Raw genomic sequence first — 144179 nt, forward strand, 5'->3', positions numbered from 1 at the left:
CTAAGTATGTCATCTATTACATGTATGTCAAGTCATGTAATATTCACTGTTGCAAATATGTCATGTTAAATATGTTGTCTATTATATGTTATGTCATGTTACGAAATGTTTTTATCTCAAGTTGGTCATGTATTTTAAATTATGTTCAAGTCACGTTATGTTACGTCAGGGCTTCAGTCCTTTTGTATTCCAGTCACGTTTCATCTTGAGTATATTATGTTTGTGTAGAATACATGGGGCCACAACAACTGTGGAGTATGTATTTAACTACAATTGTGATGCGTAGAATACATGGGGCCACAACAACTGTGGAGTATGTATTTACACGTAGAATACATGGGGCCACAACAACTGTGGAGTATGTATTTTTCATGTTAAGTCAAGTTTGTGTAGAATACATGGGGCCACAACAACTGTGGAGTATGTATTTTTCATGTTAAGTCAAGTTTGCGTAGAATATATGGGGCCACAACAACTGTGGAGTATGTATTTACACGTAAAATACATGGGGCCACAACAACTGTGGAGTATGTATTTTTCATGTTAATTCAAGTTTCAAAGCAAGTTCATGCTAAGTCAAGTTTCAGATCAAGTTCATGTCAAGTCAAGTTCAGTTCATGTTTCAATTTAAGTTATGTCAATTATGCTATGTTGTACTCCAAGTTATGCTTTAATTACTTATGAATTTGATTATGCATTTATGCTTTTACTGCCATCCATGCATCATTAGCTTGTGTGGAAGTTTTTTGTTGACTTACTGAGATTTGTAATCAAATCTCACTTTGGTAGTCCCAACTACCATTCCCCCGAATGGTAAGTCTTGTTACAGGACCTGAAGGAGAATCAGGAGCTGATCAACTAGACACAGTTGACTAAGTGACGGTGCGACATAAATGTTGATATAGTAATTAACGTAAATTACTACTTGTACGATTGAGTTGCATCTCTACTACTTTTTGGATCATAACCATTTTGGACTAGTGTTGTGATCTTAGTTGTTCAATGAATTTTTATGTATGAAGTATGTTTTAAGCATTTGGGATATTTTCAATTTGGTGCATAGTATTTTTAAAGAAAAAAAAAATTTATCCGCTGTGAATATTGCATATTGTTAGATGCATGTTAGGAATATTGCATCTTATATGTCATGAACGGGGGCAGGTAACCTTGTGTTGCATGTCTCGACGCTTCAAATGTCCGTCCGATCCCAAACGGAATTTGGGGGCGTCACACGGAGTGTGGGCGAAGAAAGTAAGGGAAGGACGTTCTTGGTCGGTTGATCCCGGTCGAATTGGTTTTTGAAAATGTTCTAGTTTAAGAGCATAAAACAGAGGATCATATACACGGTGCACCCACAGTTAGAGCATAAAACAAAGGATCGGTGGACGTTATGGACGTTACCAAAAGGTAACGACGGCCTCTGAAGTGGTGGGATGAGGTGCAGAGTGGTATGGGTCATCAGCCGGCCGGGGGGGGGGGGGGGGGGGGGGACCTGCGTGCGGGATAGGAACGGAAATGGTTGTCTCGTGGAGGTGTAGAAGCCGCTGATCTTGCCGAAGTGCAGCTCTAGTGAACCGCTTGCGGCTGCCGGTGCTCGTGCGCTGGTGAATCCGTTGAGGAAGGGAGTCGGCGGCAACACAAGTATACGATGAAACCCTAGCTCCCTTTGCAAACAGAATTGGTCCGTAGGCTTTGTGGTGTAATGGGCCATGTGTTAAGACTGGGCCTTATGGTTTTGTTTTAAACTAGATCATGTATTTTGCTTTTATGCATTTTGTTTGTTTTATTTTATAAATAATAAGGAATAGGCTATTGGACTTGAGGTCCATAGCAGTCGAGTCCCACTCCTCCTTTGGAAGAAGGTGGGTGGCTGTCTCACTCCTCTGTTGGAGGAAAGTGAGTGTTTGTACTCCTCCTCCTTGGGAGGGTGGAGCATGTTAGTACTTCTCTTTTTTGAAAGAGAGGTCGTTTCAGTTCTATTTTTTAACAGAGCGCATTCTCTATTGACTGTTGTCAATAGAGAATATATAGAAGTTAAGATAATGTCTGCCATAAAGAAATTTATGGGCGGGAGAGCCCCTCACAGTTGAGTAGTTTGGCTAGTAATCTGGAATTTTTCAGTTTTGATTAGTCGCAGTTGTAAAAAAAAAAAAAAAAAAAAAAAAAAAAAAAAAAAAAAAAAAAAAACCAGAAAAATGATGATATTTTGCAAAGTTTTGGATAAACTTTAGGGGAAGGAATGTGAACGTTAGATGGTGGATAGATAGTCAAATTTTTTTCTTAATGTATTCAATCAAATTTTTTTCTTAATGTATTCAAATCTCTCTTTTAATCTTGTTAAAAACATGTTTTACATCACCAATATCACTAATGACCTGTAATGAAATGAGAAGGCGGCACGGGATGCCCAATAGAACTTTGATGCTTAAATTAGAGAGAAGTGGTCTCGATATAAATAAATGAATGAATGTAGTAAACGTGTTACCTCCAGATATTTTTTATAGGAGCGTGATGAAGATGATAACAACTAATTTTTAAAATTTATTTGAAGACTCTTCATGTAAAGTAGAGTTATCACATTCCTGATTAATCTATTGTGTTATCTTCTCTATCATTTATAACACATCAATAGAATCAATCCTTGAGCTTGTAGCTCAACCCCTGGCGTATCAGACTTGGACCTTTTAATATATGGACTTATTCCTACGAGACCTTAAATATCCTTCCAATTCTATTTGAAACTCGGAATTTTTCTAAATTTCTAGAATTTTAAAAGAATTTTGAGATGTAAATTGTATCGACTTTTATGAAACTAAATTTTGTATTAGATCGATCTCTCCACCTAGGTAAAGTTTGTGGAGTTTCTCAACAATAGCATAGAAACAAAAAAGAGTGAGAGGAGAAATTTAAGATGTTCCATCCAATTTTATATATAAATATAGTAACATTGACACTCTTTTTAAAAGTTATGTTTATTATATAATGGTTCAAGATGTCATAACTTATTTAAATGTTATTATTTTATATAATAAATTTAACTATCTATGTTTACCGCTCGTGTCTACTACTAGTATTAATTTTATTATTTGTTTTATATTTTTAACACTTATCCTCACGTATTGATCAGTCTCACCCTCTACGAGTAGGCCTAACATGTAAAATATTTATTTATTTATTATTATTATTTATGTAAAATGAACTTCATTCATCATAAACGAGACAGTACAACTTTGACCATACATACAAAGTACAACTACAATTGATCATAGCTCCCCAGTAAACAAATTTCTTTGTGACTAACATGATCTTGTTCATACTATAACTCTTATAGATCAAAAGTCTGAAAGATAGCATCACTCTATTTAAGACAGAGTGCACATAACCTCATACTTTATATAAGACAGATTATAGGACATTTTATGGACATAGTCTAAGAGATAATTTTTTTTTTTTTATTAATATCATTATCCTAAGCAAAGGCATAACAGAAATTAAATATACATGAAAAAATAACGAATTATAGCTTAAAAAGCTATAAATCCGCATTTTCAACTTTAGAATAAAACAAAACACCAAACAAAGCGATGGAAGTGGCACGTGAGGGACACACACCATCCTAGAGCATGGTAGATAGTCAGGTTTAAAGAAAACGAAGTCGTTGGCCCCAGAAATGTCGTGCATGGCGGCAGCAAAAACACTAGTGCGGTGGCTCGTAGATGTCACACACGAGCTTTGACCTATGCGTGTGGCTTGTTCACCGCTCTTTTTTACTCAAATCTTCAGCCATCTTATAGATCGGTGCCTTGGGAAACCTGTTCTGGGGCGCATGTCAGCCACTAGACTTCAGAAAAGAATAGATCGGCTTCTTCCATGCTTTGAACAAAAAATACCTAAAACACACAGATAGAAAAAATAAACCTATGCAAGTGGGAGGAGGGAAGAGAAAGGAGGGAGGGAGGGAGCAAATGATACCATCCAAAAAGAAATGATATTCACAATTATATAGTGTGCAACTACCGCACACGCCTTTTAAAAAAATTAGTAACTATTGGACAAAAAACTAATTTCTTAATAGTAGATCTCACTGTTTTTAAAAATGAGTATTCGGCGCTTGCACAGTCCATGATTATATCTAACTTTTGAGATAAGTAATGATTTTACATGAAGTTTTCTGAATTTTGAGTTTTAAAATGAGAGAAAGATAGGCATACAAAATGGGTATTATTAACATTTATTAAGTTATGTTTGGTAAAGGAGATGGGATGAAATAAGAAATTTTTAAAACTTCTCATAATTTTATTTCCAAATATTACTTAAACATAAAATACTTTTTAATTTCAAATTTTTAACTCATTATAATTATTACAATTTTTACAAATTTCAAGAATACAAAGATAAATTATATTTGCAGTCATAAGGTGTACAAGCCTCAGACACTTTTTTTAAAAAAATTAATAAATCTAAGACCCATATAAAAAATTATTTTTTAATGGTAACTCCAACTTTTTTTAGAGGAAAAAGTTGTAATACTTTTTCAAACTTAAAAACAAAAGTAAAATAAGTCATTTCTCTCTCATTTTTTAAAAGTAATATTAAATCATTTATCTTGCAATTTTTTGATTTTTTTCTCTCATTTCTCAAAATCTAATAAAATATTTTAATTTAAATTATTTCATTATTATTAATAGAATTATGAGATATTCAAAGTGTTCAAAAGAACCCTCAGTACATTATAATGTCGTTTGAAAAATTCACTTAAGCAATTATAAAGATTGCAGAACTTTTTTTATGTGTTTATTTCCCAAGTTATTGTCTTACGCATTGATTGTCAGGCTACTAGACCCATTACTCTACATATTTATGGAATCTTAATCATTTCCAATGTTGTACAGCTATATTACATGTAAATGATCTTAGATTTCTTCACTTCAGATCCAAAAATAAAAGGGGGAAAGAAAACAAAACAAAAAAGCCATTCCAAGACAAGGCAAATATATTAGAAATTAACATCCTAACTATAACAGAATGCTAAACCCATCTAAGTTGGGTCCCGATAGTGTGTCCTGATACAATTTCATTTTTTATTTTTAATTTAGTAATTAAAGAAGTATTTTTTAATGATGTTAGGAATTTTTTTTAAAAAATATTTAAAGATGTTAAAAAGATACATGTAAAAAAAGAGTAAAAAGAAATAAAAAAGATAAAATACACTTATCAAAATTTGAATCATGACTCAGTGGTTGTAGCTTTACTCTAACTATAATCCGGTACTCAGGATGCCGATTCTAAAACGGCCGTGGGACCAGAAAATGAACATCTTGTTCTCAAAAAGATTGCCATGGGATGGGAATAAGAACCAAGAATATGAGATTTTGTGCCAATCCATGGTAAATGTAGCTATAATATTCACCATATGTGGACAATAATACAAATAGATCAAACTGATTTTTTATTATTTATATTATTGCAATGTGATGGTTGAGTAAATGCATGAATTGGACAAATAAGGAATGACTATTTATTGAGGTGCTGGTTCATGGATTACAAGATATTTCTTTTTCATTTTTTAAAATGAAAATAGTTTTCATTTAGCTACCTATTCAAAAAATAAAAAAATAAAATAAAACGAAAAAAGAAAAGAAAATAAAATAAAATATTATTCTCAATATAGTTTACACAAATTAATGCAACTTTATGTGATAAAATTACCCAAATACCCCTATATAGTAAAACTTTTGAAGATTTACCAATTCTATCAATCAATTTGTTACTCAATATTCATACAATTATTCAATAAGAACATCATTAACATAAAATAAATCAATTGCATAACATAAAAATTGATAATGAAATGAAACCATTCAAATAACTCTTTAAAGGTAAAACTGGGGACAACCTACCCATAAATGTCAATCCACTATTTGAAAATCGTTTATAAGCAAGTTTTAATTACAAAACATTTGCCAATTGACATTTTTACTTGATCAGACAAACAATCCGTTTGTCTCTACTACAGTAGTAGCTAAAACTTATGACGATTTTTAAATATTGACTTCTCTACTAAAACTCTAATAGCTAAAACGATCATACTATCTGCATCTCATATCACAATCACACTCTCCAAGAGAAAATAATATGAAAAATTCGCACAAAAATTTTCTCACCAAAATTAGCATCGGAAAATGCTGTAAAAAATCTCCATGATTGAATCTCTCATGTTTCTAATTAGTAGAACAATTTAAATATATTTCTAGAAGCAGTTTCTAAGTCCCAATAAAATTATGCTCACGAATTGAATCTGTTGCAATGATTTTAAACAGTTTGCTAACTACTGGAAACTATCTCCACAAACTTGTAACCGTTTCAAATTCAAACTCTTCAATGGATAAGGTAAGAATCTTATGACTCGGAATTACGTGTTTTGACTTATCTAAAATTTGTTTATCTAGATTTAAACTATCTAATCTCATCTCAACATTACAATTTTTTTAAATCCTTACACAAAATATAATAAACAATTCAACTTTTTTAAATCTCAAAACAAAATTAATATTAAAAAATTATATTATAATATTATTTTATTCAATTTTCAACAAAACATCTCATCTCATCCCATCTAAATTGTATAACCAAACGTTACAAACTCCAAACAAACTCAAAATCTTTTATATTCACATGATTTTAATGCAAGATGATGTCTATCATCTTAGTCACTCGGCCTAATACTAACCAAATTCTTGAAATTTATATTTTCATGTGGTACATTATATTATAAAATTATTTTTAATATAAAATATATTTGACACATCATATAAAGTCATATAAATTTATAAGTTTATTCTTATTAAATCTCATCATATAACTTCTTTTATTCTTTTATATGTTTAACCATTGCCTTTGTTATCTTCCGATCAGTTATGATATGCCGTGCACCCCTCATGCCCTCACGATACGCATAGATCTCATGTACTATCATCCCAAATTACAGCTTTATGAATTTACCTTTTTTTAAAAAAAAAAAGAAAAATCTCTCTCTCTTGATAAATATATGAAAAGTGATACAGTTACAAAAATATTTTATAAAAATAAATTCACGTACTGACATAATTTTATATGATACGATGTTATATCTACTTTATAATAAAAGTAATTTTACAATTTAACATGTCATATCAAACTATATTAATTTATGAATTCATTTTTATAAGATATTTTTATGACTAAAGCATTTCTGTACATTATATATACATATAACATGGATCTCAGTTATTTTCAAAAAAAAAAAAAAAACATGGATCTCAGTTGGACATCAAGGATTTTGGCTCCAATAGTCTCCCTAAATTAATCACAAATATGGTATATATCCTCCCTACTACGACAATCAAACTTTCTTGTCCATTGTTATCACAGCGTCCTGAAAGCAACATTTCTTATGGCAAAACTCGTCAACAATCTCTGCAGACAACCTTTCTCCTGGCCTAACTAAGAGACTCTTATATCGGATCAAGTTTTTGGTCAATTTCCAAATCTTCCAAATCCTCCCTAGCTTTGTCCTTTTTTATTTTGTTTATTAACACAATAGTATCAAACAAAATGGAATCTTATCAAACTATGATTGAATATTTGAAATGGTCATTAATTATAGGAAAATGATACCTACAACTATTTTTATGACTTTTTACACAACTATATTTTAAATAAGGAGCATTGACGTCGACTCTCTGTATTGATAATATTCAATAAGCATATTCTTAATACATACTTGGCTAACTTGAATGTGAACGAAGACCTGAAAAACCCATTTATAAGAAGAGCCGCAACAATTATTTTATATTGCTATGCAAACTATAAGAATTCAAATAATTAAATTTATCTCTTCTTATTTATTTAAATTTTTAAAACAAGTTGTGATTTAATGTCTTTTCTTTCTTCAACCTTAAACACCCACCCAATCTCTCTGTCAAGCAGCCACCAACCTCAACCTCTTCGTATTGATGACCACCGATTTCTCTGATCAATTCCTTCTCGCATACTAAGACAAATCTATGTAAATTTGTAGGATGATGGACCCATTGAATATACGACTAATGATAATATACGAGTTCAAAATATACAAGTCTAAAAAAAAAAAAAAAAAAAAAAAACTTATACAAGAGTCTTTGAAACTTTTTCCTAACATTGCCATGAAGATTTTTCCTTTAAAGAAATGTGATTTTGGGGACTGATCTGAAAATGGGTATTTGGTGGGTTGATGCGTGGTCCTATTAATGGACTTGATCGTTTTCCGAGAAGACAAAACTAATAATTTTTGACAATGGCTTTTGTGGAGACTGATTCCTCTCCCACTTAATTTACAAATGGGTTTACGTGTGCGTTGGGAGATGGGGCCGGTGTTCAAACCCAACATTTAAAGCATTCATAATGACTTCTTTATTCTATTATTTAAAATGCATTATAAAAAAAATAATATTATATATTATTATAATGTGTATAAATACTGTATATTCATTTTTAAAAAATTTAAATTTAAAATTAAAAAATTAATTTTTTTCATGTAAATTTTATACTTCTTCATGTAGATCTAAAACTGTAAATATCATTTCTCTTATCAAAAATTTATTTTTTTATTTTACATACTAACTTTTATAATATATTATACATTAACTTATTTTTTTATATCATTTAATTATTATACTTTTTAATATTTTTTATTCATTCTAAATATTTTCTCCAACCATATCTTTTGATATTATTATACCTAGCCATAAACACCGAGGATCACGTGTAAATTTGGATAGACTTGGTTTTGGGCTAGTACGGTAACACGACAACAACTCCTCAAACTTCCTTTCATTATCCTCTCCCAACCAACATTTTTCTAAAGAATAGAATTATATGAAACAAAGCTCAGTATCTATCAATTTTGATTGTTCTCTGCAATCAAAACTCATGACAATATATTCAAACGAGCACCATATTTCAAGTAAAATGGTTCTTAAGTAAATAATAAACTATATTTCAGAAAATGGAAGGCGCCAAAACACAGAGGAAAAAGCCACTTATACGAGAGAGATGGACTGAAATGAAAATATGGGAGTATCGACTGTGGGGGAAAGTTAGGAATTAAGAGAAATTAATTGAAAAATTTTAGAGCTGTGAACAGTTCAATCCACATATAGTGAAAATACTGTTGCAAATGTTAAATGAAGTTCATATACAACAATCATTGGATTAATGCACACTTCTTGATATTGTTGTGTCTTCCCACCTAAAAAGTCTAGCCTATAAAAAGAATCCACAAGAGTTTCGTGTTGAGTATTTCAAACCTTTGAAGAATTCTATAATTTGCTTTATTTTTGTTCCACAAGTACTAATTATAGATACAAGTTGGAAGATCAAGTCGCATAAAGACCCACTATATTTATTATCTATATGCTTTTTTTTTTTTTTGAAAGGAATACCTCAACATTTCATTAACAAAACTTCAACCAGTACACTGTTTTTCCTTTTCCAAGCAAGCTGCAATACAAGCTGGAACTTCTTCTATCCAAACCTTTTTTCCTTCTATACTTAAAGCTTCTTTGGCTAAGCCATGGGCTACATTATTCATTTCCCTATAAGTAAATTGTATAGACCAATCTGGTCTGTTTGCAAGAACAGACCGTATATCTTCAATCAATGAACCACCCACTGATAAATCTTTCTCATTACTCAAAACTGCTAGAATAACAGCTTTTGCATCACCTTCAAAGATGACCTTCTGAATATTAAGATCATTGCATAGTTCCATCGCCTTCCATAGTGCATAGCCCTCTGCAATTGCTGGATTCTGTACATGATGTCTTTGGTCACACACAGCTACTAAAGCTTCTCCCTCTTCATCTCTAGCTATGATTCCCACTCCCATCCTTTTCGTTCTTTGATCCAATGAGGCATCCCAATTCACCTTAACTACTCCTCGGGCTGGTTTTTTCCAGATTTTCTGCATTGAGTTTGATCCTGATGCCTGACCTTCCTTCTTCTGGATTCTTTGGGATTGCTGAAACTCTTCAAGGCACTCTTTTGCTGATCTAAGGAGTCTTGTTGGGCATGAAAGTCTTTTTTCAAAAACATAATCATTCCTTCTGAACCATATCTTTCTGAAGGCTACTGCCATCTCCTCCAACTGGTTTTTATTCAATCTTAACATTAATTTTTCCCATAACTGAAGGAAATCATGTTCTGTGCTGTTCCACTTCTGAACTAGGCTTTGAGGGTCAGACCACACGTCATTTGCAGCTGTACATTCCCAAAGAGCATGCATAACAGTTTCACTTCCTGCACCACATAAAGGACACCCTTGCTCATCTACTATTTTCCTTTTGAACAAGTTCTTTTTAGTAGGTAATAAATCATTCCCTGCCCTCCACATGAAAAACTTGACAACCCTTGGCACTTCCAAATCCCATATACTCCTCCACCACTTGTCAATCTTTTCTTCCTTTGAGGACCCACCTTTCCTATTTTTTAGTCTTTCCAACTGCAGGTAATATGCATTGTTAACTGTAAACAGGCCCTTCTTGGATGGACCCCAAATGAGTTTATCTTGTGTCTTACCTTTGCTCAATGGTATACTTAGAATCTGTTCAGCCTCATCACCTGAGAATATGGATCTAATTTTTCCTTCATCCCAAATTCTTTGCTGCTTATCAATTAGCTCCTCAACCCGAGACTCACCAGTGAGCAACCCTGTTAGTGATTGGACAGTATAGGATGTAGGGGTAGATAGCCACTTGTCACCCCGTATCTTTATCTCACTTCCATCCCCCACTTTCCACCTTAAGCCTTCCTGTAACAAATCTCTTGCCCACCAAATACTTTTCCAAATGAGAGATGGTTGTGACCTAAGCTTAGCCTCCATAAAGCTTGAGTGCCTAAAGTATTTTTCCTTGAAAACCACTGCTGCAAATGATCCAGGGTTCCTGATGAATCTCTATCCTTGCTTGGCTAAGAGAGCTAGATTAAAACTCTCCAAGTCCCTAAACCCCAATCCACCATTTCCCTTATGAACACCCATCTTGGCCCACTTCCTCCACTGTATTCCCCCTTCAGTTTTCTGCTTGCCCCACCAAAATTTTGAAAACATGCCATTAATATCATCACATAGACATTTGGGCATCTTAAACACACTCATAGTGTAGGTGGGAATAGCTTGAAGAACTGCTTTAATCAACACTTCTTTTCCAGCCATTGTCAAGAAGTTATTCTTCCAACTATTTATCTTCTGCCATACTCTATCTTTCAGGATGCTGAATGTCTGATACTTTGATCTCCCTACTATGGTAGGGAGACCTAAGTACCTCTCATAATTTCCACAAACAACCGAGTTGCCAGCTTCTAGAATTCTTCTCTTATCTTCTGCCTTGGTGTTGCTACTGAAGAAAACAGATGTCTTCTCTTTGTTGAGGAACTGACCTGATGCTCTTTCATACTTTTTCAGCAACTCTTGGATTCTGCTCCACTCTTCCAGCTTTGCTCTACCAAACAATATGCAGTCATCCGCGAATAGGAGATGATTTATGCTTGTCCCTCCCCTTTTCACTTGCACTCCCCTTGTTAGGTTCTGCTTCTCATAAGAGTTTAAAATGGCACTAAGGCCTTCAGCACAAATGAGGAATAGATAGGGTGACAAAGGGTCACCCTGTCTTAAACCCCTTGTGGGAATGATCTTATACCCTGCCTTCCCATTAATCAAAACCGAATAGCTAACTGACCTAACACACCTCATAATGAGATTAACCCATTTATCACAAAAATCCCATTCCACTCGGTTATAAGCTTTTGACATGTCAAGCTTAATGGCCATACTCCCCACCTTTCCCTTCTTTCTAGTTTTCATAGAATGTAGCATTTCATAGGCAATCATAATATTATCATTAATCAACCTACCAGGTAGAAAAGCACTTTGTGTAGGAGATATGACAGCACTAAGCACTCTTTTGAACCTATTGGTGATGGTTTTTGAAACAATTTTGTAGAAAACATTCCAAAGGCTTATAGGTCTGTAGTCACTAACTTTTTTGGGTTCTTTTACTTTGGGAATCATGGCAAGATAAGTATAATTGAGCATAGGTTCCATAGAATTACCATTAAGAACTGATAATACAGCCTTGCAAACTTCATCAGCTACAATATGCTAATGGTTCTGGTAAAAACAGGCTCCAAAGCCGTCTGGTCCAGGAGATTTGAGTGGTGCCATTTGCTTCATTGCCTCTTCCACCTCTACTCTGGTAAATTCCCTTGAGATGCTCAAATTCATATCATCTGTCACCCTTGTATCGATACCCATCACACACTCCTCCATATCTTCTGTAGAAGGTCTTGTTGTCTGATATATTTTTTCAAAATATGCTCTGAATGTCTTTTCAATATCATTAAAACCCCTGACCCTTATATTACTGTCATTTTCCACCTCTGTTATCTGATTTCTTTTTTGCCTTTGATTAGTACATGCATGGGAATACTTTGTATTTCTATCTCCAAGCTTGTACCAATTAGTTTTTGCTCTCTGTCTCCATTTCAGGTCCTCTTTCTCTAACATCAAACATAGTTCTTCTTTCACCTTCTTGACTTCGAAGGCATTAAAACTGTTTTCCTCAGCTTGCAGTCTGTGCAAATGCTTTGTTTTCTCTTCTATCTCCCTTTTTCCAGCCTTCCTGAGATGCTTACTCCACTTCTGGAAAAGCTCTTTGCTTCTATCTAATAACTCCATCATTCTGCTGGACTGGTTATCATTAAAAACAGCCCATTGCCAAGCTTTCTTTAGGATCACTTCACACTCCTCCTCCATAGCCCAATTAGCTTCATATTTAAAAGCTTTCTGAATATAACCTTCCAAACACTTTTCTTTTTTTAAATGCAGCAGCAAAGGCTTATGATCATATGTACCAGTCACCATCACTTTCACCCATGCTTCCTTATAGACCTCTATCCAAGCTGGATTTGCAACAGCCCTGTCAAGTCTTTCCTTAGTGTAAGTTTCATCCCCATGAAGATTGCTCCACGTGTACTTATCTCCTTGCCATCCTAAATCAAAGAGGTTCCCATCCTGAATAACTTCCCGAAAAGACTCCATTTGCCTTTCAGGCCTGGCTCTGCCCCCAACCTTCTCATCATTATAGAGAATTTCATTGAAATCCCCCACTATACACCAGCCTTTATGTTCCTGAGGTTTAAAAGATTTCAGTAAGTCCCATGTAGCCTTCCTCTTGACTGTTTCAGGATGCCCATAAAAACAGGTGAGCAACCACTTTTCCTTTGATTCATTATCTTCAATCCAGGCATTGATATGCCTTTGGGAATAACTTACCACTTCAATCCCCACAATATCATTCCATAAGAGAAGCAAACCTCCCCCTCTACCAATTGAGTCCACCATAAAACAGCCCTTGCACTTCAATTTCCTCTTCAACCCTTCACAGCTTCTATTACAAAGTTTGGTTTCCATAATAAAAAGAAATTGGGTTTATTCTTCTCTGCCATGTTGCAGAGATCTTGAACTGTCCGAGGGTTCTCCAACCCTCGGCAGTTCCAACTTAAGATTTTCATGTTGATTGGCGGGGCTGAATCTCAGCCTCCGCCACAACATTTGCAACATATCCTTCCTCTATCCCACTACACCACTTCCCCCTCTTCCCAGCTCTACCACCCTCATAATCACCTCCATCATCCTTGTCAAGCCTCTTCTTAACCACTGCCTGCTTAATAGACCCCTCCTTCTTGTCTTTTTTCCTAGCTTTCCTCTTCCAAACCCCTCTTTTAACCACCTGCACTACCTCCTCACTAATTGCCCCCTTAGTTGGACCCTCAGCAGACACCACCTTCTCACCTATATTACCAGAATCCTCCCCCCCCCCCCCCCATTATGCACATCCTTGCCTCTTCCCTTAACTCCACTTCATAGAGGCCCTCCTCACCTTGTTTTTCTCTTGATTTCCTTTGCACCTCACCCCCACCCTCCTCCCTATGGTTTCCTTGAGTATAATATGACCCTTTCCTTTCAACAGAGAAAACCTTCTCAATTGGGTCCCTTTCTTTACTTTCTTTCCCACCCTTCGAATTGGACCCTTCACTCCCCCTTATGTCCTCCCCTTCAGAGGCCTTACTGCTTCCTCCACCATCTATGACCCTATCCTCCATTTTCCTCCAAGTGTTTGACTCCTCTTCCTTTCTAAAGGCTCTGCCGAAATACTTGGTTTTAACCCCCTGATTGGCCCTCAACCATTTACCATATTGATTTTCCTTACCATCTATCTCCCCCACTAAGCTAGAACATCCCTGCCTTTCATGAATCACACATCCACAATCAAAACATATTCTCGGCATCTTCTCATAACTGAATGGAATCCATATGTTCTCTCCCTTCACCTTAATGGTTCTTCCTCTAGCTAAAGGCTTTGTTAGATCCAGGGAAATGAGTACTCTCAAATAGCTACCCCATCCACTCTCATCATCCTTTACATCTACATCCTCTACCCTTCCAACCGTGCCTCCTATCTGCTCTCCTCGTTCTTTTGTCATACAAGAAAGAGGCAAATTATGCATTCTCACCCATAGACGTTCAGAATCAAAGTTAACCCGATGCACAGGTATGTGTCCCACAAACTCTTTCAAAACAAACATTTGATTATCAAAAAGCCAGGGACGCCCTCTCCAAACTCTCTGCATGTCCATCTCATTTTCGAAAACAATAACAAAAACATTTTGACTTACCTCAGTAAACTGAGTTTCCTTGCTTATTCTCCAAATCCTGGCCATGGTAGACCCCATTACTTCTTTGCTTATTGCTCTTGTCGAGCAGACTTTCCCCACCAAACTCCTTGATTCTCTGTCTTTCATTTCCTCGGATACTTCATCGTCAATGACTATATCAGCACTTTCCCCCTCCAACAACCTGAGTCTCTTCCACCTTTCTTCCAGTTCTTCCATCCTTTCGGCAACTGCAAACACCTCCTTCCACTGGTTTTCACCACCTGAAGAGAAACTCTCGCTGAAACACCTTCCTTCCTCCGTCCTGCCACCTTGTACCGCCCTGCGTCAGCTCCTGACACTGAAATGTGCCACCACCAATTCTGTTATAACTAACTCCACGTGCCTCTGCACACTCCCACTCCACCTCTTTTCCTAGAGAGAAAAAGAGAGGAGACTGCCTCTTTATTATCTATATGCTAATCTCCCAATAAATATTGTAGATCGAGGTGATTTTATTTATTTAAATTAGCCTAACAAAAAAGACAAAGACCCGCTTGGATACTTAAAATATCTCATAATACTTGTTAATAGTAGTGAAATATTTTAAATTAAGATATTTTATTAGGTTTTGAAAAAGAAAAGAGAAAAAGTTAAATAAAACTATTACAAAGTTAAAAAACTATATTATTTTTTGTATTTCATTTGGGAGTTTGGAAAAATTGTAATGATTAAATGAAAATTTTAAAAATCTGAAATTGAAAATATTTTGTATTTGAGTTATATTTGGAAATGAAATATTCGAAAATACTTTAGCATCCAAATATATCCTAATGCTAAATACAATCATAGCATGTGTAAGGCTAGCAAACTCATTTGAAAAAAAATAAAATCTATTATTAAAAAATAATTTTTCACATAATTTTGAAAAATGTTGTTTCTTGCACGTGTAGTAAGTTTGAATTTATTGACTTCCTATGCCGGCACATTCTACAAGTTTTGACACCAAAAAAAAAAAAAAATTGTTTGGATCTTGTACTGCAATCATATGTGTTAGAGAGGTGGACGATCAATGCAAAGAGTCTCGTAATACATGGGATATGTGTCGATAAGGGCCATTGGAGACTGTCCCAACTACATTAGCCATGAAATATCGTTTGGCGAGACAATTTTATATAATTGCTCAGGTAGGGTCACTATCTATTAAGAAATATGAGCATGCTTATATGGAAATAGAGACCATTCATCAAGAGCTTATCTTAATGAATGATGATAACGATGGTGGTAACAGGGAGGGACATCCAGTCCAGAGCTAAATAGTTTCAAACTTTTCATTGCAAGATTCTCCAATAATTGTATTTAAGAGAAGGCCCAAATCATTACGAGACAATAATCCAAAGGAAAATGTACCAATAATTAAGCAACGATGCAACATTTGTAAACAAGAATGGCATGTTAGAACCAATTGTCTATCACATAGATAATTGCAATGATTTTATTATATTTCTAATTATGTCATATGTTCCTTGTATGACTTTTTTACTTGATGAAATATTTTTTTATAGGAATATGGGTGAACCAAGTTCAAATATATTATATCCAGACCTGGCCACTATATCAACAACATTTGATATGTATGAATACTAATTTTATCTTATATAATTTATATTTAAATGTTTAATTTGGTCACTTCTTGTCACCCCTTTGTGAAAATTATTTTTGGTTTGTAGGAATATGCAATTCACACAAATGTCAGAAAATGAAGAATATGAAATATCTTGAAATTTTCAATTTTTACAAGATGATTAATTACTGGCAGCTGATATTTTCCAGCCATTATACTTTTAGAGGCATCATACTTTTGTAGCCATTAGAAAGGGGATGATTTAATATAGATATATACCAATTACATGTAGTCATCATGCCCCCATGATATCATTACATTGTTCAGTCCACACCCTTGAGAGTAAATCTCGTATTTGGTATTGTAAGTTGGATTGTTGTAATCTGAATTTTCCTTATAAATACACTAGTCTTATTGAGAGAAGCATAACAGGATTTTCCAGGATATGGCTACATATGTTTGGATATGCCACTTCGATCATTTCAAAAGAGAGAAGTAAAATCGACATATGAGACTTCTTGATATTGTTGTGTCTTCCCACCTAAAAAGTCTAGACCATAAAAAGAATCCACAAGTGTTTCGTGTTGAGTATTTCAAACCTTTGAAGAATTCTATAATTTGCTTAATTTTTGTTCCACAAGTACTAATTATATATACAAGTTGGAAGATCAAGTCGCGTAAAGACCCATTATATTTATTATCTATATGCTAATCTCCTAATAAATATTGTAGATCATGGCGATTTTATTTATTTAAATCAGTCTAACCAAAAAGATTAAGGCCTGTGTGGATCCTTAGAATATCTCATAATACTAGTGAAATATTTTGAATTAGGATATTTTATTGGGTTATGGAAAATAAGAAATAAAAAGTTAAATAAAACTATTATAAAGTTAAAAATTTGTTTGAATATGATTGTTTAATATTATTTTTGTTTTGAAATTTGAAAAAATTGTATTATTTTTTGTATTTCGTTTAGAAATTTAGGAAAGTTATAATGATTAAATGAAAATTTTTAAAAACCTGAAATTGACAATATTTTATATTTGAGTTATATTTGGAAATTAAATATCCAAAAATACTTTAGCATCCAAGCATACCCTAATGCTAAATAAGTCCTAGCATGTGAAAGGTCCGCATACTCATTTTGAGAAAAAGTGTAGTCCACTATTAAAAAATAATTTTTTTCTTTAATCTCATATTTATTTATTTATTTTAAAGACAACGTGAGGCTTGCACACCTTATCATTTCTCAAACACCCTATAATTTGTCTCACAAGATGCATGGTATCGCAAAAATTGATCAATTAATAGACCCTTTTGTAATTGTTTTTATTCTCTTTGCTCGATTACCTAAATATTATTCGGGAAAATGATATTTTGCACCCTCAATTAATATCAAAATTAATAATCAACATCCTAAACTCCTAATAATTTGATGGTTTGCACCCTTTAAATAGATTTGATCATTACGAACAATGATAAATAAGATATGTGCATGGCACAATTTTGTTCACAAAAATTCTATGTATAATAATTTTTACTTATTATTTATGTATTTTATTAATATAATTGACTGTATCATTTTTTTAATATAAAATAACTATTTTAATTAATTACATTAATAAAATACATAAAAAATATATAAAAATAATTATATATAATATAACTCTTTGGTTTAATGGTAAAATCTTAATTGATGATGTGAATTACTAACTTTTTAATAGTTTAAGCTGTCGGTTGCCGTAGATGGATCGGTTTCGGCCCGGGGGAGGGGGGTGTTGGTAAGAGCATTCTCATCCACTTCCCAATAACTTAACCAAATCATTATTTTCATTTTTTATTCCAAATTTATATTTATTTAGATATATTTGTTATCTGTATTCTTTCCTCCAACTATAAAACATATCATACAAATTAAATTTTCTTATTTTTGTTAATGTGAGCAAGATAATATTTTAATATCTTTCAATAATATTAAATAAAGTTATTTTTACTAAAAGTTTAACTAATTTTTATTAACAAACACACATTTCCACAATGCTATGTACAACTTCAATTCCCTAATAACTATATATTTCTAGATTTTTTTATTCCGAATTTAATTATATATCTCAATTCCCTACTAATTTTTAAAATTTAACCGTTACATAATAATATTGTTGGAAAAGATTAATTTTGACAAAAAATTATATTATTCTTAAAAACGTAATAATTTTGGAGATATTATCGTACCTGAAAAAAAATATTAAATTTTTGTTTACAATATTCACTAGAGAGGATAATATATAGTTCATAACATAAGAAAAAAGATAAAATACTAAGTGGTTTAGATTGTAAATAGAAGTAAGAGAAAAAATAATAAAGAAACAATAAAGAAAGATTATTTTAGTAGAATAAAAAGAAATATAAAGTGAAATGTAGGAAATTTTGAAATGATGAATAAATTTTAGAAAAAAATGTGTTTCAACTAACTCACAATCTACTTATTTACTTATGAAAGTGGGGCATGAAACAGCAATACTGATGATATGTGTAACATGATGTTGGTCGGGTAGCTAGCTGGCAGTTTTTGTACGACAAAGACATTCATCTCGGGAAGATAAAAGCAGGGCATGTAACACGTTTACCAACCATTTAAAACTACCTTATACCTAATATATATTCTGAAGTGCAAGGCATTCATTGGCTTGGAAACTAGTCGAATGCATCAAAAACCCTAAAAGGTAGATCACCCAACCCATTTGTAAATTACTAATTTGTGCTTTCGTGCGTAATTAATATTTTAGATTAATTTCAGCTTTTAGCTTTTAATATATAATATATTTCAGATTATGAAAGGGTACAGTTATTCAAACTAGACTTCAAGATATTAATAGTACTTATCATTACTGTAATTTTAGTTCGATTCATCCAAACAAAACAACTTTCGACAATTATTATCATATTATGTACTATTGATAAGCTTTCACTACTTCTATCGATGCATTAAGACAAAGCAACTTTTGACATATTATCGTGTTACTGAACACTTTTTACTATTTTTGTCACATGTAATTATCGAATGCAAGTCTCTATGAAAAAAGTCCTGTGAAGGGAGAGGTCAGAGGAGCATGCAGAAATCTTCCCTCTAGCATCCTTTGATCTCCCAAAACGTTCACTTCATATATATATATATATATATATATATATATATATATATCTTCTTATTCACTAAAGAACTATGTTTAGTTTAATAACAAGTTTATTTGTAATTTATTATATCATTTGCCATGCATGCATGCACCTTTTCTTCTTATCATTATTAATTTATATATATATACTTATTATATTATATTATAGCAGGCCTCCCCTTCGGTAGCTTATCCTTTCAAACCAACGCAATTACTCCAAGATGTTCAAGATCAGGCCATTGATTTGGACTTTTCACATAATGATACACAATTTGTATAGAAATAAAAAATAAAGACCTAGAGTCATCGGTCTTCAATTATGAAAAGGTATAATTATTCAAGCTAGACATCAAGATAATAATAGTTATCATTCAGATTTTAGCAGCTTACTCATGGAATTAAATTATAATAAGTCTATAAATATACTTCAAATTAATTATTTATGTAATTAAGTCATGCTACACCCACCACACGAGAGTGTAGCACGAGAAATGTCACCGATAAGATTAAATGGCATTTTTTTATATATTTTTTATATTCTTAAATATTTTTCTTAAAAAAAAATTACAATTTTATTAAAAAAAAACAATTTCTTAATCATTAAATTAAAAAAAATCAATCCATAGTCTCCATCGATGGCTTTTGTCGGTGGATAAAGTATTTTCCTATCTAATTAGCCCTCGGCCCAAAAAAACAAACGTACGTAACTTATGTCATACGCTTTAATTAATTTATATATGCCATTACACGTTGATCCTAATTTTAAGAGATTTTCTACTCAATCTCTGTTTAATTTGGCTTAAACAATTAAAGACCGATCGATCGATAGCTTGAACCAAAAGAATAAGAAAGTCTTGTGGTTAGAATATGTCAACTCATTATTTATTACAACATTACATTAATACTCAAGTCTCTGCCTGTCAACCTTTGCACGTACGGTGGCTATATATGTAAGTTCCAGGATGGGGGATGCATGACTACTTGCAGGCTTTTCTTTTCTTTTTCTATGGGCATGCATATGACAGCTTGCGTTTCCTCACGCTCTTTCTTTGAAACTCCCTACATCTCTCTCAAAAAACTTCTACTTGTCTTTCTCTGCATTACGTACCAATGTTATTTAGGGTCGGTGGTCTCACTTGGTTGATAAGAAGCAGGTAACCGCGCCCTTTGCTTTTAATGCATTTCCTAGAAGACCAACACATATTTTTTCCTTTTTTTTTGGTGGGGGGGATCTATAAAAGAAAGCAACCCATATAATATTAGTTGGAAGTCTTTCAACGTAACTTTCGCGTCCTTTCCGTGTACCACGTACGCGCGTTTCTCAACGCCAACTCTTTCAAGTATAAATGGCTACTAGTAGTGATGCATGTATATCATGTATATATATATATATATTTATGTATGTATGTATGTATTCTTACATGTGCTCGATCCCTATATTCAAATATGCACTATATATTATATATTTAGCATAGGGGAGTTGTATGAATAAATTACTTGCTGGGATATATTTAAATTACAATTAGTTTAAATATAATAGTAAAAACGATAAATTACATGTTGGTTACGTGAAAGCATGTGATGTAAGATTTTCTTGTAAAATAACTGTATGTATATATATATATATCTTGAAATAATCATATATGCATGCATTGATCAGTACCGAATGCATATAGAATATTGGATCAAGCTTATTTATAGAACAGTACGTATTATAAGGGGGGGCATCGGGCAGGGGATCACAACATGTGGAATATTGCATGTATTGTTCCATCAATGACGCTTAAAAGTCTTACGAGATCAGACACGTGGTATATAATATGTGCGCGTATGCGCGAAGACTGATGATGATAATCATCATGGATATAGTACCGATCAGAAGTAGACCGCGTACAGTGAGAGGCATGATGTTCATGTGAACGCGTGTGTGAACAATGAAAAACATGCAATGTTTGTGAAGGAGATCGATCGAACTTCATCATAGCTTTGGGGTCTTTTCAATTAGCACTAGTATAAAGTCGTCTGATTCCCCTCATCTTGATTCATGATCATCCATTGCATTTACTTCATGTTTGTTCTTTTTCGTGGTTACTTCAGAGGAAAGGCCTACCCACCATGCAGCTAGCAGTACGCTTTTCAAGATGAGGGGAATCATATTGAAATGTTAGCTACGCGCATGATCACTAATATATATATATATATATAAATCGAAGTCGTTTTACACTAAATGCACATGTTGGAATGAATATTCATAATTGTTACTTTTTAGTAATAAAGTTCTTATCAAAATCAGTGCGCGCAAAACGCACTCATTAGTTCACCAAGGACGTACCATCAATGTCGATCGTGCACGGTGTCATTATCTGTTGAAAAAGATGAAAAAGCATAAAGCACTAGCGGCCGACTATATTATTGATCTAGCATATACATCAATGGAATTTTAATTTAGATCAGTTCGACCTTTTTTAGTTTTTATTTTATTTTATTTTATTTTATTTTATTTTAATTTTGACCGGCACATTTATTGAGTTCAAGATCATGCAAGATGCATGTCTGATATATATTACGATCGTGTGTGATGGTCGATATATATAGATATCATCACAGCCTCATGACATGCATGCAGAGAAGATAGATAGATATTAATGTTGATAAAGGAAAGTCCTTGATCAGCCTGCACTTGTATCTTGGCCATAGTTTATGTTCTTAATTAATTATGCTTGTGATTAGATAGTAAGCACAACGTTGCAGAGATCGATCGAGCTAGCCTTGCATGGTGCGATCCCCGGCCCGTGGCATCCAATTTATATAAATATATATATATATATATATATCTCACATTTATATATAGAAATTAAAGAGATTAATACATAATCTCTCTATATCAATTTATTAGGTTGTGTTTAGATGTTAAAGTGATCGATCACAGATGATCCGAGTAATTGATATGTAAATAGTATATTTTTTTGAGTCCTATTAAGATATGTTTAAATGTATGAAATAGATTAAAATATATATTTAAATGTACGAAGTAAATTGAGATATGTTTAACTTTTTATAAAAAGTTAAAAAAGTAATGAATCTGATCTGTGATTAGTTTGATATAAGTTAATATGAGTTTTATACCCAAACATAACATTTTCCTTTTTCTAGCATGCACATCATGCCGTTAATGTGTGTACCCTTTTAAAAATATATATATATATATATATATCTGGAAGAAAAAGAATTGATTCTCACATGATAAAAACTCAATAAGCACGTTTTAGTACTGATCTGATCACGATGCGGATGTTGATCACTAACGTTGTAAGAAATGCTAATTAATTAGTAGATCATGTGATTAGACTAATTAAAGTACTAGTCGTCATGCATGTATATATATTTTGAGGCGATACCAATGTTTTGCATATCATGCCGGAATAGTAACCGGCAAGGGAAGGTACTGTTTCGTGCCGAATCAAATATATGCCGTTTCGGTACTTTTCGGTCAATATTAGTTAGTTGTGGTATTTTTATAATTAATGTAAAAATTTTGATTTTTTTGTAATTTTTACTTAAATTTTCACATTCAAAAATTCTTATATGTGTTTTAACTTTTTAAGACTTATATTGATATTATTTTAATATATAATTTATATATATATAATTAATTTATTAATATATAGACAATTCTGAAACGGTTAGTGAAACAGTATTTAAAACTTTGTGTGAAACTCTATATTTGACAGAAGATATATGGATAAGGATGGTGCTTTGATCAATTCCCCCATCTCTGTTTAATATTAATACTTCTAATTGCACGCAATATTATCATAATTCTCAGAGACCAAAACAAATATACTTAAACGAAGTGCCGTATATGTCACTTTAATTTCAAAATGGACTATGCATTTAAAAAATGTAAATCAAAGTTAGTCCCATGATACTGCTTTATTTATTAAGCTTTAACCGTATATAATAAGACGTAGAATGATTTCTATATATGTTTTTACGTAACTGAGGATGTCACTAGCTAAGCCTACCTATTTCTAGCGATAAAATCCGATATATTACTATAAGAAAAATGAGTATTTGTGATGAAATATATACGATGAGAATGATTATTTATAATCAAAATATACTCATTTTGACATAAAATAATCATTTTCGCATGAAATAATTGACCGCAACTGAACAGATTTCTTGTAGTACTATGTAAACATGCGAGAGAAATTAAAATTAAACATTATTAAACATTAATCCATTAATATGTGTTTAATTTTGTAGCAGTTTGAATATTGTGTATATTGGCTTAACTGTTTTCTGAAGAGGATTAGACACCTAATCAATGATGTAAGATCTTGCGTGTTTGCAGATTCTGCATATACATATATTGCAACTTGTGAATTAACTAACGCGCGACTAATCGTAGGAATACTTTGGTATTTTTTGGACAGAACTATTTAATTGACTTCAACTTCTATCTGTAGCTCTTAATTGAAAAGTCATTAGAAACCCAACCTTTTACTTCATCCACAATTAATAAACTACTACGACTTCTCTTGATGGTGATCATGACCTAGCTAGCTGGCCTTGACGTATAATTAATTATTCCCTATCGACCCAATTTACTACAAGAAAACTAAACATATATATATATATATATATAAAAGATGAATTATTTGCGACGAGAATGTGATTTATAACGAGAATAAATTTATTTTAACAATAAATTATTATTTTAGCAAATAAATAATTGTCTACAAATAAATAATTTTCTTATAATGCAACTTAAGGATGGGCAACTGGGCATGTCTCCATCCACCCTGCCTTCACATGGGTGGGGTGGACCTACCAGATACCCACCCTGCATCTGGTCCCCTAGCGGAGGTGGGCAGCGGGCTAATGCGAGCAATATGTTTTATAAGGCTAGCTATAAGCTCTTGAAATGTTGGATCATGATGGCATGAAAAAGTTTGCATGTACAACATTGTAATCGACCAGAATATTCAAAAAATCAAAGGTGTAAAGGCTGAATATCAAGAAAGATAGGCTTAAAAGAAGATATTTTTGTTGAAAATGTTAATTGTCAGACACCAAAGCGCAGCTGATCGATCATGTGTTCAAATAAATTGACTCAAACTTACCCTTAGAATTTTCGTTTGCATAAGATTTGGGGACTTGCGGCATGCAATATTATATAACATACCCAACAATTTTTTATTGATTTATTTATTTATTCAAATGGAATTCATTTTCACGCACGCGCATATCGATCGCTGATCATTTTGTGGCTGTTTACCATCCAACATTTACTTGTTTACAATGACTGAGAAGTCTTTTTAATATCTTTAGTAAAAAGTGTTAGCTGGCTAGCTAGGAGTTCAAACCTTGGATGGTACGTATTCTCTATTTGATTGTGTCAATAATAATATTTTCATAACTTAAAAAAAAAAAAAAAATTAAAATTCATTTTCACACGTATAACTATGATCGACTCGGTGGCAGCTTCATCCGTTTGTTTACCTTGACTGGCAATTGTTTTCTTCTTTCAAAGCAAATAGTGTTAAAGAGGGAATTTGGTCTTTGGCATCTTCTCTAAGAGTACTCTCAATAGATTGTCTATCCTATTCTTCAAAATACATCATCAAAATTCACTTTTTTTATTTTACATACTGATTTTTACGATACACCATACATCATTAGCTTATCTATTTTTTCTCTATATCATTTAAATATAATTATACTTTTTAATATTTTTTATTCATTTAAAATCAACTAGGGTCAAAAAATTGTGACTGAAAGGGATAAAATCAGCAACTGATGAGAGAGAAATTAATTTAATATGTTTATAGCCTCAAACAGTTTCCTCTACATTTAGAAGAATTACTGTAGTAAAATGTAAAGTAAAGATAAAGTAAAAGATCTATTGGAGGTAAGTTTTGCACTAATTTTTTTATATTTTAAAGCTAATCGTATTTTACAGCACCCATTGGGAGTGCTCTAAGGCGTGATAAGCATAATATTGATTTCCAAAAATATTTTTTTTCATTTTAAATTTGTATAATATTTTAAATAAATTTCTATTCGAGTGCGTAACTTGTGAAATTATCTAAAATGTGTCACATATTCCAATATTGGTATGATTGAAGATGATGAAACTAACTTAATTAGGCTGGTTTGGAAGCTGAAAGAACTCCTCAAGAACAAGATTACAAATAATGGACCCGAGTTTTATCGACATAAAAAATAAAAGTACTGGATCTACAAGAACTTAAGTAATATAATTTAATTTAAAAAAAAAAATCTAAATATTACAAATCAAGTTTTATCATTTAAATGACGTGAATGTTGATTTTACACTTTACTTATTTAATTCAAATATTTCATAAACTTAAAAAACTTAAAATTCATTTTCACACGTATTACTATCCACTCGGTGGCAGCTTTCATCCGTTTACCATTAGCATTACTTATTTATTTGTTTACCTTGACTGGCAATTGTTTTTTTTATCAAAGCAAAAGTGTTTAGAGGAAGTTTGGTCGTCGGCATCAAGGCAAAAAGTAAGAGGGAATTTGGTCGTTGGCATCGAGGTTTTGAGTATGTCTCATACCAGCCAGTATGGCTGGTATTTACCGTGACAGGCAGTGATCCAAAATTAGTAAATTTTTGTAATTAATGTAAAAATTTTTAATTTTTTATAATTTTCAATTCTCACATCTGAAATTATTTAAAATGTGTCACATATTCAATTGGTATAGCTCAAGATGATAAAACTAACTATTGGTATAGCCGAAGATGATAAAACTAATTTAATTAGGTTTAATTAGATGGTTTGGAAGAAAAAAGAACTTTCTCAAGAACAAGAATACAAATAATTGACCTGATTTTGATCGACAAAATAAATAAGAGTATTGTAAACCTCAACAACACATATTGCTTACGTAATATAATTTAATTTAAAAGATAAATTTTAAAATTTGAATATTATAAATAAAATGTTACTATTTAAATAACGTAGATATTATATTCTATAAATCGACTTGATAATAAAATAACTCAATAATTAATATTGTATATATAAAAATTCAGAATCCAAACTATTTCATCTATCAAATCATGTATCCTTTCATCTATGGCCGTGAACGAACTCGCTTGTCAAAGAGTTCAAAACAGGAACATCAAACATGTTTGAGGCCTGGACGGACATAAAATTCAGTCAACGAAGTGGTAAAGTGAGAGAAGCAGCGTTCCACGCTTGGATGCAGACTTTTAAGAATCTCTTGGTTAAGAAAACACGTACGCAAACGCATTCAAGTCAGGGAGAAAAGGTCAATATGTTTATTACTTAAGCCCCTAATTGATAGGATAGTCAGCAATTTAAAATTCTGTTGTCCTTGTAATAAGAGGGCAGAATCAAGGGCATTTTAGTAAGAATCCCTCTATATATACGTGCATTGATCGATTCAATACCAGTTGGTTTACAAGTTGTAGCCGCTGCTGCCCGCAGGGTCCCTTCATTCTTCGATCTCCATAATTCCCACTTTCTTGTAATCTCTGTTTCTGATTAACTTTCTCTCTATCTCTGTTTCTCGATCTCTCGATCTCCGTCTCCATGAATATCGGTTCCACGCTTCCTGCTCAAAATATCCATCTCTTTCGGGCCAGACGTGCCAGCTTCATACGCCGGATGTCTCGGCTAAACCCTTCGGCAAGACCGGTGGCAGCTTCTTCCATGTTGACGACTGAAAAACCGGAAACATCGACCGAGTTTACTCGGTTACACCTGGCCAACCTAGAGAGACTGCTCCAGACGTCAGCCCCACCGAGCCAACTTGACACGCAACCTCCGCAGAAGGATTCGAGTAATTATGGGTCGATGGAAAACAAGGGGAAAAGTCCACTAGAAGGGCTTAACTTGGCCAGGCTCTGGTCGGAGGTGAAGGCAGCCGAGGAAATGTCGCCGCGGCACCTCAACCGGCTCCAGCGACTCCTATCAAAGACGAACGAATACTCTCCCAGAAACAATCTCGGCAGCAAATGGCGCGAATATCACGGCAGCAACCACTGGAAAGGCCTTCTGGACCCTCTCGACGAGAATCTCCGTCGTGAGGTTATCAGGTACGGCGAGTTCGTTCAAGCTGCTTACCATTCTTTCCACTCCAACCCCGCCATGCCGACTGAGGAGCCGCCTCAGCAACGCCACGTGGCTTTGCCCGATAGGTCTTATAAAGTAACGAAGAGTTTGTATGCCACGTCATCCATCAGATTACCTGACATGGCGCCGGATTGGATGACTCAACGGTCCAGCTGGATAGGTTACGTTGCGGTTTGCGACAACAACAGAGAGATCCAACGAATGGGACGTAGGGATATCGTCATTGCACTCCGTGGTACCGCCACGTGTCTAGAGTGGGCCGAGAATGTTAGAGCCCAACTTGTTGAAATCCCTGAAAATAATAATAATAATAACAAAACCGATGCGAACCCAGCTCAAGGACATTCCAATTCCAAAGTGGAATGCGGGTTCTTGAGTCTGTACAAAACCCCCGGAACCCATGTTCCAAGCCTATCAGAGTCCGTGGTCGAAGAGGTGCGTAGGCTGATAGATCTATACAAAGGCGAGGCTCTAAGCATTACAATCACAGGCCACAGCTTAGGTGCGGCCTTGGCTGTACTCGTTGCCGATGAAATCAGTACATGTACAGCCTCAAGTCAGACGCCACCGGTCGCAGTCTTTTCCTTTGGTGGGCCTCGTGTTGGCAACAGAGCCTTTGCCAGCCGCATTGATGCCCAAAATGTCAAGGTGTTGCGAATTGTTAACTCTCAAGACGTGATCACTAGGATCCCTGGTGTCTTTGTTGGAGAAGAGCTCAACCAAAAGCTAAGGAACACAAGTATTGTCGGACAGATGCTCGACATGCTTGAAAAAAACATGCCATTGGCATACTCCCACGTCGGAACAGAATTGCGGGTCGACACGAAAATGTCGCCGTATCTAAAGCCGAATGCTGACATGGCATGCTGTCATGACTTGGAGGCATACTTGCACTTGGTAGATGGGTTCTTAGCATCCAATTGTCCATTTAGGGCAAATGCTAAAAGGAATTTAGGGAGGTTGCTAAAAGATCAGGGATCTAATGTGAAGAAATTATATACAAGTAAGGCATTAACTTTAAACCTTGAAAGAGATGGACTGCCCATGTCTAGTTGCTTGCCTAGTCCATCTTGATGTTTGGTTCATTGTAAGATGAGTCGAATGACATATTATTTCATTATTATTTCATTTATTTCACAATCTCAACATCGATGTTACTGAACTATGTTGGATGGTCTGTATTTTGGTAAAGCACGAAATCAGACTTTTTGAACTTTTTTTTCTTCAATAAAGCATCATTTGTTTATAGAAATTGATTTTTCCACCAAAATATAAGCTCATTATTTAAATTAAAAGTTATTTATTCCAGGCAAAATAAAGAAATAAATAAAGCTACAGTCCTATATGAAAATTGAAGTCGCTTATACTATACGTCATCTACATGACATAATTTGATTTATAAATTTTAAATTTTAAAATTTATCCTTAAAATTAAATTATGCTATATAAATAGTATGCGGTATAAAGACATTCAAATAAAATAATTTATTTATATATTTCAGTGCTGAACAAAAAAAGAGATTGGGGAAGTTTGGATCTCAAACTCTTCTTAACTCATTTTATCTAATTATTATAATTTTTTTAAATTTTAACATAAAATATAATAAATAATTTAATTTTTTAAAATTTTAAAATAATAATAATAATATTTTATTTAATTTTTAATTTTAATTTTAATTTAATTCGACTCACTCAACGTACAAACAAAACAGTATATTAGAAGGCTTCAACTCAATTCAATTCATCTAAATGCTCGTCATTAGTGCATGGTTGTTAGGAGAGATATTTTCAAAACCCTGCGTTTGTTAATCCAACGTCACCGCGTAAAACGCTTAGAAGGCTTCAATTCATTGGAAGTGGACTAGACTCTACCTGACCACTTGTTGAGTACGCAATCAATAAATAGACTTGTTCGAAATTACGAAAGAGTCTCTGATTTTGCTTTCTTTGTTTAAAGCAAAAATATAGTTGCAAGTATAATTGTGTATTAATCTGTGCACTAATGTGATGTGATTGGTCAAAAAGTAGATTTTATTAAAAACAGTGTTAATTTAAATTTTAAGTATGAATGAATCAGTATTGGTACACAGATTAGTACGCGACTGTGCTTGTATATAGCAAAACTTTTGTTTAAAAGTAAAACCCCAGAATGTCGTCGAAGGTGCGTTAACACCATAAAGATATCCATCATCGACTGCCGGCCACTTCAACAAATAATAAAGGTCTCGTACTCGTGCTGGACCCCCTACTTGGTACTTATCTTGCGTTGAGCGGTTGAGGAAACTTCCTCAGAATCTTTTTATTTTTACTATCACCGTTGCAAAAGGTAATTATAATTAAAAAAATATTAGTATGCCGTCGGAGTGTCCTCATTTACTTTGATTGCTAATGTATTTATTTATTTTATTTAATAATTAATGTAGTGGTTTTTTGTGTATTAATATATTTTTTATTTTTTAAAAAAATTTAAAAATATAAAAAAGAAGAAAAAAATAAACAAACAATTTTGTGCTACGCAGCACACCCAATGATCATTGTTGGCCTGCAGCCTAGCACTATTCTTATAATTAATATTAATGTTAGATAAGTAATGTCACATATAATCATAGAATGTACAAGTGCCGTATAATCGTTTTAAAAAATAATAAAGTCTATTATTAAAAAATTATTTTTTCGTGTAAATTTTATATTTATTTATTTTTTCAAAATAATTACGCGATATTTGCGCATTTACGACTACAATATCATTTCTCATATTAATACGCTTTTAAGAACAATAAGTTTTGCATATTCTTTTGAAAAAAGAGTAGTATTTTTATGCCGTTTAGGTTTGACTACTTGTGCCCTTATTGGAAATTGTATTTTTTTTTTTCCTTTTCCTTTTAAACTTTTTTTGAACATTTTTAAATATTTTAAAAAATACACTAACAGTCATTTCTTTAACCATTAAATATATATATATAAGGTACAATAAAATGCATGAGCAGCCAAATTAAATGGGCAGACTCAAGCGAGATAGTATCATTTTCTTTTGAAAAATAGTGGATTCATTTATTAAAAAATTAATTTTTTATGTTGTTGAATCCAAGATTTCAAGTTTTGTGTAATTATATATTTACACATGGATTTTGATGATAACAAATGAATTCAAAGAATAAAGAAGTCTCAAACTCAAGTTATCTACACAATGGAGTCAAGCACATCAAGGAAACAAGCATGAGCAAGAAGGGAACAAGTTCACATTAAAATTATAGAGTAATGTTGTAAATCTCTTCAAAATTCGAAATTATGATTAATGCTCAAAATTAGCTCAAAATTAATATTTTATCATAAAGCATTAAAATACATTTTCCACATGTGCATGAATATTTTTGAAAATTAAATTTGAAAATTTTGAAAGATAATTGATTGTCATCTTTTGCATGTGCATGCCTTGATTAAAGGGTTGAACTTTGAAAATATTAAAGATGATTGATTGTCATCTTTCACATGTGCATGTTTTATTTGAATATTTTCAAAAGTGATTGATGCTTTTTTAAACTTATACAAAAAGTAAAAGATTAGGTTTGAATTTTTTGAAAATGAAAGTGTGCTCATTTTGTCATATGCCAAAAGTAAAAGATTAAATTTGATTTTTTTGAAAAAGTGAATGATGTTGTCTTTGACAATTGAAAAAGAAGAACCTTTTATTTGAATTTTTTGAAAAAGTGAATGATGTTGTCTTTGACATGTGAATCTTTTTAAATTTGAATATGAAGTCTCATATGCTTATAAATAGATCATTTGAGAGCTTCACATTTACAACACCAAGAGCATACAACATTCATTCAAAGCTTTCATTCTCTCTTCTCTAAGCATTGAGCCTTAATCCTTGTTCATTTTGAGAGATATAGTTTGCGCTGTATTGTTCTTATTTCACTCATTGAGGAGTGTTTTCTGATAACCTACCCACTATCAGCTTTTGTATCAGAAAAAGGGTGTGTATAATCCTTGTGTGTGTAGAAAGTATTCTACACGGGGAATAGTTGAATCACTACGTGTAAGGTGATTGTAAGTGTAGAGGGTGTTCTACACGGATCTTTTGTAGCGGTGTTGTTCAAATGTGTAATAGGTTTCTATCTCCACCTGAAGGAGGTTGAATAGTGAATTTGGGAATCCTCAAGGGGTAGCTTGAGGCGAGGACGTAGGCAGTGGGGCCGAACCTCGTTAACATACTGAGTTTGCTTCTCTCTTACCCTTACTCTTTATATTTATTGTTATTTCATATTTTGTTTATATTTTATATTATATATTTGATTTATAATTGTTATTTTTTTAATACAACTCAATTCACCCCCCCTCTTGTGTTAGTCATCTGGGTAACAATTGGTATCAGAGCTAAGAACTCTATTATAAGATTAACTATCTTTTGAGTTAAGATCTTATGGCTAACATTGCAGCTTCATTTGGTGAAGGTCAATATAGTAGTCGGCCTCCACTCTTTTGTGGAGATAATTACTCATTCTGGAAAGTTAGAATGAGAATATTTCTTCAAACTCAAGGTAGAGAAATATGGAAATGTATTGTAAATGGACCTTATATTCCAACAAAAGTGGTTGGTGGAGTAAAGGTCAAAAAGGAAGAAGAAGAGTTTGATCGTGAAGACGATAGACTTTATACTTTAAATTTAACTGCTATGAATTTATTATATAATGCTCTTAATGGAAATGAGTTTAATAGAATAATGAATTGCGCTATGGCAAAGGAAATTTGGGATAACTTTGAAGTAACTTATGAAGGAACTTCGCAAGTCAAGGAATCAAAAATTTATATTCTTATTCATGAATATGAAATGTTTAAGATGAATGATGATGAATCTATTTCTAGTATGCACACTCGTTTTACTAATATCATAAACAGCTTGACAGCTCTTGGCAAAGTTTATTCCAAGGTGGAGATAGTAAGAAAAATTCTCAACTCTTTACCAAAACGTTGGGAATCAAAAGTTACAGCGATTCTTGAAGCTAGAGACCTCAAGAAACTCGAAGTCAATGAACTCATCGGGTCACTTATCACCCATGAGTACACATTGAAAAGAGGAGAAGAAGAAGGAAAGCCAAAGAAGAGCTTAGCACTTAAAGCTGTTCCTCATGAAAGTGAAAGTGATGAAGATGAGGAAAATGACGATAAAGATGAAGAAGTTGCGATGATAATAAGAAGAATTCAAAGGTTCTTGAAGAAAAATAGAACTCCTCCGAGAAAATCCTTCAAAAAGTTTTTCAAGAAAGATTCAGGTAAAAATGACACTTTAATTTGTTATAAATGCAATAAACCTGGTCATATCAAGCCAGATTGTCCTCTGCTAAAGAAAGATCGAAACAAGGGCAAGAAAACAATGAAAGCTACATGGGATGATGATTCAAGTAGCTCAGATAGTGAAGTAAGCAATGAAGAATCAGCAAATTTTTGTCTTATGGCTAAAGATGACATTGAGGTAACAAATATTGATAATATTGAAAATCATTCATATGAAAAATTGCAAAATGTTTTAGAAGAGGTATATGAGGAATTTGAAAAATTGGGTATCAATTATATTGCTTTGAAAAAGAAAAATTCTTCTTTAACAAACGAAATTGAAATTTTAAGAAAAGAAAGTATCATTTTTAAAGATGAAAATCTTGAATTGAATAAGAAGAAAACCGATTTAGAAAATATTGTTGAAAACTTTACGAATGGAAAAAGAAATTTTGAAAAACTTCTTGGTAGTCAAAGATGTGTTTTTGACAAGGCAGGTTTGGGATATATGCCAAAACAAAAATACAAACCTTATAAAAATTTCTTTGATAATCATTCTACATCAAAAACTAATATTCAAAATTCTTTTCATAAAAATAATTTTGTCAAAAAAGGATATTATTATAATCATTCAAGTTTTTCATATATGTCACATGCTATTTGCAATTTTTGTAATAGAAATGGTCATAATTATCATACTTGTCCTATTAGAAGAAATCATACAATGACTATTAGGGCCATATGGGTACCTAAAAATCTTGTTTATTCTAATACTAATAAATAAAGGACCCAAAGAACTTGGGTACCAAAAAAAATCATTTTAATTGTTTTTATAGGTATGCATGAAGTCTTCCACAAGCAAAAACAAATGGTTTTTAGATAGTGGATGTTCAAGATACATGACGGGAGACAAGACTAAGTTCTTTGATCTTAGATCTAAAGAAGAAGGACACGTGACATTTGGAGACAACTCGAAAGGGAAGATCGTGGGAATAGGTAAAATTGGGATAATTTAGGCAAGTTTGATGCAAAATCTGATGAAGGTATCTTTCTCGGGTATTCTACTAATAGTAAAGCTTATAGAGTATTCAATAAAAAGACTTTGACTGTACAAGAATCTATGCATGTAGTATTTGATGAATCTAATTCTCCACTCTCCAAAAAATCTATTGATGAATAAACAGGAGGTATAAATAACACAGAAAGTCTCAATCTCAACAAAGAGAAAACAATAGAGGAAGTTCAACATGGAGCCATTAGGAAAGATCATCAAAATTTAATACAAGATGCAACCAAACAGTAGAAATTTGTGAAAGATCATCCAATGGAACAAATTTTGGGAGAACCTTCACAAGGTGTAAGTACTCGATCATCTCTTAGAAATATTTGCAATCATACTGCTTTTCTATCTCAAATTGAACCCAAAAATATTAATGACGCACTTCTTGATGAATCTTGGATTCTAGCTATGCAAGAAGAGTTGAATCAATTTGAAAGAAATGATGTTTGGACACTTGTTCCTAGAACCAAAAATCATACTATTATTGGAACAAAATGGGTTTTTAGAAACAAGAAAGATGAGTCCAGAGTCATTACTAGAAATAAGGCTCGACTTGTAGCCCAAGGTTTTAATCAAGAAGAAGGAATCGATTATGATGAGACATATGCACCTGTCGCAAGATTAGAAGCTATTCGAATGCTACTTGCATATGCTTGTTATAAAGATTTCAAACTTTTTCAAATGGATGTTAAAAGTGCATTCTTAAATGGTTTTATAAATGAAGAGACATATGTTGAGCAACCTCCAGGTTTTGAAAATCATATTTCCCCAAATCATATTTTCAAACTCACAAAAACATTATATGGACTTAAACAAGCTCCTAGAGCTTGGTACGAGAGACTCAGTGGTTTCTTGATTGAAAAAGGTTTTTCAAGAGGAAAAATCGACACAACTCTTTTCATTAAATATGAAAATGATGATATTCTTTTAATTCAGATTTATGTTGATGATATAATATTCGGTGCTACTAATGAAAATATGTGTCAAGTTTTTGCTAAGACTATGCAGGAAGAATTTGAGATGAGTATGATGGGAGAACTTACATTCTTTCTCGGATTGCAAATTAAACAAGCAAAAAGTGGGACATTCATCAATCAATCAAAATATATTAAGGAATTACTGAAAAAATTTGGGATGGAAAATGCTAAGGAAATTGGAACACCAATGAGTCCATCAACTAAACTTGATAAAGATGAATCCGGTAAGTCAGTTGACTCGAAGATATATCGAGGTATGATTGGTAGCTTATTATATTTAACAGCCAGTAGACTAGATATTATGTTTAGTGTGTGCTTATGTGCACGCTTTCAATCATTTCCAAAAGAATCACATTTAATTGCAGTTAAGCGCATTCTTAGATATCTTAGTGGTACAATTAACCTAGGGTTATGGTACCCTAAGCACACATCTTTCGATCTAATCAGCTACACAGATGCAGATTATGCTGGCTGTAAAATAGATCGAAAAAACACTAGTGGAGCATGCCATTTCTTAGGTCATGCATTAGTTTCCTGGTTCAGTAAAAAACAAAATTATGTTGCACTATCTACTGCTGAGGCAGAATATGTTACTGCGGGTAGTTGTTGTGCTCAAGTTCTCTACGTGAAGCAACAACTTGAAGATTTTAAACTCAAGTATAATCACATTCCAATCAAATGTGATAATACAAGTGCTATAAATCTTTCAAATAACCCAATACAACATTCTAGAACTAAGCATATTGAAATAAGATATCATTTTCTTCGAGATCATGTGCAGAAAGGAGATATAGTACTAGAATTCACAAACACACACGATCAGTTAGCAGATATTTTCACAAAACCTTTACCAGAAGATAGATTATGTATGATCAGAAGAGAAATAGGTATGATGCATGCTATGAATATCTCTTAAAAGATAGACCAGAGTCAATAAAAATAGAGATAGATTTTTTTAAATACTTTTACATAAACTTGAGATTCTTAGCCTCATGTTTGAGACGCTCATTCTCTTCATACAATATCATGTCATTCTTATTCATGGGAACAGGCAAGCGGAATGAAGAATCTAATAAAGATTTCAACTGTTTATTCTTCTGCCGAATGATTCCTTCCCTTGTGTGAGACTCTTGAACAATTTGTTCTTTGAGCTTTTCAACTTCGTGATTTTTGGCTTGTAGCCGCTGAGAAAAAGCCACAATAGAGGAAGAGTAGCGAGTCCCAAGACTCACCAAGTCATAAATAGCATCAGAATCTGACTTATTAGTCAGATTATTATTTTCTTGCTGCAACATGGCACCAATGGCAGCTGCAGAAAGGACAGGAGGTTGAGATGCAGAATGCCTCATGGATGGATCTAGAGAAATGTTAGAAGAATGAGCCATTGAGAAAAGAATAGAAGGCTTAAAACGAGAATGCTGAAGGAATGCAGATGAGTTATAGAGATGAGATGAAAACTTGATGCGGATTGAATGAACTTCAGGATTGATTTTATAGAGATAGCATAAAGAATAAGACAAACTATTTTCTCTTCAAATCTTATTTAGTCAAAAGAAATACAAGATATGCTGGACACACATTGTCAAAAGTTTTCTTACTAAGCCAGCGAAATTAACAGTAGATTGTCCCTATTTTTCTAGTAAACGATGAACCTCTGCTGTTATCTGCCGATGTTGACCTTGTATCTGAACCCTTTCTCGTTCCAGCTCCTCTATTCGTGGTTGCAGATCATGAGCATACCAATCTGCAAATTTTTTCAACTCTTGGTTTTCTTGCTTTAGCCTTTTATTCTCACTATCCTTATTAGCAAGTTTCTGTCGTAACTCAAATATTTGCATGTTAAGATGATCAATCTCACTCACCCTCGCCATTAACCTCCGAGACATGATCGTAACAGAGGCAACATATTGACTACTGAGCATTCTTGATTCTGCAATAATCTTAGAATCAGCCTTACTAGAAAAACGGTTCACTGCTCCTATCATGGTTTTGACGGCCTCAGGAGAGAAGATTGATGATTGATGCATCAAGGGTTCCTGATTCAAGTCTGGAACATTAGTAGAAGAGAATTGCTCAGTCATTCTATCGTTGTGGAAAAACAGAACTCAGGTCAATAAGCGATTATTTTTTTGGCATCCGATAGATGAAAATGATCATTTTTTTTATAGAAACTCGGAGCCTTCAATCCCGTTTGTCAACAACATCAGGCGATTGTTTAATCTTCAGCCGTATTAAATTCATAGAGTTAGGCCTCGAGGCTTTGCAGCACTTGTCGGGTCACGGACGGCTCCATTTTTCAACTATCTATAGTGTCTACTAACGCACCGTTTTCTTCAGTCTATTTACTTATTGCGGATCCTTTTTAATGATGCCAAAAGGGGGAGAAGTGTTAGACTAGAACATTAACACTGTTTAAATTGCTAAACTTGTTATATATACTTGGAATTATATTTATACTTTTGCTTGAAAAACTAACGCACATTCTCAGGGGGAGCTTAAGTATTAATACAGGTTTCAGGTTCTATCAAGTATTTGTCATCATCAAAAAGGGGGAGATTGTTGAATCCAATATTTCAAGTTTTGTATAATTATATATTTACACATGGATTTTGATGATAACAAATGAATTCAAAGAATAAAGAAGTCTCAAACTCAAGTTATCTACACAATGGAGTCAAGCACATCAAGGAAACAAGCATGAGCAAGAAGGGAACAAGTTCACATTAAAATTATAGAGTAATATTGTAAATCTCTTCAAAATTCGAAATTAGGATTAATGCTCAAAATTAATATTTTATCATAAAACATTAAAATACATTTTCCACATGTGCATGAATATTTTTGAAAATTAAATTTGAAAATTTTGAAAGATAATTGATTGTCATCTTTTGCATGTGCATGCCTTGATTAAAGGGTTGAACTTTGAAAATATTAAAGATGATTGATTGTCATCTTTCACATGTGCATGTTTTATTTGAATATTTTCAAAAGTGATTGATGCTTTTTTAGACTTATACAAAAAGTAAAAGATTAGGTTTGAATTTTTTGAAAATGAAAATGTGCTCATTTTGTCATATGCCAAATGTAAAAGATTAAGTTTGATTTTTTTGAAAAAGTGAATGATGTTGTCTTTGACAATTGAAAAAGAAGAACCTTTTATTTGAATTTTTTGAAAAAGTGAATGATGTTGTCTTTGACATGTGAATCTTTTTAAATTTGAATATGAAGTCTCATATGCCTATAAATAAATCATTTGAGAGCTTCACATTTACAACACCAAGAGCATACAACATTCATTCAAAGCTTTCATTCTCTCTTCTCTAAGCATTGAGCCTTAATCCTTGTTCATTTTGAGAGATATAGTTTGCGCTGTATTGTTCTTATTTCACTCATTGAGGAGTGTTTTCTGATAACCTACCAACTATCAGCTTTTGTATCAGAAAAAGGGTGTGTATAATCCTTGTGTGTGTAGAAAGTATTCTACACGGGGAATAGTTGAATCACCACGTGTAAGGTGATTGTAAGTGTAGAGGGTGTTCTACACGGATCCTTTGTAGTGGTATTGTTCAAAGGTGTAATAGGTTTCTATCTCCACCTGAAGGAGGTTGAATAGTGAATTTGGGAATCCTCAAGGGGTAGCTTGAGGCGAGGACGTAGGCAGTGGGGCCGAACCTCGTTAACATACTGAGTTTGCTTCTCTCTTACCCTTACTCTTTATATTTATTGTTATTTCATATTTTGTTTATATTTTATATTATATATTTGATTTATAATTGTTATTTTTTTTAATACAACTCAATTCACCCCCCTTTTGTGTTAGTCATCTGGGCAATATATGTAAATATCATATTTATCCATTTTGTTCTAAGGAAATATACGGAACTTACACACCTTAATACTATAAATTTATTTCTCTTATTATGGAAGTGCTAATACGTAATAGTTTTATTTGGTTATTTAAAAATATTATTAAAATTTTATAATTATATAAAAAATTTAATAATATGAAACCCTATAATATACTATTGCCACCAAAAATTCTATTATCAACAACAATCTCATAGGGGAGATGCACTTACAACCATTATTGTGAATATCGTATCATACCGTATCGTTTGGTACAGTTAATATATACCGTAACAGCCACTCGTCTGGTATAAGTATTTACCTGTTTCGTACCGATCTAAATACCGGTCGTAATGGCCGATATTCCAGCTTACGTACCGGCAGATATTTCGATTTTTATTAATTTTTTTCATTTATTCAAACTACAAACTTATTTATTACTCTCAATTCAGATCAGGCTATTTATAATTTATATATATATATATTTCTATATAATTTATTCATATATAGACTATTATTTTTTAATATAATTTATTCATATATCGACTATCCCGAAATGGTACTGGTATCGAAATATTTCGTTTCAGTGTCTTGATCGATACGACATCTGATACAATATTTAAAACATTGCTTACAACCCAAAAAAAAAAAAATTGAAGAAACTAGCTAGATTATCACACTTCTAAAAGATACAAAATTATTAAAATATCTAACAGAGACCAAACTACATATACGTATCCCCTAAAATTTGTCCATTAAACTTTAAAATTTTACAATTTTTTCAAAGATAAATTTTATAAAAATGAATTATTTCTCCAATTAAAATTTTGTTTATCGTTTCAAGAAATGAACAATCATATTTGCCAAGAAAAATAATAAGATATTTAGGAAGAAAGAAAATATAAAAGGAAAATGCTAAACGAACCAATATATGCTATTGGTAAAATCGACTGATTTTTTTACTATTTTTTAAAAATTAAGGAAGTAATTATTAATAAATTTATATATTTTTAAAAATATAGTTAAAAATATTTAAAAATAATTTATAAATACAGTAATCAGCCTATTCCATCAATTGCTTTATAGGTTATGTAGCACTGTGCAAGTGTAAGTATAAAAAATTTCCGTATTCATCATAATTCATCAAGAAGATGGTTGACAATATGACGACTGGACTTTGAAATGTTGAGATTCCTCGAAAGTTGAAAACAATGTCTAATGAATTTTCAAATTAGGTGGTTGATCGCTATCTGAACGGGTTGGCTGCATATTCGAGCATGCATCATGCATGCGAGGGCAGGCTACTCTTTAATTTCAAAGCCAAATATAAATAATACTAACCACACTTTTTTATTATTTATTATTCTCTCGAGTAGTAATATATATATATATATATATATATATATATATATATATATTTACTCTTACTGGAAAATGTTAAATATACTTAATAAAAATTTACTTCTCTATATGTCAGTTATTAATAGACTGAAAATCATAAATTTAAATTTTAAATTTTAAATTTTGAAAGAAAACTAATAAAATAGATCTTGTAAATAAAATTATAAGTATATGTAGTACTACTCAATTTTACGTATGAGATTCATTTTGTCAGTTTTTTTTTTTAATTTAAAATTTTATAATTTTACTATATTAATAATTGATATATAGAGAAACAAATTTTTTTTGTAAGTTTTTCTTAAATACAGTTAACATTTTTCTATCATCCCACCATCTCATAATATAACATTAAATAACTAAAAAGTATTTATTATGTCTTACTCGTGAATCAATTATTTAATGTCATATTAAAAAATGTTTAAAATATAGTATTAAAAACGATGAAAAATAGAATGTTTATGTGACTATGTCTTGATTCAAGACCCGTTTCAAATTGATTATGAATATTTTTTGATAGATAATTGATTATGAATGTTTGAGTTCTCTTCAAGAATTGAGAATTTTCTGATAATGATATTTTCTTCAATAAAATCTTTTACAATGGGGGTCGGGTTATAATTAATTTTGAACAGCCATAAGCTACACTTCGCTTGTATTTCATTTATTTATTTAATTAATTTATTTGAGCTAAGGTAAAAGTTCTTTTGGTTTAATTTTCTCTTTAATTAATAAAGATTAAGGGCGAGTATGTTTGAGAACATAATTGTTATTAGATATTCTTTGACTATTTTATTTTTATTAATTGCTATTTTATTATATTCTCGCTAATATTCACAGATAATTTGAGATATTGTTATTATGTTTGGGAATATAATTATTCTCAAATATTCTCATACTACTTTACTACTATTCACAAACAATTTATTATTATTTACAAATGATCTGAAATATTTTTGACATCCAAATAGAATCTAATTTCCAAACAGAGTTTAAATACTATGAGTAATATTACATACAGTCGTAGAGTGCGCAAACACCATATATTCTCTTTTAAAAGAGTGAGATTCACTATTAATTTTTGTTTATAGATCCTGTATTTATTTTTTTAAAATAATTACATAATATTTATATAATCATGACTATAATTATCATTTCAAATACTATAGAAGTGATGCACTCTAAAGAAAAAAAAATTCAAAGGCATTGAAGAGTCAGGACCAGACTGCATTGGTAAAAATTAGATTGGAACAGGTTGGTTCTGGACTGGTTCTTTGGTCATTTTGAATGGTCCTCAACAATTAAAAAATTACTAAAAAATACCATAATTTTTCTAAATTTTCACCTTGTATGCTAAATATTATTTTTTTAAATTTTTATTAGTGTAATTATTACATAATTTTGAAATACATAAACATAATACTCTTATTTTTATCATGCTATATATCATGTTATTAAAAATTAGCATTTTTTGTTTATATAAATAATTTTAATAATATGATAATTTTGTGATAGAATAAGAGTACTATACCATTTTAAATAGTAATCTACTATTTATTTTTTAAATATCATTAAATAGTATCATGTGAATAAAGTGAGATAATAGATCTCGTTGGGTTACGCAATTCAGATGAGATATTTTATTAAAAGTTAAATAAAATATTATTATAATATAATTTTTATTTTAAAACTTAAAAAAATTAAATTATTTATACGAGGTTGTTTAATTTTATGTAATCAAATCAGCGGTACGATATAGTTTTTAACTTTTTTATAAAGGACAAACTAAAAATATTTTAAAGAGTAAAATGTCCATGTTTAGCATTTGAGGCAACTCTTTTCTAAATAATCAATTTTTTAAATATTTAAGAAGGGCAATAACAATTGAGTAAGATTTTTTTTTATAATTTGTTATCTCAAATATCTTTTTATAATTTTCTATCACTATCTACATATCATATCCATCTCTACGGGAATTGTAGAATCTATTCAAATAAAAAATGATAAAAAAATCTCAATTTACATCAAGTTCCGTCTCAAACATCTTTTATAATTCTTAGAGAATATTTTAATCGTAAAAAGATGTCACAAAAATTAATTTTATAATTTTTTTTTATCAGAATTTACATATTGTATGTATGTCTTTCCAACTATAAAAAAGATAAGAAATTCTAGTCCAATTCAAATTCCTTCGCATCTATTTGGGAAATGGGAGCGCACAAAACAACGTACTTTTCCTTTACCCATTAAAAGACAATATTTTTAAAACAGCAAAAATGGAAAAAGAAGAAATAAAAGGAAGAAATAAATTAAAATAAAGTAAACGGGTCTACTTTTGCCTAATTATCTAACCTAACGACTTACCAAAAACCTAACGTCTATCTTTCCGGTTCGCTGGCCGTCTGTGCCTAAATTTCAGAGTCAGACGGCGACTTGCGACCCATAATCCGATCCGGTGAGCCTTCTCATCATATAATGTGTTCGTGGGAATGGAATTTTCTGTTTCAGTGTCAATTATGTGGAATGCGACTCCATTATATTCTTTTCGATAATTAATATAGATGTAGTCCCCATGTACCCAACAAAAGAATAATATGATTCACGGTATGATAAACAAAGCAAAGTTTCTTCTTTAGTTGGAAAATTATTGGGCTGGGTTTTCTGCTTTGAAAGTTTTTTGTTTTCTGTTGACATGCGATCTTTACCTGGGAGTAATTAATAATTTTCTGTGATCCGATTGTAAAAATACTGTTGCATTTATGTTAATTACAGTTTTGATGTTCTGTTAAATTCATGGGTTTCAGGTTTTTTTTTAATTATATTTTGTCTCAGCACAATTCTCTCTTGCTTCAATTTGGGATTGCGGATAAGATGTGCCGTCAGAATTCTTGTGCTCAATTGTCTGTAGAAAAGACGACTGCAGCTGAAGAGAGTCTACTAATATATTGCAAGCCTGTTGAACTGTACAATATTCTTCAGCGCCGTGCTTTACACAATGTACTACTATCTTGCAGAATCCTTTCAAGTTATCTTTAGCTCGTTTATGTTTTTTAAGAATGTCTAGTTTGGAACCATTATACTCTAAAAGCTTAAGTGTTATTCTTTTATTGTGTAGCATGAGTACTGAAACACTATGAGATGCAAACCTTCTTAGGAAATTCAAGATAGTACCAATTTCCTCATTTAGAATTTTATATTATAAGCTCGATCATCTTGATACTGATGCTAATATGGGCTCAATCTTCTCCACTGCACGCCCTTCACTTGTTGGCAGTTGGCACCCTATATACGTGAATTATTTGGGTCCTCAAAATTCTAGGTCACCTGCATGCACTCTAGCCTTCTACTTTCTAATGCACTTTATTTTTTGTAGCCTTCATTTCTTCGAAGATGTTTGCATTACAAATTACAAGCAAGGCGTAAAAGGAGGTATGAATTCTATGTTAACATCTAATTATCAAAAATATGTTAGTCATGAAAATCAATGTTCACATCCATCCCAACTTTCTACTGGAATCAGAACCCACAAATGTATTAATTTGGGCCCTTTGTATCACAAAATGTGTATTTTTGGAGGCTGGTGAAATGTTCTATATTTGGCATAAGGGCTCGTCTTCCTAAGAGAAACTTTTTCTCTGCTAATAGATCGTTTAAGTTTATCTTCCGTGCAGTCTAACTTACTCTTAACATTTTCTGGATCATATGTGTCAATCACAGTAATTGAGCATCCTGGTACTGTAAAATAAAAGATAATTGTCCAACTAGGAAAAAGGGACAAAAAACTAGCAAAAAGATAATCCTCTGAACATTTCACTCGGTATTCAACTAGGTGACCAACTTTTGAATCTTCTGAGTCAACTCAGTTCCATATTTAGCTTGGTTCTATCGATTTCTAGCCCATATCGGTGTGGTATTGTCTTTTTTTTTTTATTAATATATTTCAGCCTGTTCTGTTGTTTTTCGGCTGTTTCAATCGATTTCCCATAGTTTAGGCCCTTCTTGGTGGTGTTTCAGGTGGTTTTATAGTAGTTCCGCTGGATACATTGACTTATAGTAGCCCTCCATCGAGTTCCAATAATTGTGGGAACCGATCTGCCTTTGTTGCTTGTAATGGTAGTTTTGGCAGCTTACATGGTGCACATGATGGTTGAGCTGGTCATGGTTCACATGATGGTCGTGACTTTCAAGGAGTTGTCATACTAGAGGTCGTGAATCTTGTAAATATATCTATTGTGGTCATGCTAATCATTATATCAATTATTGCTGAGATCTATATGGAAAGCCATCTGGGTTAGTTCATCATGTCTTTACTTCTCGGGATAAGCTACCTTCATCATCAAGACTCCTCTCTAACCTTAGTCTTAAACCAGATTCTGAGATGATTCCAATTTCTTGAGTTGATTATGCAAAGTTCTTAGCTCATTAGTGGATTACTGTCTTCGCCATGGCTATTCTTCCCTGTTAGGTATTGCACTTCTCTGTCATGTATTCCCATTCAATATCCTGGGATCATCAGTTCTGGCTCAACTGAACATATGACTGGTTGAATAATTCCTTGTCTCATTATCATCCAGTTTCTTGGCCTAAAAGCTTGCTGACAGTGCCCTAGCTAAAGTTCCAGGCTTGGGAAAAACAGATATTGCTCTTAATATAGACGTGTTGTCTACCCTGTACATTCATGGTTTTTCCTTCAATTTATTTTCTATATGCAAAATTACTCTCTTCAGTGCTCTATAAGTTTTTTTTTTTCTTTTTCTATATATTGCAACATCCCATGACAAAAAGAATGATTGGTGTAAGGCCTGAAGTTGGTGGCTTTTACCATATGGACATGGCCCTTGTCTCTCCTCTTCAAGTACACCAATCTTTGTTATTTTCTTTCAGATAAAGGAATTTTATGTTTGACTATGTAAAGAACACGTGTCAAATCCTTTTTCAATGTATCTATTTGATAAAGGCATTATTCATTAGACATCTTGTGTTCACACACCACAACAAAAGGTATGGTTAAACAAAAGAATCATCATTGTAAGAAGTCTCGCAATTCACATGCATGTTCCTAAATGTTTTTGGAGTAACGCATTTTTTACTATGCAATATTTGAGTAATTTTATGCCTTCCTCAGCACTTTAGGGAAAGTCCCCTCACTCTATCTTATTTTGTACCTCCCCAGTCTTCTCCATGCCATTGAAGGTTTTTGGGTGTTTGTTTGACATAATATTAACCCTGGATGTAAGAAGCTTGATCCTTGTGCTAATAAGCATGTGTTCCTTGGTTAGTCTCCAAAAAAATAGATATTGTTGCTATAGTCCCTTTTTTAGGAAATATTTTGTCAATGGTGATGTCACATTCTTTGAATCCCCATTGTATTTTGAGAAGTTCAATGTCATGATGACTACACTTTCGACTCATCATGCAACTCCATTATTGGTGTGCTTATGTCTCATCCCATGTCCAGCTGATTCTAAGTAATCTTCTACTTTATAATCTTCCCCACCACGTCCTACAACTCTATTATCAGTGTACTTTTGTCTTTTGCTACAATCAACTCTGTGCCTCCACATCTTTCTCACCATCTTCGGATCCAAGTCTCACCAATGTTTTAGAATCGCTACCTATTGCTCTCTGGAAAGGTACCTGCTCTTGTGTCACCAAGCATCCTATCTGTGACTGCCGACTAGTTCTTTTCATACATTGTCTCCTTTTTCATGCTTCACCTCCTACTTCCTATATTCCTATCCTTAAGATGTGATATCTAGCTCGGGTTGGAGGCAAGCTATGTGATGTTGCAATACATCATAATAGGACTTGGGATCTTATTTTCTTACCTCTTTGTAAAAGCCCGGTTGATGGCCAAATACTATAAATAAACTTGCAATATTTATTATGAGGACACTTTCCCTGTGATTGCCAAATCTCTTCTGCTTGGGTGTTGATTTCCCTTGCTGCTAAAATTGACTGCCCCCATTGTTTTAGTTGGATATTAAGAATGTATTCCTTGGTAAATTTACTCAAGGAGATATACATGGAACAACAACCTAAGTCTGTCGTTCAAGGGTAGTATTGAGATAGTGTATATAGGGTAACAACACTTGGTATTGTCTAATAACGGTCACTAAGGGCATAATTTGGAAGTTTTCTTTTCTGCGATATTAAAATTAATTCTCCACAGATGTCAAATAGATCATTCAATATTTCAAATGCGTACTGATGTGGGTTACATCCTACTTATAGTATATGCGGATTGTATTGTGATTATTGGGAATAGCTCAAGAGCAATCACGAAGTTGAAACAAATTTTGCAGCACCTATTTTTTAACAAAGACTTAGGTAAACTTTGAATACCTCACTGTATTGAAGTTGCAGTTTTCAGGAGGGTATCAATTTATCTCAGAGGAAATATGTTCTTGATTTTTGGGAGGAAACGGGTCTATTAGGTGCTCAATTTGTTGATAGTCCTACGGTATCCTAATTTAAAACTAATCAAGAATAAGGCGAGTTATTGGAACATCCTAGTAGCTATTGTCGCTTAGCTGGAAAGTTGAGATGTCTTACAATCGGCAGTCTATGTATATATATTATTACTTATAAAAATAAAAAGCAGGCTACATATGTCATATGTAGTTAGTATTATTAGTTTGTTCTTGGAGGATCCTAGGTTTCCACATTGAGAAGTTGTCACTCATATCATTCAACTTCTGATGAGAGACACTGATCTTGGTCTACTGTATAGACCCACATGGACACCTCAAGGTAGAAGGTTTACAGAAACAGATAGATGGCCTACTACAAGATATTTAACGCTCTCAGGTGGTAACATGATCACTTGGAAAAGTAAGACACAACAATGGCAGTGTGATCTTGTGTAAAAGTATAGTACAAGGCAATGACTCATCCTACTTCATTTGTACTGTCCCTTGATTAGGTTGCCAACACATTGCATCTAATCCCTTCTTCCATTAAAGATCTAACACGTTGAAATTGATTTTCATTTCATCTGAGACAAAATGTTAATAGGAGATATATTACAATAGTTGTGAAGTTTTGAGACCAATTGGTTGATATGTTACAAGTTTTTGTCTTGTCGATTAGAATTTATTTTTTCCAAACTCGTCATATGTGATATGTATTTTCTATCTTGAGGGGGGGTGTTATTGGAAATATAGTAGTATTAATATAAGGAAGATACAACTGTAATGAATTCTAGGTCATCTGTATGCTCTATATGATAGAAGGTTGTCATGGCAGCAGAATTTTCTTTTGCTCTCCTTTCCCTTATACCATAACACACTGATAAAAAAATCAATTCCATTTTTTTGTATAAGTAGATATTTTTTTGATATTGAAAAAGGCATAGCCCAAGTACACAGGAAGTATACATGTGATTACACCGAGTTAGGAACTAGAAATGGTTACTAGGAAATCATGAAAGTTGAGACCATTAAAATCTATGACAATGGCCCACATAAATAAAATCTTCCAGGGAAAAAAATTTCGATTCTCAAAATAAACTCTTAAACTCTTCGGAGCACTCTCGATTCTCAAAATTTCGGTCATTCCTTTCACTCCTAATGCACCAACGTAGACAAATGTGAGTGATCTTCCACACAGCTGCAATCTGTGGTATCCCCCTTGATCCCTCTCCAATTAGCTAATAGGTCAACCACCCTTCCCGGCATAACCCATCCTAATCCCATTTCGTTGAAAAAGTAATTCCATGAGGCCCTTGCAAACTCACAATGTAGAAGTAAATGATCCACTATTTCGCCACTATTTCTGCACATACAACACCAGTCAATAAGGATAAACCCACGTTTCCTTAGATTGTCAATGGTCAGAATCTTCCTAAAGGATGCAGTCCAAACAAAAAAAGCGGCCTTACTAGGTGCTTTACTCTTCCAAATGCTCTTCCAAGTAAAGTGATTACTAGCTTAAGTAGTGAGAACCTCATAGAAAGAGCGTACAGAAAATTTTCCTTTACTAGAAGGAGACCAAACCAACTTCTCCACCACTGTATCATCAGTTCCAATTGTGTATAACAAGTTAAAGAACTCAACAAGGGCACCAACCTCCCAAATGAAACTGACATTCCACTATTGTGAGCCATTAGTAATTTCCCTCAAGTCAGCCACCAAAGCATCTTGTTCCCATGCATTTCTGGAAATAGAGGGATAAGCATCCTTAAGAGCCATATCTCCAACCCAAACATCATGCCAAAAAATGATTCTATTACCATTCCCATACATTGCCTAGTGTGGCTAGAGAAAGACCTCCAACCTTTCCGGATATGATTCCATAACCCCACTCCATATGCGCCCCTGCCCCTAACTTCATTAGAGCACTAACCAACCCCCCTCCCCCCCCTCCCCCCTCCTTACTTATGCTCCCGTACTTAGTATCAATCACCACCTTCCATAATGCTTCCCTCTCATAATTATATCTCCATAGCCATTTCCCAAGGAGAGCCTTGTTGAAGACCCTCAAATTGCGAACCCCCAACCCCTCATTGGAGAGCACACCTTGTCCCAACCAAGTGAAGCTTAAACTTGTCAGTAAGTCCAACCCACATAAAATCTCGTTGGAGCTTTTTCTCTCAATATTATTTCTTATAACTCCCCCCCCCCCCCCCCCCCCCACCAAAAAAAAATCTATTTTCCTATGCTTACACATCCTACTCAACTCAACTTAATCAATTTTATATTCCCATTTCATATTACAAGTCAACTCAATCCCAATTGAATTGGTGTTGGCTCTATGATTTTTCATCAACTAGTAGGGGTGAGCCACAAGTATTTTTTTATACCATTCCATCCTCCTATAAAAAATAACTCTTTGTTGCCTTCCTATTTGACATATTCTCTATTTCTGCTCATTCTATTTTAGTTCTTTCTTTACCTCTTTCACTCCATTATTTTGGATTAAATTGGTCTTGTATTAGTGCATAAGAGCATTCTTAACGGATTATCTATATCCAAAATAAAGTGTCCTTTTTAACTATTGGACAAAAAAACCGCTTGCAACAGATTAGCCAATACCAAATTTTGTAGCTTTTAGCTACAGTATTTGTAAAGATAAAATCAAATTTGATTGCTACTGTACAAGGAGCAAATCCTTATTTTATTATTTGCCTGTATCTCTCTCTCCTCTTGATATTTTCTCAACACAACTGACATCCGTTTCTTTCCCTCGAATTCTTTTTCCCATTTTCACTTCTCTTCTTCCCATAATTTAATTAGAATATGATTACTAATTAACATATAAATAGGTAGAATATTAAAATATAATAAAGTTAAATATATTAATAATTAAAAAAAATTAAATATTTTTTTAATTATTAATTACTCATTACTATATAATGAATAAATGGATAATCCAATATGGAGATTTGATGTGAATAGGCAAAGTCAAATTCATCTGATATTATTTTATTGTTATATAATGAAAAAATAGCTATTCCAATGTGGAGACTTTCGTGAATGGAATAGCCAAGATCCAAATTCATCTTACATTCATCAAAAGTGTCCTTTACATATGCATAATCTATTAACAATGCTCTAAAAAGTATGCTTGCCTACGGAAAGAAAAATTAAAGGAACATTTTCAGTTCATGTTGTTATCATCAATGTGCTAATCTGATGTGTCTTTGGTTTATTTGTTTGCTCTAATGGCTGGTTAATATCCTTGGCTGAATATTCTTGAATAGATTGAAGGCTGGAATTGTAATTTTCAACTATAGAGACTACAACAACATGCTACAGAAGACTGAAGGTATGTATGAATGTTCTGTCGCTTCAGCATGGTACATCGTATCTATGACCTTAGTTATTATGAGTCATATAATCAAACTGCATATTCCGTCTTGCTGAACACCTTTTATATACTTCTTTTTGTCCATTAATGAATTTGTTGTGCTTGTAAATGGATATTCCCATGTTATCTTATCTTTTCGGTATGCTGATGGGTTCCAGTCCATCATATATGTCACTCCAAGTACATTACCTGCAGACAATACTAGCACTGGAAGGTTTGGTTTGGTGAGTTGTTTGGTTAATAGGGACATAGAATTATAAAATAAAATTAATCAAGAATGGTTTCCCCCCCTTTTTCTTCCCTGCCAATATGTGTTTTCTGAACTCTTTGTTTCTTTCTATTGATTTTAGGATTATAATTATATTCTCCTTGTATTTATATGCATGATCTCCAGCTTATTCCTTTTCTCCTCATTAATTGTACTCATTGTTGTATACCAGAAAATTTGAATATAAAAATTTGATTTGTAATTTTGCTTCTCAAAAGTCAAGAGCTGTTTTTAAATAAAATTTCATTATTTTATATTGAATATAAATTATTATTATTAAATCAAGGCATCATCTAAATTTTTTGCCATAGACCACAAAATATATTGAGCAGCTCTGGCATTGTATCTGTCAACATGGTGTGCTGGTAAATGAAGCAGCTGAATGATGGAAAATCAAGTTGAGAATCTCAAAATGATCTTGAACTGCTTGATAGGGGGGTGAGGGTTCTTTTGATGTTGTAATGGGTTGCTGATTTCAACACCCATATGTCAAATACAATTGGATGTGCTAGATTAGTCACTAGTTGTGATAGCAATTTTTTGGAGAGTTTCATTGTCAAACTTTATATTTAAAGCTTGATATGTCTGGGGAAACCTTGAGTCAGTTGGCTAAATCATCGATCATGGCCCAAGTCAATTGGATGTAAATGGGTTGGTAATACAGCCAAATATGTTGCACCTATCGTATACCCTTTGGGATTTCCTAATTTTATTGGTTAAGTCCTTTTTGCTTCCCACATTCTTCTTTCCCAGATTATTTGATTTCTTATTATTTCATACATTTTCTTGTCTTTTCTTTTGGATGATGGTGCAATATTTGTTTTATACAAGTGTCTATGGGTTGCATCCCCTTGGCATCCTGAGTCTACACTATTGCTTATTGAAAAAAAGGGACTTTGACGACCTTCAACTATGCAAAAATGGTTGAGCATCTCTGAATTTCTTAACTTCATGGACATTCAAGGGCAAGTGTTGGTAAGAATCCTCTTGTATTCTCAAACTAACTAGCCTCTTCTTATGGTGAAGAACTGGGTGTTATATCATGCTTCAGCCACATAATTTCCCTGCATATTCCATACATACACTTTTTGGTTCCCTTGTGGGGGGTCAGCATGATGAAGCTCATTGGACTAGTAGGGAATGATGAACTTTCCACCACACCATGTCATCATGTATAGATGATGGTTGCTTATAAAAAAAAATGTGTAGATGATGGTCCGCCATGCTTTTTCATACCTGCCAAGGAGAACATAAAGATGTGTTGATACCCTTGATTTTCTGTTGCCTAGTGTTTACGTAGCTCTTTAGCTTGATTTGAGAGATTTAGGGAGCTTAGTTAGAATCAGGCTCATCCTAGTTGGTCATGCTACCTATTGATTGTGATTTATGCAATTATGACCTTCACTGTTTATGTTGTCAATAGTGGAGATATAGGACAGATATTGTTAACTGTCTTAGTTTGTTTATTTGGTGGACAGAAGTGAGAAGAAACCATGATTTTAGTGTTTAAAAAGGTGGAAGAAAGGTAGGGTTTGTACATTGACTTTTGTTTCAAATGTCTAGGGTTTGATGGCTGAAGAGTGCAGGATATTGAAGATTAAGGAGGTTCCAGAAGTTGCTGGTTGAATCAATTTTGACTCTGTTGTTGATTGTTTATGGTCAAAAAGATTTTGGATCATGGAAATTAAGGATTTTTTATAATGGCTGACTATTAAAACACGGCATTGTGAAGAACAGTGGTAGATAGAGCTAGTCATCCATGCCTTAATACACCAACACACTCAATTTTCCACAAATCAAAGTTGCCAAATTTGGAACTCCTAGAAAACTCAACCAAATTTTATTATTTTTTCTTCAATGGATGTAGCATGTGGGAGCAATGGAATAAAAGTTTGTGTAGTTAAACATCTTCAGTGAGGAGCTTGAGGCCAAAGATCTTAGTTCAAATGTGACATCTTGGTCGTAGAAGGGAATGTTCATTGCAAAAAGCAAATATTTCAGGTTTTTATTTCAAATGGTTTTACTTGGATGAATACTCAGAGGCACTAAATGAAAATAATTGCTCTTTTTATGTATTTTACAAGTTTGATTATGGGTATTAAATTGAAGTTGCCTCCTTTAGTTTATCTTAGCACATCTGGATACCTTACCAAATTAAACAAAAATGATATTGAAGTGAGTAATAACTTTATTCTTTCTTAATTTATCGCTCGTTTATACATCATATTACATGATTAATAAAATCTCTTCCTACTTAAAAAAAAAAAAAAATATTATTGATGTAGGATGTGTGCTACTTAACTTGATTCTGGTCAGATGCTAACTATTTTATGTTTCTTTCAACATGCAGTAACTGATGACTTCGCTTGTCCATTTTGCCTGATGCAATGTGCAAGCTTTAAGGTGGATGGCCGTATTGGTTTTGTTCTATTTATCATTTCATTAATTTTTTTGATAGGTCTATTTGACATTCCATTCATGATTACATGTTTAACAGAAACTATTAAATTTTTAATTTTGCCCAAGGTTGAGGAAATAATTCCCCTAAATTTGAGTGCACTGGATGGTTCAAGAGTAGAAACTTTCTTATATTTTTTATCATTCACATAAAGCTGTGCAAATCTCAGAATTTTTCAAAAGATGGATTTCTATCTTAGGTGTTAGAATACTTCATGCTGTGAAATGTTGATATTGAAGCATTTTAAAAAATTTTATTTTCTCCCTCGAGTTCCACTATTTTAAATTATCCTCTGTTGGGACTTATTTAATGTACCTGTAAAACTATAATTTAAAATTAGCATCTGATTTGTGCTCGCTTTTTTTCCGGAGTTAAGTGCCATTTATTTTTTCCATACGAACTGTTAGGCTAGCATTTCGATTGTGCCAATTGAATCATTTCATGAAATTTATTGCTTTGGTTTCTTAAAATAGAGATGGATTGTTAATATCTTAAACAAAGTAATTTTCTTTGACCATTGAAAACAATGCCTCCATTTTTGTATGCAGGGTCTTCGGTATCATTTGTGTTCTTCACACGACCTATTCAACTTTGAGTTTTGGGTTTGTAATTTAAATATCGAGTCTCCTGCTGCATATTGAGCCATTCTGGAAAGACTGTCAAGAAACATATTTTTTGTAGGTAACTGAAGAGTATCAGGCAGTGAATGTCTCTGTGAAGATTGATATATTAAGATCTGAGGTAATGACTCCATTTTCACCCGTAGACATATTCTAGACACTTTTCATCAAGGTTGAATAACTTGTTTGTTAACATGTTTGGATAAGAGCAGTTCATAGGGAACTAAGTAGGGGATCTGGTGTCTGACTTACAATCTTCACCGAAGGATTTCTCTTAGGGACTCATGAGAGAATGGTCATGATGTCTTATATATAGACAGATAACTGTGGATCATGCAGGGGTGTAGCTTGGTGGAGGTGGTCAGGGGTCAGGAACTTCTACTCAAAGAAAAGGAAAGGAAAAAACCACGGGTAATCTGGGGTTTAGTCTTAACGGTGGTTCCCATCCAAACCAGCCTAATGCATCCGACCTCCTCTCCGAGCCCTGCCCAACTTCAACCCTGGGAGCATGGGAGTTGCTATCTTCTCTAGGACATATTCCACCTATCATGTTATATGTGTTTTGGGCTTTTGGATAAGATCATATATATATGGTGCCCTTCACGTTTATATAGTTTTGTTTAAGAACTTGCATGAATACATGGTGCCTTAATGTGAAGAAAATTATGCATTTTGCTGCACCATTACTAGCTGGAAACAATATTTTCTTCTCCAGTAATGAGAATCATGCTCACTTCACCTTTAAAAGAAACTATTTTCAACCAAAGAGCATATGTTCTTTTCCAACTATCATATCATGTCGAATTATTTTGGTATACAGGGATGACTTATAAAAAAAAATTATTTTTGTGTACAGACTGTAGCTGCTTCAGTGGAGCCAAAACTGCAATCATTTTTGTTTTGGTCTGTTTTCATATGAAATAGCTTAAAACTTCATTTTGAAATCGTTTTTGTTTCTTACTGAGGATTGAAAATATTAATCGAACGGTATGTACAGCTCAAGGCCACGAAAGCTTAGGCGAAAGGAACTTGATCAAAATGAAAAGCTTGTTAATGTACAGTTCCTGGAGTTGGACTCACCCAGACCAGTCGGGGAACATATACATAATGGTTTTTTGGAGAAGGATGATGGTATATTCATTTCTTTATTTGCAACCTTAGTTTTTAATCAATTCTGCCATGGAAAAAGAAGTCATTCATGACCCGAATCCTATTGATTTCTTTTATGCACTGGAAAGGTTCTAACTTTACTGGTGCTACAGTCATTAGGATGTGTGTATGCATATCTGGACAGTAAGCAATCTCGTTTGTTCTTGAGCTTGTTATGATGAGTTTATAATGATTTTAGATCTGCATGAAGACATGTATCAAAAGCTGATAAAACTGACATACCAAAATAATTTGGTATAGTCTCCGGCTGCATGGTTAAACCAAGCATAAAGTTAATTGTGAAAACAATCCATGACAATTTGATTCAAATAAGGAATTAGTTTGATCTAGGTATTTCTAGATCCACGCTAGATTTAGTGTGCTGATTGCCTGCCTACATTGGGAGGTCAGATTATAGATCTCTTTTTTAAGTTTTCTTTGAACATGTGGATGCATAGCAAAGTTGCAATATATTTTTGGGACAGGTTACCATTTCGTTCCATCTTCATATTTATTTATTATGGAAGCCTGAAATTTAACTTCATGGATCAGATGTTCAATCATGTAAAGGCGAGATGGTTTCCAAGTCATTTCCTAGTGTGAAAGAAATGCATAATGGAAGGGTTGGAGGAAACTATGTTCCTGATTATCCTGGTGCTGCTGGGTGCATAGAGCGTGTTGCATCCAGTTCTAATGTTCCTGGCGTTTCAATTGCCATGGCTCAATCTTCTGTTGATCCTGAATGCGTTAAATCAGTATCTGGAAGTGATCCTGCAGTCCCTGCCAAAGCAAGGAAATCAAGCGCTGAGCGGTCAGACCCTAGAAAGTATGTTCACCAGGATTATGTTATGCCTCTTTTATTTCCACTCTTCAATAGCATTGCAAAGAACTCCTTTTATAAATTTATTTTATTTTTGTTCCAAAAAGCCTTCAAAAGCCTTTTATTTCTATTCTACTAAATGAAAATTGTGTCAAGTTTGCTTGAATACCCTCAAATGAGAGTTTCCGTATATTATATATGCTGCCAAATCTTAATTACAGCCTAAAAGTCATCTGTAAAACAGGAAAGAATAAAGGAATACAAGAAAGGAAATAAACTGAAGTTGGCACCTATACACATATATACAACTACTGCTGTTTACAGCCATATATAGATATCATTGACATCCCCCCTCAAATTGATGTTGGTCGATCAAGAAGCATCAATTTGTCAATCATGAATTGATGACGGTGGCGAGACATAGCCTTGGTAAAGACGTCAACAGTTTGGTGTTCGGTAGAAATGTGAGGAAGTATAATCAGATGATGATCAAATGCCTCACGAATGGAATGACAATCTACTTTAATGTGCTTGGTATGCTCATGGAACATAGGATTGGCCGCAATTTGAATAACACTGGTGTTATCCGCATGAAGAGGGGAGGAGTAAGTTGCGGAACACCAAGTTCACTTAGTAAACCCCGAAGCCACACAATCTCAGAACATGCTAATGACATAGCACGATACTCAGATTCGGTAGAAGATTTGGATATGCGATCCTGCTTCTTACTTTTCCAAGAAATGAGAGCATTACCAAGAAACATATACCAACCAGTAACGGAACGATGAGTATTCACACAAGCAGCCCAATCAGCATCACTGTAACTCGTTAATTGTAAGGAATTCTCAGTAGGAAAGAAGAAACCTCTACCATATGTACCTTTGAGATAACGAATGATCCGTTGTACTGCTACAAGATGAGATTGACGAGGTGCCTGCATAAACTGACTGACTTGTTGGACAACAAAGGAAATATCAGGTCGGGTAATAGTCAAGTAATTTAAACTCCCTACTAACTGCCGATACAGAGAGGGATCAAATAATAGTTCACCCTCATCTCGACAAAGCTTTAAATTGACCCCCAGAGGTGTAAGTACTAAGTTTCCAGATTGAAGCCCTGCCAAGATGAGAATCTCTTGGGTATACTTGTGCTGATGCAAAAGCATACCATGAGAACAAGAATGTACCTCGAAACCAAGAAAATACTGAAGTGGGCCAAGGTCTTTCGTATGAACAGTAGTTTTGAGATGCTGTTGTAGTCACTCAATCAAGTGAGAATCAGAACCTGTGATAACTATATCATCAACATAGACTAAAAGAGCAACAAGGCCAATGATAGTTTTCTGAATAAAAAGAGAAGAATCAAACCGACTCTAAGTTAAATGAAAATCAAGAAGAGTGGTGCGAAACTTCTCAAACCATACACACGGTGCCTGCTTTAAGTCATACAAAGACCGCTTCAACCGACAGACCTCAGTGGAAGATGAATTGAACATACCAGGAGGAGGAGACATATAGATTTCTTCCTTCAAATCCCCATGTAAGAACGCATTTTTCACATCCATCTACCTAAGAGACCAGCCTTTGGAAGCAGCAAGGGCGAGAAGAGTACATATAGTAGTTGTCTTAGCGACGGGTGCAAAGGTCTGCTCATAATCAAGGCAATACTCCTGACAATTTCCAAGAGCCACTAAACAGGCCTTATATCTGTCAATAGTACCATCAGGCTTGAGTTTAATAGTGTACACCCATTTGTAGCCAATGAGTTTTACGCCATCAGGACATGGGACGATGTCCCAAGTGTGGTTATCCTGAAGAGCCTGAAGTTCATATTGCATAGCTTGCCACCAACAAGCTTTAGCAGCAGCCTGAGAATAAGACTTGGGCACAGAAGTAGTATCAAGAGTAGCCTGATGGGCAGTATGTACAAACCCATACCTGTCCGGGGGACGTGAAACTCGAGATGATCGTCGAGGTTTAGTGGAGATGGGATCATATGTTGGTTTTGTGACAAGAAGGGGTAGCGGAGACTGTGGACGACGTCTTTGATAAACAAGCCCTGGCTTAAAACGCTCAAGAGTACAAGAGACATCATAAAAAATAGGCAACTGAGCAGAAGTAGAATCATGTGAAACGCAAAACTGGAAGAAATACTGGTTTTCAAATAAAATCACATTTCGAGAGACACGAAGCTTGTGAGCATCTGCATCATAACACACAAACCCTTTATGAACATTACTATACCCAAGAAAAGCACACCGAGCAGCCTGGGCAGAAAGCTTGTGCCGTTTAGTGGAGGGTAAGTGAACAAAACAAATACAGCCAAATATATGAAGAGAATTATACTCAGGAACAACACCAAACAGACGAGAATATGGAGAGTCAAATTGTAAATTAGGAGAGGGTAAACGATTAATCAAATACACAGCTGTAGATAAAGCTTCTACCCAAAAATGAGGAGGCGTGGAAGATTCAATCAACAAAATACGAACAACATCCAAAAGATGACGATTCTTACGCTCAGCGACTTCATTCTGCTAAGGAGTGGAAGGACATGAGCGTTAAGAGAGAATAACCCTTAGTTTTGAGAAAATTCTGAAACTCATGAGACATATATTCCCCCCTAGAGTCAGAATGTAGTGTTTTAATACAAGCAGAAAATTGAGTCTCAACAAATACAACAAAAGCTTGAAAAGTGGAAAACACATCAGCTTTTGATCTAAGAAAATATATCCAAGTGAAACAGCTATAGTCATCAATGAAGGTCACAAAATACTTGTATTGAGCATGTGAAAGAACGGGACTCACTCCCCAGATATCAGTATGAATTATCTCAAAACAAGTAGAAGCACGACTGCTATGTAAAGGAAAAGGTAAAGATTTGCTTTTACCAAGTTAACAAGAGCTACAATCAGAAGACACAATAGAAACAGATTTTTTATTCCCCAAATAACCTTGTTTCAGAAGATGATTCAAAATAGAAGAATTGGGATGTCCCAATTTTTTATGCCAAACATCACTATTATTACAGCAGTACAAGCAAAGGAATCAAAACTAGAAATGGAAAACTGAAGAGGAAATAGACGTCCCACTTTAGGCCCCTTCGCTATCACGTTTCCCGACACTTGATCCTGCACACAACAACCATTACGATCAAAATGAATCTCACAATTATTATCTACAAATTGGCCAACAGAAATTAAATTTGTAGATAATTCTAGTGACACAAATACATTGTTGAAAGAGGACCCCAAATTTCCAATTGCAATGATAGGAAGAGTATTACCATTGGCTATTTGAATGTGTTGATCACCCATATATTTACGAACATCATGTAAAACATTGGCATTTCCAGTCATATGATTGGAACCACAGAGTCAACCAACCGGGGAGAGGTGAGGAAATTTCCCTTACCTTGAAGACCAAGCGCAGAAAAAGCGGAAGCAATCATCTGTTGGACCATCGTAGGTGTAAGAGGAGATGAAGAACCAGCTGTAGGTGGATGCCCCGGAGTAGATACAAAGGGGACAGCAGCGAAATTAACCTGGGCAGCGGTGTGAAATCCTTGGCTCTGTCGATTCTGAGGTCGCACGCGACTGTCTTTAATAATATGGCCCTCCTTTTTGCAATAATTGCAGAATTTTCTGCTGCAATGTTTTGTAATATGCCCAAATTCCTTACAACTAAAGCACTGTATCTGTGTCTTGGATCTTCCTTTCCCTTGAGCAGCATATGCCACATTAACCATCTCAGTTGTCACAGTTTCTTGAGTGAGTCCATGTTGAGTAGCAAGACGCTGCTCTTCTCTCAATAATTTCCCCAGGCACACATCCAAGGAAGGAACAGGATTACGGTTTATCAAACCAGCTCGTGCAGTCTCAAACTTAGGTCTTAGTTTCATCAAGAATTGATCTCTTTGACTCTCAGCATGAACAACTTGGAATGCTTCTAGGGCTGCCTTAGGAACTTTGGAATATACTATCCCAGAATGCTTACTCCATAAATTTAGAAACCTAGCATAGAACTGTTCAATAGAGAGATTACCTTGTTTGTAGTTGGAAATCTCTAACTCAACTTGAAATTTGCGTGCAGTATTGTCTTGATAATATACACGCCTAAAATAGTCCCACATCTCCTTAGCAGTAGTAAATGATTGAAGGTTGTTGACCATATGTGTTCAACAGAACTTAATAGCCAGGAAACAATCTTGGCATCTTTGCTAGACCAGGAACTAAATTCTTTAAGGTCAGTAGGAGCCATAGAAGACCCATCCAAATGACCCCAGAGTTCCTTCCCTTTCACAAACATCCTAAACTAAAATTCCCAACTTGGATAATTCTTCCCATTAAAACGAATAATGGAATTTTTGCCTGACATAATTTCCCAAGAATAGAAGAAAACGAGAGCACCAAAAAAAAACTGGCTGGAGAATTAAAAATCGAGAGGACCAAAAAAGAATACCTGAAACAACTGGTTCCAAAAATAATCAAAGTGCCGAAATTCACAATATACTCCTCCAAGAACAGAAAGTGCCGAAATCTCTAGAATCAATTGGTCCAAGGACAAACCACTTGTATGAAGCCAGAAACCACGGGTCTGAGAACAGACCACTCGAATGAACCCATAAAATACTGGGCTGAAAACAGACCAAGCCGATTATCACATAAACACTAGTCTGAAACAGACAGTGCCAATGACCCCAGAAAACACTAGTCTGAAAACAGATAGTGCCGACGAACCCAAAAACCACTAGTCTGAAGACAGACAGTGCCTATGACCCCAAAAACCACTAGTCTGAAAACAGACAGTGCCGACACAAGCAACGTCTACTAGCCCAGGAAGAACTGATGCCAAAAATTTGCCCAGAAAAAAATCTAAGGCTCTGGTACCATGTCAAGTTTGCTTGAATACCCTCACATGAGAGTTTCCGTATATTATATATGCTGCCAAATCTTAATTACAGCCTACAAGTCATCTGTAAAATAGGAAAGAATAAAGGAATTCAAGAAAGGAAATAAACTGAAGTTGGATCCTATACACATATATACAACTACTGCTGTTTACAGCCATATATATTTACTGCCATATATAGATATCATTGACAAACTGCAATCATGTGCTATTTGTTTTGGTATTCTGTGCATTTAAAGCAGATAGGTTTTATCAAGCGGCTGATGTTCCTCCCTTCCATTTAGGGCCAATTTCGCTTCATTTTATGACCGCCTTTGGTAACTCTGCTGGCGGCCTTTCAATTTATTGATCTTTTAAATAAGCAATTCACAACAATAGTAGTTTTTGTGTGCACCATACTACCAAATTGTAATTAGTTCAGCCTCAGCTTTTTTTTTTTTTTTTTTTTTTTTTTTTTTAATTTTTAATTTTTAATTTTTTTCCTTTGTAAGATTTTTATTTTTATTTTTATTGGTACTGGGTATCTGGGAATAAAACCTTGACTAATCCTGGGGGTAGAGAAGGCCCTTGGCAAGGAAGGAGTTTTCCGCAAGTGCGCCTAGGGTAAGTCAAGGAGAAATTCCCCAATCCTGATTCCTATTGCCCCAAGAGTGTGATAGTGGAGATTCAATCCCAAGAAGTCTGGTTTATGCGGCTCACCCCAGAGCCACCACACCACCCCATGGGATTTGTAAGATTTGAATATAAAATCTACAGCAACCCTACCTGTTTACCATTTGAAAAAACATTGATAGTGTTGGAGTTTGAGATCAAAATCATCATCGCATGTGTCCTATGGTCATTACTTGAATAGAATTTACTCATATAATATTGTCATGCTGAACTGTATCCTGAACTTCTGGACGTGTTTTTACAGTATGAAAAAAATTTTAGACGTACTTCTTGAGATTTTTTCCCTTTTTAAGAAACATATTTTTTGGGCATACTGATTTATTTTTGAACCTTAACACATTTTTTTTTCCAGCCGTGTGCTCCTGCAGAAGCGACAGTTCTTTCACTCTCACAGAGTTCAGGTAATCAGTGATTCTTAGAACTATTTTCGGAATTTTGTTTCTTCATCAATAATCTTTATATGCTTGAGTTATAGGATGTTGGATGCATATCCCACTCATTTTAAACTTGATCTTAGCTTTATTATACTTAACATACAGTTTTTGTCCACTTTAACATGCCCTGTACTTGTAAAAAAAGGACCCTTTTTGTATTATTCCATCACTGTTGATGCTGCAGTACAGTTTCTGTAGGACATCTTTTCAATAATTCAGGGGCCGACTTTTCTCTGATAGGTTTTCTTGAATAAATTTTGTAATTTAGCCAGTGGGAGCGAGTAATTAACATAAGCAAAATTGCTTATGTTTTTATTTTCCATAAATATACGTGTTATTAAAATCTTATTTTGGGGTTTTCATAGGTTGTATTTGTTGTAGAAAATCTCATATAATGTAGTGCACTCTTCTATCTGTCACAGTTGCTTTTCAATGCGGTTGCTTTCTAGAACTGGGCCCTCACAGACATTGTGTGATTGAAAAATGAAAGTTGTTAAAATATTAGAACTGGGCCTTCGCAGACCTTGGGGTTTATTAGAGCATTTCTTTTAACTGATATTTTGCAGGCATCCTTTTTCTCTTTTGAACTTTTCAAATGGGCCGCCACTTTGTATCATAGCTCCTCACACCATTGTCCTTCACTCATAACTGTTTTCAGCACCTGGCATTATATGCTGGTTTTGCTTGTATAATTCTCAGATCTTCTAATCTCAGCTTATGTCTATTTTACTTTGAACTCCTCTAAAGTAGCCACTTTGATGTATGCGTGCAAATGGGCGGCACATTTGCTTGTAATAACTTTCGTTCTTATTAACTTTTATATAATTATATATATACAAACACACATAAAAAGATTGTCTGATAATTCTTGATCTCATTGTAAAATTGGCTTTCAGTCTAATATTTAGTACATAGCCTCTAAGTGTAAGCTACTGTGATGATGATGTTAAGAATTTCAGCAAGATTTAGCCAAGGATTCTTCTATTTGTTTCTGTCTTGCTTGAGTCTTGTGCACGTGAAGTTCTAGTTCTTTCAAGACACTTCTGATTTCAAGTTTGCTGAATATCTTCTGTAAGAGGCATGATTCACCTTTTCTTAGTTTCTAGTGGCTAGTGGACGCTTTCATTGATATTTTCGACTTTCTTATTTATATTTGTTGAGAGAATCGTTTACAAAGCTATTTGGAGAGAGAGGAATGCAAGGACTTTCCAGGAAACTAGGGACACAACCTACTTATGTCAGTAGTATAGTTACAATATTTTGTTTGGATTAGATTTAAGTGTAAATACCCTACATGGTCTTTCACCATCTCAGGAAAATAGGTGGCTGCGAAGATGCTAGTCTAATTTCTAATGCATTCTTATTTGTGCACTTGAAGCCTATGGCATTAGATCAAGTACTTTCAGACCGGGATAGTGAAGATGAAGTTGATGATGACATTGCGGATCTTGAGGATCGAAGGGTATGCTTGATAATTATATCTGATTTTTATTGCTTCTTTCTCTAGATTGTGGTTCTTATTGTTTCTGCATAAATTGGTGAATGCCAAACGAATAAATGAACTGCTTCGAGAAGATTTTATCTAGTTGAACAGGACAGAAAGAGAAGACACAGAGAAGGTGAGAATAAACAGAACAAAGAAGAGAACAACGGCTGTCAAAAAAGAGAAATCCACTCCTAGGGTTCTCACTCCACTTATGGATTACGTACACAAGTATTGAGAAAAGAAAACACAAAAGCACCCTCCAATTTAGTAACAAGCAAATAACACACAGGCTCCTTTTTTATGTAAAAGGATTTCCGTAAAATGTTTTCACCATTTTTTAGTGCCTGATTGTTTATGCAAATCATTCTCTTCGAAAGCATATGCTCTAATTGTTTGTGTGAATTAATACCTTCAAAGATATGCAAGCAGCATTATCAAGCTTAGCAAAGGAATTTAGAGCTAGAAAGTTTGGAAGTTAAAATTAAGTGTACTTTAGTTCATGTTAATCCTAAAGTACGTATAAACTGGATGTCGTGAGTTGTGATTTATGCACTTTAAAGCATAAGCACGTATTATTTATCAAAAAAAAAAAAAAAAAAAAGCATAAGCACGTATAACCCCAAGGGGTGGTGTTGTGGTCCTAGGGCAAGTCATATAAACTGGATGTCGTGAGTTTTAACAGCAAGGAGTCATATAAACTCCTTGCCATATGACTCCTTGCTGAGGGCCTATTCCCCCTTGGAGATTAGTCATGACTTTGTTCTAGACACCTGGTGCCAATAATAATAATAATAATAAAAGCGTAAGTGTGAAAATTGAGTTTTGAGAGCATTTCTATTATTACTTCCCCCCAAACCTTGCTTCAAACAGAGTTTTGAGTAGGCTGCAGGATTTACAGAGACGAGCAAGCCAAGTTGACACCAAACTGTTGAACCCTTTAGAAATTAATACCAAACTGTTATGTTGCAGATGCTTGATGACTTTGTAGATGTTACAAAAGATGAAAAGAAGCTTATGCATCTTTGGAACTCATTTGTGAGAAAGCAAAGGTAGTTATATTTCTTTACGCGTAGCATTCTGATATTTCTCAATGTTTATATTTTTATTTGATTTAATTTTATTTTTTTGTGCTTTCTTCTGGCTATGAGTGAGTCACCTCTTCTCTATCTTCATTTTTTTTCCGTAACATACCGTGTCAAGGAAATTCATATAGCACCTAGGTGCACCAGTTAATTTTTTCAGTGAGGCACATTCTTTTGAGTGAAAACTTTAATAACAAAAGGAACGATTATTTTAATTCTGGCAGGGTGCTGGCAGATGGTCATGTTTCCTGGGCATGTGAAGCGTTTTCGAAGCTTCATGGACAAGAACTCATCTCATCTCCAGCTCTCTTTTGGTATGTTTTTTGGTCCTAGTAATTTAAGAAGCTTAAATTTGCCCTGCTAACTAAGGAGACTAATCTTTTTTCAGTTGTTAAATGTATTTTTCTGCTCTTTTATTTTTCATTTTTCTGGTTTTTGGTTTTCTTTTTTTTGGGGGGGGGGGGGGGGGGGGGGGGGGGGGAGTTGTTGTGTCGCAACTATTCAACTGATCTATCACCAGTAATATTTTTGTGGGTGATTTGTACAATCTACGCATGACTAGCATAGGAATTATAATCAGTTTGTGGAACAGTCAGGTCAATTTAGAATCAAAATATATGTAACAAGCAGACATGAATATTTGCATGTGCCTTTCTTGTACCACCCATATAATTGGCCTTTGCCATAGATTAATCCTTTTTTTTCTCATTAGGTCTTTATCCCCTAAAATTAAAATAAAATGAAGTGCTTGAAATATATGGATTAACAATCCTGACTTGATTGTATGGCAACTTCTTATACTACTCATCTTTTACTAGTAAGTTAGCTATTCACCCAGTGAGTCTCAAAAGCAGTAATCTCACCCTCCGGCCATTCTTATGAGGGAGAAAGTGTCATTTGAATTAGAGTCCATTGACATTTACAGAATTGAAATCTCGTGCCCCTAAAGTCAATGTGAACTGCTTCACATAAGAGGCATATATTTTTGACCTGAAGGAGATGGCATTTGTAATACACCCGAAGAACTGTGTTTGTATGGATGGAAAGTGCAGGAAAATTGGTCAAATTTGGGGATGACCTTGCCTCCAAAGAAAACAGAGGGAAACTAGAATTCATTGCATTAAACTTCTTGATTGTCCTCTACATACATCTAAGCATTTTATACCAATTTTCCCTCACTTTCCATCCATCCAAACACAGTTCATCAGGTGTATTACAGCATACGAATGCTTTATCTATTAAATGAGGTGTTTAATATTCAACTGGGATAAATATTTGATCATTAGCCTCCGCATTCTCTGGGAACAACATGCTACTTAATGACATCTTCAAGCTCGTTTATACCAAGTCACATTATGCCCTGTGGTCAAGCACTTGATAGCCTAACTATTTTCTTGAATTTAGTCATTTACGCTAACTTCATTTATTTATTTATGTTTGTATAGCTGAAATTTTCATATAAATATGCTCGTGGGTTCAGGTGTTGGAGGTTATTCATGATCAAACTTTGGAATCATGGTCTTCTTGATGCCTGCACAATGGACAACTGCAGTTTGACTCTTGAAAAATGCAGAAATGAGGGATCAGATGCTATGAAAAGCTAATGAGGAGATTGTTAGTTTCTTTGGTTCTAAATCAAATGGAGATGATATTTCTAGTTACATTTTTTCTTTCTCGCCCCCTCCTCCCCCCCCCCCCCCCCCCCCCCCCACCAAAAAAAAAAAAGTCTTGCTTATACGAGAATCATCGATTCAGAAGAAATGAGATTCATATTCTTTTCATGGCAGCGAAAGGAACCAGGGCTTCCATCTCAGTGATGTATCCTCTTAATAAACGAACCTCTGGTTGTTTTAAATTTGTCGAGGAAAGCGGTCTAGACTTGTGACAATGGCATTTCCAACCCATGGGATGTATAATCACACCCTAATCTTAGCATTTCTTTCTTCTTATAAATTAGTTGTAAAGTATTGAGTTATACCTGACCCTTATTTTTTTTCTTTTTATTTTGATATCTCCTTTCAAGCTGCAATTGGATCAAACATTTGAATTATCATGATATTTAGACTGGCTCTGTATGGTTTCTACAGGCACATCATGTTGATGAGATCTTTCTTAAATCATTATATTACTGCGCCTTTTTGTGTATATGTGTGTGAATTTGAAATAACACTACACTCCCACAAACTCTCATTTCTATGCACAGCTCTAACTTTCAGAATTTTCATCTAACCTCCAATTTAAAGCATGAGTAATAATTGTCCTCACGTTCATATCTATGTCCTTGAGATGGGCAAAAAATAATGATATTACACACTGAAAATAATCATTACTGAAAAAAAAAATGGTTTTAATGAAATATAAATTGATCTCCTTTCATCTTTCAACATGACAAACCTAATGACCTTTTTGCTAGAAATAAGCCCAGCTCGTTTAAAAGAAGCACATGCAGCGATGGCCAATAGTTGGGGAGTTTGGTTGTCACAAACGAGAAAAATAATTCTATTTATCAACTTACACCCCACATATTATATTTATTTTAATTTTTTTTTTTTCATTTTTTCTATAGTAAATATGTGAAGTATGGATAATAAGTTGAACAATTTAATTAGTTTAACAAGAATAAAATAAAAAAATAATATTAAAATATATAAAATGTAGTGTGGGATTATGAGTAGCATCTTTCGAGAGGAAAGATATATTGACATAAAGTCAAACTACACGATATAAATTGGATAGAAATCACAGTTATTGACTTGACTGAATTTTATAAGAGTAATTCTCTATATATTTATAATGTTACTTATTTATCAATTTTCATTTGAATTTTAAATTTCATAATTTTTAACATATCAATAATTGGCACATAAAGAAATAAGTTTTTTTTTTTTTTTTGTAAATTTTTCTAAAGAGTAATGGTATACATCATACACTCTCATCCCACTTTCTTTCTACTAAGTAAAATGTGTCACATTCATCACAATTGAATGATCATTTATTACATTTTTCTTTATCATTCAATAATAATGAATATGCCACATTTTACTTAGTGGGATGGTAGTATGGTGTATAAAATTTTTTATTTTGAAATACATTTTGACATTTTCCATACTATAATTTAAAATGGGAGAGAAATAAAAATATGAAGTATGTTCTCATATCATTTATTAAGTATTTAATGTTGTTAAAATATGTACTCATTCGGTATGTCCTACTTTATTTGTCTATCTTTCTCCAATATAGAATGTTAGATCTCAATGTATTCTAACAATCATGAATATAGAGAGGGATAATGTATGAAAAATGTTAAACATGTTTAAGAAAAACTTATAAAAAAAACTTATTTTTTCATATATTAGTTATTGAGATACTTAAAATCATAAAATTTGAAACTTAAAATTTAAGTTTAAAATTAAAATTAACAAAATAAATATTATAAATAAAATTATAACACAAATAAAATCACTATAGAATTACTCATGATGTATCATACTTATAAAAAAATGTATGGTAGAGGTCGTCCGAACGCGTCTTTAATTTCTCCATACTTTAAAAAACAAAACATATTGCGCCAATTATAGCCCGCGAAACTTGAAAGCATAGAAGGCTACAAACTTTCGAAAAGAGAGAGAGAGAGATCGATCTAATGGACAATTCAAACCCAGAGCTAGCCTCTGATTCTCAGGTACCAAATTTTTAGTTTCCTTCTTGATTCTTCCATATGCTGCTGATTTTCGTTCAAATCTTTGGGTTTGTTCCTGATAAAGTACAGGCAAAGAAAATGGGATACTTTGAAGCTTTATTTGAAGAAGGGTTGGAGTGGGTTTTGCGAGACCCTACCGTTTTTCCTTCTTTTCCCAAGAAACTAAAATTTCTGACTTTTCTCTTTGTAGGTTCCGGGTTCTTCGTGCTCACTTTCGTTTCCTTCTGGTTTGTGCTACTTCTCCTAGATTCTGCTAATATTAACGACTGTTTGGTTGATAAGAAAGTAAAGGGAAATAAATGAGAACAGGGCTATTTCATATTTCCAAGTTGCCCTTTTTTATACGATGTGATACGCCAGGTTTATTAATTTTTTTCTTTCTTCTTCTCGGTTCTGTCATCAGAGCCTCCTGATATTAGGCTCTGGTTCTCAAGCTACAAGTATGAGTCTCCTGTTATGGACTCGAATGACAACTTCGGAGATTCACTTTCAAAAGAAAGTGAATTTGCAAAAGACAAATTGGTTATGGAAGAGAGCAACGGAGATAAAGAAGAAAATCCTGGTAGATATAGTTGTATTCGAAAAAGAAGTGAAGGACTTGTTTGTGGGAAGCTTTGCTCCAGTGGGTACGTGAAATGTTGCAGCTCTTCTGGAAATGATAAGCACGAAACCCAGTTTTCAAATAGGATGTTCCTTGACATCCCTTCTGCCCCTTTGGTAATATTTTCAGTTCGTTGTTCTCTTAATGCTATCGGAAAATGTAGTTTATATGGTTTCTTATATGAATGATAGTTTGGGATCAGCAGCACGGTCGTGATTCAGTATTTATTTGTCTCCGATCAAAGCAACCGCGTTCCATTTTTTTTTTTTTTTTTTGTCCTTCTAACATCTTATGCATTTTTCATTTTCTGCAGCTTGCAGATTCATTGCACTCGCCTTCGCTCCTCTCTGGTATGTATCGCTTCTTCTATAAGTTTTAAATAGGAATATCTGACCACTCGAGTCTGCGCAATCGCGCTTGGCAGCATTATCTTACAAAATGTTTAGCTTTTGGGGAAGTGTCGAAGGAAAACAAATGAATCTTTGAAAAGTAAACATTCTTGCTCTTATGGTTCATAAGTAATTAAGTAGTTGTTGAAGAATCCACCTCAGAAATATGAGGTTGATTTTCTTTTTCTTTATGTTTCTTGTTCTGTCAGAGCCTCCTGACATCAGAAACTGGTTTTCAAGCTACGTTTATGAGTCTCCTGTATTGAATACAAGCGAAGATCTTGGAGATTTTATTTCTATAGAAAGCGGAAGTAAGAATGTTGGGTCTGCCATAGAAGAGAGCAACTCAGAAAAGAAGGAAATTTTAAGGGAATATAAAAATAGCAGAAATAGAGGTGATGCTACTGTGGGTGAGATGTTGCACTCGGATGGTGATGTAAAATCTCACTGGTCCGTAAATAATGAACACAAACCGAAGTCTTTGAAAGAGGTACTCTTAAAAATTTCCTATTTCGTTTTAGTTTCTCTTTTTCCTCAGCTGATATAATATGGATTTGTTAAGGATATAATACATATAGTCAAATTTATCTCTTTCCATCAATTTAAGATTTTTGAAAATATAATTTTCTATGGTATAAGAGCAAAGGTCCTGAATATGGATGCTAACTTTATACTTTATTTTATTTAATTAAATATTATACGTGTTGAACTCATTCATCGAGGAAGAGTCTATCACACATGAGGGGAAATATTAAGAATATAATACAAATAGTTAAATTTATCTCTTCTTATCAATTTAAATTTTTGGGATAAATAGTGATTTGATTGTGATTTAAAAAAAAAAAAAAAAAAAAAAAGCTTTTCTGAAGTGTTGCTGGTGAAATAAAATATTCTCTGGATATTTAAAGTTTTTATTCAATTTGTTGACTCATCCTAATGCATATTGTGAAGTTACAGGTCGACATTGGGGTTGGATGGAACAAAACTACATCTGCTTTAAACAATTCTTCTTTTGGAAGTTCTTTGGGACAAAGCTTGAATGTTGAAATACTGCAAAATGATCGATTTAGTCCAACCAAAGATGTCTCAAGCTTGAATTGTGAGGATTCTAAAAGTAAGCAAGAGCAGCCACAGAAAACCACTTCGATGCTATTGAACATCAGTAGAACTTCAGGAAGTGATGATAGAGAAACTCCAAACAAGTTGATTTCTATTAGGGATTCCACACGGGAGATCTCACAAGTGGAGGTCCAAGCAGAACTTGGCCACGGGTCACCTGAAAGCAATTCCAAGTTAAATCTACTCAATGGAATTACAATGAAAAAATCAACTCAGGAAATAAGTGGCAAAGAAAATGAAGAAAAAGATGTTTCAGAAATTGGTTTTGTTACGACAAGGAATATCAACTTTAAGAGGACAAACAATGAGGATTCTATGAGAAGGCCAGAAGGTATTAATAAAAGGACAGATTCAACCTCTTGTGGAAAGAAAGGTCTCATAAAAACAAAGGTCTTAGCAGAAACAACCAATTTTCAACGCTCTGGTGCAATAGAGGTTACTGGGAAATGGCAGTGTCCTCAGAAGAGTAAGCCGGATAAGGGACCTCCATTGAAGCAACTTCGACTAGAGCAATGGATTCGCAGGGCGTGAAAGCTACATAAATTTGCTTCTGACTTCATATTTGTAACGCTTGATATGTCTAGTGTTCCACCTCCAGCCAATTGGCTAAGTCAGTTGGATGTAAATGGGTTGGTAATGCAGCCAAATTTGTTGCCCCCATCGCATTTTTGTTTTCCATATTTGTTGATTTCTTAGCATTTCATGCATTTTTGTCTTTTCTTTTGGATGATGGAGTGGTGCTTTGCTTATACAAGTATATGTGGGTTGCATTCCCTTGACATCTCGAACTTATACTATTCCTTAACAGAAAAGAATGAACACAACCACTTTCGATTATGCAAAAATGGCTGAGCATCTCTCTCTAGCTTCCAGTCTATCAAAACCTTTTAGCAGAGATATCCTGATTTTCCCTGGCACATGCTGAAGTTGATTGGACAATGTAGGGAACAATATACTATCTTTAAGGAATCAGTGTGTGAGTGTCGTATGGTAATTGTATGTAGCTACTCTTTGCCCCCACAACTTTCCGCCACACCAAGTTCTTGGCCTGCGTAGATGAAGGTATTAAGGGCTCCACTCCAAAACTGAGTTCAATTCAATACATCATTCGTGAATATAAAATATAGAGTTCAAAACCATATAAATTCATATAAATTTGAATAACTTTATATTTATCGTTATTAATATGGTTAGGATATAATTTTTAATATAATTTTTATTTTGAAATTTGAAAAAATTATAATAATTAGATAATAATTAAAAGAGCATCCTCCCTCTCATTGATATTAAAGAGTGTGGCCGTGAGGTGGACTTCTCTTTTATTAAAATTAGTTTTAGGTTTAGTTTTCAATTTGTTAGTTATATTTCTGAAAGGTTATTGTCAATCCCAAATACATAAAATTAAGAAAAATGATAATTTATAATTTTTTTCATAACTATTTTACCATCGTGAAAATGAAGTTAATTTAGTAAAAAATTTTATATTATCATGTTTTAAAATAAAAATATTTATAAAAAAATGTTCTTTATTTAAATTATTTTATAAAAGTAACGTTAAATATAATCATAAAGTGTGTAACTAATGAGATTACGTCTAAAAATTTTGACTTTATATTAGTAAAATCTTCTGTATTGGAGTAACCAAAATTTGAGAGCTGCACATATGAATTACAATAAATTCAAATCTTTCCCTCTTTGATTAGACACTATTTATAGTCAAAATATATATTTTATTTGGAAAATTACTATCTCCAATTATTAATTAACTGTATCAATAATAATATTAATTGATTGATTTTATACATGGTTATTAATATTATTATCTCTAATCATTAATTAATATATAGTTAATGTAATTGTAAAATATAAAAAAATTAAAAATATAATTATTTAAAAATAATATTATATTAATATTTTAACCAATATTTGGATAATCTATATAAATTACATGTTGAATATCTTTCACTTTATAGAAAAAATATGTAATTTTAGGTAAATTTTAGCTTTTACTTTGGTTACCGAGACGATTGCCAATGCAAAGTCCCCCCCCATCTTGCAATGGCAAGTTTACAGTGGGTTCAGTTTTTCATCTACCCAGAAATGGTTGCTTTCAGGATCTTCGAAGTTAACGTCTATCCATCGGCTCATAAAAATTGTCCAGAACCATAGATCCTCGAAGCTCCAGCAAAGCTTCTATTAGACATTTTCAACCCAGAAATGGTTGCTTTCAGGATCTTCGCGATGGCAGTGAGCCACCAGTGCATGAAAAAATGGAAACCCCATCAAGTGAATCAACCATCGGTAAGCTTGATTATCTCTCGGAGTTCCACATTCAGTTCCCGCACATGGCAATACCAGAGTGTCAGAACTCTGATTTTGGAGTCTGTCTCTTCTGAATCAGTCCGGCTGAACAGACTCTCCGGCTCAAATTCCGGTAACTTTCCCATAAGTCTTAAAAACTCAGAAAGATCAAATCTTTTTTGGCTTTTGTTCTTCGTGGCTAGAAGGCCCTTTGATTTTGTGCACAGGAATTGTTGAGGTTAGGTTGGAGAGACCAGGCGCTAAAAATGCGATTGGGAAAGACATGTTGAGAGGCTTACAGGAGACCTTTGAAGCAATTGAAAGGGATCCCTCTGCCAATGTTGTGATGATTTGCAGTTCAGTTCCAAGGGTGTTCTGCGCAGGGGCTGATCTGAAGGTAATAAAACTATCAACTTTTGAATTAGATTTATTCACAAAACGTCCAATATAATCTGATTTGACTAGTGTTGTAGGAGAAAGTCTTTTCTCGTTTAGTGAGTGTTACGACTTCCGAGAAAGAATCCCAGTCCAAACGATATCTTACTTCTAAATTTTGTCATCTCAGCATTGGTGTGCTATGTTTAAGTGGCTAGTGATTGATAAAAAAAAGAAATGATAAAGACACGGAACTCATATGCACAAATAGAGACATGAACGGGGGTCTGTGTCTGTAGCAATATTCTATATAAAACTACTTAGAATGTATAACATTAACAAGTGTGGCCGGACGATGATAATTAGAAACAAAATTAGTATTGCTTTAACAACAATATTAGGAAGAAGGTAAGGCTCCTTCGGTCTTACCTTTATTGGGCTATGCTTACCATGACTGAAGTATGGCTTTCTGACAAATCCATGGTGGCCCTTCCATTTGGTTTCCAACAGTCTTTTCATTCCTGTTGCTAAAACTTGTACAGTATCAAACAGACTAGTTATCAAACATTAATATGGCAGCCTTGACAGAACATGTATACGCACTTTCCTCTTAAATTGTTGAATGGAGATTCTCCAAGTGCTAAAGCACCCCCTTACTGATGGACAAATATGGTCGGAAGCAGAGCTATTTTATACCAGAGTTCCCTCTAAAAATCCGTATTGCTTTTTTTACTTATAAAAACAATGAATCCGTATTGCTTTGCTATATTTGAGCCTTTTCATTTACTAAATCCTGTTAAATGTGCTTGGTCTGCTGGATGACATTTATAATACGAGGTGGTTCCAAGGTTATATTTAGCATGTAAATTGCTATACTTTATCTCCATGGTTTAATGATTGACATTATAATTTGTAGTATAAACACGACAAGAACCATCGCTGGTATCTTTTCTTGTAACTAAACTCAACAAAATTTGTCATCTTAGTTTGACATGGTGGAAGTGATAGAAAATAGAAGAACATGTCTTGAACACCCTAAGGCTGAACAACATAGAAGAAACTTATCTTTTATAATAACGCTATATAAAAAAGATTTTCCATGATCAAATAAGCTTAACTACAGATCGTTCTATTAGGCTACAAACCCCACTCCTATCGTAACTAGAAAATTATAAAATTAAAGGAAAAAAAGTACCCAAAAGTATTGAAATCCTATTGCCACTAGGAAAACCCAATAGTCAGAATAAAAGAAAAGAAAATAATGCCACCACTATTTGACCTACTGTTTACCCAAATTTTCAATCTTTTTGGTTTTGTATCTTACCAAAAAGTGCTAATCTCATGCTTGTAGTTATGGTATCGTTAATTTCTTTCATCTCATGGGACAATATTCATGAGGTGGCATCAAACAAATGCTTAAAGTTTCTGCTGTTAATTGGATTGGCAGGAGCGCAAGACAATGAATCCTTCTGAGGTTCATTCTTTTGTCAACTCACTTCGCTCTACATTCTCAGCTTTAGAGGTTGGTACTCATCATTTATCTCTATTTTTGTAGTAATTGTGTTTCCACAAATTAGCATTGTAACAAATGCCACATGAAACATATTTATTTACTGGACTTCAATCACACATAATTATCAGGGTTTACTTTAAGACTGGCCATTCTAAGGTTCTCTAACAACTGATCAGAGTTTCTTCATCTTGAACACTAACATAATTACTTGAATCCAATGTATGCAGGCACTTCGTCTTCCTACTATTGCTGTTATTGAAGGAGCAGCATTGGGTGGAGGACTAGAAATGGCTCTGTCATGTGATCTTCGAATATGTGGTAGTTCTTAGATTTAATAAAATTCAAAATTAACACCAATTTATTAACTGGGATATCTCACTGCTTACATTGGGACATAATTGTTGGCATTTCCTCCTTTCCGCATTGGATGGTTCAGGAGAAGAAGCAATATTGGGCTTGCCAGAAACGGGACTTGCAATAATCCCTGGGTATGTAGTCTGTTTAATTTATCCCACCTTCGTATCTAATTAGTAGATAATATAATTTAGCTATTTGGGACATGCTTCTTTTTCATAGTTTTGTGTCTTGACATTGTTGGGAATTTGGACCTCCAAATTCACCCCCCCTAGGATCTACCCTTTGCAGGAATAACAAGAAAAATAGAGAAATAATAACAACACAAGAAATTTACGTGGAAACTCCAAAACAGGAGAAAAACCACCAGACCCAGAGAAGAAAATTCACTATGTGAAAAATTGTTACAATCACACAATTTTTCTCCTCACCACACCTACAAAGCTATCCCACTAGTAAAACTTTAACTTTACACCTCTTCCCCTTTTACAAAAGGTTAATAGAGGAATTTAACTAAAGTCAAAAGTTACTAGATAAGCTTTCAACTGGTGCACTTAAACTAAGAGGCTAAGCCTCTTATTTATAATACATGGCTTATGCCATTTTCATTAATCCCACCGATGTGGGACTAACAAATAAGCAAAAAAGTCAACAATCTCCACCTTGCGACTTTGACTAGTCCCACAGCCAAGCTCTACCTTAATGAAGATCTTCATAGCTTCCGCTATCATGTTTCACCATAAAAGCATACCTACTTAGAATAAACCAATTCCAAGCATTTCATTTCGGACCATGTCGAAAAACAACCTTGCTGAAAATTATGGTGTAACTTCCACGTTTGGCTTTCCTGGAAGTTCATCAGCCATCGACATGAATTTCCACCACACACCCTGCATCAATGCCAAACCAATGCCTGTGTGTAAACTTGTGGACCCGCTAACATTAACACATCCTCTATCATGACAACTTTGGGAATTAGCGACATGCCATGAGGATGTACATGTCTCTTTTTAAAGATCAAAATCTTCCATGGAGAGAGACACAATATTAGCATCAATATCAGTATCTCCATTTACTGACTTGGAGCCACTTGCCGAACCTGCTCCAGCTCTTGGACAATTTTTCTTGACGTGCCCAGATTGTCCACACCCCCAGCAGACTACTTTCTTCTTCATGGAGTTCTTCATTTTCCCATTTCCAGCTGCTACCATCGCTAAGTTCTCAAGTGGAACATTACTTCCACTACTTAGTCTTCTCTCTTCAGAAAAGATTTTACTGTAACCTCTGAAAAAATTATTTTCTCCTTCCCATGTATCAAAATAGGTTTCATGTGCTCATAGGAAGGTGGAAGAGACCAGATGAATCTCAAGGCTTGATCCTCATCATCAATTTTAACTCCAATAGCTTCTAGCTCAGCGACAATGCCATTGAGAACACTTAAATGATCTGAAATAGTTGTACCTTCACTCATCCGCAGTGTATGAAACTGCTCCTTCAGGTACACACGATTTGAGACGCCCTTCGTCTGATACAACTCTTCAAGTTTTTCCCAGAGTTCCTTTGCCGTAGATATTCCATGCACATTTGCAAGAACATTTTTGGCCAAGCACAAACGTATCGCACTTGCTGTTCTCAAATCCAGATCCTCCCAATCTTCATCGCTCATTTTATATCTGCTACTTTCACCAGTCACACTAGTACCAGTGCTGACTTCAGGTGTTGGTCTGCCCTTCAATGCCTTGTGTAATCCTGATTGAATCAAGACATCCTTGACTTGTACTTGCCACAAGCCAAAATTGATTCTCCCATCAAATTTCTCCACCTCAAATTTGACAAGATTTGAAGGCCTACTTCCTGACATTGCTTTGATGAATTTACTGTAGAAATGAATAGTACCTCACTAAGTCAGTTCCCAGGAAAGATTGGAGGGTCACAATGGACACACTTAAAATTTCCAATCTCCTAGACAGAACCTCCTTAGACTGTACGTATCCACACTACCACACCAAAGCTCCACCCCACAAAAAGAACCTAGTGGCTCTGATACCAATTGTTGGGAATTTGGACCTCCAAATTCACCTCCCCTAGGATCTACCCTTTGCAGGAATAACAAGAAAAATAGAGAAATAATAACAACACAAGAAATTTACGTGGAAACTCCAAAACAGGAGAAAAACCACCAGACCCAGAGAAGAAAATTCACTATGTGAAAAATTGTTACAATCACACAATTTTTCTCCTCACCACACCTACAAAGCTATCCCACTAGTAAAACTTTAACTTTACACCTCTTCCCCTTTTACAAAAGGTTAATAGAGGAATTTAACTAAAGTCAAAAGTTACTAGATAAGCTTTCAACTGGTGCACTTAAACTAAGAGGCTAAGCCTCTTATTTATAATACATGGCTTATGCCATTTTCATTAATCCCACCGATGTGGGACTAACAAATAAGCAAAAAAGTCAACAGACATCACCTCCTTATAAGAATCCTTGTTTTACACAGGGCAGGTGGGACACAGCGACTTCCTAGATTGGTTGGAAAGGGGGTAGCAAAGGAACTTATATTCACTGGTCGAAGGATTTGTGGCAGAGATGCAATGTCCATGGGTAAGAATCATCAGCTGCTGCTTTATTTTTGTCTGATACTTGGGGGATGCTTGGGGGATGAGAAGAGATGAGAAATTTGTGAGTAGTAGTGAAATAGTTTGTGAATAGTGGTGAAAAAGTTTGAGTTATGATGTTTTATAGGGTTTTGGAAAAGGAGAGAGAAAAAGTTGAATAAAAATATTATAAAATTAAAATATTGTTAGAACATAATTTTTTAATATTATTTTTATTTTGGGATTTGGAAAGGTTGAATTATTTTTTATTTGAAAGTTTGAAAAAGTTGTAATGATTAGTTTGAAAGTGTTTGTGTTTGAGTGGTGTTTGGGAAGGAAATGAATGAGAGGAGATGAGATGAGATGGGATGGGATAGGATGAGATGAAGATGATTTCCAAACATGTCCTTAGTCACAGAAGGCTGCTACGCTGCAGGTCTTGTTAATTACTGCGTTCCTACTGGTGAAGCTCATCAAAAGGGACTCGAAATAGCTCAAGATATAAATCAGAAGGTAACAAGTTCGCCTCTTTCAATCTGGCATGGAAAAAGACTCGTCTTGTGCATGAAATCATTGCAGTTGTTCAATGCAGTTTTGTGAAATCTGTTTTGAGCAACCATATTATGAATTCACTGACAGGATTTCTTTGATGTGATGCAGTGGTTTCACTGGAGAAATGATCCAGTGATATGAATCTGAAGATAATTAGTTTATGAAAGCTCTGCTTATTAAGAGTGTTAACTAAATTATTTTTATTATTTTCTTATGAATCGGCTGACAATCAATGGCCATATATTTTATTCATTGATTGGCATATATCACTATTAATTCATCCATTTCAATAATAGTCATAACTATGCCAGCTGCTAGGAAATATGGGTCTAAATTTAAATTCTATGTGGTTCAGTTTTTAGCTAATCTCAAATGTAAAGCCATAAATATGCTTTGTGGCACTACATGAATATTCCTTTTTTCCCTCCCTTCTATTTTATTTTTAATTTTAAGAAGCAAGAGCTCTCATATTCTATGCAATGGAGACCAACAATGTAGACTGTTGATATTAGTACTTGAACCCAAAAACTAACTGCAACTAATTTTATTCTGAACGATACTTACATGTTCAATGTCAAATTTTATGTCCTCGACAGGGTCCAATAGCAATAAGGATGGCAAAAAGAGCTATCAACGAGGGACTTGAGATAGACATGGCATCAGCTTTGGAATTGGAAGAAGATTGCTATGAACAGCTACTGAACACAAAAGATCGCTTGGAAGGCTTAGCTGCATTTGCTGAGAAGCGGAAGCCAAGGTATACTGGTGAGTAAAACAAAAAGAATTTTGTTAATACTCTACATCTATACGAGTTGGTTTCTCTGGGCTTCGTGTTCTCATCGGTTAGTGCTGGGAAACACTTGTATTAGACATACTTCGATTTCTGTAAAAATAAAAGCCAAGATTCACCAGTGTGCTCCAATCAATTTGAAGATAATCAGAATGTCTAGCGGGACACTGGTGGTTCGGAAACTCTGTACATTTTAAGATGAAATCCGTGCCAGAAATCTTAGTGAGATCAGCAATGGTTATGTGGGAATTCTTTCAGTGAGATCGATGTAGCTTGATTTCACGACGATTGCCTCCAATGTTCTCCACCGATTCTTTGATGCTACTCCGATTCCTCAACTTCTCTTTTTGGTAAGGATTTCTGTTCTGGTGAGGAAGCGTGAATTGGTTGTGTACTTTTAGGAATCAGGAAGAAGAGGGCGTGGAAAGCCCAACTAGTTGCTCCCAAACAATTATTACCTGCTGTGTGCTCTCAACGATAATACCACGACACTAACTGGGACAGCATAAAAACACTACCTTTTATGGTTCATTTAAGGGACATGCGCTCAGATCAAAGTTTTCATTTTTCTTTTCATTTAGTGAAATGTTTCCTCCTTAAAATAGGAAGATGACTTCCTACCGTCACAAAGTGATGTTATAAAAATAAATTTAAGTGATGTTATGAAAATAAATTTACATAATTTTATATAATACGTTAAATTTATATTATAATAAAAATAATTTTTTAATCCAACGTAACCGAAATCAAAGCGGTAGAGATTTACGGACCTTTCAAATTCAACCACACGCGCATCTGGAGGCCCATTAAGGGTTTTGAAACCTACAATCTTTATCGTGAAGCCAACCCAAAACCTATATATATATATATATATATAAAGAGAAGAACGAAGCCGTTTCTAAATACGAAACTTTCTTCAAGAGCGGTAGAGAATATTTTCTAGAAGGAAAAAAGCAAAGGCACCAAAAAAATGGCTGCTTTAGACGATAGTCCTTCTGCTAAGAAGTGGCTTCCTCTTGAAGCTAACCCCGACGTTATGAACCAGGTATATCAGTTATTATTGTAATCTTCCTTTCTGAGCGCTGTTCGGATGCAATGAAAAAAGTCGGGAGTTTATAAGACTATAGTATATTGAACCAGATAAGTTCGTCCTCGTTTGAGGAGTAGGGGAGTGAGGGAGGAGCGAAGAAGAAAGAGATTTCAGCTTATGCAAGATAATGATTTGCTTTAATTTAAATCAGCTTTTCTTCGGTTAATTTAAGAAATGAGTGACTTGATGAACCCATTGCAGGAGATTGAATCTTTTTATTTTTGTAGACGTTACTGGATCCGAAAGAAACTCTCACATTTTTTTCTGAAAATTTGGTGTGGAAAAGTGAATATTTCTTCTGGGTTATGGATTTAAGCTTTAAGGGGTAGTGTAAATAAATTTGTTGAAATTCTTGTGTGAGAAATTGAAGATAAAGAAAATAAAAGAAATAGCGAAAGAAGAAGTTCGGGTCAACTAGTTACAAGATTGGAAGTTAGTTTTGCTTATTCTTATGGAAAATATAGCTGCATAGACCATGCCTTTTTCAATTTTCTTTCAATAAGCATATATTGGATTACAATTTGCAGAAAACTGGGGTTTGAGTTTGGTCCAGACTCTAAATTTTCATTCGTTTTTTCTCCTTCTCTGTAATCCTTGACCAATGAACTTTGGTTTATTTTAGAAAGGTGTTTAATAAAAAATTAATTAGCATTTGACTTTTAAAGAAAAAGAAATCCAACGTAAGACTTCTTTTCAGAATTAATGTACCCCCCCCCCCCCCCCCCACAAAAAAAAAAAGAAAAAAAAAAACCATGTTTCCAAGTGCTCCAACAATTACCATTGCACAGTTAGTTTTCTGATATCTGTAAAGTAAAGGCGACAGGTCATATTTTGCCATTTTCCTTAGATTGTGTCCTCGCGCACTGCATTTTCTCAATCAACGAAAGTTTTCTTTGACTGCATGTGAAAAGCTTGTTAGGTTATAATCTTTTGTTTTCTCATTTTGCAGTTCCTTTGGGGTCTTGGCCTTCCGGAGGATGAGGCAGAGTGCTTTGATGTTTATGGATTGGATCTAGAGCTCTTGGAAATGGTTCCAAAGCCTGTACTTGCCGTGCTGTTTCTTTATCCCTTAACATCAAAGGTACAATTTCTATATAGTTTGTTCTTTGTAGCTTTCCTAGATGGTAGCTCTCTAAACTTAATTGCCATGAGGCTGTACATCTGCTTATTTGATGAGAGTTTCAATTCTCCTCAGAGTGAAGAAGAGAGACTTCTGCAGGCAAATGAAAGTAAGGTGAGTGCAGTGACAAGATCGTATGCTAAAATACTTTCTTGTTGAAAATGATTTTCTTCGGCTCCTAAATTTCTTTCTTTTTTAGGAATAAATTCCCCCAATTACAGTTGTGGCTTGTTTTATTCTTGTATTTTTTATAGCAAAAAGTTTAGGAGGGGGCAACCTGAGGTGACTACCCTGCATGTGACCATAGTAGCACCTTACCCGCTAGGAACTGGATAGGCGAGGCCTAGACAGCAGGAAGCCGCAGGTGCTCCCTCAAGTCGGGTTTGAGCCATAGCTTAAACTCAACCCCACTAGGGGATTTAATGAATCTTAGGCAGCTAATACCAATAGTCTAAGGTGAATTCATATTTGCATTTGAACCCAGGACCTAGTATATGCCAAACCACTTGGGAGTAACCCAATGATCAATGAGCCACCACCCTTGGTTTATATTTATTACCACAATGATACAATCTGTACCGGATACCTTTGTTTTTAATTACTGTAGAACAAACAGAACTGAATAAATAATCATCTAATGGCATTAGCCATTCAGAAGATTGTATTGCTGTATTCATGCTTGTAATTATTGGCATTCTATGCTCCTGTAATTTCATTTTCAGTTGTACCCTGAATCTGGCTGCAGGAAACGAGCAGTGAAGTCTATTTTATGAAACAAACTGTGGGTAATGCTTGTGGAACAATTGGACTTCTTCATGCTGTTGGCAACATCACTTCAGAGATTAAGCTTCGTAAGTTTTTCTCATTTTATTTTCAAGTGTGGTGCTTGGTCTCTTGCCTATTCTTATGTTCAATAAAATTTTGTTTACTGATCAAAAAAAATTATTTTTAAGTGTGAATCTTGGTCATATATGTGCAGGGTATAAGTATATACCTATCCTTGGTTTTTAAACATTTTTCTGAAATTATTCATCACACGCATAAGAAAGGGCCATGAATTATGTAAAATGGTGCAAAAGTTTCAAGAAAGACCATTGTTCCTTTCTTCCCTTTTCTTTGCTCTCTCTTTCCCAGTCATTTTGTTCCCCTTCCACGCTGCTACTTTTCTTCAAAATAACTGTAAAATATTTTGGGGGAAAAAAGTTTCTCCAAAGTGAAACCTAGGCATGTAATGTTATGGTCATACGGTTTGAGCAACTCCCTTGAAACATTACAAGAGATGAAATAAACGGAGAAAACAAACTGCATCAGGAAACAGCTAGCCACCTTCATATTATCCAAAATAATAGGAAAAAAAATGAAAGAAGAATATGAAAAAAAGTGGTGAGTGGATTTTGACTAGGTGGCTTGCATTCAAGGCTTCCGAAAGGCTTAGACTCCTCCAGACTTGTGAAACTTGGCAGTCCTGTGTGCTTATGCTCACTTTTTTCATGAATATATGCTTATGTAAAACCAAGAAATGGGTTCTAAATGTTCTTTTTTCTCTTTATTCTCAGTCGAGGGATCGTTCTTGGATAGGTTTTTTAAAACCACTGCAACGATGGACCCATTGGAGGTTTTATTTTGACTCTCTCCCTCACTCCCAATTGGATAATCTGATGAGAAATCTTACTGATTTCCTTTTCACTTCTTATTTTCACATGTTTTCCACGTGTGTAGCGTGCATCCTTTCTTGAGAATGACAGAGAAATGGAAGTTGCACATTCGGTAGCTGCTACTGCTGGTGAAACAGAGGTAGGTTCAGTTGCAATTCAAGTTAATCATAATGCTGTATTCTAGATCACTTAAGACACTACAATTGTGCTTTTTTTAATTTTATACTATAGATTTGGCCTATTCATGCTGTTTTGCCTTTATTGATTTCTAAGGACTGGTCATAAGGGCTTCAAATATTTCACGTTAAGATGTAAAGGAGACGGGTGTTGTGATTATATTTTCATTCTTTAGAGAGTAAGGGATTCTAGCTTTTGAGTACCAGAGTAATAATGAGTTGAAATTGATATGGAAAGGTCGTATTTATTTTGTATAAAATCAGGCTTCTCAAAAGATATTTGCTTTGTATAGAAATAAGTCTCATTGGACCTTGTTTTCACTTGGAGAATGGTATGGTTAGCAAGCAAGGCTTGTAAGGTTACTTTGAGGTAGAAACCAATGCTTCTTATTTATGTAATTATGTACTCTATCTCTCTATGTATTTAAGTTAATGTCTGCAAGCTGCTGGAAGAGTTTGGTCTGACTGAAGGGGTGATTCATAGGCATCAGAAATGTTTATGCAGTCTTTCTCTCTCATGCAGAATGGGGAGAGGTGGTCTTCTGAATTTGGGTTTTTTTTTTGTTGCAACTATACTGTGGAGATAATATGATCCAGGGCCCCATTAAACAAGTTAGGAAGAAATGGCCCAGAATTTTGGGTGCTCTGGGAGTTGAGAACTAGACCTTGCCAGGGCTGGAATTGGAGGGGTTTACAACACAAGGAAAGCTCAAGCCACATCTAGCCCTTTACTCCAAAAGGACTAGTCAATATTATAATTGGAGCCCCTTGGAATTATTATAAAGGGCAAGAACTTCTCCCTTCCAAGCAATGTAGGGATCCCATTCACCAACTTCATATCTTCAATCCTGGGTATTGCATTTAGGTTTCTCTATCTGTCTAAAGGACATCTAGCTCAAGCCCACATCTAGCCCTATACTCCAAAAGAACTAGTCAATATTACGATTGGAGCCCCTTGAAATCATTATAAAGGGCGAGAACTTCTCCCTCCCAAGCAATTTAGGGATCCCATTCACCAACTTCATATCTTCAATCCTGGGTATTGCATTTAGTTTCTCTATCTGCTTAAAGGACATGCCAGATGGGAGGAAACTGGTTAAATACTGATCAAAAGGTGTAAACTGGTTAAGTGAGGCTTCTGAAGTTCAAGCCTGAAGTCTAGGTAGACTCTTTTAAGTTAGAAGATTGATAACAAAGAACTAACGTGATTTTCTTTTTCATTCACAAAAATGAATTTATTGTTCAGATAGTTTGTAATACTCTCTCACAGTAAACTTTCTTAACAGGCTTCAGATAATGTGGACACTCATTTCATCTGCTTTACATGTGTCAATGGTATTTTCTTATTATCTCTCTCCACCCCCCCCCCCCCCCCCCCCCCCCCTTTTTTTCTGTTTTTCACAATCAAGTGAAATAGAGAAAAAATATATGCCTTTAATTGATTGGAGATGAACTAGAGGAGATAAAACAAGCTTTCTACTTTTAGTTGATCAGAGATACTTTAGAAATTTTCTGTGTTTTTATTTTTTTTATTTTTATATTCTATACAAATGACTGGTGCAGGAGAACTTTATGAGCTTGATGGAAGAAAGTCCGGACCAATATCTCATGGCCCATCCTCACCAAGCACTTTGTTGCAGGTAAATCTTGCGGTTGTAAACCACTATTTATTTCTAGGTTTACCATAGAAATTGAGATTCTGATGTGGAATAAGATACTAATCTAGTTAGAAGTGTTGTTCTCTTGGGAGTGTTAATCAGTATGTTCTATAATATGTTCATCCCAAATATGTATTGGAAATTCCACATATATATTCTTCATAACTATATCCTATGGACACGCCAATACAGTTATAAAATTAAAATTAAGAAACAAAAAAGAAGAAGAAAGGATATGCAATCATATTTGCGTTTTTAAATTTGCGGTTTCTGAGAATATATGTTTGGATTCATTACAGGATGCAGCTAAAGTTATACAGGACATGATCCATAAGAATCCCGACTCGCTCAATTTCAATGTCATTGCGGTTTCGAAGAAAGCCGAAGGTGCATCTTAAGGTTGGCTGTTTTAAACTCAATGAAGCCAATATTTCATTCTCATTACAGCCAATAGGGCATATCTTAAAACTGTCCCTGAACTTTCCAGTTTGTGTGCATGTGAACAGAACATGCATCTTAGCATAAAAGCTCATGGTTGTGTTGCCATGGAGCAAGTAAATTGATCCTCTATCTTAGTTTACTGTAGTAAAACTCTGAAACTACAAAGCATAAACAAAAACATGCCAGCCAAAGCCTCTCTGATTTATGCTTACAGGATGATGCCAGCATATTTTTCATCCTCAATTATTTATTGAAATTTAATTATTTATTTGACTTTTTTTCCCTGTAGAAAATGCCGTTGTATGACTAGTATGAGGGCATATGATCATGCAATCTTTATTTTTTTCAAAAATTAGAAAAAAAAAATGTGTTTCTCGTTTAAATCTATTTAAAATGTCAAACTTGAAGCCTGGGAAAAGTAGTGTTAAAATTTGAAAGTCAAAGGTATGGATAAGTTTCTATTTAGACCGTACAAGCCAACAACGGCATTTGACTCCTCGGGGTTCCCACTTCCCACGTGTGCATTGCGTTCTGAAAGTTTGAACTTGACCGGTTATTTTCCTCGAATATGTTTTCACGACTAAAGAAGAAATGTATGTGTTGAACTTTGTGGTTCACATGAAAGCAAGAAAGATTGGTCGAAAAATGATTTTGTAGGTTACGGTCTAAATTAGAAACATATTCTTCTTTATTTTTTAAAGGAAATGATAAACTTACTTTTTATTAACAATTTGTATACAATTATTAAAAGAATAACATTATTTTAAATTTTATTTTGACTTTATTGATGATTTGATGTGTTTAAATATAATAAAAAAATATTATTATATTTAAACTTGTTTATAAATTGTAAATAGATTGGTAGTATATCATTACCCTTTTTCAAAAGTAACAGAGCTATGCTAAGATAAATGTTAGGTTTATAAGGAGATTTTATAAAATTTAGTTTACACACGGAAGTTGTTTAATGGGATATATTAAATTTATTTTATAATATAAAGTAACACATCTAATCATGTTGATCTATAACTGTTTTTCTCATTCTTCAAAGGAAATCAATAGATGTAAGAAACGGTGTACCAAGTTGCGTTTTTCTCATTCTTTAAAGGAAATCAATAGATGTAAGAAACGGCGCCAAGTTGCCTGAGCTTCATGTTTGTCAACAAATATGACCTTATCCAGGAAATTATTACAATTTTTTAAACTTTTAAATAAAAAATAAAAAATTAACTTTTTAAAATCTTTAAATAAAAATAATATTATAGAACTATATTTTTAATATATTTTAATTTTATAATATTTTTTATTTAATTTTTTTTCTCTTTTTTTAAAACTCAAAACTCTCGATATTATTTATAAATTATATTACTACTGTTTACAAAATTTTCTTCTTATCTCACTTTCAAACCAGCCCTTAGTTAGTGGTGATAGGTTGAAGTGTGTATCAAGTTTCAAACGTGGTGGTGGATTTCAATGATTATAAAACGTCTATTCCATTCTTTTGGATTCCATAGCTTCGAATGGTGCCACTAATTAAATGTAATCAATATGATAAAAGGGGAGAGATTTATACTACTAATGCAAGTCATCTTCTCCTCATTTTGGCTTTCCTTTTTGTCTCCTTTAATGTCTAGAATTAGGTTATTACATTAAAAACAGATTTCATTTATATCTTATTTAGGTTCCTCATTCTTTTTTTAATAAAATTGGATCTAAAGCTTTCCCTATTATATAAATCTCATTCTATCTATAAAAATAAGTAATATTAATGTTTAGTCTAGATTTATCATCTTTGTTCACATTGATGATGTCATGCATTTTAATTGAATTATTACGCAAAGTACTTAAATATAAAGTTACTTAAAATTTGTTAATATTATTTAAGATAAAAGAACCGACATTTTACTCTGTTATGACACCTTTGCATGAATGATCTAAAGGATTCTTTAGATTTAGAAATCATCTCATTTCATCTAATTATTATAATTTTTTTAAATTTTCACACAATATAATAAACTATTCAACTTTTTTCAAATCTCAAAACAATAATAATATTTAAAAATAATATTCTAATAATATTTTTTTCAACTTTCATCTAAAATTATCTCTTCTCATTGTCCACACATTCTCTAAATCAACCTTTGACATATTAGATTTGAGATTAATGGGACTTGAATGTTATTGGTGTGCGTATGGATAAAATCTTTTACACAAACTCTAAACTTATTTTGGGAGCGAGCTTATATTTCATCTCTGTTCCATTACAAGATCTAGGTACCAAGAGAACTCTGGAAATAAAAAATCCAATATTGCATATTGGCAACAATCATAATCCCCAAATATTTAACCAACTTTGCTCACTTATCAAACTCTTTTTTGTCAATGCTAGAATATGGTATGCAAAAGTTAAGACATTAGAAGTGTGAGAACCAACACAAGCATTGCAAGGAAAAACAAATTTTCCATTTCTGGGGAAAGTCCACCAAAAATATATAAATAAAAATAATAAAAAAATACTGTATTTACAAAACCCAAACATCCCTTTTTTTTCCATCTCCCTCTTGTATATTAGATCATGTTTTTCTTTCCTTTTCTTTCTTTCTTCTTCTTCTTCCTTTTCTTTTTCTTTCTTTTTTTCTTTTTTTTTTTTTTTTTTCATCACAAAATTTTCTATTTCCCCACCAAACAGATCCCAAAATGCTTGACATTCGATTAGGCATCCTATTGAGATTATATGATATCTCTCGCATATAATATAATAATTACAATGTCCCTCAATAATTCACAAAGTGCTTCCTCCACTGTCTGTCAGAATTAACTGACCAGTATTTGATCGCCACGTGTAGACGGCACCACTTGATGACCATCCACTTGCAACCCCTCCACCATCATCTTCAATCCGGTTGTTTGTGGCTTTGTCGGAACTGCCGCCTTAGCCGACGAGCTTCTTCCGACGCTTTGGAGACCCGCTCTCCACCGAAGACGACGAAAAGGGGGAAGAGGGCTCCGGGGACGATCGCTTTGACGTCACTCTCACCGGGTCGGGTTCGCCCGAGTTCACTCTAAGCGGGAAGTTGAGCAAGGCTCTGGACCCTCGCATGCGGTACGCGGCCCGATCGTAAGCCAGCGCGGCGTCCTCCGCCGTCTCGAACGTCCCGAGCCATACCCTGGCGCCGTTCTTGGCAGGATCCCTAATCTCGGCCGCGAACTTCCCCCAAGGTCTTTGCCTTACACCCCTATAGTGCTTCCCCTTCGCCGGAACCACCGCAGGGGTAGGCACAGTAGCTACAAATTCCGGCAATCTATTCACCACAGCGGGAAAACTCTCGGGCTCGGATTTTACAGCGACGGCAGCTGGAAAACCGAAATCGCTCGAGTCCTTGGATCCGGGAGAGAGCACGGACTCGAGTGAAGGAACCCACCCGTCACTGACAGCATCACGGAGCACGTAATAGAGCAGCATATCGTCGGAATCATTCTCCTTCAACGGCAAATCGCCCCAGGTATCGGTAAGCCAAGGATACAAGCTACCTAAACTGGCGCTCCGACCGAACATGGGGGGTACGGCAGATTCACCAAGAAAATGGCGGGTAATGGAGTCAAGAATGGCTAAATCGGAAGCAGCAGGTGTGTTGTGTGCGTTCATATCGTGTGGAATTTTGAAACTGGATATGGGGATTTAAGAATCAGCTGTTTGAATCTCTAGGCAAATAAGGGAGGAGAGGTATATATAGGGAGAAGAGGTTCATGAACCTGGAATTGGGACGTGTACACCATGTGCTGTCCGGAGTTTCTAAGAAGGTTCAGAGTAATGCAAGTGGGATTAGGGATGGCCAATGGGGATGCATTTAACACGTGATTTAATTGTTCTTCGTGGGCTTTTCCTTCTATTTTATTTTCTTTATTTTTAAATTAATTTATTCTGAGGAAATCCACATGACGTCATCGGCCTTACAGACAACTTCTCATTCACGCTACACGTCAATAATTATGTCTAGATTACTCTTTTAATCGCCGAGTTTTGCATTTTCTTTAAGAAAAGGAAAAGTTTAGTTGGAAGTATATTTATATATTAATATATATATTAATTTATTATAATTAATAAAAAATAAATTTTATTAAAAATAATATTAATTTAAATTTAAAATATAAAAAAATTAATATTAATACATAAATTAATACTGTATATAATAAAATTTTTTTCTTTACTCTCAATCGAAGTCACGCAAACTCGCGTTTGTTATGATATTTATCCACGATGCTTCTCCCTTATAATTTCATATTCTTAACTAGGATAGACTTTGATATTTTATAATTTCTTGAATTAGGTTTTGTGGTCTATATTTTAAAATGATTAGTTAATATATATTTAAAATTTTCTTAAAATATTATAAAAATTAAAAACTTTTTATTTATAAAAAATATAGAATCTCATATATCACTTATCCTTATCATTTATTAAAATAGAGTATTATAAGTACTACAATTAGAAAAAGATTTTATAAAAGGAAATTCATAAACTAACATAATTTTATGTAATCTATTAAATTTACTTTATTATAAAAATATCTATATAATATAACATATCATATCAAAACACGTTAATTTATAAATTTATTTTTATAAAATTATTTTATAACTAAAACCTTATTATAGGGTATAGCATACAAAGAAATTATTTTTCTTTCAAAACAAGAAGTTTAATCATAAACTTTTATGCTAGAAAACGTAGTCGAATGATCTACGATTTATAATTAATAAAGGATTACAGTAGAATACAAAGAGAAAAGAAAGCATGAAACCATTATTATTATGAAACCATTATTTTAGTAATGATTCTATATTATATACTGTGGTGTCACCTAACTTATTAAAAAAATTAAAAATATATATACTCAAAATAAAATAATGTTTGAAGATATAAAAAGAGAAAAATTAAAATATTATATTCCCTCTATCGTTTTATATTTATATTTTAATTTTTTAATAAGTGCACTACATGATAATATCACATCAAAATAATAAAAAATAATAATATAAATTAAGAGGCATATTATCATTACTTTTATAAATTATACGAAGTCGCAATATTGAAAAAGGAAAGGATAATAATGGTGGCGAGGAATTGGCAGCCGGCTGTCGAGGCCGGGAATGAAAGGGAAAGAACGTCGATTTGCAGACCACGGATACATTGGCCCTGGTCACATATATAAATGCAAATAATATATATATATATATATATATATATATATATATATGGTGTGTGAACAAGACAAAAGTGAAGAGGGCATTGAGAAACGTGGGTATTCTCCCATCGCACACGTACGTGGCCATGGCCATGGGCTCCATTTTGCGCACTCATCAATGTGGCATCCAGAAGGGGCTGAGTCACGCCGTTTGTCATCTTTTGGATCGACATCCCTTATCCCTTTGTATCATCTGTGAGCTATATGTGTTATACATCATATGATTGTATTAAGTTTTGCACATTTTCCTCAATTTAAAAACGAGTTTTATCTTGAAAAAAAGTACGTTTTTTGTATGGATTTTATTTTCTTTCTGCTTTTTAGCCTTTCACTCTCTATTTTACATTATTGTCTTTTAAGGCCTATACTTAAACATTTAGATCTTTATATATTATTATTATTTTACTAATATATATATATATATAATATACAAAAACTCTATATAAAATAACTTTTTTTACATATAAAATAATTGTTTTAAAAAATTATATCAATAAATTATACAATAAGTATCTAAAAATGACTATATATAAAAAGAAATGATATTTATAGTCGTGATTGTGCAAGTATCATGAAGTCTTTTTAAAAAAAATAAATTAATATGATATTCACGTGAAAAAAAAAAAACTAACTTTTTAATAATTGATCTTATTATTTTTTAAAAAAATTACATAATATTTACATATTTTACAATTATATATAACATTACTCATATATATATATAAATAATAGAGAAGGATAATCTGTGGGCAAAGTTGCACAGATATCACAGTCGCATACTCGCAAGTGGCTGTGTCCTGTCTTTGTCACTGCTTTGCTCATCTTCTTTGTTTGTTTGTTTGTCTTAAATAAATGATAGTAGGAGAAGGATTTAAAGTTAAATTATTTATCTGAATATGAAGATGATAAGATGTTCTTATATTCTTTTTGGACCATCTATGCAAAGAAACTTGAGCCAGCAAAGGTTCTTTTGGCTATAATATTTTTCATATTTAGTATTATTTCGTAAAAATAATGTGAAGGGGATAAAACATTAGGTTTATCATAAGGCAAGTGGGAAAATGAATGAATGGTACAAGACAAAAGGAAAAAGTAGGTTGTCTAACAAAAATGAGATATGAGACGAAAGTAAGTCAAGCATACAATGGATAATGATATAAAGTTTAGAAGAGAGGACGATAATAAAAGAGATTTGAGATATACGAACGGGCACTGCAACGACATCCTAAACTATCACCATGGGCTTCAAACGTCAAGACCAAGACCACTTTTGTGGACTAAAAATAACTATTTCTCCCATTCTAACTTGTTATGCGGGTTTTGACATTAACAAAATACAGATTGATACAACAAGAAAGTTCAACATATAATCTCTCTATTTTCTTTTTCTTTTAGTTGATATCACTACTCAATTATCTAGGGTAGCACTACAGCTACTGCAAGCAATTCTCCCTATTAGTGCATTATTTTTTTTTTCTTTCTTTTTCATGTATTTTTAATCTCTTGTAATATTTTAAATAAAAAATCACAACATCATAAAAACAATATATATATATATTTTCTTAATCATTAAGTAAAAAAAAAAACCCTATAAAGACCCATCATCGGGACATATATAATTTTCCATTATCTAATCAATGGTACTAAGATTTTCAAATTTTCTTTTTAATTATCATCCTTTTATTACTATATAAGTGCATGATTGAAAAATATATAATAATTTAATATAAATTTTGGAACGTCACTGACTAAATCATATCACTTCGCATACAAATATCAGCAAAGCCGAAATCATTTAATGTTTAAATATAAATGAACACAAAAAGTCAGAAACTTACTATAATTTAATGCAATTGTCACGGGTTCAATGAACCGGAACAAATCCTTTTGGCCTTATACATAAGAACTTTGGATAATTCTCATGATATATGGTTCACAGTGTTCTTTTTCTTTCACCGGCACCATCCGATGGTACGATGACATGGCACATCCAACGAACAACACGATGAAACGTCAGTAAATCGGAAAGCCTTTGAACTTGACCGACGACCATCTCGGTCGTGTTCGACTTTGACCGTGGACTATTCTCCTCCTTTGTATATTTACAAGGAAAAATGATCTTGCTGCTACGTGCGAACCAGCATCAGCAAGTGCGAAGCACCGCAATGTTTGGGTCACTCCTGTCGTATTCCCACGTGTTGGATGCTATATGGGACCGACACTCTTGGCTACTTTTTTTGTCGTTTTCGAAATATATATATAAATATAGACTATTTTATTGAATGTTTGATGTTGAATGCAATTCCAATGGTTGCACCTTTGAATAAACCATTTTTTTATATGAATTTATTTATATTTCAATCAAGTGGATATATTTATATATATATATAATAATTGTGAGCCTCTCAACAACAACACTAGAATAAATAATTAAGATTATGGACCGTATTACATACATATATAGTTCATTAAGATTTAATTAATATTAGAAGACTACCGAAAGTAACTTAATTAGGAGTTAGGAAATAATTATTAGAAAAAATCCAATAAATTAAAGCATATGAAAAGTGGTGAATAGCCTTTGTTTTTACTTTAAAGAGCACGCATTTGAATATCTGCAATTCTGCATCATCATGGTCAAATCAAAGACCTTGCGGCTTCAAACATTTGGTTTCAAACTTGTTCATGATGACAACTGAAATATATAAAAATAAAAAATAAAAAATGCTTTTTTAACCGTGTTTGGTAAAAAGAAAAGAAGGGAATACTAATTGCATACACTGAGAATATTATCATTATATATATATATATATATATATATATAAGAAAAAAGGAAATGTTGATGGAGGAGAATCATCTGGCCATTGGGCCTGTGGTTGAGGTATGTTGAGCCCCAAAACCCGGCCCATTAATGGAGGTTGGAGGCATGAATGGAGCAAAGAATGTAATGAAAAGCTCCTCCACCAGGTGTTTCTGGTTGGAAACCCTCGTCGACATAAAGTGGTTTTTGTTGACATTTCGTCTCAAATTAACGTTTGGCCATTCCCATTACTCCTCTGTATTTATTCTTATATTTTAGTTCTTCATATATATATATATATAAACTTCAAACGGGTTTTTATTTTTTATTTTATTGAAGTAATAATTTAAAAAAAAAACATAGTATCCTGAATAGAAATGTCTATTTTACTTTAAATGCATATGGATAAAGGATATAATAATATGTCAATATCCGTCTCTTAAATTCCCGAGTTCTATGTTCTAAGTGAACCAATTAGCATGATATAGTCATATTCACAGAAATATGTAAAAGCTAGAGACAGATTTTAATCAACGCCTCCAATTTTATGAAGGGAGGTAAAGCTAAATGATTATGAATTGAAGTGGGTCTCGGCACTCATGATCATGTGTGTTTTTTTGCTCCCTCAATAAAAACGTACATTTCCAAAGCAATCCAAGTCTCTCGTACATGCATATACGTACCAAAACCAAAGTGTAACATATCATGTCCTTGAGAAACATGAAAATTATACATGCAGCCAAATATTTGCAAATATTATTCAAAGCCTCTCTATCTCCCTTGGTTTTCTCTTCCTTCTTTGTTAATTAATTTTTAAGGTTGTCGGTGTTAAATTTAGTGACATATATATATATATATATATAAATATATAGTTCCTATAATTACATTAATGCTACGTACGTACATGAAATTAACAAGCCTTACAGATCATGACTCGTACCGCATACCTACCATGGCAATTAAAACAAGAAAATCTCTTCTAAATCTATCTACTTGCTAATTTACTGTCATGGATCTAGCCTCCCCCCGACGTAGGTAAAGTAAATTTTACCGCAAGCAAGCCTGCCACGTACCTGGTCAATAGTCAATACAACATCTTTTTAACTAACATCTTTACTTTAATGGGTAAATAAATACAGAATTAAGTCATGCATGCACCTGTAGCCCCCGCTAAGAAAAGTCGTCGATCTCTATCCATAAAAAAAATGGGAGTAAAAAACAAATTTCTTTCACCTGCTAACTCTTTGCTTAATTTGTCAATCTTTCAACTTGGTCCAAGTCCCAAACATACAGCACAATCAATGGCTTTTGACCTGAAATCTCTGGCAGTACTACCATCTCTACCTGTCTTAATGGCCAATATTGACGATTTTCATGCATGCATTTATGAACCCCTTTCAACTTTTCGAATTCTCACCTCCAAGCATGCATGGTTTGGTTTGTCACCTCCCTGGCCTCCCTAAGTTCACTACCCCAGGAGGAGTTGAGACATTCTTTGAAAATCACAAAATTCAGAACACAGACGTACATTAATGAGATTTTGTTAAATTATTAATTATCTCAAATTTTTTTTTTATTAATGATACAAAATAAATTAATAACTTATAATATTTTAACACTCCATATATTGACATGATGTACGTGCGCCAGCCAATAGACAGCTTTCTCTTAACTAGAGATCAGCCAGCTAACATGCATATGATTGAAATAGGATGTCGATCAAATGTGCTATCAGAATTTCAACTCAAAACCCTCAATACCAATATCATATCAAATGATCAAGACCCATACTCCCAGAAAACTAGAACCAAATAATTAAGAAGGAGTACTACTAATGATTTTAATCATGCATGGAGGTTATCTATTTAACAAATTTAAATCTGGCAGAAATTAAACCATTCTGATCTTTTGGAGTAATCAATTAAGTGATAACGATACCAAGAATGTTTTTAATATTTTTAATTACTGATCAAGCACATGTTTTAAGCCAAATATTACGGTTTAAGACTTGGTAAACTCTCGCGGACAGGCTTGCTGACTTGATCCGGCTGGAAGAATTTTTCAAAAATAAATAAATAAATAAAGGACTCAGGATCAGATTGCAGAAGTACTATTATTTTCTAGGAAATAAATAAATTAATGAGGGCGGTTGAGACAGTCGAAGACCAAATTAAAGACTGTTAATAAATATTAACAACTGCAACCATTGACCAATTCCATCCTTTCTTCCTTTCTATCAAATTCTATCGACTTTACCTCAGAAAATCAGGTGTGGGTTTGGTCAAATAGGGTTTAAAATATAATTCCTTCTAGTTCTTATCCTTATTGTCTTCATCAAAGCTTCACTCTATTCATCCGGAAGTAAACAAACCTTACGTCTTTTCTAAGGCGTTATATAATCTTCTTTTGTCCTTTTCCTTTTACACTGCATATATATATATATATATATATATATATATATATATGTGCGTGTGTGTGTGATTTGTGTTCCTGTCTTATTATACTACTCTCAATACTGTAATCGAGCCAGTCAAATCGAGCACCGATCGAGGTGTTTAAGTTTGACATATTCATTTTGAATTAAACACGAATTATATATATAATATATATATATATATATATATATATCAAACTCAGAGTTTTGAGCAAGACTCAATCAATTTTGATATTCACAATTAATATCGGCAAAATAATATTATTTAACACATGATGATCAATAGCGAATTTTTTATAAAATAGCAGCTAGGAGATAAAACTTAGCAATAGAAAATCATCTTCTTTCGTGTACTCAAGCATATATATATATATATATGTATACAAGTGTAGATATATTCAAAGTATAGTTGAATTTATAAGTAATCACGATTTAAACTCGAGCTCGAACTTGCATGGTTTATTTATTTACTCATGCATAAGTGTGAACATGAGCAATATCGTAATAATTAAATATCCAGCCAATCAAACTCGTTGATGATCATCTATCTCTTTGCCAATAGAAACACCCCCTAAAAATAGTATTAAAAATATATATGAATTGTTACTACGTAATTTTCTACGTACACTGCTTTTTGTAGCTTGTCTTGAACGTCTTTCTTTAAAATATATAGAAAGAAAGAATACCCTAAAAGTATCCAAAAAATAAGGTTCAGATTGATCACGTCCTGATGAATTGAAATAAATTGTCAAACTTCATGCTGCATGCACACACGGGGCGGAATGTTCTAAAAAGAAGATATATATTATAATTAATTAGATGAAACGTCACTTGTTCACATTACATAAAATAAAAATAAAAATATATAGTAACAAAATGATAACTTAATTGGTTTCCTACGTACTAACCTTAGGAAGAAAGCAAATAAACTTAGCCACCTTGAATATATCGCAATAGCATGCTTGCTTGCACGTAAAGGACCTGAAGTGGGAACTTAATCATATGGGTTTCTAGATTTTTATTTATTTTTATTTTTTATTTTTTTACGCGGGTTTCTAGAATCTTTTTGACACTACGAAAGGTCCATTAATGACAAAATTGATGTGCATGACCAAATCTTTTATGCCCTTCTTTGCTTTTGTCACATTGTCCTCGATTTTATCGATGATCTCTACATATCATTATTATTATAACCAAATAATTATTAATTAATCATGTTAAAAAAAAGTTTCGATTTTTATGTTTTGTCCCATAGTCCTTGGTTTTATGATTTTATCCATCTCTACTTAATTTGAGTTTCTAATTTTCATTATTCATTATTAAAGTTTTACTAGTCTTGTAATTAGATACTTTCGGCAATCTTATAAGTATTCACAACAAAGATTACATGTGTGGAGCAATAATACACACATTTTTTTTGGGGGGGGGAAGTCATAGCCATTATCAAAATATCTAAAGGTATACAAACAAATGCTAGATTGATTGTTGTCCATTACGTCACTTAGTGTGTACATCGATTTTAAAATTGATGAATTTTTCTAATGTTCCAATCTTTTCAAATTTGTAATATTTGGGCAATATCATCAATTATTTAATTATATCATTCTTGTTTTATTAAGTTTCCCCTGACATGGGAGGTATTTAATAGGGAAATTCATGAAACAATTAACATTCGAGAAAGCGAGCGAACAGCTATCAAATGAAAACAAGAGAAAAAGTATTACCTAATCCTAAAGAAAACGTGTAAAAATCTCCAAATAAAAAACAACAGAAAAAAAGAAGAAAAAGAAACGGAATACCTGGCATCTGGTGCCGTTGGTGAGAACACAATTTGAAGAAAAGCAAATCGACGGTGGAAAGAGTCTGGTGCACAAACTCCTCAGAACCCAAAAAACAAAAAAAATGTCTCCTTTATAGACGATGCTTCCTTCAACCAGCGGGGAAACTGTACGTGAAACCAAGTCCTCTTCCTTCTTTTTGACCTTTCGGAATTCCTCTCCCTCTCTCTCTATATATACCCTTTCCAATTGCCACTGCCTCCTCCACTCTCAAACTTCCTCAAAGTACAGAATACAAATCCTTCTCTGATCTCGTTCTCTTTGTCTCTCTCCAAAAAGCTCTTTCTTTATCTGTCTCAACACACATCTTCTTGTGCTTTTGGAAGTCGCGTATCCATGGCGACCTCATGCGAAGAAGTTTCTTCGGCTCTGAAACTCATCAAGCTTCACTTGCTTGGCGAGGTCTCTCCTATTGGGACCTTATCTAATAATTTTGAGATTGATGTCTTGGGTTCTGAATCTCGTTCTCAATCCGACTCTCTATGTTCCCAAACCTCCAGTTCCGACTCTACCATGGAATTTGCTAACTTCTTCAGCTCTAACGACCCCTTCGACTTTACGTTCCACCAGGGTCCAAGTGATTTCTTTGAATTCGAAGCGAAACCACACATTTTGGACCTCACAACGCCTAAATCCCACGATTCAACCTCTCAAGCCAGCAATGATTTCTTTCATTTCGAAGCCAAACCGCAAATCATTGAAGTCCCGGCCCCCAATACCCGAACTTCGACCTCATACTCCCAGTCGAATGACAACTGTTTCGAAATCGAATCGAGACGGCAAATGAATCGTCCGAAACCCTCGCTAACGATCTCGCTTCCCAGCAAAGGAACGACCGAGTGGATCCAATTCGGACAACCTACTCGCCAATCGGATCCGTCGCTGGCCGTTCAGGAAAATGCGAGTTTGGAAGCAAAAAGGCACTACAGAGGCGTGCGACAGAGGCCGTGGGGAAAGTACGCCGCCGAAATCCGAGACCCTAACCGGCGCGGCTCGCGCGTGTGGCTGGGTACCTTCGTGACGGCTATAGAAGCGGCCAAGGCCTATGACCGAGCCGCTTTCAAGCTCCGCGGCTCGAAAGCAATCCTCAACTTCCCACTGGAGGCGGGGAAGTCCGAGACAGCCCCCGCTACCAGAGAGAGAAAACGACGTCGTGAGGAGGAGGAGGAGGAGAAGAAAGAGGTGGTGGTCGTGAAGAAGGAGAGGTGCACGGAGACATCATCGGACACGGGCACAAGTTATTCGAGGGAAATACCGTTGACGCCGTCGAGTTGGACGGCGGTATGGGACAGTGAACTTCAGGGGATTTTTAACATTCCGCCACTATCACCGTTATCTCCACATCCACAGTTAGGATATCCACAGCTTATGGTCGTATGAGTCAGCTTTTGAATCCCCCCAATGGCAACCGCTGCGGCGCTGCCTCTTCTCTTTGTTTTCGTTCGTTTTGGTGAATGTGTATATTACGTAATTTTTCTTTCTTTTTTTGGTTTGAAAATGAGAAGGTTTACTTGATAAATCATATTCAGCATGAAATCTCGTCACAATAATCAATGAATGAATTCTACAACCATCATGCCTTTATATAATACGGTAACTTTATAGATTTTGGGAGAAAAATGCATACATGAATTGATCATTTATCTTCCATTAGATGTTTTGATATAAAACGAGAGAGAGCGATGGAGTCGAATTGATAACAATAATAATATTAAAAAATATTATTATTAAACTAATCAAAGTTTTTTTTCTTGACCTTTTCATTACATGGTTAGGGTTGTCACGTCCATACAGATCTATACTGTATTCAATTATTATTTTATTTATTAACAGAGAAAATGTCAATCTAAAAGCCATTATTTAAAGTCTAAAATATTGTGCAGTCAGGCCAATTCATATATAATAATGTTGAAGTTATAAATAAATTATATAAAAATAATTTATAAATTAACATAATTTTATATTATTATATTTCATATAACAGGACAGCTGGTATTTATATATAAACGTGAGTTGGCCTGTGATATTTAGAAATTTCCTAATTTGTTCAACTTTAGAAAACAAAGAGAGAACCCAATTGATGTTCACAGCCTATCTAAAATTCTCAAATATTGAAAGTATAAGTTTATTTGAAAATATTATTTTTCATCTTATATATTGTCATCTCTAATCATAGGTGGCAATCATCTAATGGTGAATGCAGTCATATTTTAAATTTTTAGCCTTAAGAGGTTTTACGAGAAGTTTGAATATCGAATTGAGATGAGATAAAAGTTAAAAATTGAATAAAATATTATTAAAATATTATTTTTTTATATTATTATTATTATTTTGATATTTGAAAAAATTAAATTATTTATTTAATTTTATATTAAATTTTGAAAAAATTATAATGTTTAAATAAAATAAAATGAGATAAATTAAAAAAGTTTTTCGATCCAAACTGACCTCCGCCTAACCTAAATATGATCGCTCGCATTATTATCGCATGTCTAAAGTCTCAACTTTCAACCAACAAAGGGGGCAACGTGAAACCACTTGTCGCGCATAATTCCCATGCATGCACCGTCCAGTTAAAGGCAATGGGACGTGTGTTTGAATTTCTCTCTTTTTCATTTTTTTTTTTTTCTGTTTTGATTTGGTCAACGTCTTAAGATAACATGACGTGAAGGAAGAAAAGGGTTCACAAAAGAGCATGGAGAAGGCCGGGAAGGAACGAGTTTATTAAAAAAAAGGTAATTTCCGTCTTGATTTGGATATATATGGGAAATTTTCTGGTTCTTTTGTTTTAAGAGAGAATATTTTAGATATATTTTTCAATTTTTATAAAAATGAAAAGACGCGTTGGTAATGAGAATTTAAAGTGTGTATTTTTTTTTTAATATTTACAAAAATTTGAGAACAGGAAATTTCTCTTATTTGCTCAGAACATAAAGAGATTAAACTAATATAATAAAAATTAATTTAATATACTAAAAATATGTATTTAATTTAATATAAATATTATAATAAAAGTAAATATAAAAATTGATATGAATCCATATAATATATTTAAGTCTGAGCACCGACTTTTCGAAGTTGGTATTGTCCGACTCTGACTCCGATTTGGCTCCGCTCCGACTCCGACTTGTCGGAGCAGAGTCAGAGTTAGGCTTTTTTTTTGAACTTTTTTTCTTAATTCATTTAATATTTTAATTTTTCAATTTTAGACTTTAATCGAATTTGGGCTTCCATATCAATTTTTTTTAATATAATTTCTAATTTCTAATTTATTTAACCAAATTTGTAAAAAGAAATACTTCACACAATGATCCTTCATGCTTAGATCCTTAAAACTTGATACACATTAAAATCTTTGATACTATAAAATAAAACAAAAATCAAACTTGCAACAAGAAATTTTCCAATTATGATACACACATTAAAAATACATAACTAAAATTACAAATTAAAATCATTTATATAAAATTACAAATACATAACTAAAATTACAAACTAATTATTCATCATCATCTATCTTTCCAAATTATCCAACCAACTCATGACTCATCATCCATCAAGTTCTAATTCCATCAACAAGTTACAATTTACAACAAAAGACCAATACAAATTACAACGAATTTCATTCCAACTTATGCATGAAGAAAAAAGAACAAAATTAGTGTTACATGTTATAAGTTATTATAGAATCATAGATTGATTACTATAGTCTATACATTACTACTACATGATATATTAGGTACATTAGTGTTACATGTTATTATAGTAAAAGTGTATTATTTTAGGTACATTTGTTCATACTAGTATTTAACTCACTATATAAGTTATAGTTATATAAAATATATGTGATTAATGTATAAAGAATATAAATATTTTTATAATAATAATTAACTCATGCTAGTATATATATTATTGAGTTTAACTAACTATATAAGATAGAGTTATATAAAATCTACATAATCAATACTTTAGTTATTATACATTAGTATTATATGTTATTATAAATTTATTATTTATATATTAGTGTTTATCCATTGGTGTTACGTGTTATTATGCATTTTAGTATTTATACATTGTTATTACATGTTATTATATTTATATGATTAATATATGAAAAATTATATATATTTTTATTAAATATGTACAATATCAGAGTAAAGTCAGAGCAGAATAGGAGTTGGAGTTGGAGCGGAGCAGATTTAAGTCGGTTCACCTCCATCTCCGACTCCGACTTCGACTTGTCGGGGTCGGATTTTCAGATTTTTACTCAGCTCTAAATACATTAGATCTATTTTATGATAAAAATTATTTTATAATTTAATAGATCAAATTGTTCTGCTTGACTACTGAGAATTCTCATATGAAAATTTTGAGTTTTAAGATTAAATATTAAAATATTATATTTTAATATTATTATTATTTTAGAATTTGAAAAAGTAGGAAAAAAGTTAAATTGTTTATTATATTTTGTATAGGGATTTGGAAAAGTTGTAATGATGAGATAAAAATTTTATATTTAAAATGAAAATTTTGTATGGTCAAACAGTACTAAATCACATCCATTTATAAATTTATTTGATAAAATATGACGCAGACTAAATCATTTACATTTCAAATAAGGTCTTTCCAAAACAAGCAACAGCCATAACGAAGGCTTTTACTCCGGTATTTGCGTGCAAATCATCAATCAATTAAACAATTAAGAGAGAGATATCCATGCGCATGAATCACGTCTCCCGACTTGTTCACGAGAACACAAATAAAAAGCATATAATATGCATGTGTGCAGCAGCACCCGGCCTAATTAATTGAACTTGCATGTTCGCGATCAACTATATATCCATATTCGTTGATGGTGGCAATTAGTCATGTTAATTAAGATGTTGATCGAGAACGGTAATTGCGGCAGAGATGATGGAGAATTTGGTGGAGATAATTATTAAGCACATCATAGGATTATTATTTGTTGTTTTCAACGATTCCGATCTGGCCCGCTTTAAGATTCTTTGATTTATATATATCAATATTATACGACGAATTCTACTTACAGTCATGCATGGGAGGATAGGCCAGTGATCGATAAATGAAAACTCTATATATCATATTATTATTTTATTTTTATTTTATTATAAAAAATGCATAATATTTATTATTATTATATAATTTTTATAAGATGATTCTTTATTATTTTATAGTGATTAAATGTGACACATCTTATATGATAAAATGAAATTAAGATAATAGTATAGTATATAATATTACTCTTTTTTTAAATTAAAAAATTATTTTCATGCATATATATATAAGATTTATCTGCTTTTTTTATTGAAAAAAAAAAGTGAACAGAACTTAAAAATTTTAAAACTGTACAATTTTTTGTTTTTAATATTATTATTTCAAATGATTGAGCTAAGATTGCAATCATGCAAATTAAATTGCAAATCGGACCCATATATAGTAAACAATTATCTAAAAGTGATCATATATATATTGGAAAAGACCGGAGTTACTACTTCATTACGACAAGCAAGGCACCAAAAGTCATATATACATATACATATATCTATATATATATACTAGTAGAATTAAAACGTCCAAGGAACGTTTGCCTAGTGGAGGCAAATTATAAATGTAAAACTTTTTCATGGGAAAAAAAAAATCCTTTTCTTCGGCAACTGTCCCTTTAGCTTGTACGTCTTGGTCTCCAGTCATAAAGCTAGGCCCAATTGCCTTAATACGAATGTCAATAATTCTCAACAAGTGGACCATCAGTCTGTAGTCCCTCCTGGTAGATGGATTTTAATTTTTATGGAAATTTATAGGATTAGATTTTAGGGAAAAAGGTGACACGTACTAAAAGGCAAGCAATCCAATTGTGATCTTGAAGCTGCCTCAAACTTCCATAATTCAAAGTGTCATCCATCTGTACATAACCTGTTTTTTTTTTCTTTTTTTTTTTTGTTTCAATCAATCATTTCTAGCAAGTATTGTTGCTGTAAATTTTTTAAGCGGACATAATTTAATTTAATTAATTAAGTAGTAGGTAATTTTAAATAAACTTATATCTTAATAAAATGACAAAAAAAGAGTGTTAGGATAAGACTGTCAACTTATATTTTTAGCGTGTCCCAAATACAACAGGTTACAGTTTGTTTTTTTTTTTCACTTAGTCTGTGAAGTGACTTTTTGTTTTTGAAAACGTTGTAGCCTGACCTCCTTTCATTAAAAACATAAAAGACGAAAAAGAGGAAAGACTTCGTGAATCTATTTAATAAATGACATATCATTTCAATTAGGGCTGCCCACTTGGGATACCCATACCCTGTTTTCATTTGCTTTTATATATTATTTGCTTTGTTTTAGACACAAGTGCAAGATTTGGTGATGACTTTGGAAGATATCACACAGATCTCGAGCACAGACATATCAATAATGCATTAGAAAGACAGATAATAAATGAAGGAACGTCGAGATAAGGATGGGTCTGAGTTTAGAGAGAGAACTTGGGAGGAATACGAAGCCGAGAATGAAAGATTTTGTGTGGTCTGAAATTCTTTTGAAAAAATATCACTGACACAATCTCACTAAAGACTAAAACATCCTTATATAAACGGACACAAAGAAAGGAAACAAAAGGTTAAAAAAGTAACTATACAAAACTTTCCCATGAAAGTAAATAATAGTAATCAGCAACACGTTCAGCAATCAGCAACACCGCTATGCACTGCTCAACAGCAAGTAAGAGGGGTGAAATGCCCTAAAATAAAGAACAGAAGAAATAAGTACATCTCATTCAGTATACTGAAACAACTGATGTTATTCATGTGAATCAACCTGTTTAGAAGGAGAGCAGCAACACTGTTATGATTGTTGATATCTTGATCCCGTGGAATTTTTCCAAATAACAAGCAAAGATTTTACAAGTGAACTGTAACTAACAAAATTTGTAAAATGAGAAGCTTTAGTTGGGATTTAGATAACATTCATGGAGGAGATGAATGAAATTATTAGATCTAAAATACCATCTCTTAAATACAATTAGTATTTCAGATTCATATCATGGTTTTGTAAGAAATTGTGCATTATTAAAGGAGAAATAAAATGGAACACACAGAAGATCTAACAGAAGATAGAAACACAAATATGAATATTTGTGAAGTATTATTTTATTATCACAAAGTAAAATTACAGAAATTTAAGGCTCTTTGCCTCAATCTTTAAACACTCTTGCTCTTCAAAAATCTGCATGTCTTTTCTATCTAAAGGAGTAGCCACTCGAAAAGAAGAGTTAAGCAAAGATTTTAAATCTCTGTTCTCTCGCTTTACTGCTTCTATCTTCATGTTGGACTCCATAAGAAGCCGCTGAAGGATAAAAATATTCTCGTGGAGTTTGTCAACCCCACCAGTCCTAGATTGTAGTCGCTGAGAATATGCGACAAGGGTTGATGAGTATCGGGTACCGAGACTCACAAGCTCGTAGATAATTTCATTATCTGACTTATTAGTCAGATCATTATTGGATTGCATTATAGCACCTACGGAAGAAGAAGAAGCAGAAACAACTGGTGAAGGAGCAGAAACAACTGGTGAACGAGGTGCAGAATACCTCATATATTGGTGATGGGAAGATTGCTGAGCCATTACAAAGTGAGAAAGCAGAAAGATATTACAGAGTAAGAATACAGACTAAATTTAGAAAAGTGAAGAAGATGAGATGCGAAAGAAGATGAGCTGAATAATTCTTTTATAGAGAAAATTATGACAAAGTATCACTCTATTGCTTCATAACATCTTTTGTGAAGCATCTCTCTACAAGAGACAAGAGATGTAGCATCATAGCTGCGGCGCCTAACAAATACAGAAGAGCGATGTAGTATCATAGCTGCGGCGCCTGACAGCTACAGAAGACTTGTAAAAATCTTACGGATCAGAGTTGTTTGGTCTAAAACAGAGGGTCACCGTTTTTGTTGAGAGAGAGAGAGGTTAACAGTTTAATTTTGATGAATTCTTTACTGAGTATGTTATTTAGAAGAACACTTAAAGTATATCATTTATGTTATTTTAAAGCAATCGAGAGTTTACCATTGAAACCGAAGATGTTAGACATGGGTATAGCTGAAAAAATCTCAGGAGGTCGAATCCGCACCGTTTTCCATCAGAAAACCCTCCAAACAGAGCAAAAAAGAGAAAACCAAAGAAGACAACGGCCAAAATCTATTCTTACAGAGCTTTATCAACAAAAACGGAAACCCACATGTAAATTCTATGAGATATGGCAAAAAAAAAGTAGAGAAAATAAGTGAGAGGAAAGAGAAGGTGAGGAGCGAAATGATAGGAGTCTGGGTGGGTAAATGGAGAACAGTTTTATTTCGTGAGAGGAATGTGGGAGGTTTGTGTACGTGATAATACACACAAGGGAAACCCACATGCAATGTATTTGTGCTGAGAAGTGGATTCTCTCCCACCAAATGAAAACCAGGTGTCCTTAAAGCGGTTTTTGGTTTTGTTTTTTTGGTGAATTACGACTTGTTTGGATGCTCGACTAAGTATGTCTTCGACCCGTTAGATCCCTAGATTAACTACTCTACTCGCAACACCATTAATATGATATAACATCATATTTAATACATTAGACTACTCGTTCATTATTAATCAATCATTCAATTACAGTATTGTCATTTCATATTTTTATTTTTTAAATTCTTTTTTAAATTTTTTTACATTTATTTTTTTAAATTAATTTAATTTTTTTTATTTATTATTCATATACTAAATATTTAATAAAAAATAAAAAAATATTTGTTCATATACGGGTTTAAACCAGTATATATGAACAAATTTAGTAAAATGAGATCACTAATTAGCTTCCACCTATCCATTAATTAATGGTATGAACGGACAAGATCATACAAACAATGAAATTGTTTATAATGATAAAATCAAGATAATCATGATTAATTGTCAAGATCATCTTGTAAATATTAGTGTAAATATTAGTGTTTAATAATGAAAAGATCATCAGCACATGGAGGCCCCTTTCAGCTTTTGGATGCAAGGGAGAGTTTTCTTTTTCCTTTTTGAAAGACACGCATTTAGCTATTTTGGATAATGGCAATATATTACAATAAAACTTTCAAAAGTTTGGCCATATCATCAAGCAAGTCAAATATTGCGAAAAAGAGAAAGAGATTTCTCAAAAAACACGTACCCACACGCGTGCGGAAAACAAAAGAAAAGAAAAACTATACCATAGACATATTTCATCGTTCTTCTTTTTTATTGTCCTCAATCATCCAGACGTCCTATCACCCTGCAAAACTACTGCTGCTGTGACGCCCCCAAATTCCGTTTGGGATCGGACGAACATTTGAAGCGTCGAGACATGCAACACAAGGTTACCTGCCCCCGTTCATGACATATAAGATGCAATATTCCTAACATGCATCTAACAATATGCAATATTCGTAGCGGATAAATTTTTTCTTTAGCAATACTATGCACCAAATTGAAAATATTCCAAATGCTTAAAACATACTTCATACATAAAGATCCATTGAATAACTAAGATCACAGCACTAGTCCAAAATAGTTATGATCCAAAAGTACTGGAGATGCAACTCCATCGTACAAGTAGTAATTTAACTACTATATTAACATTAACGACGCACCGTCGTTTAGTCGACTGTGTCTAGTTGGTCAGCTCCTGATCCTCCTTCAGGTCCTGTAACAAGATCTACCATTCGGGGGGAATGGTAGTTGGGACTACCACAGTGAGATTTGATTACAAATCTCAGCAAGTTAACAAAAAACTTCCATACAGACTAATGATGCATGTATGACAGTAAAAGCATAAATGCATAATCAAATTCATAAGTAATTAAAGCATAACTTAGCGTACAACATAGCATAATTGACATAGTTTAAATTGAATCATGAACTGAACTTGACTTGACATGAACTTGATCTGAAACTTGACTTAGCATGAACTTGCTCTGAAACTTGAATTAACATGAAAAATACATACTCCATAGTTGTTGTGGCCCCATATATTTTACGTGTAAATACATACTCCACAGTTGTTGTGGCCCCATGTATTCTACACAAACTTGACTTAACATTAAAAATACATACTCCACAGTTGTTGTGGCCCCATGTATTCTATGTGTAAATACATACTCCACAGTTGTTGTGGCCCCATGTATTCTACACATCACTATGCAGTTAAATACATACTTCACAGTTGTTGTGGCCCCATGTATTCTACATAAACTTGACTTAACATGAAAAATACATACTCCACAGTTGTTGTGGCCCCATGTATTCTATATGTAAATACATACTCCACAGTTGTTGTGGCCCAATGTATTCTACATAAACTGAATGTACTCAAGATGAAACATGACTGGAATATGAAAGGACTGAAGCCCTGACGTAACATAACGTGACTTGAACATAATTTGAAATACATAACCAACTTGAGATAGTAACATTTCGTAACATGGCATAACATATAACAGACAGCATATTTAACATGACATATTTGCAACAATGAATATTACATGACTTGACATACATGTAATAGATGGCATACTTAGCATGACGTACTTGTAATGTACAGTAATACATAACAGAATATATTATGTAACAGATAAAAATTGATGACAGAATAAATTCTGTATAATAGACAATTACGTGATAACTTGGCATGGCATGACATATATGATAACACACATACATACACTGTAGTTCTTTTACTTAGCACACATACACAGTAGACTGCTAGTAAGTTAAAAGCTAACTTACCTCGATCTCCGCGTTTCTTATTAAAACCTTAAGCGCGATCACGAGGAACTGTAATTAGTGATTCTAAAAGTTAGCACTAAATCACTAATAATTTGAAATATGAAAAAATACTAACTTAAAGAGTAAAATTTCTATTTTACTCTCTGCATGTAGGAAAATGACCGTTTTACCCATAACTTAAGGATTTTGCATACTAACTCCAAAAGTTACCAAAATTTACATGCCTCATATAAATTTTATCCTTAATTCAAATATCAATTTAGAAAAATTTAAAACTAATCACAACTATGAAGAACACACTATGGTCGAAACATCCATAGGTCATTTCCCTTTATTTTTGTTGCAATTCCTTCCAACTTCAAAACTCATGCTTAAACCAAAATTTTGCAACAAACATCTTCCAATCCTAAGTTCAAAACCATACTTAAAACATCCATTTAGAAAAAAGCTAATAATTAACACCAAACTTTTTTGTAAAAAGATCCAAGCACTTAAATCACAAGTTTTGACCTTAAATCAAAACATCTCCAAGAATTTTAAAAATCAAATCTTACTTCTAACATATTCATAATATCATCCTAACATCAACCATGCTTTAAATCATCAAACTAAAGTCACCAAAATCACAAAATAACATTTGGAGTTTTTGGTTTTACACTTAGTCCAAAAACAGAAACTTTTTCCTCAACTAGTTTTGATAAATCTCTTGATCTATGACTTATAAATATATGATCTTCAAACCAAACCATTACATGGTTTAAAAAGATGTCCTAAAACATATACAAGCTTCTAATTCAAGATCACATGGTTAGAAATTAACCAAAACATAAATTTAGCCAAGAATATCCACACTTTGGCTTATCTGAATATCTCTTTGCATAAAATTTCATATCTTTGAAACTAACATCAAATATCTTCAAAATAATAATATAACATGTATATAAGATGTTTAGGATCCTCCAATAAAATTATCAAAGTCATTAGAATAGGTTTAGACCACCAAAGAGTTAAACTTTCTCAAAACAGAAACTGTTTTTCCTCTTCCAGTTTCTAAGTTTCTAAATCTAAGAAAATATTTCATCAAAACCTTTAATCATGCAAAAATCCTCAACCAATAGTCATATATACATGTTAACAATACTCCAGAAAAATTTCGAACCAATATCTATCCATTAGCTTGGTCAAAAACTCCAAACTATAACATACTCTCCAGATTCATGCCCAGAATGACCTTTCCATGGTTAAAAATATTTTTGACTGACCAAATGACCATGGAATGATACGAAAAATACATCTACGGAAACTAGACTCAAAGAGGAACAACTTATATGAAGGAGACTTTATGATAAAACACTTACAAAAGCTTCAAAATGGGTGTGCAAAAGAACTCCTAAAAGCTGTCCGAGAGAGAGTGTTTGGTATTCTTTCAATGGAAAGCGTAAATGAAGATAATTTCGTGGGGAGAGGTGGCTGGAGATACTTATGGATGAGATATGGAAGAGATGAGGCTGGAGTTGAGAGTTGAGTGTAGTTTTCTCCTACAAAAAAAAAATCTATAAATGATTATCTTATAATATTCTATCCAATAATATCTAAAAAAAAAATCAACTTAAGATATTTTTATCTAATAATATCTATCAACTCAAAATATTTTTAACCAATAATATTCACGAAAATTATCTCAAGATATTTCTTTTTATCCAATAATATCTACAGTTTTGAACAGACGTTTTGTCCGAAAATATGAAAAAATGTTATTGCGCCATAAGACTTTAAATAATCCTCCGAGTCTAATGGCACAAACCATAATACATTTTGACACTTCTAACTATCTCCAATAATCAAAAATACACTTATGATACCATAGTAAATAATAACACTAACTATATAGTTAGACAAAAACCTATACGATTAATGGATTCGTGAAAACTTATGAGGTTTTCACGAGGTTCCTAAAGTTAATAGAAATTTCAAAATTGAATTTCTAGCGGGCTGTTACAGCTGCAACCAAATCTTTTCGCGGATTCATGATGACTAATAATCTATTACTGTATACCTTTAGTCATATTTGTATGATGTTTGCCCAATTACTTGACACCATTGTTTTCATTACAGAAGATAAAATTTAGTGCAAGATGGCAATACACATGCAGTATTTTTATTATTAATATTGTTATAATTGATTGAGATAAAGAAGTTTTATATAAAGCCTCTTTATTTAAATCTATGACATAGCATGCAACAGCACAAGGATAGCAAAACTTTCTATCCACCTTAGTATATTAAATTCAATATTTTTGTCTATAAGACAAGCAAGGCTCGACCACCAACACACCATGTGATTTACGCGCATTATCGGCCCCATTCACCACCTAAAAGCTGGCCCACCAAGCCCACAAAGATAAGACCCCTCTACTTGGCGATATCTCATTGGCTATTGATTTTATTAAATTATTTTTCTTCATTCGTCGATTTTCACAAAAGTCAGTGTAATTCACATGCTTGGGCCCGCATTCCTTTATTTTAAGAAAATGTATTTAAAACATGGATTTATATTTGAAAGTGCCACGTATACTGTTTGTTCAATTATCCAACCACGTCACTTGCGATTTTTTTCTTAAATATATCTTATTTTATAGTTTTATAAAATGTCCAAGATCGGACACTTTTTTTTTTTAAATAAAATTAATTTTTTAATAATAAATTTTATTTTTTTATTTTTAAATGAAAGATACTTACAAAACTAATGACAGCAGTCCTATTCCTTGTCCTCTTTATAATTATTTAGTTTTCTTATGACCAATTTGTCAAAAGTTAAATTGTCTATATCAATGGTCTGATCATTAGGAAAAGTAGTTGAAATTAACAGTGTTTCAGTGAACATCTGATCGTGATCAAATGGCTGATAGGACTCTCTGCTGCTTTCTGAAAATTCTTCTTCTTGAAGACACGGCACACCACCCACCCGTCTTCGGTATTATGTGCTGTCCCTAGCCAGCTAGCAAAGTCAAAGTTAGCTGCTGAAATTTGAATAAGCAAACAAAAGACTTGAAAAGAAAAAGAAAAAGAAAGGCTCTAAAACCTGCGGCGAATTGCTTTCGCAGCCCAGAACATATAATGCTTACCTACCCCTAGCCAATTCCGTGTTGATCAAGCCCCTAATCAAGTAGTTCACTCTTTTTTTTTTTTTCGTAAAACCCATGAATTAAAAAACATTAATGAAAAAGAATTTTATATTTTTAAGATTATTTTAATATTATAAAAATTATTATTTATTTCAAGTTTAAATTATTAAAATAAATTAAATTTTATCATCTGTATTATATATATATATATATATATATATATTCTTAACCTTTTAGCAAAAGAATATCTTATATATTTCAAAGAAAAAATGACTTACAATTTAGAAATTAATATAATTTTATATGATATATTAAATCTATTTTATAATAAAAGTACTTTTACAATTTAACATACACTATTAAACTGTTAATTTATAAATTTAATTTTATAAATAAGATTGTTGAAACATTTTTCAATTCAATAATGGACTTTTTGGGAATGCAAAATATAAATTTTCATATTATTTGAGAGTGAAAAATATCCCTTTTGAAAGTAGAAAGTAAACATAATTTCTCCACAATAAAATGACAATTGAAGTTAAACAATAAAGCTTAAATATATTTCCTTTAAATTTCCAAATGAACCCATCGACTGAGTTCCCTTCCTCTTTCATGTCCTCTTTTTTTTCTTTGATTAGCTAGCTAAACAGGGCCCGTGACAATGATAAGGCACCATGCGTTGATGTAGCAATGCATGACAAATAATATATATATTTTATAGGCAAAGAAAGGGATATCTTTGGGTCTATCGGAAGTGAAAGCTTTTTTATGACAGGGTCGATGGATGGATACCTTTTTACAATGTAGAGTGTAAAAACAAATTAAATCAAGAAAATGTTAGAAGAACCACCACTCCTTTAAGAAAAGTTTTTAACTTTTATAATCATAATGATTTTAAAAAAATAATATAATAATATTTAATTATAATAATATAATATAATTTTAAGACAGCCAAGCAACTCACATCAGATATATTAATTATAATAATATAATATAATTTTGCATGATTTCTCATTTATCATCATGTCTTTAGTACTCCAATTGTTGATGTAACATCAGTTGTTAATTGCATAAACCCAAAATTATATTTTCACATTGCCTCTCTCTCTCCATCTGTCTCTTTCTGTCTCTCTCTAATAATAATACTCAATCCATCTCCGTTAAAATCGCTTATTTTTTGTTTGTTTGACTTCCCTCTCATTTTCTTGCTTATAGTGTTTTTTTGTTTGTCTGACTTCCCTCTCCTTTTCTTGCTTATAGTGTTCCTTTCGGCCTTCTTCCACATTTTTTTATCTCAGTCTCTCTCAACCTTACAGCTTCAGACTCTCTCTCTCTTATATCGCTCCCAATAGTATTTCGGTAGGGTCCCACATGCATGTGCATTTTTGTTGTCGAAGAAAAGTTTACGTTACTATTTTAGATAAAATATTATATAATATATATTATCATCATCAATATTGACATGATTTACTTCGTGAAATTTTTTTATCAGTTACTATTTTCTTAAGACAGCAAGCACCACTTGCATGATTAACCTGATCCTAACTTCGAGTCCCTCACGTCTATGATTCCTGTGGTAGCTTTCGCTTAACAACAAAATTAAGTGGTACCCATCTCTTAAATTTAATTTCCCCACTGCCTGAAAGAAATCACAGCGAAACCACACATTTGTGTCGTTTGGGACAGGTTAAAGAATGGAAAAAAAAAAAAAAGTAGTGGGGGCAATTATTGAATTATTTCAATCTCCCATCACGTTTATATATGAAAAAGCTGATGGAAGTTGGGAGGGTTTTAATAATTAAGGCAAACATATATTATTAAATAAAATCAATACTAGCTTTCAAACATTGGGGGCCTCCCTTGTCTCCTGGATTTTTAGCTTTGTTACCCAACTTTCTATATGCTCTTCTTCCTTCATCCGTTCCACCACCAAGTTTCTTTATTTATTCATATATTCCTTTTCATATTATAAAACTATTTCCCATAGCACAGCAGCACCTCAATTATTGTGTCGGCAGCTTGAATTTTTAGCTTTGTTGAATGCATCAATTCAGGTAGGGAAAAAATGATCTATTCTAGAGGGAGACATTGTAACAGCCCAAAGATATACATATATATATATATATATATTTATATATATATATTTATATATATATTAATTTAAGCACTATTGCTTTAATATTCTCTTATGGATTGTCTAACAGTACAAAAGGCTAATTTTCTTTTGATTAGGTAGTTGATTTAATTAGTAGTTTGGCTTAAGCTCTCACAACCACTGTTTACTCCTAATCATCTCGATAATCTTTTGTCAAAATCACCAACAACTTCACCACTACATCTAAATCTTAATCCTTCTTGGGATCTTATTAAAAAAAAAATGATACACATAATTTTTTTCAAAATGTTTTTTTATGTAATTCTATTTTAAATAAGATATGATTTTATAAAATAACCAAAAAAATAGCATCGCTTTTTATAAAAATACTTTCAATTTAAAATAATATATAAAGAATTATAAAAAAATTTATACTTGCATCATTGCTCATAAAAATAATCCCTAACTGTACTTGCTTAGCCTAAAAAATCATGTCAGTCTTCTACCTCAAATATCTTAAAATAAAGATCAGCCTTATTTGAGAGAATAAAATATAATTTACATCTTTTAGAAAATGAGAAAAGAAAATTAGGAGAACCTAACTAACTATATATAAATATACAAGGAGGAGAAATTGCATATAAAGTTCTAATACTGTTCAATACTAACCCCGGTAGTGGGTCTTCAAATCATTATTGTATTTCTATAGATCATCACAATAATATATAAGGATGAAGGTGAAAAACGTTCAAGGCTTTAATGCACATGATACGGGTTAAACACACACACACACACAGAGCTCTCCTTTCCATTTCATCGTCGCCCCTTTGACCGCCCGGTGCGCCGCCGTCCGGAGGCTGTGTTATATACCACCCCCACCATTCTCTTCCCCTCCTACCAGAGATCATCCCCACCAATTTTCAGAGCCATCGGACCAGCCGTTAGCCGCTACGAGCCCCTGGAAGTCACGCGGGTCCATTTCATCGTCGCCCCTTTGACCGCCCGGTGCGCCGCCGTCCGGAGGCTGTGTTATACACCACCCCCACCATTCTCTTCCCCTTCTACCAGAGATCATCCCCACCAATTTTCAGAGCCATCGGACCAGTCGTTAGCCGCCACGAGCCCCTGGAAGTCACGGCACCTGCCTGTTTTTTCTCCCCTGTCGCCGGTTGCTTTCGCAGCCCAGAACCGCCGCCTTCCGGAGGCTGTGTTATACACCACCCCCACCATTCTCTTCCCCTCCTACCAGAGATCATCCCCACCAATTTTCAGAGCCATCGGACCAGCCGTTAGCCGCCACGAGCCCCTGGAAGTCACGGCACCTGCCTGTTTTTTCTCCCGTCGCCGGTTGCTTTCGCAGCCCAGAACCGCCGCTCTCCGGCGGCGTGGCCTACACCACCCACCCAGTTTTCTTCCCCTCTCACCGGTGAAGATCCCCACCAAGTTTCACCTCCATCCGAGCCACCGTTAGCCACCACGAGCTCCTCCAAGCCATACGGGTTTTCACTAAAAAATTCTTATATAAACGAACACAAAGGAAGAAAACAAAAAGTTAAAAAAGTAACTATGCAATAAAAATGGAAGAAAAAAAACGGAACGCAACAATTCACTGCTCATTCCTATTTATTCCTGTAGAAGCGCGATAGGCGCTTATTATTATAGATAGATATAAAAACAAGTCCTTAAGCAAATCCGTTTGAATCTCAAAGTCTCTTATTTTAATATTCCACACAATCAGATTAGATATTAAAATAGATATGATTTACAGTGCGTAATTAATTTGGAGATCCAATATATTAATTAATTAAAAACTCCAGCTAACTAATATTTTTTATATTTTAGATAAAAGAATACTAAATTGAATATATATGGAGTATATTTCTAATGATTTAGATCGTGATATGGAAAAATGATTTCTTTAATTAAAATTTATCTAGAATTTAAGTAGATTTAATATTAATGATATAAAAATCATTAGATATATATATATATATATAGTTGTTATATACAAGAAAAATGCTTAATTATGACTATTTATTTAATAATCATTTCATATTAAAATAAATCAATTATTGTCACAAATCATCAATCTTATCTGAAATAACTCATTACAAATATTTAATTTTTTTTCAATGAATGCATGGCATACAAATAATAACTATATAGGGCTGGTTTGGATTAAAAACGAAATGAAATAATTTTAAAAGAAAGATTAAAGTTAAATAAAATATTATTAGAATGTTATTTTTTAATATTATTATTATTTTAAAATTTGAAAAAGTTTGAATTGAAATATGAAAAAATTAAATAATTTGTTATATTTTATGTAATAATTTAAAAAATTATAATGATGAGATGAAATAAAACGTTTTCCAAATTTAAATGAGCTATATTTTTCAAATAACTAGAAGGCCTAAAATGGGCAAGTCAAAGTCATGCCCACAGGTCTTATATACTTTTTCCAGTTCCATAGATAGTATTTTTTTAATTTTATAATAAAATGTTTTTGTTTTGAATGTTTCGTTTGACCTGAGCAAATAGTCATCAGTAAGAAGGGTTGAAGAAACATTAACGTTGTGGCGTAAATGGGTTTAAAGAGTCACCTCCAACGCCAATCTGGGTATTTTGTTATGACTTCTATTTAATATAATATTAATATATATTTTTCAACTTTGATGATTTTTTCAAAAATTGTGAAGATTTCGTGCGGATATTAAAGGACTCTCATTGGATTATTTATATCTAAAATTAAAGTCTATTTTTACCTATTAAACATAAAAACTACTTGTAATGGATTATCTATAATCAAATTTCTTAACTTTTATCTACAGTACATTTAAAGATAAAAATTAAATTTGATAGTTACTGTTCTACAAATAAATATTTATTTTATTATTTTTTAAATCTCTCTCCTTTGATAGTTACTGTTTTTTAAATCTTTATTATTTTTTAATCTATAATTTAATTAGAATATGATTACTAATTAACATATAATAAGTAAAATAGTAAAATATGATTAAATTAAATAAAATAATAATTGAAAAAATTAAATATTTTTTGATTTATTAATTATTTATTACTATATAATAAATAAATAGATAATCTAATATAAAAATTTGATATAAATAGTTAAAATCAAATTTATCTTATATTATTTTATTATTAAATAATAAAAAAATAACTATTTTAATATAAAAATTTATATAAATAAAATAATTAATATCTAAATTCATCCCATATTTATAAAAAAATATTATTTATATATGCATAACCCAACGAGAGTGATCGGACTTTTGAGTTTTGACGAAGCCGCCGGCTTTAGACATTATTGTAATGTAAAGAATACTCAAATATTGAGGAGTGCGTAAACATTGTCAAAATCAGCACGTGAATGGGACTCTGTCATGTCTCTACAACTTGTAACAAAGCAATTTCAACATTTCGATCGTTGAGACCTATCGTTATCCATCCGTAAAAAGTCATGATTATATAATTTAAACTTAAAAATTAAATAAATAATTTTTTTTTTTATTTTTAAATTTATAAATATTAAATTATTTATTATATTTTATATAAAAATTTTAAAAAATTGTATTAATTAGATAAGATGAGATAGTTTATATATCCAAACAAGGCATTAATATTCAAGTCTAAAAATATATAGACAAATTTATTTATTTTTTCAGAAAAATATTAATTTATCCTTTTTATTTATTTTTTTCTAAGCTGACCACTCGTATATTTCATTTTTTAAAATTTTTTAGGATGTTTAAAAGATCATTAGTAGTGATTAGTGTATTTTTAAAATTAAATGTTTGAAAAATGCTAAAAACAAAATGTTTTTAAAAAAATGTGATTGCACTAAAAGGCACGCACACTAGAATCATCATTTTTTAAAAAGTAAACCTGGGCTTTTGTCGTGGACAAAATACATGGGTTATTTGTCATATTAATTATACATTAATAGTTGATAAATTCAAGACTCGTGTTTCTAAATTCTAATGTTTCAACGATTAATACAAACACGAGAAAATTAAGATGGGGGAATTGACCTATCGATATGTTTGGTTCATGCGGCCACTTTTTGAATCGTTGTCTATTGCATCATTCAGTGCGTTCATCGATTTTAAAATTGATTAATTTTTTTAATGCTACAATATTTTAAATTCTGTGTCAATTATTTAATGATATTATTCTTGTTTTATTAAATTCACGAAACAATAAACATTTGAGAAAGCGAGCGAACAGCTATCAAATGAAAACAAGAGAAAAAGTAATACCTAATCCTAAAGAAAACGTGTAAAATTCTCCCAAAAAAAAAAAAAAAAACAGAACAAAGAAGGAAAAGAAACGGAATACCTGCATCGGGAGCCGTTGGTGAGAACACAATTGACTTTGAAGAATATCAAATCGACAGTGGAAAGAGTCTGGTGCACAAATTCCTCAGAACCCAAAAAACAAAAAGAGTAAATCCACTCAGCAGCCACTGTTTGGTGAAGCCACTTTGCACACATGACGTGTAGACTGGACCGGGTTCACTAACACTGAACCGGCTCGAAGACAACCCTCTGCCAGTTCGAATCCCTCCCTCTGCCATTTCGAATCCCTAATTTCACTTTCAGACCCCCCTTTCTCCCGAGCGTGGAACGACGAAGATGACGAAGAGGAAGGGTTGAACGGTTTCTTCCAAGAAGCCGTGTCGAATCCCTCATTTCACCCCCCCTTTCTCCCGAGCGTGGAAAGACGAAGACGTAGACGACGAAGAGGAAGGGCACGCACGGTTTACTGGGGTTTCATCTCTCGGACCATTCACAATCACGGTTTCATCTCTCTCTCTCACACGCTCTCTCTCTCTCCTCGCCCGACGGTCGGTTTCTTCTACTCTGTCCCTGTTTCTCTCTCTTTTTCTTGCCGTAACCCTAGCCTCCTGTCACTCCGATTGACCCATTACACACTTCGGTTTTGACCCATTACACACTCTCTATCTCTCTGTTGGTGCTTTTATTTGGATTTTGGTTGTGAGAAAATAGTAGTTGAAATGGGTAAGTGAAATTTTGTATTAGTTATTTTGTATAGATAGCTTCCTTCTTGATCTGCATGATGAGTTGAAAATCCTTGTAATAACTAACAGCCTTTTTTATATATTTGTATACGTAGGGAGGAAACCCCACTTGATCTGCTCAAACGCTGCTCCATGTTAATTTTTCCTGTTTTATTTGGTTTACAGTGCTAACTGCTAATTTTAAAAAATTGTACAAGGGAGCTAGGTAAATGTCATTGCATCTTGTTATGTAATTCCTACTTGTTTTTAACTTGTTTGTGTGCTGATTTTTAATCCTTGGTTTTATGAAATTTAGTCTAATATAGGGGTTGTTGAAATGATTTTGTCTGAGTTCAAATGATACACCATATTTAGACATCATGCTCATATGCAATACTCTTCATATGAAATGTATTAACATCATTGGGGCTTACAGTTTGGTCGAATTTTGCATTTGTAGAGTGGATATTCTTATTACATGTACACATCCTGCTTATACCACATTGGGGCTTAAAAAAAAAGGCAAAGTGAGAAAGAATAAATCCATGAATTGTCAAAGACCATTTGTCATAAAAGGTGGTGAAGTTATTGTGTAGGCCTTAAATTCTTGTAATCCAACCAGTTTATTAGCTTTGTTGAGTCATAAGGAAGGGCAGAATTTGGTCACTAAGTTGGCCTTGGATTTTTGTGTCTTTTCATGTGAATGGTAAAAGAAAAATTCTATTTACATTATGAATATGTACTTATATACTATTTTGGTTGAGCTGCTAATAATGGTGTAGAGAAGTTTGATCCTTAAAACCAAAGACCAAACCTATTACCACTTAATCCATTTCGGTATGGTTGCTTGTGTAATTTTACAGTTTATTGGCTTTGTTGAGTCATATGGAAGGGCAGAATTTGGTGACTAAGTTGGGTTGTTATTAACTCCACCATGTTAATAGCTTAAGTTTTATGTCTTTGATTTTGTAATTGGTTTTTCAGAATCACGCATGGCACCATCCGAATCATCATCTGTAGTTAATGATTTTGTGATGGAGTCACCAACTTGTTGGTGTGGTTTAAAAACACCACTAAAAACATCCCACACCAAAAAAAATCCCGGAAGGAGGTTTTTTGCATGCCCAAATTATAATACGGTAATACCCAAAAAATATTAATTTTTTGGCATTTTTTACCCGAAAGCCGGTATTTTAATCATGTTAATTAGGAGTTTTCCACTGTGTGCAAGGAGATGCTCGGTGTGAATTTTTTGTTTGGTTGGATATACTAACTCTACTAGAGGAGAATTTTCGTGTCAGAGAGAATAAGGCTTCTTGTTGCTGGGAGGACATATTACAGCGCGACTATGACGTTAGGAAAAGGGAAGAAAAAGTCCGAGACGCTGTGAAGAATCTGAAAAAACAAAAACAAAAGTTACTGATGATGTACTGGGTTTTGACATTTGTAGTTATCTTTGCTTGGTTTGGATAAATACCATGTAGTATCGAAAGTTAATTTTGGAGCTGTTTTGAGATGTAGTTTTTTTTGTTGTGACAGCTTGTTAACCCCATGTTGGGGATATACTCATTTGCAGCAGTTTGGATAAATACCATGTAGTATCGAAAGTTAATTTTGGAGCTGTGTTGAGATGTAGTTTTTTTTTTTTTTTGTGACAGCTTGTTAACCCCATGTTGGGGATATACTCATTGTAATTTCTTGTTGACCCTTCTGTGTAATTAGTAACAGTGGCAGCTATTTAAGTAGTTGACAGATTATGTACTAGCTAGCTAGTCATTTCCATGGCTTGACTGAAGTAAAACAATGCAGTGAATACGCAGGTTACATATTTCCAGTGCTTCTCAGGGTGCACAGGCCATTACCCGAAATAATTAACATCCAAGATTTCATTAGATGAAATTGTAATTGAAATAACCCGAGTATGTACAAATTCTGTTTCCCTAACAGTTAAAATCCAACCACCTTCATCCCAAAACTTGACAAAAAATTCTGAGTAACAATACCAACTGTAAATGTCAACTTGGGGCCCGAATTTTACTTCCAACTCATATACATCAATACATTTGTAGTTGTCTACTTACATTTGAGATTAGCATTACAATAAAAAAGTTCATCTTTGCCTGATCTGAAGGTTCTTGATTCCTAATTGAGGGGCATAGTATAATACAAAATTTTACCTGCACCAAATAAAATAATTAAAATTAGCCACCATTAAAAATACATTTGAACATAGAGAGAGCTTACCAAAAAAGCTATCTCACAATGCAAAAATACCCTCTCCAAATGGTTTAAATAACGAACCCATCAATCCTATGGCTTCACAAATTCTGTTATTCAAAAAACACATCGGCACTATATTAAAACTTATTCATTGAAATTTCTGAACATATCACATATATTTACAAAATGATGTAATGGTTAACCTCATCCCCTGGTGGTGTGGATTGTGTAATAATGCTGTTTTGTGTCCCAACATATACCCCATCAGAAAATTGGGAGTGTTGAGATCCCGGGTTGTCATCCAATCCTGTTTCATCTGCCAAGATTTTCCTGCATGTCTAAGTTCCCAAACAATATATGACATATGTTAAACTCATGATGAAAAAGTATTGTATTGCAGGTTAAAACAAAGGAAAAAATTACCCGTTTGCTTTTCTTTGTGGCCATCTTTTCCACGTGTGGAACCCTCCTCTTACTTGGGGGTCTCCCTTTTCCTCGTACCACATTTGGGCTTAATATCTTTTTCCCCTTATCCAATACCACATCTGCTTTCTCCTTCGTATGAATGAGTGTCGAGTCTACTGTTGAGTCTTCACATGTTTTCTCAAAGTCATCAACAACACTTAGGAATGCATGGACTTTTTCAGAATTTGAAGCTATTTTGGTTGCTAATTTCAAACATCTCTTAACAACCAGCTCATAATTCCGACTATCCTCTCTGTCACCATGGTCATCGTAACTACTTCTGAGTAAGGTGTATCTCCTCTTTACGTCCTTTCTCCAGCGATCCAACACATATACACTTGGCAGCTCTTTAATCTTCTTCAACTGACAAACTCTAAGTGCATGCCGACATAGAATGCCCCTAGTTTCAAATAGTCCACACGTGCATCGCACCTCCACCTCCTTTTCATTAAAGTATACTGAGTAATTGACTGTTTTAATGAGCTCGTCAGTAGAAATTTCATCCAACACATCGTACTTACAAATTGACCCTTCTGTGCTTACCAACGAACAATTACAAGCCATTAAGCCTAGCAACTCCCTTTGGAGCTCTTTGAATTTTGCATTTGTATATACGGATTGGAATTGCTTCTCTATGTTGAAGTGAGATACGCAGGGAATAGTCTGGTTGATAGATTTGAAATCAGCAAGTGTCTCGACCTCGACCTTCTTTCTAAGTGCATTATCAAACTGATCAACAAATTCCTTCAATGTCGTTCCGGAATGCACATAGCCATCGAAAAATGCATTCATACTTTCTGACCTTTGGGTCGTGCTCATACCAGCCCAAAATTCACCTTTCAAGTAAACTGGAATCCAAAAAGACCTTTCCTCGTATAAGGCTTGGAGCCATTTATTGCCGACCAGATCATACTTCTCAAGTAGTTCACCCCCAACTCTCCTCAAATTCATGGATGGTCTGTGAATCATATAATGTTGTCTGAATGTCAGTCTTCAACCCCGCATTGAACATGGCGTGAGACCCCAACTTCTCTGGAAGTTTGCGCAAGATATGCCATAAACAAAATCTATGACGAGTGTTGGGGAATACAATGGCAATAGCACTCTTCATGGCCCGATCTTGGTCGGTTATGATGGAACAGGGGGCCCGACCATTCATGCAATCCAACCACATTTGAAATAACCACACAAAAGTGGTTGTGTCCTCACTCGAAAGCAATCCTGCCCCTAGTAATATGGACTGCCCATGATGGTTAATACCAACGAATGGAGCAAAAGGCATCCCGTACCTATTTGTTAGGTACGTAGTATCGAAGGTTACTACATCGCCAAAATACTCATAGGCCGCTCGACTACGAGCATCAGCCCAAAAGACATTCCGTAACCTCCCCTCATCATCCACGTCCATGACAGAAACGAACCCATCATTCTTGTCTCTCATTCTTTTGAAATACTGATTAAGTGCATCTCCACCTCCTTTACCCAACCGTAAATGTCTGGCCTTATCAATATAATTCCGACAATCTTTCTCCTGAAACTGAAGATTCTCATAACCTCCAGCATCAACAACAAGAGACAAAAAGTTCTTATTCATCCGTATACCCGCTCGATCATTCAAGTTAAGGACCCTTTGGCTGTATTCATCTAGAACCTTGTGAGATCGCAATAGCCTAGTCTTCTTGGGGCTTACAGTTACATGGTTGTGTATATTTTCTACAGTAGTGAAAACCCACTTGTCAGTCTTACTCAATGTCGCATTTACTCTGGCCTTACAATCCGTCCTAGTTGTTGGTCGTGGCTTCGACATATCACTGTTCTTAGGTTCGTACTTTCCGCCACGGGCACAACCAACTGTCACATAAACTGGCCTCCCATCATCATCTCTCCTAGTCCTCTGTATCCGTACACCAAAACCCTGTTGTTTCGCATAATGCTTATAATAGGCTGTCAGGTCTTTCACACTTGCAAATTCCATACCGGATCTGGGTGCATCAACTCGTACCTCATCTTCTTGGACATTAGTGGTACCCTCTAAATCTTCATTTATGTCGAATACCATTTCTACATTTATTCAAATATGAATGGATTAGCATAAAAAGAAAGCTCAAGTACTATAATCATTTAAAATCAAACTATAAATACCATCGGCGTTATGAACATCCTCATCAATAATTCGTGATGAACACCCAACATTTTTTTCAAATTCAGCAGCAGTTGACTCAGGGGGCGCTTCTCGTGTCAGGTCTTCTGGATAATTCGGTGGAGTGTATGGCATATAAGGTGGCATCTGCTCAAATAGGACATTGTTAGGCAACCCATGTTTAGTTTCTCAATAAACTAAACAAAATAGAGCCTTTTAAATTTTCTAATAAATATACCTCAAATGGATGATCAAATGGGTTAAAGTCTTCATCAAATGGGTTGGCCATGATTTAAATCTACAAGTCAGCAGCAAGCAGCAATTATGCTGTTAATTAGATTCAGCAAATTAAATCATAGGTTATGATTGAACGGCGGTAATGAGAAGAAATTACTAAGTCATGGAAATAGTATACTTGTTTTTTCTCTAAGCTACAGAGAAGAGTGGGAATGGGAATAAGAATAAGAAATAATAAAACTAGTTTGTGAGAATGACTATGATGCTACAGAGGAGCTATGAAGAAAATCATATTCAAGTCACCTACCCAAACTGATTGCCATAAACATCATATTTCATGAAGCAATTATATTCACTAATAATTCATCTCCAATTATATTCACTAAATCATAATAACAATTTGTTCATATGATTTGAAAACCGTTTAAGAGAGTGTAGTCAATGCAACAAAATGTTACAGCCTATTTTGGAGTATGTTAGTCATTAAAGTTAATAAAAAATAAAATTCATGCATGTTAAAAAATAAAATTCATGCATGTCAACCAACCAACCCTACTATAATGAGCACCATTTTATGGATCAACATTCAAGGACCACCTGAAATTCAAAACTCACACTTGGTTTTGGTTTTGGTTTTGTAGTGAGGCCTCATAAAAAATAAAAGGCCAGTCCTGCATGTAGTTGGTTTAATGATCGATCAGAAACAAGTTGTTGGACATATATTGCACATATTATGTATGGTGAATTTGAAATTATTGGCAGTATCGAAGGTATTTGTTATGGTTTATTGGGGGAATTGATTATATACGCTACTAGTATATATCTAGATCTATATGGCCATCGCAGTATATACGCTACTAGTATATATTCTAGAATATATACTGCGGCAAGACCTATTAATAGTGGCTTAACGTGGGGGCACATCCAGAATAGTTTATTTCACAATGCACTAATGGCAGGCATTTATTTATCATATACGTATATGAAAAAAACATTGCAAAGATATTGGTATCAATATGCGAGAATGATAATGTTAGTTATTTCATACCAAGCCCTGCATTTATAAACGTGTGCAGAAAATTCATTTAAACTCAGAATTATACATTTGGTTGGAGGAGGGGAAATCTAACTACTATCAAATGTGGATGACAGTTTGCCAATCAAAACTCACAAACATATTTTACTTACAATATCATACAAAAATGCTTTTCATCAACCCATATCTTACACTAATATTGGACATAGAACCAATTAAATATATAGTATTTAACTTCTTATGATACCTGGGTGGGAGAAGGTTCAACTGTGGCAGGAACTTACCAGTGTTTGAGTAAGCAATGAAATACAATAGGTGTTCTTAACTATTAACTAAACTCAGTAATCTACTAAACACATTAGATGTTCTTAAGCGATAGGTTGTACCATATCAACCCTGATTAATTTGAGAAGTAACATAACAACTATTTCATTCCACCATATTCCAAACTTAGAGAAGCCGAGCAAAAGCTTGGATTTTTATGCCACAATCCACAACCATTCAAACCTAGCAGAATACACGTAAAAGCTGACATTTTTATCTCATTTCTCCAAACCAGTTCAAAACTAACGGAAGCCAACCAAAAGCTGAGGTTTTTCTCCATGCCCTAAGCTACCATACCATCTCGAAAAACAGAAAAATCGAATCTTGATGTAAAACTGAAGAACATAATGTTACAACACGTACGAAAATGGTAAAATATTTACCTAAGCTTCTCAGTGCATTTACCCGAAAAAACAGAGCTTTACGAACTGTTTTTTCTTTGCTCCGTTCACAATCGTTTCAAGGGGAGTGGAAGCACTGCTGTAGGAGACTCGCAATGTGGCGCTGAACAAAGCCTCACCGTCGCGAGGTGGCGCTTGGAAGAGGAAGGGCAGATGCGGGTTCGTGCTGAGGAACAACAGAGTTTCAGGGGATGTTGACCTCGTTTCAGGGGATGTCGAACTCGTGGGGAGCGGCGTCACTGGGAAGACGACGGACTGACGCACGAGAAAGTGGCTGATGACACAGACGCCGTCGCCGGGAGGAGACAGAGACGCCGTCGCCGGGAGGAGCTGGGTAGATCAACCACTACGCGGGTTGCTGTCTCGGGAGAGGGTGCTTCGCGGGTTCATTTCAAATGGGGATGAAATCGATCAAACTGTATTTCAAATAACTTCTAAACGCACCGTTTTGGTCAAAATGAAAAAAAAATAAAAAAATTAAAAACCAAGAGAAGCCACGTAGTGAGTGCATTGTGTGCACTGCTACAGTGGCTTCTCTGTAGCTTTACTCAAACAAAAAAAGTCTCCTGTATAGACGATGCTTCCTTCTTGCATCGGAGAAACTGTATGTGAAACCAAGTCCTCTTCCTTCTTTCTGACCTTTCGGAATTCTTCTCCCTCTCCCTCTATATATACCCTTTCCAATTGCCACTGCCTCTTCCACTCTCAACCTTCCTCAAAGTACAGAATTCAAATCCTTCTCGGATCTCGTTCTCTTTGTCTCTCTCCAAAAAGCTCTTTCTTTATCTGTCTCAACACACATCTTCTCGTGCTTTTGGAAGTCGTATATATATATATAGAGGATATAGCTTTATCCATGGCGACCTCATGCGAAGAAGTTTCTTCGGCTCTGAAACTCATCAAGCTTCACTTGCTTGGCGAGGTCTCTCCTATTGGGACCTTATCTAGTGATTTTGAGATTGATGTCTTGGGTTCTGAATCTCATTCTCAATCCGACTCTCTATGTTCCCAAACTTCCAGTTCCGACTCTACCATGGAATTTGCTAACTTTTTCAGCTCTAACGACCCCTTCGACTTTACGTTCCTTCAGCGTCCAAGTGATTTCTTCGAATTCGAAGCGAAACCACACATTTTGGACCTCACAACGCCTAAATCCCACGATTCAACCTCTCAATCCAGCAATGATTCCTTTCATTTCGAAGCCAAACCGCAAATCATTGAAGTCGCGGCCCCCAATACCCGAACTTCGACCTCATACTCCCAGTCGAATAACAATTGTTTCGAAATCGAATCGAGACCGCAAATGAATCGTTCGAAACCCTCGCTGAAGATCTCGCTCCCCAGCAAAGGAACGACCGAGTGGATCCAATTCGGACAACCTACTCGCCAATCGGATCCGTCGCTGGCCGTTCAGGAAAATGCGAGTTTGGAAGCAAAAAGGCACTACAGAGGCGTGCGACAGAGGCCGTGGGGAAAGTACGCCGCCGAAATCCGAGACCCTAACAGGCGCGGCTCGCGCGTGTGGCTGGGAACCTTCGAGACGGCTATAGAAGCGGCCAAGGCGTACGACCGAGCCGCTTTCAAGCTCCGCGGCTCGAGATCAATCCTCAACTTCCCACTGGAGGCGGGGAAGTCCGGGACAGCCCCCGCTACCAGAGAGAGAAAACGACGTCGTGAGGAGGAGGAGGAGGAGGAGAAGAAAGAGGTGGTGGTCGTGAAGAAGGAGAGGTGCACGGAGACATCATCGGACACGGGAACAAGTTATTCGAGGGAAATACCGTTGACGCCGTCACCGCTATCTCCACATCCACAGTTAGGATATCCACAGCTTATGGTCGTATGAGTCAGCATTTGAATACCCCCAATGACAACCGCTGCAGCGCTGCCTCTTCTCTTCGTTTGCGTTCGTTTTGTGAATGTGTATATTACGTGATTTTTCTTTCTTTTTTTGGTTTGAAAATGAGAAGGTTTACTTGATAAATCATATTCAGCATGAAATCTCGCCACAATAATCAATGAATGAATTCTACAACCATCATGCCTTTATATAATACGGTAACTTCATAGATTTTGGGAATAAAAATGCAGACATGAATTGATCATATATCTTCCATTACATGTGTTGATATAAAACGAGAGAGAGAGCCACGACGAGTTATCGGATTTTATAACAATAATAATATTAAAAAATAATATTATTAAACCGACCAAAGTTTTCTTCCTGATATTTTTATTACATGGTTAGGATTGTCACGTCTATTCAGATCTATATTGTATCCAATCATTCATCTTATTTATTGACAGAAAAAATATCAATCTAAAAACCATTATTCAAAATCCAAAATATTGAGCGGTCAAGCCGATTCATATATAATAATGCTAAAATCATAAAGAAATTATATAAAAATAATTTATAAAAAGACTAATTTTATGTTATCATTTTTATATGATAGGACAGCTGGTATTTATATACAAACGTGAATTCGCCTGTGATCTTTACAAATTTCCTAATTTGTTCGACTTAGAAAACAAGAGAGAACCCGGTTGATGTTCACAGCCTATCTAAAATTCTCAAATATTGAAAGTAAAAATTTATTTGAAAATATTATTTTTCATCTTATATATTGTCATCTCTAATTATAGGTGGCAATCATCTAACGGTGAATGCAGTCATATTCTAAATTTTTAGCCTTAAGAAGTTCTAGGAGATGTTTGAATATCGAGTTGAAACGAGATAAAAATTAAAAATTGAATAAAATAATAATATAATATTATTTTTTATATTATTATTATTTTAAAATTTAAAAAAGTTAAATTATTTATTGAATTTAATATTAATTTTTTAAAAAAAATATAACGATTAAATAAAATAAAATGAGATGAATTAAAAAGGTTTTTCGATCCAAACTGGCCTCCGCTTAACCTAAACTATGATCGCTCGCATTATTATCGCATGTCTATAGTCTCAACTTTCAACAACACAGAGGGCAACGTGAAACCACTTGTCGCGCATAACTCCATGCATGCACCGTCCAATTAAAGGCCATGGGACGGGTGTTTGAATTTCTCTCTTCATCGATTTGTTTTTTTCTGTTTTGATTTGGTGGAAAATCATGACGTGAAGGAAGAAAAAGGTTCACAAAAGAGCATGGAGGAGGCCGGGAAGGAACGACTTTATTAAAAAAAAAAAAGGTTATTTCCGTCTTGATATGGATATATATGGAAAATTTTCTGGTTCTTTTGTTTTAAGAGAGAATAATATTTTAGATATATTTTTCAATTTTTATAAAAATGAAAAGACGCGTTGGTAATGAGAATTTAAAGTGTGTATTTTTTTTTTTTAATATTTGTGAAAATTTGAGAACAGGGAATATCTCTTATTTGCTCATAACATAAAGAGATATTTAAATTAATTTAATATCACTATTAATATACTATAAATATGTATTTAATTTAATATAAATGTTATAACAAAAATAAATATATAAATTAATATGAATTAATATAATATGCTAGATCATTTATTTTATAAAAAAAAAAATTATTACGTCTATTTATAAATTTATTTGAAAACATATCTGATTGACTAAATCATTAATGTTTTAAATAAAGTATTTCTAAAACAATCAACAGGCCATAACGAGGGCTTTTACTTGGGTATTTGCGTGCAAATCATCAATCAATTAATTAAGAGAGATCGGATCCATGCATAAATCACGTCTCCCGACTTGCTCACGAGAACGCAAATAAAAAGCATATAATATGCATGTGTGCAGCGGCACCAGGCCTAATTAAATAAACTTGCAAGTTCGCAATCAACGATCCATATTCGTTGATGGTGGCAATTAGTACTGTTAATTAAGATGTTGATCAAGAACGGTAATTGCGGCAGAGATGATGGAGAGTTTGGTGGTGATAATTATTAAGCATATCATAGGATTATTATTTGTTGTTTTCAACGATTCCGATCTGGCCGGCTTTAAGATTCTTTGATTTCTATATATCAATGTGTACATCAACTTTATACAATGTTATACAACGAATTCTACTTACAGTCATGCATGGGATGATACATAGGTGATTCAGTGCGTCTCGCGTATTTTTTAAATAAAAATTCTATATATCATATTATTATTTTATTTTTATTTTATTATGTAAAATGCGCAACATTTCTTATTATTATATTTTTTTTTATTAGATGATTCTTTTATCATTTGATCATGATGATTAAATGTGACACCTCTTATACAATAAAATAAAAGTAAGATAGTAGTGAAATGTATAGTATTATTCTTTTTTAAAATTAAAAAATTATTTTCATGTATATATATCATATTTATGTGCTTTTTTTATTAAAAAAAATGGTGAATAGAACTTACAAATTCTAAAACTATACAATTTTTTTTATATTATTATTATTTCATAATGATTGAGCTAAGATTGCAATCATGCAAATTAAACTGCAAATCGGATCCATATATAGTAAACAATTATCTACAAGTAATCATATATATTGGAAAAGACAGGAATTGCTACTTCATTACGACAAGCAAGGCACCAAAAGTCATATATATATATATATATATATAAACAAGTTCGATCTTAAGCAAATCCATCTGAATCTCAAAGTCTCTTATTTTAATATTCCACACGATCAGATTAGATATTAAAATATATATGATCTACACTGCCTAATTAATTTGGAGATCCAATATATTAATTAATTGAAAACTCCAGCTAACTCTCCTTTCAAATATAGAGTACAATAAATAAATAACTAATATTTTTTATATTTTAGATAAAAGAATACTAAATTTAATATATATGGAGTATATTTCGAATGATTTAGATCGTGATATGGAAAAATGTCCTCTTTATTAAGATTTTTCTAGAATTTAAGTACATTTAATATTAATGATATAAAAATCATAAGATATATAGTTGTTATATACAAAAAAAAAAAAAAATGCTTAACTGTGATTAGTTATTTAATAATCATTTCATAACAAAATAAATCAATTATTGTCACAAATTATCAATCTTATCCGAAATAACTCGTTACAAATATTTAATTTTTTTCAATGAATGCATGGCCTACAAATAATAATTATTTATGGCTGGTTTAGATTTAGAAATGAGGTGAGATAGTTTTAGATGAAAATTAAATAAAATATTATTAAAATATTATTTTTTAATATTATTATTATTTTAAAATTTTAAAAAAATTGAATTAAAATTTAAAAAAATTAAAATATTTATTATATTTTTATAAAATTTTAAAAAATTAAAACAATAAAATGAAATGAAACGTTTTCTAAACTGAATCGAAGCTATATTCTTCAAATAACTAGAAAGTCTAAAATAGGCAAGTCAAAGTCATGCTCACGGGTCTAGTAGATGTTTTTGTTTTGATTGTTTTGTTTGACCTGAGCAAATAGTCATCAGTCAGGAGGGTTGAAGAAACATTAATGTTGTGGCGTAAATGGGTTTAAAGAGTCACCTCCAACGCCAATCTGGGTATTTTTTTACGACTTCTATTTAATTAATATTAATATATATTTTTCAACTTTGATGATTTTTTCAAAAACTGTGAAGATTTCGTGCGGATGTTAGGGCTTTTGAGTTTTGACGAAGCCGCCGGCTTTAGACATTATTGTAATGTAATGTAATGTAAAGACTACTCAATTACTGAGGAGGAGTGCGTAAACATTGTCAAAATCAGCACGTGAATGAGCGAGACTCTGTCTTTGTCTCTACAACTTGCAACAAAGCGATGAAATTTCGGTCGTTGAGACCTATCATTATCCATTCGTAAAAAGTCATGATTATATAATTTAAATTTAAAATTAAATAAAATATTAAGTGTATTTTTAAAAAAAAAATTAAATGTTTGAAAAATGCTAAAAAAAAAATGTTTGACAAAAAATGTGATTGCACTAATTATGCATTAATAGTTGATAGATTCCAGACTCGTGTTTCTAATGTTTCAACGATTAACACAAACACGAGAAGATTAAGATGGGGGAATCGACCTATCGATATGTTTGGTTCCTGCGGCCACTTTTTCAAGTCAAAATGAAGGCTACTGTCCCTCTCCATCTACTTGCCCACTTGCAAGTTGAATGGATCGTTTTGACGATCGATGTCCCTACTCAAAATTAATAAGGATGTTTTCATGACTTTATCAATTATAACATAAAAATTTCTTAGTATTAAGATATAATATAAATATTAAAATCAATCGTGTCTCATGGATTTATGTTTTTTTTAATATTATATAATTTTATATTATAAATAGATGTTTTGAATTCAAATTTTGACTCTATATTTTCTTTAAAATTTAAATTTAGAAAAGATTTTAATATTTATTTCATTTATATTTTTATCAGGTTAGTTTGAATATGCCATGAAATTTTATCACTTTCTAAAAATTATCGACAATATATATCCGGCCTCGTTTGGCGATTTGACTTAGTTAAGATCAATTTCGTTAAGTCTAATTTTAAACTGAATTTAACATTTACACACTCAACTCTTAAATTACTATACTCATTTTAATTAAAAAAATTTTTATACATAGAATTCATAACTTTTTTTAATTTTTTATAAATATATCTAAACTCATTTTAATATATAAACACATTAAAAATATTTATTTTAAATAAATCCCACAAAATTATTCTATTTTTTTAATTTATTACTATTTATTAAAAATTTAATTCATATCGAAACCGTAACTTGTACTGTTTGTAAGAGGGATAAGCACGACCATGCAATAACTTGAAAAGTCGTGAGCCAGAATAATTGAAACCGACACTAGAGTCCACCATAGAACAAACTGACGATAAACACGTGTGTGTGTATTAAAGTTAAGCTTCCATCCATTGTTGAAAGTCAATGGTATTTTCATGTGACCTTTACAACTCAATAAAAACCACATGGTATAGGTGCCTTGTCAAATATTAATCTGACTTCTATTTTTCTGAGAGTTACAAAGAGAAATTTCAAGTCTTCTGAGCACTACTGTTTGTTTATCACCCACCTAATTTTGACAAATAAATCAGATCAAAATGTTGAGCCTAAACACGTGCCATAGGCACAAAAAAGAGGCGCAGACTACTAATGAGAAAACTCGAATGCATTGCAGACAAGAAAATGTTATATTAGTTATATTATTCATAAAATTTTCATCTCATCTCATTTCCGAGCATTCTTTAAATTTTTTCCTTTTAATGAAACGAAAGTATAAGACTGGATTATACAGAAAAAAATAAATAAATAAATAAATAAATTTATGTCTTGACCTTCCCATGAAGCTCATCCCTTTTTAATCTACCCGTGTTCAGCCACACTGGAAGCGTTTAGCCAGCACGAGCCCACAAACAACTAGACTATGGGCCGCCTAACCCAAGCCCATGTCTCTCCCGGGCACAGTTTGTGATTGGCCGTTTGGTTGGCAAGAGCTCAAAAAGTTGGAACTCCAGATATGCACTCGCGAATTGGATATTGCAGGGGTTTGCATGTAAGAGTCCAATTCGGTTTAATTTTGAATAAATTTTGAAATTGAACCAAGAAATACTGATTTTAAAAAATCTAAGAATCGATACAGATTGACTAATCACTAAGATTAAAATTTTCTATTTTTTCAATTTCGATCCAATCTGATTTTTCTGGTTTTGGTACAATCTGATTAATATTAATATCTTAATATTAATACTCATGTTTAAAATTAAAATTTTATTTTATATTAATTAGCATATAATGTATATAATATAATATAAAAATTTATATAACAAATATTTTATATATAATATAAAAAATAAAAATATATATTCCAATCCAGTTTGATTCAAACTGATGTGAAAATAGGGACCGAACTGGTTTAATTCTTAAGAATTGGAACATGACCGAACTAATTACGAACCAAACCAAACCCACCAGTTCTATCAAGTTCAACCGGATTTTCTATTTTATTTCAACCCTAACAACATGTCGTGACATTAAAATTAGTTGTGTAAGCATTAACTTAACTTTTAATGATATGACATCTTATGATAGGTTGGAACAAGACTATTCTTTATCATTGATTTAATCATTTTTTATTTTGCATTGATTGAGGTGACATATTTTTAAATAACTTTATAAGTCAATTAATTAAATAAAAAAATTACTTAAAATGTGCAATAAAAAAGATTGACAACAAAGTTAATCAAGGAGTGCGACATTTCGCTTATGTTACTCATCACTTTCTATTGTGGGGGTATAACTCATTCCATCTTGATCAGCTTATACCTTCTAACATGGAAGATTCTGCTATCCCAAAGCCCAAATATCACACATCTAACTAACAAATCTAGTCTACTATTTTGGTTTCTTGTCGCAAAATGAAACATCTATACATGCATGATTGAATGGTGGGGTCGTTGCTTATAATGGAACATGCCATGCGCCAAGTGGAACATCTGTCATGGGCACATGGCTTGAGTTATTATATTCTAAAAATATTGTTATTAGATTATGTATATGGAAAGAATAATTTTAATAAATGCAAGATGAATTTAGATTTTAACTATTTTATTTCTATAAATATCTACATTAGAATAGCTATTTTTTATTATATAGCAATAAAATAATATAAGATACATTTGAATTTGATTATTTATATCAAACATCTACATTAAATTATCTATTTATTTGTTATATAATAATAAATAATAAATAATTTAATTATTAATATAGTAATAAATAATTATATAGTAATAAATAATTCACATTAAATCTCTACATCAAATTTTCTTGGTATTAAGTAAAATAAGATCTGAGATTAGAGATAAAAAAAAAAAAGATGAAAGTAAGTAAAGAAAAATAAGATCTGAAAATATGAGAGAAAAAGTTAAAGAAATATAATAAGATGGAAGTATTGGCTCATCCGAGTGTCGTTGAGATGAGAGAGAGAAATAAGATCTAAAAATATGAGAGAGATAAAGAAAAATAACAAAATATAGATTTGCTTAGTATACAGTAAATATCAAATTTTCTTTTTACTTTTCATTTACTGTAGGTCAAAGTTAAAAACTTTAGATATGGATAATCTAATGTGGCTATTTTTTACTTCAATAGGTAAAAAGTGAGATAACTTTTAGATATGGATAAACCATGATGCTATAATGAGCTCAATCCCCTTAATTTTGGCTCACCTAGCTTACATGGTTCGAGCCCTATCTGTGTAGATGTCCCTGCCCAAATCTTACTCGTAGGCTACATTTGTTCAGTGGAATGATATTTAATGTTAATAGTAATAAAAAATTAATAATAAAATATTAAATAATAATCTACCCAAACACAACCTTGACTACTCTTGGTTTGAGGCTGGAGCCTTATCTCAACGAGCATACCATCTGAATTTTGGTCCATCTAACCTCGTTAGGAATGTTTGAGGAGATGAAAAATTTATAAATAATATTGAAATGGGTTGTGAATAATATAGAAATGGCATGAGTTAAGATGTATTATTGGATTTTGGAAAAGAATAGAGAAAAAATTGATTAAACAAATTATAAATTTAAAATATTGTTAGAATGTAATTTTTTTAATATATATTTAAACGTTTAAAAAAGTTGTAATGATTAGATACAAAAATTAAAAATTAAAAATTAAAAAATATTTGTATTTTAGTGATATTTAAGAAGAAAATTTTGAAATTAAAGAAAACCATCTCAATCCCCGAACGGGCCCTTAGGTTGTGTTTGGGTGTTGAAGTCTCTTCAACACTTCTCAACACTTCTCACTACTATTCATTACTTTATTATTATTTTTCACCTACTTTTTTTACTATTCATTACTTTTTACCTACTTTTTATTACTATTCATTACTTTATTATTACTTTTCACCTACTTTTTTTACTATTCATTACTTTTTACCTACTTTTTATTACTATTCATTACTTTATTATTACTTTTCACCTACTTTTTATTACCATTCACAACTCTCCTCAACACTTCTCAACACCTAAACCCACCCTTAGTCTTCAGTGGCTTCATAATAAATATTTTTAATGAAAAGTAATATCACGTAATTGATGTGTGTGAAGACGATACAATTCAAAATAGGAACCAACATTATTCAAAATATCTTACACAATATATGCACATAAATATGAGAAAAATAACTACCCACCCGTCGGGGGCGGGGGGGACTTTTTAGTATAAAATTTTACCTATTTCGTAAGATTAATGTTAAATACAATCTTAACATGTGTAATTCTCTTGCAAACGTGAATATGTAAGTATCATGCAATCACTTTAAAAAAAGTGAATAAATATGAGACTTACTCGAAAAGAAATTAATTTTTTAATAATAAACCCACTCACTTTCAAAACGAATGCACGATACTTACACACTCCATAACTCTACATAACATTATTATTTATTTTTTTTATTTAAGGAAACCGGTTGAATCCAAACTTGATCCAAGTTTTAAATGGATTGGATATGGGTCAAAAACCCGAAGCACAAATTGAATTACTAATATTAGATAAATGCCTCGTCTTGTTATTGAGATGAGATAAGAAATTCGTGAATAATAGTAAAATAGTTTGAGTTAAAATATTTTATAGAGTTTTGAAAATGAGTGAGAAAAAATTAAATAAAAAAATAAAGTTATAATATTGTTATAATATAATTTTTATTTTGAAAATTGAAAAAGTTGAATTATTTTTTATATTTTATTTAAAAATTTGAAAACTTTATAATGATTAAGTAATAATTAGATGAAAAATTTAAAAATTTAAAAGTTTAAAATTGAGAACTATTTTTGTTTATGAGGTATTTAATATTGATATGAAATGACATCAAATATGAGATAGGTATAGAACATCTCAACATGCAAACGGGAGCCAAAGAGTTGCACACAATTCAAGCAATTCGTCAATAGTGCAAGCTTGAAGGGAAATAATATACATTTTTTTGGGTTATTTATTGTATAATGAAGTCAAATACAAGGTTGATGATTTTTTACTTTTCACGCATACATAAATGAAATGATTAGCCTATCAGTGACTTGATATTAAATATGCCTTAATTTATATAGAAGTGACTATGCTTTCTATGGAACACAGAATACCAATCCTGGTGTTTACCTAAGAGTAAAATAAAGAATGTTGTGCAAAATAGTTGATCTACAAGTTTATAAAAAAAAAAAAATGATAATTGTAGTTGTGAGTGTGCAAGTACTGTACAATTATTTTGAAAAAAATAAATAAATATGAGACACATATGGAAAAACAATTTTTGATAGTAGATTCTACTATTTTTCAATAAAACTGTATGACGTTTGCTCACTCTATAACTATATGTATCATTACTTTTATAAAAAAAAAATCACATTAGATAAGAGTCAAATAAATATGTAGAGAAATCAACTTTTAAATAATTTCATTTGAAAGGCAGAGAAATCAATTTTCAATTATAATCTTGATTAGTTCTTTGAAATGCAGAGAAATCATCATATTTTCATCTTAATTAATATGGTGACATTTTCGTTTGAAATGTAGAGAAATCAAATTTTTAATAATTTCAACTTAACAATGATATATTTACAATCATGTTACGATTCTTCCATAATTATATTTAAATGGAAAGATAATTCATGTGATATTCTGTTTTTACATGTATTTTCACTGAATGAGTATTTTAATTTAATTAATATATTGGTTCTTTTATTTTAATTGGTTTTATTTAAGTTTGATGTGGTGTTTAATTTATTTTAATCGTTTTATACCTTTTAAAATTGTTTTCATCGGATCAGTTTTTAGACTCCGGAGGTGAGGATTGGACCTCATTTCTTTTCCCTCATCTTTTTTTTTTTCTTTTCTCTTTTCATTTTCTTTTTCTTTTCTCTTTTCATTTTCATTTTCTTTTCCTTTTTTTCTTTTTTCTTCTTTTTCTTTCTTCTTTCTTCTTCCTCCCGCGCGTGCTGCACCTATCTCCCTCTCTCTATCGCCATCCAGCCTCTCAGCCCAGAACCGCAGCTCACCAGCGACGTGGTCGGCACCACCCACCCAGAAACTTCCCCCTCTGGCCGGTGAACCACCTCACCAAGTTTCACCTCCATTTGAGCCGCCGTTTGCCGCTGAGAGCCCATCTAAGCCGCACGGTTTTTGTGCATTTCCACCGCCGTCGCTCTACTTCTGACAACCATCTCTTTACCACTTCATCACCTATCTCTTACCTTCCTAACCCACCCATTTCTAGCCTCGATCCGTTGCCGGAGCAGCTCCCATGAGCTCAACTCCGATTTGCCTTTTTTTTGCTTCCATCGCTATTTCTACCGCCACTCACGGCTAAAACTCACTTCCATTAGCTTCATAAACATCTCTAAGCCATTCCCTATCAATTTCAAGTCTTGATTTGTTCATGTTCGAAAGTGGGTATTTTACAACCCACGGCCACACCGCCACCCACGGCTAAAACTCACTTCCATTAACTTCATAAACATATCTAAGTCATTCCCTATCAATTTCAAGTCTTGATTTGTCCATGTTCGAAAGTGGGTATTTTACAACCCACGGCCACAGTGTATTTTACACTGTTACGTTGCTTTTTCTCCGCCGTTTGCAACGTCGTGATCCTTCGAAAAATATCTTATAGCGCTGTAAGTATTTTTCAAACTCTATTTTAGATTTAAATATATTATTTCTCTTACAATTAATTATTTGATTGATTGGTTAATTCTGGACTGAGTCCGAGGAGTCGGGAGTCGGATGGATTGATGACGGAGTTGTTTAGTTTTGTTGATTTTGTATTTGGTTGGATGATTTGTATCTTAAGGTGTGCATTGCATGGTGCATTCATGTGCATGTGTTAAATTGAGAAAAATTGAGTTTTTATGTGTAAATGAATTTTCGGGTGCATGTGTATCACGACTCCAAGCCGGGATGAGATATTATCTCGGTAGAGCTCTTCTGGTCACTCGAGAGTGTATAATACTGAGTGACATCCCTTGGGTTGTCCCTGGGCGACGACCGGATCGCACGATACGGTAACGTTGTCGTGTCGATTCCGTGGTTCCTAAGCTGGCGGGGACTAGAGGATGGCCTGGTCCAGGTACACGCTGGGCACGAGAACTGGGCATCGCTCGTTTAGGTGTCACACGCGTAGTCGTTACCTGCGATGTGGCATATGAGTCAGAGTGTGCGGATGATCCCTAAGGGAGATCATGGTGCATGCAATAAATTGGATCGGGTTTTTAGATTTTGGATACGGGCCATTTTTCTGGAAAAAAATGACGAGGTTATGTTTGAGGATGTGTGATCCATTTTCTGAAAAAATTGTGGTTTTTTTGTTTTTGGTCATTATCTAGGATAATGGCAAGGACTAGTTTTAAAGGATATATTTTGAGCCAAAATGGATTTTTTTGGCGTGCGTGGGAATAAAAATGTGGTTTTATAAATTATGTGCATTTGACATTCTTTCATGCATATTGTTGAGTTTAATATATTTTTATTTTGTGGCGTTTGGATCTTTACTTACCTGCGACACCATTTTGGTACCGTAGATTTCGATGCAGAGGTCGAGGAGGAGGAGGAAGCTGAGCCTGAAGAGGTAGCTCCACCGGAGTATTGATTTAGAGTTTATGCCTTGTAGTTTGGTTTGAAACGATATTTGAGGCTTGTAATATTTTATTATGTATGTTTTAATCGAGTTTGTATTAAACAAAGAAAAATTCTGGTACTTAGTTATGAGAATTTTGTTATCCGATGCGTGTTTTTATTTGCACACTTATTGCATGTACACACACTTGGCACTTGGCGATAGGGTGGTGACCCGTGTTGTCATCATTCCGACGTCTCGATTTTCACGTGTCCGTACGTGAGATTTGGGGGCGTCACAGGTGGTATCAGAGCGGTTTGGCTCTGGGTAAAACCACATGTTCCGTAAGTGTAATACCAGAAAGTTTTTAAAGTTGTGATTTAAAATTTATTTTAATTAAAGTTGCTATTTGATATGTTTTAATTGATTTGAATTTATTTGAGTTAACTTGTTTGTATTTATTTATTTAGTTAAGTTATTGCATGCTAGTATGTTTTATTTTCTTGTTATGTGGTTTCAGTTTTGGTTTTGGTTTTATATTGTTGGTTTTATTCGTTTCTTAAAGGGGGTCAAAGGTTGTGTTGTGGTAGGAAGATGGTGAAGCCAATAAAGTCTACTCAAGAACCTCGGGACGATACACCGATAGATGATGCCATAGCCTAAGCGCTAAGGCAAATGGCTGAGTTCATGCAGTAAAATTTTAGGCCACAACAAGGAGGGCCTTGGCCACAACAAGGATGGCCTAGTGGACTGGTGCAAACTGGATGCGCCTATGAGAGCTTTTTAGCACATCGAACTCCACCCTTCACGGGAGAAGAGGATCCACTTCGAGCTAGAAAGTGGGTCAGAGATTTAGAAAGAACTTTTGAAGTATGTGGTTGCACTGAGGCGCAACAAGTACTTTATGCCAGTTATCTGTTGCAAGGCACTGCTTCTGAATGGTGGGATACAAAAAGAGTAATGTTGGAATCAAAGTTTGGATCTTTTGCCGCTGTGTCCTGGCAGCGCTTTAAGAAAGAATTTAATAATTGATTATTTCCCGCTTCTGTGAGGCGGCAAAAAGTAAGAGAGTTCACAAGCTTGGTCCAAATGAGTATGATCGTGGAACAATACACCCGAAAATTTATAGAGCTTGGGCGATTTGCTCCGCACCTCATCGCCACGGAGGAGATGCAGGCCGAGCGTTTCCAGGAGGGTCTGCATCCTGATATACGTATAATGGTAGTTTGCCACCGGATTTCCACTTTTCAGGATTTAGTGGACTTGGTCACTCTTGCAGAGCGAGAGATTAATTTGAGTATGGGCTCCCCACAAAGACAAAAGAGGTGGAGTTTTGCAGGCGAAGGAAGTAGCTCTGGTTCTCCTTAGAAATTTGTTCAGCGGACCGGGACTCGACCACAAGCGGCCTTAGGTGTACGTATGGGAGGACGGGTGCCAGTTTGCAGAAGTTGTAATAGAGCCCATGTGGGTGAGTGCCCTTCGGGTGGGGTTCGATGTTATAATTGTGGCCAGCAGGGACACTTTGCTCGTGAGTGTCCTAGGCCAATTCAAGGAAGCCGTGGAGGTAGATGTGGTGGAAGAACAAATCAGAGGCAAACAGTGCAAGCTCGGGTTTATGCTATTACACTCGGAGATGTTGATGATGAGGCACCAGCAACCCATGATGCTGGAGTGATTACAAGTATGGATCTAATTTAATTTTAGATTTGATTTTTGGTGTGATTTGGTTTCTTCTTTATATTTGGATTTCATTGGTTAATGTGATTGGTTCCGGGAGAGTTCGTTTATATGAATTTTATGCTTGCACTTTGTTTGATTTGGGTGCATCTCAGTCGTTTGTATCTTCCACTTTCGCTCGAATATGTAATCTGGTTACGGGATCTTTGCCAAAGTCATTGGTAGTAGCTCTACCAAATGGTGAAGTTGTATGGTGTTCCAAAGTTGCTTTGGGTTGTCCTTTGAATTTTGGTGGAAGGTTTCTGGATGCAGATTTGGTTGTATTTAAGTTGCTGGGATTTGATATTATCTTTGGGATGGATTGGCTATATCGATATTCTGCGAGTATTAATTGTATAAGTTGAGTAATTAACTTTCAGCTCCCAGATGATGATTATTTGAAATTTGTAGGGAGTAAACTAAAAGAAAAACCGGTAGTTATATCGGCAATTCAAGCGAGAAAAGAGATTGCTTGTGGAGCGGATACCTTCTTAGTCCAAATGGTGTCTACGCTGTCTGAGAAAAAGTCATTGGTAGATATCCCAGTTGTGGAAGAATTTCCTGACGTGTTTATGGATGACTTGCCTGGACTACCCCCTGTTCGTGAATTGGAATTTGTTATTGACTTGGAACCTGGAGCGGCTCCTGTACATAAAGCCCTTTACCATATAGCACCAGCTGAATTAAAAGAGTTGAAGGTTCAGTTGCAAGAGTTGGTAGATAAGGGGTTTATTCAGCCAAGTACTTCGCCATAGAATGCGCCAGTGCTGTTTGTTAAAAAGAAAGATGGTACCCTCAGAATGTGCATTGATTATCAGGAACTAAATAAGGTGACCATCAAGAATAAATATCCCTTCCCACGAATCAACGATTTGTTTGATCAGCTTCAAGGAGCAGCGGTGTTCTCGAAAATTGATTTGAGATCAGGATACTACCAGTTGAGGATAAGGGATAAGGATATACCAAAAACTGCTTTCATATCGAGATATGAGCATTATGAATTTAAGGTGATGTCTTTTGGGTTAGCCAATGCCCCTGCAGCTTTTATGGATTTAATGAATCAGAAATTCAGACCTTATTTGGATTCCTTTGTGGTAGTTTTCATTCATGATATTTTAATTTATTCCCGAGATTTTGAAGAGCATGTTTATCATCTTCGTCTAGTTCTTAGAAAATTAAGAGAACACCAGTTGTATGCAAAGCTCAGCAAGTGTAAATTTTGGTTAGAGGAAGTCAGATTTCTTGGGCATGTGATTTCCCGAGACGGGGTGGCTGTTGATCCTAGCAAGATGGAAGCTATTTTGTCATGGCAGCATCCGACGACCGTGTGTGAGATTCGGAGTTTCTTGTGTAACAGCCCGTTAGAAATTCAATTGTGAAATTTCTATTAACTTTAGGAACCTCGTGAAAACCCCATAAGTTTTCACGAATCCATTAATCGTATAGGTTTTTGTCTAACTACATAATTAGTGTTATTATTTACTATGGTATCAGAAGTGTGTTTTGATTATTGGAAATAGTTAGAAGTGTCAAAATGTATTATGGTTTGTGCCATTAGACTCGGAGGGTTATTTAAAGTCTTATGGCGCAATAACATTTTTTCATATTTTCGGACAAAATGTCTGTTCAAAACTGTAGATATTATTGGATAAAAAGAAATATCTTGAGGTAATTTTCATGAATATTATTGGGTAAAAATATTTTGAGTTGATTTTTATAGATATTATTAGATAAAAATATCTTAAGTTGATTTTTTGTAGATACTATTGGATAGAATATTATGAGATAATCTTTTATAGATATTTTGGGTAGGAGAAAACTACACTCAACTCTCAACTCCAGCCTCATCTCTTCCATATCTCATCCATGATTATCTCCAGCCACCTCTCCCCACTAAATTATCTTCATTTACACTTTCCATTGAAAGAATATCAAACACTCTCTCTCGGACAGCTTTTAGGAGGTATTTTGCATGCCAATTTCGAAGCTGTTGTAAGTGTTTTATCATAAAGTGTCCTTCATATAAGTTGTTCCTTTTTGAGTCTAGTTTACATAGATATCTTATTTGCCCCATTTGAAAATCATTTGGTCAGTCAAATATTGTATAAACTATAAAAAGGTCATTCTGGGAGGTAAACTGGAGAATATGTTATAGTTTGGAGTTTTTGACCAAGCTAATGGATAGATATTGGTCCGAAATTTTTATGGAGTATTGTTAACATGTATATATGACTATTGGTTGAGGATTTTTGCATGATTAAAGGTTTTGATGAAAGATTTTCTTAGATTTAGAAACTTAGAAACTGGAAGAGGAAAAACAGTTTCTGTTTTGAGAAAGTTTAACTCTTTGGTGGTCTAAACCTATTCTAATGACTTTGATAATTTTATTGGAGGATCCTAAACATCTTATATACATGTTATATTATTATTTTGAAGATATTTGATGTTAGTTTCAAAGATATGAAATTTTATGCAAAGAGATATTCAGATAAGCCAAAGTGTGGATATTCTTGGCTAAATTTATGTTTTGGTTAATTTCTAAGCATGTGATCTTGAATTAGAAGCTTGTATATGTTTTAGGACATCTTTTTAAACCATGTAATGGTTTGGTTTGAAGAACATATATTTATAAGTCATAGATCAAGAGATTTATCAAAACTAGTTGAGGAAAAAGTTTCTGTTTTTGGACTAAGTGTAAAACCAAAAACTCCAAATGTTATTTTGTGATTTTGGTGACTTTAGTTTGATGATTTAAAGCATGGTTGATGTTAGGATGATATTATGAATATTTTAGAAATAAGATTTTATTTTTGAAATTCTTGGAGATGTTTTGATTTAAGGTCAAAACTTGTGATTCAAGTGTTTGGATCTTTTTACAAAAAAGTTTGGTGTTAATTATTAGCTTTTTCTAAATGGATGTTTTAAGTATGGTTTTGAACTTAGGATTGGAAGATGTTTGTTGCAAAATTTTGGTTTAAGCATGAGTTTTGAAGTTGTAAGGAATTGCAATAAAAATCAAGGGAAATGACCTATGGATATTTCGGTCATAGTGTGTTCTTCATAGTTGTGTTTTGTTTTTAATTTTTATGAGTTGATATTTAAGTTTAGGACAAAATTTACATGAGGAATGTAAATTTTGGAAACTTTTGGAGTTAGTATGCAAAATCCTTAAGTTATGGGTAAAACGGTCATTTTCCCACATGTAGAGAGTAAAATGAAAATTTTACTCTTTAAGTTAGTATTTTCCATATTTCAAATATTTAGTGATTTAGTTCTAACTTTTAGAATCACTAATTACAGTTCCTCGTGGTAGAACTTGAAGTTTTATAAGAAACGCGGAGATCGAGGTAAGTTAGCTTTTAACTTACTAGCAGTCTACTGTGTATGTGTGCTTAGTAAAGGAACTACAATGTATGTATGTATGTTATCATATATGTCATGCCATGCCAAGTTATCACGTAATTGTCTATTATACAGAATTTATTCTGTCATCAATTTTTATCTGTTACATAATATATTCTGTCATGTATTACTGTACATTACAAGTATGTCATGTTAAATATGTTGTCTATTATATGTTATGTCATGTTATGAAATGTTTCTATCTCAAGTTGGTCATGTATTTCAAGTTATATTCAAATCACGTTATGTTACGTCAGGGCTTCAGTCCTTTCATTTTTCAGTCACGTTTCATCTTGAGTACATTCAGTATGTGTAGAATACATGGGGCCACAACAACTATGGAGTATGTATTTACACGTAGAATACATGGGGCCACAACAACTGTGGAGTATGTATTTTTCATGTTAAGTCAAGTTTGTGTAGAATACATGAGGCCACAACAACTGTGGAGTATGTATTTACACGTAGAATACATGGGGCCACAACAACTGTGGAGTATGTATTTTTCATGTTAAGTCAAGTTTGTGTAGAATACATGGGGCCACAACAACTGTGGAGTATGTATTTTTCATGTTAAGTCAAGTTTCAGATCAAGTTCATGTCAAGTTAAGTTCAGTTCATGTTTCAATTTAAGTTATGTCAATTATGCTATGTTGTACACCAAGTTATGTTTTAATTACTTATGAATTTGATTATGCATTTATGCTTTTACTGTCATGCATGCATCATTAGCTTGTGTGGAAGTTTTTTGTTAACTTACTGAGATTTGTAATCAAATCTCACTTTGGTAGTCCCAACTACCATTCCCCCCGAATGGTAGATCTTGTTACAGGACCTGAAGGAGAATCAGGAGCTGATCAACTAGACACAGTTGACTAAGCGATGGTGCGACGTCAATGTT

General features: G+C 33.4%; 10 protein-coding genes and 1 pseudogene across 18 annotated transcripts; 7 read left to right on the forward strand and 4 right to left on the reverse strand.

The window, feature by feature from the left end:
* Positions 1-26967: 26967 nt before the first annotated feature.
* On the forward strand, positions 26968-28797 carry LOC122288851 (phospholipase A1-Ibeta2, chloroplastic). The gene has a single exon (XM_043095647.1). The coding sequence runs from the start codon at positions 27123-27125 to the stop codon at positions 28737-28739; it is 1617 nt and encodes a 538-aa protein (XP_042951581.1). The 5' UTR covers positions 26968-27122; the 3' UTR covers positions 28740-28797.
* A 13716-nt stretch (positions 28798-42513) lies between these two features.
* LOC122289536 (polycomb group protein EMBRYONIC FLOWER 2-like) lies at positions 42514-66074 on the forward strand. 5 transcript variants are annotated; one of them, XM_043096631.1, is made up of 16 exons: positions 42514-42675; positions 43053-43217; positions 43594-43649; positions 49924-49988; positions 52649-52701; positions 53305-53358; positions 53438-53497; positions 54233-54279; positions 54374-54507; positions 55078-55351; positions 61280-61328; positions 62740-62823; positions 63817-63896; positions 64154-64243; positions 65410-65543; positions 65717-66074. In XM_043096631.1, exons 2-15 carry the CDS (start codon positions 43092-43094, stop codon positions 65531-65533), a joined length of 1296 nt encoding a protein of 431 aa, XP_042952565.1. In that variant the 5' UTR covers positions 42514-42675; positions 43053-43091; the 3' UTR covers positions 65534-65543; positions 65717-66074. The 5 variants fall into 5 exon arrangements, with proteins under 5 accessions (XP_042952565.1, XP_042952564.1, XP_042952568.1 ...); XM_043096630.1 differs by having other exon boundaries at positions 65410-66074; XM_043096632.1 differs by having other exon boundaries at positions 42538-42675; positions 43025-43217; positions 65410-66074.
* Positions 58276-60438, reverse strand: LOC122289538. Its single transcript, XM_043096635.1, has 2 exons — positions 58759-60438; positions 58276-58475 (listed from the first exon to the last, which is right to left on the reverse strand). Exons 1-2 carry the CDS (start codon positions 59513-59515, stop codon positions 58438-58440), a joined length of 795 nt encoding a protein of 264 aa, XP_042952569.1. The 5' UTR covers positions 59516-60438; the 3' UTR covers positions 58276-58437.
* Positions 66075-67481: 1407 nt separating the features above from the next.
* On the forward strand, positions 67482-70436 carry LOC122289128. Of its 2 annotated transcripts, none has more exons than XM_043096078.1 (6): positions 67482-67611; positions 67820-67856; positions 68033-68346; positions 68544-68580; positions 68829-69109; positions 69571-70436. In XM_043096078.1, the coding sequence occupies exons 1-6, from the start codon at positions 67573-67575 to the stop codon at positions 70267-70269; spliced, it is 1407 nt and encodes a 468-aa protein (XP_042952012.1). In that variant the 5' UTR covers positions 67482-67572; the 3' UTR covers positions 70270-70436. The 2 variants fall into 2 exon arrangements, with proteins under 2 accessions (XP_042952012.1, XP_042952013.1); XM_043096079.1 differs by having other exon boundaries at positions 67484-67611; positions 69577-70436.
* A 1318-nt stretch (positions 70437-71754) lies between these two features.
* On the forward strand, positions 71755-78450 carry LOC122290450 (probable enoyl-CoA hydratase 2, mitochondrial). Its single transcript, XM_043098172.1, has 8 exons — positions 71755-72172; positions 72267-72436; positions 73862-73936; positions 74155-74245; positions 74364-74415; positions 76786-76889; positions 77319-77395; positions 78031-78450. Exons 1-8 carry the CDS (start codon positions 71956-71958, stop codon positions 78205-78207), a joined length of 963 nt encoding a protein of 320 aa, XP_042954106.1. The 5' UTR covers positions 71755-71955; the 3' UTR covers positions 78208-78450.
* A 659-nt stretch (positions 78451-79109) lies between these two features.
* LOC122289768 (ubiquitin carboxyl-terminal hydrolase 3) lies at positions 79110-84555 on the forward strand. The gene is made up of 9 exons (XM_043097037.1): positions 79110-79269; positions 80264-80395; positions 80510-80548; positions 81180-81285; positions 81991-82049; positions 82154-82228; positions 83552-83600; positions 83829-83905; positions 84223-84555. Exons 1-9 carry the CDS (start codon positions 79195-79197, stop codon positions 84319-84321), a joined length of 711 nt encoding a protein of 236 aa, XP_042952971.1. The 5' UTR covers positions 79110-79194; the 3' UTR covers positions 84322-84555.
* A 2250-nt stretch (positions 84556-86805) lies between these two features.
* Positions 86806-88108, reverse strand: LOC122289767 (annotated as a pseudogene).
* An 8613-nt stretch (positions 88109-96721) lies between these two features.
* Positions 96722-98204, forward strand: LOC122288898 (ethylene-responsive transcription factor 5-like). Its single transcript, XM_043095717.1, has one exon. It carries the CDS (start codon positions 97019-97021, stop codon positions 98060-98062), a length of 1044 nt encoding a protein of 347 aa, XP_042951651.1. The 5' UTR covers positions 96722-97018; the 3' UTR covers positions 98063-98204.
* An 18832-nt stretch (positions 98205-117036) lies between these two features.
* Positions 117037-126671, forward strand: LOC122290262 (ethylene-responsive transcription factor 5-like). The gene is made up of 2 exons (XM_043097884.1): positions 117037-117160; positions 125120-126671. Exon 2 carries the CDS (start codon positions 125147-125149, stop codon positions 126410-126412), a length of 1266 nt encoding a protein of 421 aa, XP_042953818.1. The 5' UTR covers positions 117037-117160; positions 125120-125146; the 3' UTR covers positions 126413-126671.
* On the reverse strand, positions 119448-125126 carry LOC122290261 (protein FAR1-RELATED SEQUENCE 5-like). 4 transcript variants are annotated; one of them, XM_043097880.1, is made up of 6 exons: positions 124552-125126; positions 122810-122869; positions 122574-122718; positions 120390-122492; positions 120170-120304; positions 119448-120073 (listed from the first exon to the last, which is right to left on the reverse strand). In XM_043097880.1, exons 2-4 carry the CDS (start codon positions 122858-122860, stop codon positions 121357-121359), a joined length of 1332 nt encoding a protein of 443 aa, XP_042953814.1. In that variant the 5' UTR covers positions 122861-122869; positions 124552-125126; the 3' UTR covers positions 119448-120073; positions 120170-120304; positions 120390-121356. The 4 variants fall into 4 exon arrangements, with proteins under 4 accessions (XP_042953814.1, XP_042953817.1, XP_042953816.1 ...); XM_043097883.1 differs by having other exon boundaries at positions 119448-119923; positions 120021-120073; positions 120170-122492; XM_043097882.1 differs by having other exon boundaries at positions 119448-119923; positions 119991-120073; positions 120170-122492.
* Positions 120065-121223, reverse strand: LOC122289341 (protein FAR-RED ELONGATED HYPOCOTYL 3-like). Its single transcript, XM_043096322.1, has 3 exons — positions 120390-121223; positions 120170-120304; positions 120065-120073 (listed from the first exon to the last, which is right to left on the reverse strand). The coding sequence occupies exons 1-3, from the start codon at positions 121221-121223 to the stop codon at positions 120065-120067; spliced, it is 978 nt and encodes a 325-aa protein (XP_042952256.1).
* Positions 126672-144179: the final 17508 nt, after the last annotated feature.

This window comes from Carya illinoinensis, chromosome 12, assembly GCF_018687715.1.
Source record: "Carya illinoinensis cultivar Pawnee chromosome 12, C.illinoinensisPawnee_v1, whole genome shotgun sequence".
Taxonomy (NCBI): domain Eukaryota; kingdom Viridiplantae; phylum Streptophyta; class Magnoliopsida; order Fagales; family Juglandaceae; genus Carya; species Carya illinoinensis.

Coding starts and splice junctions, on each gene's coding strand:
- LOC122288851 (XM_043095647.1), top strand. CDS start 27,123: ATGAATATCGGTTCCACGCTTCCTGCTCAAAATATCCATCTCTTTCGG.
- LOC122289536 (XM_043096630.1), top strand. CDS start 43,092: ATGTGCCGTCAGAATTCTTGTGCTCAATTGTCTGTAGAAAAGACGACT. Junction 43,650..49,923: donor CAAGCAAGGCGTAAAAGGAG/GTATGAATTCTA, acceptor ATTCTTGAATAG/ATTGAAGGCTGGAATTGTAA. Junction 54,508..55,077: donor TTTTTTGGAGAAGGATGATG/GTATATTCATTT, acceptor TTCATGGATCAG/ATGTTCAATCATGTAAAGGC.
- LOC122289538 (XM_043096635.1), bottom strand. CDS start 59,515: ATGGTCAACAACCTTCAATCATTTACTACTGCTAAGGAGATGTGGGAC. Junction 58,476..58,758: donor TTCTGCGCTTGGTCTTCAAG/GTAAGGGAAATT, acceptor TGTTGTGTGCAG/GATCAAGTGTCGGGAAACGT.
- LOC122289128 (XM_043096078.1), top strand. CDS start 67,573: ATGGACAATTCAAACCCAGAGCTAGCCTCTGATTCTCAG. Junction 67,612..67,819: donor AGCTAGCCTCTGATTCTCAG/GTACCAAATTTT, acceptor TTCTCTTTGTAG/GTTCCGGGTTCTTCGTGCTC. Junction 68,347..68,543: donor ACATCCCTTCTGCCCCTTTG/GTAATATTTTCA, acceptor CATTTTCTGCAG/CTTGCAGATTCATTGCACTC.
- LOC122290450 (XM_043098172.1), top strand. CDS start 71,956: ATGGTTGCTTTCAGGATCTTCGCGATGGCAGTGAGCCACCAGTGCATG. Junction 74,416..76,785: donor GGACTTGCAATAATCCCTGG/GTATGTAGTCTG, acceptor TGTTTTACACAG/GGCAGGTGGGACACAGCGAC. Junction 76,890..77,318: donor CAGAGATGCAATGTCCATGG/GTAAGAATCATC, acceptor GCTACGCTGCAG/GTCTTGTTAATTACTGCGTT.
- LOC122289768 (XM_043097037.1), top strand. CDS start 79,195: ATGGCTGCTTTAGACGATAGTCCTTCTGCTAAGAAGTGGCTTCCTCTT. Junction 82,050..82,153: donor CAACGATGGACCCATTGGAG/GTTTTATTTTGA, acceptor CCACGTGTGTAG/CGTGCATCCTTTCTTGAGAA. Junction 83,906..84,222: donor CACCAAGCACTTTGTTGCAG/GTAAATCTTGCG, acceptor GATTCATTACAG/GATGCAGCTAAAGTTATACA.
- LOC122288898 (XM_043095717.1), top strand. CDS start 97,019: ATGGCGACCTCATGCGAAGAAGTTTCTTCGGCTCTGAAACTCATCAAG.
- LOC122289341 (XM_043096322.1), bottom strand. CDS start 121,223: ATGAATGCATTTTTCGATGGCTATGTGCATTCCGGAACGACATTGAAG. Junction 120,305..120,389: donor CCACAAAGAAAAGCAAACGG/GTAATTTTTTCC, acceptor TTGGGAACTTAG/ACATGCAGGAAAATCTTGGC.
- LOC122290261 (XM_043097880.1), bottom strand. CDS start 122,860: ATGGCCAACCCATTTGATGAAGACTTTAACCCATTTGATCATCCATTT. Junction 122,719..122,809: donor CATTTGATCATCCATTTGAG/GTATATTTATTA, acceptor CTATTTGAGCAG/ATGCCACCTTATATGCCATA. Junction 122,493..122,573: donor GGATGTTCATAACGCCGATG/GTATTTATAGTT, acceptor GAATAAATGTAG/AAATGGTATTCGACATAAAT.
- LOC122290262 (XM_043097884.1), top strand. CDS start 125,147: ATGCTTCCTTCTTGCATCGGAGAAACTGTATGTGAAACCAAGTCCTCT.